This window comes from Leopardus geoffroyi, chromosome B1 (genome assembly GCF_018350155.1).
Source record: "Leopardus geoffroyi isolate Oge1 chromosome B1, O.geoffroyi_Oge1_pat1.0, whole genome shotgun sequence".
Classification (NCBI taxonomy): Eukaryota; Metazoa; Chordata; class Mammalia; order Carnivora; family Felidae; genus Leopardus; species Leopardus geoffroyi.
In genome coordinates this window covers 122175147-122319325 of record NC_059327.1, presented here as the reverse complement: position 1 = coordinate 122319325, position 144179 = coordinate 122175147, and the positions used below count along the sequence as shown (strand labels likewise).

Genomic DNA, 144179 nt, shown 5'->3' with positions numbered 1-144179 from the left:
AGTCTTGCTGGATAGAGTTTTCTTGGTCACAGGTTTTTATTTCTCAGCACTTTGAATAAATCATGCTACAGCATTTTGAATATATCATGCTACTCCCTTCTGCAAAGTTTTTGCTAAAAAGCCACCTGGTAGCTTTATGGGGGTTTTCCTTATATGTAGTTGTTTCTTTTATCTTGCTACTTTTAAAATTCTCTCTTTATCACTATTTATTTTTTGCCATTTTAAGTACTATGTGCCTTGGTGTGGACTTCCTTGAGTTGATTTTGTTTACCTTCCCCAGATTCGGGAAGTTTTCAGCTATTATTTCTTCATGTAAATTTTCTGCCCCCTTTCCTTTCTCTTATAGGGGTCCGTCCCTATAATGCAGATGTTATTGTGCTTGATGGTGTTGTTGAGTTCCCTTAGTCAATTTTCATTTTTTATTATGTTTTTCTCTTTCTCCTGTTTAGCTTGATTGCTTTCCATTACTCTGTCCTCCAGGTCACCAATCCATTCTGCTTCCTCTAGTCTACTATTCATTCCCTCTAGTGTGTTTTTAATTTCAATTACTGAGTTCTTATCCCTGATTGTTTTTTTTTTTTTATGTTTTCAGTCTTTTTGTTGAGGGTCTCACTGAGGTCCTCCACTCTTTTCTCAAGTCCAGTGAGTATCTTTATGACTATTACTTTAAATCTCTAACAGGCATATCACTTATCTCCATTTCATTTAGTTTTTTTTGCTGTGATTTTTGTCCTTTTCTTTCATTTGGGACAATCCTCTATCTCCTCGTTTTGTCAAACTCTGTTTCCTATATTTTAGGAAAGTCAGCTACATCTCCTGCTAAGTAGTGGCCTTATGAAGAGGTCCTGTAGTGCCCTACAGTGCAGTATCCTCTGTTCACCAGAACCTGGCATTTCAGGATGTCTCCTATGTGTGTTGTATGCACACTACTGTTGTGGCTGAATCACATTTGCCTTCGGTCCAGTCATCTGCACTTGCTTTCTTTTTTGTGGGCAGTGTTTGATCCCTGTGTTGTTGATGGGCCAATCTGGGACCACCTTGTGCTTGAGTTGGGTCAGACCAGGTGTTTGCTAGAAATGCAGTAACAGCAGGCTGTAGGGCACTTTCCCTGTATTTTCCCATGAGAAGCTTTTGTTGGTGGGTGAGGCCTGGGGTAAGACCAGGTGTCTGCCCCCAGCTCACTGCTGGGGCTGCAGTCAGACTATTACATGTGGTTATCTTCTCCTCTCCCCAGCGCAGGAATCACTTCGGAGTGGTATTGGCCCCTGTTGGGGCTGCTTTGCACACTGCCTCATTTGTGGTCCCACACTGGATGGACCCCTGCCAAGGGTGTGTTGGGGTGATAGGTCCACAGGAGAACTCAGAGGCGACGCACATGGTGATAGGCACAGGTTTGTGCTGGTCCGATGTGGGAAGGGACCTGTAGCCACTTTGGAGAACTCTTATCCAGGCCAAGTTGGAGGGGTGGGTCTGCAGGAGAACGTGGGAGTGGGGATTGCGTGGGGCACAGTGTTAGCAAATTAGGTAGAGAATGTTTGCACTGTGCTGGTTCCTGCAGGTGTCTGTGTATCTGGGCTGCTCTCACCAGCTCTTTTGTTCTTGCAGAAGTCTCCCAAAGATCCCTATCCCTCCAGCATACTTTCTAAGATTAGTAAACAAATCTCCCTCCCTTAAACCCCAGACATTTTTCAAACTGCTCTTTCTTTGGTGTCTCTTGGCAGGGATGTTTGTTGTGCTGTCTATTTAAGGGTAGGGTCTCAGTTTCCTATTGCCCTCTGGCTGAGTCTCCTGAACTTTAAATATTAAAATTCCAGGTGTTAAGCTCCACTGATTGTAAAAGTTCAGGAAGTCAAACCCTGTGTTTTTCAAAGCCAAATTCTATGAAGATTTGTCTTCCCAATGTGGGTCCCCCATGCCTGGGGTGCCTGGGGCGGGGTTTGCTCCTCTCTCCTTTGTGCCCATGGTGTCCCTCCATCCTACAACATTCTTGCTGGTCAGTTTGGCTCCTGGCCATGTCTCTGCCCTTCCCACCCTCTTCAATGTGGCCTCTTCTCTACATTTAGCTGTGGAAAGTCTCCCCACTCTTTGGGTTGTTTTCTGGGTTATTTACACTGATGTGGGTGTTATCTGGGTGTATCTATGTGCCAAGGAGAGCTTAGGGTACTCCTCCTCCACCATCTTCTCCAGAGTTGACCTTGATGGACAAACCTTAATTCTTCCGGGGACACGCATTTAGGACAGTTAATATTTGATGGGCAACCTGAGAGATGATGTACAGGTTTATTATGTGTTTGAATCTGTTTGAGATATAAATGTATAGAAGTTAAAAGAGGGATTAAGTTCTTTTCATCTAAAGCGTATACTTACAAACATGCTGATCTGAATCAAGTGAAAGTAGATTTTGGCAACCAAACCTGGGGCTGTCTCCTTGTTTGAATTATGCTCAAGTTAGGATCGGGCAGGTATTGCTGCCTGGAGCTTTGAAAAATTTTCTTTACAAGGAGACACAATGACAGAATAATATCCTAGATCCCTTTTCTCAGGATTAAACTCACTGGAATGGCATCTGGAACTAAGTTTGTAATAGATAATCAATTTCCAGTATAATGAAAAACATAGGAGACAACAGTAAATTTTGCATTTCAAGTTAAAGTGTTGATTGTTCTCTACTGGAGTGCCCTCCCTCCTAACTTTGTGCCTTGCTGAGGGTCTCAGCTTAAATATCACCTTCTCAGAGGGGCTCGTCCTGGCTGTCCTGTCTTCCTTTCGGGACCCCACTCTTGTCCTTCAGGGCTGCGGCACATGATGCTACCTACCGCCTGCCTTTTTAACCAACCCCCAGTAGTTGTTCAAGGCAGTGATGTGTCTGGCTAAAACGCAACAATTATCAACCTTCCCTGGGACAGAGACAGCAGTGTGACAGTGTCGTGGCCCAGGAGCATAGGCAGAAGCTGCTGAGGATGGCTGGGAAATGGCTGCTTTCTCCCCATCATTGCTGACTCCAGGTTGCTTCCTTCTTTATGGAATGCAGATGCCAGGCTTGGAAGGGCAACAGCCCCCTAGGACCACAAGAACAAAAGATACAGGCAAGGACTGCTGGAGCAGGAAGAGGGGAAAAGGAAAGAGCCTGTGTCCCATGACATCTCTCTACTTTAACCCAAGGTTCCCTACCTAACGTTAGCAACGACAACAACAAAAATTGTACATATATGTTTATGCATTTCCGTCATCAGTGCCTGTCTTCTTCACTAAACTGTGAACTTTATGAAGAAACAGACCATCCAGGTTTTTTTGTTCATGACTGTGTACCCAGCACCTTGCACAATGTCTGGTGCATAGGTTTTCAAAGGAGATTCTGGAAAAGAATGAATGATATGCAGCATTGTGGAGTGAGACATTTATTAAAACAAAACCATTTTAGCTGAAAGGTAAGAGAGAAAGTAAAATGCAGCAACACAGAGGCCTCAGTTACCGTGAGAATAAAGCTAAGAGTGAGGCAGAGACACTGAGACAGATACTGAGAAGGAAGCAGAAGCCTGAGTTCTCTCCATCTTCTCTCTCTAAACTGTCTTATCACTCAGATTCTGCCCAGTGATGTTCTTTTAGTATAAGTGCAATAAAAGTGACTTATTTTCAAAATGTCCTTGTGGGGCGTATGGCACACACAAAATACATGCAAGGTCAAAAGAGTGACATGATAATGGTGGACACCTGTCTTTTCTTCCTGCACACCCCCTACGTGCGCGCGCACATACACACACACACACACACACACAGATTCACACGCAGATCTTGGCAAAAACAGTGAAAAGAAAAGGCTTCTGCATAACCCCTCTTTAGACAGTCATCTCTGACTGTCAAGAGTTTGATCCTATGTGCTCCTGCTAAGGCTCCTTTCTTTCAGACAGGTCTTCCATTTCACTTTCTTTTTAAAGTTTATTTATTTATTTTGAGAGAGAGAGAGAGAGAGAGAGAGAGAGAGAGAGAGAGAGAGAGAGAACAAGTCGGGGAAAGGCAGAGAAAGAGAAGGAGAGAAAGAGAATCCCAAGCAGGCTACACATAGTCAGCACAGAGCCCAATGCAAGGCTTGAATTCACCCACCACAAGATCATGACCTGAGTCAAAGTCAGACACTTAACTGACTGAGACACCCAGGCACCCCTCTATCAGACAGGTCTTAAGAAAACCCAGCCTCTGGCTTGCACCACTGATGTTACCAGTAGTGTGTTGAAACTCAAAGGTCCTGGAATTGTAACAGGTTTTGTCTTGGGTCTTGGAATGATTACAAAGCTGTAAAAACCCTATGAAGTGCTGCGCCAGCCTAACTTGTGTCCTATCTCTACTTCCTGTCCTTCTCACTGGACCATCCGTGCTCTCCCGATGAGCTGCCATCTGAGACATTTTAAATTTCAAGTGGAGGCAGTAATCACTTCTCCCAAGGAACTGGTTTGCTTGGGCAATTGTAGATAATCTCTCCAAATTAAGAAGACAGGAATTGTCTGATAATGAGAGATGATATTCAAAATATCAAACAACTATTATGGCATGGATACCAACCAACTGGGAGGGACATAGCTGGTAACAATCAGTACTCCCGTTTAGGGCACACCAGCTGCATTTCAACCTGCTTGGCTTGCTGTCCAAGGACACACACACAGCCCAGAACTGTAACACAACCCTGAGAAGTCATGGATACATTTTAGGATGGAATCCTGTGAACCGTCTCCACAACCTGCCTCACTTGAAGAGATCGCAATCTGATACATGAAACAGATACTGTTTTTATAATTGAGTATGGACTGTGAATATGCTTCCTAAGTTTCATTTTACTGTATTAATTTTTCTTTTGCTGCCTAATACATTGCTACAAACTTAGCAACTTAAAACAATGCAAAGTTGTTATCTCACAGTTTCCATGTGCCAGGACTGTAGGCATGGCTTAGCTTTAGCTGGGTCCTCAAAACAGGGTCTTATAAGACTGCAGTCCAGGTACCAGCTGAGTTTGGGGTCTCATCTGTGGCTTGGGGTTGTCTCCCAAGCTCTCAGGGTTGTTGACAGATTCATTTCCTTGCAGCTGTAGAACTCATGATAGCTTGCTTCTTTAAGGCTAGCAGGAAAGCTTGTCTGATCTTAGGGAAGGCCTAAATCTCTTTTAAAAATTAGGTCAGGGGTGCGTAGGTGGCTCAGTCAGTAAAGAGTCCAACTTCATCTCAGGTCATGATCTCATGGTTCCTGGGTTTGAGTCCCACATTGACTCTGTGCTGACAGCTCAGAGCCTGGAACCTGCTTCAGATTCTGTATCTCCCTCTCTCTCTGCCCCTGCCCTGCTCACGCTCTGTCTCTCTCTCTCTCAAAAATAAATAAACATTAAAAAACTTAGGTCAGATCCACCCCCAAACAATCTCCTTTTGATGAACTCATAGCAATTCTGATTAGGGATTTGAATTATATCTGCAGAACCTCTTCATCTTTGCCATAGAATGTCACCTAATCACAAGAGTGACATCCATTGTATTCACAGATGTGCCCACAATCAAGGGAAGGGGGTTATACAGGGTGTGAACAGTAGTGGTGAGGAAATGTAGAGGCTAATTTAGAATTCTTTGTATTATACTTACATCAGTACTTTTGTTATGCTCTGGCGATCACAAAGTACTCTTTTCTATGAATGCAGATACTTGTTGCAAATTTAGGGCTGAATCATGTGCTTCCAAAATTGACAGAACAAAGTACAGGGTGGGCAAGACACCAGATGAAATAAGTTTTATTCTTGTGTTGTTTTCAATTACGTTTTTGCCTTTCAGAAATAATTTACATTACTTTCTTATATGTTAAGCAGACACCAGTGGGATTTTTATAGAAAATGCAAAATGAGGATAAAAATCAATAGGTCTAATCCATTCACAGCTCCAAGATGTGGCCACACTGCTTGTATATGGAGAAAATGCACCTGACGGAGTGTTCTGCATATTCACATGTGTATTAATGTGCTAGGGCTGCCATAACAGAATACCACAGATAGGGTGGCTTACACAACAGAAGTTCATCTTTTCATAATTCTGGAGGCTGGAATTCCAAGGTCAAGGTTCTGGCAAGGTTGGCTTCAGGTAAAGCCTCTCTTCCACCTCTCTCCCTCTCTTCCTCTCTTCCTGGCTAGTAGACAGACCCCTCCTTGCTGTGACTTCACATGGCCTTTCTTCCATGTGTGTATGGAGAGAGAGAGAGGAAGAGGGAGAGGGAGAGGGAGAGGGAGAGAGAGAGAGAGAGAGAGAGAGAGAGAGAGAGAGAGTGTGTGTGTGTGTGTGTGTGTGTGTGTGTGTGTGTGTTCTGGGGTCTCTTCCTCTTCTTAAAAGAACACCTGTCCTGTTAGATTTGGACTCACCCTTAGGACCTCCTTTAACCTTCATTACCTCCTTAAAGGTCCTATCACCAAATATGGTCACATTGGGGGTTGGGGCTTCAACATATGAATTTAGGGGGACACCATTCAGTCCATAACAATACTCAAAATGTCTGTGGACAGTGAACAACCTGGGAGATTTCCTGTTTATGACTACTACAGAAGGTGTTGTTAAATCACTAATCACCATTCAAATATGCACATATTCCAAGAAATCTCTCCATCCATTTTCTGTCTTTGAGTGTCTTGACTAGCAGTTTGTTTCCAAGGCAACAAAGATACATGTGTGCCCTGAGCAAGGGCAGCAGAGCAACCTCTGTCCCGCGGTTCTGACAGAATTACTGCCAACCGTGCCCAAACAAACCAGTTGTATCATTTTTCCCAATAATGAGACAAGGAAGGTCTCATAGGTCTTCCTATAAAGAAAATACAACAGAACCATGGTTACATAGCCAGGGGTATGTCTCCCTCTGATGGGCGCTTCGCCCTCTCTAATGAAAGGTGCAACTGCGTAGAGTGTCAAAACCTCTTCCACAGGGGTCAGGTATAATGTCAGGATCTGTGGTAGAAACTGTTTATAACCCAATATACCTTATCTCACTCTTCTTTTGGTAACTGAGCCCCTCTTTGAGAAATCAGTGGCAATATGCCCTGTGAAGAAGCTACACTTTCTATCCCCACCTTGCAGCTAGAAGTGATCAAGGCACCTAGATTATTGTCTGGGACTCATGAAAAGGCTTTTATGGAGGGAGCACATAGCCATCATGTCCTTGTCTGCACTCACCCCTCTTTCCTTTTCTTTTCTGCAGGCACTGTGCATTTGATGTCTGTAATATAGTAGCCATTCGGATGACTGGAACTTCAGGAACCATCTTGGGTAAGAGTTAGCTTCAAGGAGGGGAGCCACATATCAAGGAAGATGGACCAAAATGTGGAACAAGTCTAGGCTCCAAATGACACCATGGAGCTTCCACACCAACCTTGGACTCTTGGACTCTCTCAGGTGAAGGAGAAATAAGTCTCTATGACTAGCTGTGGAAAGCAAATTCCTGACACAAAATGTAGCATGAACATTTCAAAATGTCAAAATTACATTAGAAAATTGTTTGAATCTTCCATAGAATACAGAAAAATAGTGTGGTACAAGTCCTGAATGGGTTATAGGCAAGAGGAGATATTTAGCCTTTAATTCTTGGGGCCAAACAACAAAAAAAATCCAGACCGAATTAGACTGTATCCTTGCATTGTTTTAAACTAGTATTTGCCCTTTAGAAACTATCTACATTGATTTCAGAGACTGATTTAGAAATTAAAAACCATACGTGGTCTGAAAAGAAAAATATTAGGAAGCTCTAGTATATATAATCCGGAGAGCTGAAGGACACATGTATGTATGTGTATATGTGTATGTGCATGTATGGAATTACTATGTATGATTCCATCTTCCCTTTTCACAGGGAACCCTATGACTTTAACTGCATTATTTAATGTTTCTTTATGACTTTTAATTAACATTTCAATTTTTTTTCAATACTATTGAGTAAGCGTTGCCATGGACATGCTGACTACCAAGCAGAATGACTGGGATATCTTTAAAATCACCCACATTTTCTCCCCCTAGTTTTGGGTAGTATGTATTCTTCAAGCAGAATTATGGAGAAAAGTATCAATATCATTAAAATTGCTCTTTCTTTTTTCTCTTTCTCTTTCATTCGATTCAACACTATTATATGTCTGAAACTGAGAAAAGTCACTGCTACCATGTGGTTTTGTCAAGCTGTGGAGCTCTGAGAACATGGGGTGAAGAGGTTCTGGAACTCTGATTTCCCTAAGGAATGTTACCACGTTGCTAAGCTTTGTAGTGTATCCTAACAACCAGGGAGCCTCCTGGGCTCTTTGTAGCAACAGTGGGAGAAACTGGAGGGAGACAGTGATATTCTACTGGATGCATTAGACATTAGGCTGTCTCTGCCAATTACAAATTCCCAGCTCAAGTGCAAAGATTTAAGGAAATCAGTAACAACTCAGCATAGACCCATTATGAGGCTTGGAGTGTATCAATAGCCTTGAGTTCCTGTGAACAAGATCACCTTCTTTAAAAACTGTCCTCAGGTATAATTTTAAATTCATCATTAAAATAATTTTCAAAAAGTTTAGGTATGATTTAGTTAATGGATTCAGGTTCATCCTCTTTTCAAGACTATGTGAAGGCCAAATAAATCTGTTTTGTGGTAATGAGGTATTATCTTTTAAAGTAAACCACCTAAAAAAAAAATAAAATAAACCACCTATCTTTGAGGAGATCATACAAATAAAATAAGCTAAGTTTGTGGGATAAAGACATTTGTTCTGTGGATAACATTCAACTTCATTTAACAAATACTGAACATATACTATGTGACAGGTATTGGGAATACAGAACTTAGACTAGACCATTGCCTGCTTGATTATGATACCCTATGGAGAGAAGCGGAAAATAAACACAGAAATGAAAAAAAAAAAGCCAGGGAATAACATGCACTTATGGAGATCGCCTAAGGAGAGTTAGGGATAGACAGTGATCCAGGCAGGGAAGATGGTGGGAACTACTTTAGAGAAGGGTAAGGAAGCCTTAGCCTTAGGAGAAAGTCTCCTGTAGGCAGAGCAATGAATGCAGTGAAGATCTTAGTGGCATGCCTTTTAGGCGAGGTGACCTGCAAAATGGTTCAGCATTCATCACCTAAATAACAATCTTTACATCTCTAGGAATTCTTTGTAACTTACAGCTGTTCGTTGATCAGATGTCGTATCCTCTTGTTTTAAACATACATCTTACATAAGTGTTACTTTGGACTAAGATTATTAATATTTAATACAGATTGGCATATTTTATGTTTGTTAAAATTTTTTTTAGCATTTATTCATTTTTGAGAGTGAGAGAGACAGAACACAAGCGGAGGAGAGGTAGAAAGAGAGGGAGACACAGAATCCGAAGCAGGCTCCAGGCTCTGAGCTGTCAGCACAAGGCCGGACGCGGGGTTCCAACCCACAGACCGCGAGATCATAACCTAAGCCAAAGTGAATGTTTAACTGACTGAGCTACCCAGGCGCCCCTAGATTTACATATTTTAAAAGTAACGATGACCAGATTTAGAACTACATGATTAATCATACCTCTGAAACTCTAGATTTTGAAGATTTTGTGTCATGTAGTCTAAATAAAATTTAGTGACTTGCTAATATATAGGTAGATTCAAGAGGCTATAGAAAAGGAAATACTGCTCCCAGAAGTGCTTGCACGATTCCCTGAATGACAAAGGGTAATTTTAATTAGACTTTCCATCAGTTACCACTGTACAGGTTTTTCTCTTCCTCTTCAAGGCAAAAGCAGAATGCTGGCATCACAAGTAGAATAGAATTATAAATGGAACTTGGCTACTTTCACTCAGCACATCTTTTTGGACATAGTCAGGAGGGCTCCACCGAGGTTTTGCAACACAGACAGTGAGGCGAGACCCAACATACTTACTGGTAATAACTAAAACGCTCATGTTTAGAAATTGTTTAGCTTTTAAAAGGAATTAATACAAAGAAGGGTAAGTTTTCTAACACTACCCGTTGGCGTTTAGTTGCAATGACATGTGCCTACCTGTTTGGAAAGATTGGAGTTAAAACCTGTTTAAACAGCTCCTGTGAGCAACAGTTACTGACACACCGTAGTTGGGGTGATTGACTTTTTTTTTTTTTTTTAGTACTTTGCTCTACCACAACTGTGGAATTCATTCTTTAAAATCTGAACATGGGATGGCGATGTCTTTCCTCCGAACATCACCTGTCATGTGCATCAGGTGGGGAAAGAAGGCTGAGAACTGCTGCCCCATATTATACAGCAAATACCTACTAAGCTAAAATAGTGGAAACAGTGCGTGTGTGTGTGTGTGTGTGTGTGTGTGTGTTGTTTTCTTTGTGGTGTTTTTTGTTTGTTTTGGAGTTAAAAAATACCTATTATTTATCACAAAACTGTAAATAATTCATGGCACATTACAGAAGTTATTATAACTGATTTCGTCTACAGAGTCCGTCCATGATATGTACTGAACAATTTTGCATTGATGGGATGCTCTAATATTGGTTCAGGAAAATGTTTACTCACTTCATTGTAAAATAAATGAAATTTCTGATTCTCTAACAAAGATTATGTTTGTTTATCAACAAGTAAATTATTTTCTGGTCCTCTATTAATTCCTTATTTTAATAACATATTCTTTTCATGTTTCTCTTGCCTTTGGGGGGAAAAATCTTTTGTAGAAGAATGAATGATTCATTTGTTTAGAGTTTATGTCTTAAAAAATTATAGCCCCAAATCAATGCTTATATTAAAGAGAAATATTTAAATAGAAAAATATTATTTTAAGCCAATTCATGAACTTTGGAAAGATATCCACTAAAATCAATGCAAAATGTATTATCAGTCAGTTAAGGAGTGTTAAAATCAATATAGGCAACAAGTGGAAGAGAAAGATGTGGGCCATCATTAATAGCAACTAAAATAGTTTTGCTTTTCTTCAGGCTTGAGTTAGTTTCTTTTTTTGTTTTTTACATTAATAGACTTTATTTTTTACAGTAGTTTTTAAGCTTGCAGAAAAATTAAGCAGAAAGTACAGGGAGTTCCATATATCGCCCCTGCCCAATCTCCCCTATTATTCACATCTTCACTAGTGTGTTACATTTGTCACAATTAATGAACAAAAACCATACATTATTATTAACTAAAGTCCATAGTTTACATTACCATTCACTCTGTGTTGTACAGTTCTGTAGCTTTCAACAAATGCATGATGTCATATATCCACAACTACAGTATAGAACAGTATACTACAGGCTGGTTTCACTGCGCTAAAAATCCTCTGATCTCCATCTATTCATTATTCCCCCACTGTCCCTCTAGAACTTCTGGCAACCACTGATCTTTTTACTGTCTCCATAGTTTTGCTTCTTCCAGAATGTTATGTAGTGGGAATCACTCAGTGTGTAGGCTTTTCAAACTGGCTTCTAACAACATACATTCTAACAACATACATTCTTCCATGTCTTTTCATGGCTTGATAGCTCATTTCTTTTTATTACTGAATAGTATTCCACTGTATGGAGGTACTACAATTTATCCATTCACCTATTGAAGGACACCCTGGTTGCTTCCATTTTTTGGCAATTATGAATAAACATTCATGTGTAGGTTTCTCTGTGGACATGAGTTCAAATCCTTTGGGTAAACACCTAGGAGTACAATTGCTGGGTCTATGGTAAGAGTATGTGTAGTTTTAAAAGAAACTTCCAACCTATCTTCCAAAGTGGCTGTACCATTTTGTGTTCCCACTGGCAATAAGTGACAGTTCCCGTTGCTCCACATTCCTGCCAACATTGTCAGTATTTTGGACTTTAGCCATTCTAATAAGTGAGTAGTGCTATGTCATTATTTTAATTTGCAATTCCCTAATGATAAGTGATGTTGAGTATCTTTTTATATGCATGCTTATTTGCCATCTGATAATCTTCTTTGATGAGGTGTTTATTCACCTTTTTCACCTAGTTATTAATTTGGCTATTTGTTTTCTTTTTTTTTTTTTTATTTTTTAAAAAAAACTTTTTTTTCAACATTTATTTATTTTTGGGACAGAGAGAGACAGAGCATGAACGGGGGAGGGGCAGAGAGAGAGGGAGACACAGAATCAGAAACAGGCTCCAGGCTCTGAGCCATCAGCCCAGAGCCCAACGCGGGGCTCGAACTCACGGACCGCGAGATCGTGACCTGGCTGAAGTCGGACGCTTAACCGACTGCGCCACCCAGGCGCCCCTGGCTATTTGTTTTCTTAATGTTGAGTTTTAAGTGTTCTTTGTTACTCTGGATACAAGTCCTTTATCATATATGTGTTTCAGAATATTTTCTCCCAGTCTGTGGGAGACAATTGTTTTAAGAACTTTTGCAGGGAAAAATATAGTTTCACTTTTCTTCAGGTTTGAGATAGCTTTATTTTTTCATTATTAGATCACTTACTAGAACAATTCAAAGTACAACTTTGTCCAGACTTTTTCATTTATCTAATTTCTGAAAACTTAAGTGTAAGTCAGACTTTCAACAGTACATAATGTATATTGGATTTTGTAAAATTTTTAATGATATATGTGGATAAAATATTTACATATTGCCTGAATCCCTTTAACATTATTTCAAAACCTCCAAAAGAAACAATAAAAGCCACAACATCAGGTAATTAAATTTTCTGTAATACAAAAGAAAGCCCTATAGCATCTTTTAAAGTATAAAAGCAAGATGAATTTCAGACTTCTTGAAGGCACTGTTTTTTTTATAAGAGGAGAAAGAGTTTTCTTCATTGTTTATTGACCTTTAATACCAGAATTTGAAGTATGTCATTACCCTTCAAATTAGCCTAAGAAATGATTAATGAGGGTAAGACACACCCAGTAGAATAGCTGAACATTCTAGCTGATGTCTCAGTCAATCTCATCAGGTTTCAGATGAAAAAATAAAAATCTAGGAAATAAAATAATTGATCCATGGTGACTTAGCTTGTTAATGGAAAAGCTGGGACCATACATCTCATTTTAAAGTTTCAGTTCACTTTAACTTGAAAGTTAACTTGAAAGTTCCACTCTCCAAATTGTCTACTGTACCCTTTTCCTCCAATACAGATAAAAAATGAATTTACTGACTTAATTGTGCAAAAGGTCCCACACAGAAAGAATGAGTAAGGCTATAGTTGGAGTTACACAAAGAGGCTGGAATTAACTCATTATTTATAAGGAACAATAAGAAAATATTTTTTATTGATAGATAATAGTACTTTATGAGTTCAAATATTTTAACATATTTTATTTAGCCTAGAATAATTTTAGAATTTATGAACGTTAGGTATTTGTGGTAACAGGACTGATAACATATACCATGCACTGTGAATATATACCATGGAAAACTTGAACACAGATTCTTTGGTCTAAAAAGTAGTCAATGAACTAAAAATGTCTGCCCCAACAAAATCTTGAGAGCAATTTCTAGAATATGGACATATTTTGATGCTGAAAATTATTCTGACCAGAAAAACTCCCTGCCGTGGTTAGAAATAAAATGTGTATTTCCTAGTCCTGCTATCATGAATAAGATAGCCACGTAAGATAGGAAATATACAACAAACACCAGAAAAAAAACCCTTCTTTATATTTCAAGATAGCATGCCATTTTTTTAAAGTTTATTTATTTTGAGAGAGAGAGAGAGAGAGAGAGAGAGAACATGAGTGGGGAGGGGCAGAGAGAGAGGAAGAGAGAGAATCCCAAGCAGGCTCCGGGCTGTCAGTGCAGAGCCCAGCGTAGGGCTCAATCCCACAAACCATGAGGTCATGACCTGAGATGAAATCAAGAGTTGGATGCTTAACTGACTGAGACACTCAGGTGCTCTAGTAATATGTTATCTTTAAGAAAGTTTGTTTAACTCTTTCCTATGTTAGTAATCCAGAACTTTCCCCCCACGTAATTGTAAATTCCCTAAGAGCCATAACATTATCTTTGATCCCTTAGGCCTATGACACTTTAGCTATCTAATAAATAATTCCTGAGTGATTGAAAGAAAATCATTAAATAATACTGAAAATTACAAACAACAACGTGTCAAATGTTCTCCAGTTTATCATTTGTAGGTACAATATCATTCTTTTATCAGATCCCCCCTCCCCTTATTTTTAGGTTTTACCATCCTCTCAGAAGATGATACAAATTTAAGAAGGTGGTTTTCTAGGGGTACCTGGGTGGCTCAGTTGGTTAAGCATTGGACTCTTGATCTCAGGGTTTTGAGTTCAAGCTCAGCATTGAGCTCTGTGCTGAGGGTGAAGCCTACTTAAAAAACAAACAAACAAACAAACTGGTTTTCTTAAAGTATAATATTAAAGGTCTTCATATGTATATTATATCATAATATGAAAGGTGTATTCATGTAAAGCACATTTGTGGGTATTGTGTTTTAAAGCTATCATTTTCATTTACTATATCAAAATTGATAACCTGTTATTTTTATGTTGGTAAGCTAACAAAGTGACCTTAAATGTAATTAAATATAGAATGTATTTTAAGCTTCTCACAAATGTTTTGAATTTTCCAGGGAAAAATTCTTTGCTTCCACCCATACCCGAATTCATTTCAATGTGTACAAAAATTTAATCTGAAAGTATAATAGCCTCACATTGCTTTGACAAGGGAAACAACTCAGCAGTGCAAGCAATGAGGAAATATTTGATGTGTAAGAAATGTCAAGAGCCCCTCATCAGAATGATTGTCATTTTATGATTTCAGGGTCAGAGCACCTCTGGAAGTGAGGTTACCAGGTAGAACCCCAAGACATTTTGTGGCAACAGTGGAGAGGGGCAAACCAACATCCGGAGAACATGAGCCTCAAGTCCCCAATGTCTGCTCCTCAGTTTGAGAGCAAATGCAGCCATATTATGGCTAGAAATGGAGGTTGTTTTCTAGTCCGGCACACCCCTCATCCCAGAAGGGTGTGCCACATCAAAGGTAAGGTGACTCAAGGTCCTAGAATGTTTCCCTTTCTCAACATTTGGGCTACTTGATGATTCTGGTGGGTAAGCACAGGGATACTGTTCAAAATATGTAACCAATAGGGAGGCCCAGGTTTTGAACATTAAGACCAGATGCCAGCAGAGGCTTACAGGCATCCTCTGTGCCAGGCATTAACCCTTGGTTGGGAAAGGGACTATAAATTTGGTCCCTTCTTGAACTTCCTTCCTCTCCTCTTGCAATACTTCCCTTGATCTCATCACTTTTTTTTTCTAAATATTTTGCAAATTAAGCTACTTCTCCCCATGGCCATGGTTGCAGCTCCATTCTAGGCCATTCTTATCCCTTGGTCTGACTACTACTTTTGCAATTTGTAGCCTTCTAACTGCTCTACTTCCACCCCTGCCCTCATCCAATCCACTCTCCATAGAACAACCAGAAAGATCATATTAAAATGTAAATTTAACTGCTTAAATATCCTACTCAAAATCCTTCAGAGACTTCACATGCACTTAAGATAATGACTGTCTTGACATAGACTAAAATGTTTCCTATGATGTATGTGGCCTCTGCCTCTTTTGACTCATTTCCTATCAATACCTACCTACCCGTCTTCACTGTACATAAACCACACTGGACTTGCGTAAGTTCCTTGAACACGTAATAAGACTTTTCCAACCTCTGGATTTTCACTCATACTATTTCCTCTTGCCAAAAATTCCCTTATTACTTGCTGTTTCTCATTTTTCAAGTTTCTTGAAATGTAACTTAAAAGAGACATTCTGGGCTCCATATCCTCAATCTAAATTAAATTTCATTATGTTATATTCTCATAGTATTCTATCACAGCAATTGTCTTAAGTCAGGTTCTCTGGAAATAGACTGTGGTATGGAGAATTGTTTGAAGGAGATTTACTGGGGCTGCTCTCAGGAACAACATGTATAGGAGTCAAGGGAAGCAGGATTTAGCAGAACTTGAGCTGTGATACAGATACAGTAGAGGCCTCAGTCAGCCCCATAAGGAGCCATGGATGGCTTTGTAGAGGTATCTCAACTTGAGGAAAGGGGGTAAGGCCTTTGTAACCCCCACCAAACACTCATTGGTCAAGTTCCCATCGTGCATGAGAACTATCTTCAGCTGGAAGCAATTCCCAGAGAGGGACTCAGCATGAGCCAACAGTAGCTGACACATCTGTCAGGCGGACAGATGAGTGTGCGCATCCTGAAAGCATGGTTTTGGGTAGATGCATCTCCACAGTCATTGCAGCTTGTGACTAAATATTTTTATTTGATTATGATCAAATACCTTCCACTAATTTGTGAGCTCCTTGAAAACAGAAGATATCTGTTTTACTCACCACTTATTTCAATTTCCCAAAGAGTGGCTGCCACATGGGAGGTGCGAGGTAAATTTTTGTGTAAGGAAAGAAGGGAGCTTAAATTATACCCAGGTAAAATTTAGAGCCTCTCATAGATTTTTAAACAGAGTTCATGTTCTACCTCAGCTATCTAGTTGTGTGTCCTTGAGCAAGTGATTTCATTCTTTAAAAAATCATTCTAGCTGTATTATAGAAAGTGGAAGAGGAGCAGGGGCCCAACAAGGGGTTGGGAGATAAGTTAAAAGATGGACTTAGTCATCTAAGTGAAAGGGATAGAGAATGGGCCAGGGCAGAGTAAGCAGAGAAGTGAAGGCTGAACTTTGGGGCAGAGCAAGAGGAAAAGCTTAGGTGAGCAGCACAGAGGGGAAAAAAACAAACAAACAAACAAAAAAAAACCATCAGAAGGTTATGAGATAAACCAAGATTCAATGAGAATGGCTGGGGATGATCGTCAAAGACAAATTCCTAGAGAAGATCAGGAAAATGAAAGCCAAGAGAAAGCAAACAGATATTATAATAGAAGTCATAGATGACCTCGAAATCTATTGTTGTGGCAAAATCTGATGACAGAGTTTTTCAAAATCCACATGAGAAAACCATTGCATTTAATTGGAACTTTTTTCTATGAAGGCAAATACTACCAAATTGAGTGTAATATTTTTTCTCACTTTCAGATACTTGATATATAATATATAATTCTTGTATATGTTATTTCACATTCTGCCTTGAATATCTTATACCTATCATTACAGCATAAATCTGTTGGCAGGCAAGGGATGGAGTTTTATGCCTTCAAACACCCTACAATGCCTACCACAAAGCCTTGCTGATAGTAATATATGTTCACATATAAATATATGTTCAATTGAATAGAAAATTTTATTGGAAATCTTTCAAGGATATCCATGCAAATTCTACAAAGCCTAGTAACTGGAGTTGGATGAGAAAGAGAAGAGTAGCAAACTGCTTTGTTTTGGCCGTTAACAGCCAGTGCTTTGAGCCCATACTGAGTAAAAGGACACTACAACTAGTTTCACTAGTTTTACGCCAAAGATAATTCTTATAGTCCATTTTACCAATATTCAAATGTTCTAGTCTGTTGAGATCTAATGTTATTATCAGTGATAAATCTTTTAAAAATTAAATCATCAGTAAGTTTGTTCAGGGACGCCTGGGTGGCTCAGTCGGTTGAGCGACCGACTTTGGCTCAGGTCATCATCTCACGGTTTGTGAGTTTGAGCCCCGTGTCGGGCTCTGTGCTGACAGCTTAGAGCCTGGAGCCTGCTTCAGATTCTGTGTCTCCCTTTCTCTCTGTCCCTCCCCCACTCATGCTCTATCTCTCTCTGTCTCAGAAATAAGTAAACATTAAAAAAAAAATTTTTTTTAAAAAGTTTGTTCAGTCTAAGAAATGTCAAGTTAGAGTCTCTATTTGTGATACATATAGGCACTCTGCTAACAACACAACACAAGCCAGTTTCTGCTCACAGTGTAGTTTGGAGGAGATATAAATAGAAGGAAATAATTATAATACAATGTTATGTGCAATAATAGAGGTATGGTGAAAGTTGAGGTGTAATACAGAGATAGGAAAATTGCTGGAGGAGTATCAAGAATGCATTTCACGGAGATTTGATTGAGAGATACATATGATAAACATTAAGGAGCAACAATTAGCAGGAGTTGGACCTTTATTGGATTTGGGAATGGAATAACAAGTCTAGAATTACTACCAGTTTTTTTAGCTTGGTTGATTGGGTGGATAGTGGACCAACTATTAGTCTTGAGCATATGGGAGGAAGAACATATATAGGAGGTAAGATTAAAAGCTTCATATCAAACATGTTGTACTCGATGTGCCAATGGAACATTCAGGAGCAAATGACCAAGTAGAGAAACGGATATAAGGACTTGGAGCCTAAGGACTGGATGAGTCTATAAAGTAGATTTGAAAAGCAGGAACATGTAGGTTAAAACTATAATGTTATTGCTCAAGAAAGCAAAGAAATGCCAAAAAACCCTGAAAAACACAGGGATGTATAGACACAGAAAATCCAGAGAAAGAGACTGAAAAGAAAGGGCAGAGATGCTGGGTTGAAAAATGTTGTCTCTGAAAATGGAAAGAAGTGATTTTAAAGAAAGAGGGAACAGTAAATGCGGTCATCCATAGAAAGGTAAATGCATGTAAGAGACGAAAATTTTTCAGTTAATTTACAAACTAGTGATCTCTACAACCTCTTCTATCACATAGAATAGAGAAAGTTTGAATTTATAGACCTGAGGATATTAAAATCTTACATTTGCTTGGCAGAGGTTTTTGAGCTGTGTTCTGGAGTCTTAGAAATCTGGGCAGGAGACAAACATGGAGTAAAATGTGCTTGAACAAAGGACACAACAGCCAAAGAATTGAGTGTCACTACTGCATAGAAAAAAAGCATTATATTTAGTCATGGGATTAAATGAGACTTTTCTTGTTTCCAGAACTTTGTCTAAAGCCAAATTTCAAGATCATTTGTGCATGACTTGCTAAGAGGTGATTTAAAAACTGGCTCTACCATGGTAGCCTATCTCCAGGCTCTTTTGCTTTAGAGAAGAGTAAAAGTTCATGAAAAGGAGAGTGAGGATTTCTTTGACAAGAGTCTTTGGGGTGCTGTGTACTCCCCCTCCCCTCCATGATGAACAGTAGTAGCTGCCTTCACCGGTACCTTCGGGGCTTTCCAGGGGACCATTTATGGAGAACAGAGGGTCTAGAGGGGAGACTGAGATCTCACTGGCTAGCAAGATCCTTGCCTGTGCTGTTCCTGGTCTGCCCTGTACTGTTTCTGCAGTGGAATATGGGGAGACTATTCTTGGGGTGAACTTGTTCTGTATCTTCTATGCTATGGAAGACAGAGAATGGTGTCTGATTCTCTTCTAAAATCTAAAGACAAGAGCCAACTGGAGCTGCCTGAAGCTAGCTATGTCAGTGGCACAAAGACTGGGATTAAGTTGCTCTCCCACAGAAGACTAGGCAAAGGGCCTTGTTTCCTGTGGGCTAGAGTGGACACTCAGGAGGAAGCTGGTCAAGAACTGTCTTACAGGTACCCAGCCCAAGAGGACTAACCACTATAATAGGACAACTCCAGCCAAAAGAGGCTGGTGACATTTTGCCTGGTGTGAAGGTGGGAAGGAAGAGATGTTAATAATTTTCTGGTAGGTACGTTATCCATGACTGAACAGTATCAGAGATTTCCTCAACCAAGGGTCTCCAAAGAACCCACAAAAATGCCTCATGAGAGAAAGAGCCAGCATTTCTTCTCTGTCTCACAGATTCACTTTCATAGATGCCTCAACACTAAATTAAAACCATTTGGCAAGTAAGACTTTGTGTCTCTTTAACCATTCCTTCATCTTCCACCCCAACTCCAGAGGAGCTGGAAGCAGTGAGTGGGGAAGGGAGAGTGGAAGAGCAACGTGGAGGAAAAACAGACCACACCCCCACTCCCCTGCTGGTCTGTGGAGGTTGGGTCATCCTTGGCCTGGAGAGGAGGGTGTGAAATGAAATGGAATACTAATACTTTTACAACACCAGCTATGCTGATAGTAAATATTTTTGGCATCTTTGATGGAAAGTTTTGTACATGATAAAGATTATTGCAGTTACTTGTTATTTTTAAATCAAATTTTAAAATAACAATTCTAAACCTTTTTGTTTTAACATTTAAAATTTAACTTAACCCAATATTAGAGCACACTCATCAACTAAGGAAACAATTACCTTGGACAAAAAGATAAAATGAGAGTATGTTCTCATTAAACTGGGGCTGCATATTAGAAAATTAGATAGGAATGTGATATTTGAATCTTCTGGTGACACTCTCCCACAAGGTGAGTCCCTCATAATTACAAATTAACAGAAATTTGATGCCCTATAGGGGGAGCTGGTCATTCCTAGGCCCAAAACTCCATAACCTAATTCTCCTGTATATTCAAAGCAGTTAATGAAACTCCCACCTATGTTGTCCTAATCTTCTTCACTGCTGGGTTGAGTTTTACATTTCCCTGACTAGCTTTAAATCATTTAATATTGTCCCATTTGACTCTGAAACCACTTTAGTGCCCTTCCACTTTTTACATTTCTGGGTAGTTCTTTCCTAACTCTTGGATAGATAGAATCTGAATTCTTTCATATTATGTATCACCATTTTTTAATTAAAGGAGATAGCAGAGAAAATAAGGATTTTCCCCTTGATTTGTCTTCATGTTAATCTTTTATTTATTTCATTTGGTAGGCAGTTTTTCACCATACACCTGGGCCAATCACTATCTCAGGTGTTTAAGATAAAATGGTAAGATGTGATGCTATCTTTAAAAATGTTATTCTCATTTCTATATGGAACCAGTTACTATCAGTAAAGTTCTAAGTATCAGACTAAATAAAAGCTTTATATTTGGCTGTGTTATTCATTCATTTGATAAATAATCATAGAGCACCTACTTTGCGCCAGGCACTATTCTAGACACTGGGAATAGAGTAGCAAACCAAACACACAAAATCCATGCTTTCATGAAGCTTACATTCTAGGACAGCTCAGCCCAGCAATGTGCAAACAGATATGACAAGGGACAAATGCTATGAGAAAAATAAAAAGGCATAACGGAACAGAGTGTGAAGGGGTGCATTTCAGACAGGGGTTTCAGCAAAGACCTTTATGATGTCATTTGAGCAGATAGATAAGAAGGGGGGACTGATAGTACTAGAAGGAAATTTAGAAGAAAATGGGCACAAAAACCAAAAAAAAAAAAAAAAAAAAACCAAACAAAAAAACAAAAAACACTATCCAGAAGCTTCTTGTGCAACTTCTTGGAAACAAGACAGCTGCCTATTACTATCTCTCATAATTCACAGATTAACATCGAGCAATGTCCTGTACACCCTCATTTCCTAAACTGTCCGACACGTCATGACATAGTGTTTACACGGAAAAGAAGATATGTCTATAATTCGCTATATGACCCAGAAGCAAATAGCTGTTACAGGAGAGTGAAGGAGCCTAGAAGCCTAGGAGATGAGGAAGGAGTTTGCTTTGCACTGCTTTTTCCTTCCTTACCTCGCTCATGATCTACCTCCTCCTGCCTCCTGTTCCTAGCTTCTACAGCTGTCTATATCTTTTGCCAGTATGAAAAAAGAGCCAGTGTATGTCTTTTAGGAGGCCTTATTATATTGAGACATTTTGGATGCTTTCAAATGTCTAAATGTACTGTTCATGAAAAGGGCTAACATAATCCCGCTTGGTCATTATCAAAACTTGGGAAATGAGGCGTCTGTCTGGGATAGAGGCAGATCCATTCCACTTGACTCTCCGACTAAGATCAAAGATGTGAGCCTGGTTCTCAAGGCTAATGAGATGGCAGAACATTTCAAGGAAGCATGTATTGCTAACATAATTTGCTACACTGACTTTCAAAGAATATCCACCTAGCATTCATTCATACGATTTGGAGTCTGACATCTTGTATACACTTAACAATATCGAATTGGGAAATTGCTGATCATTCAGAGAAAACCTGCCAAAAACCTAATCTGTTTTTTTTGGTCTTTTTATCCTTACTCAACTAGGTTTGAATAACATTCCCATCTGTACTGTGAATGATGATGAGAACTCACTGGGAACATTGTGGGGTGTTGGCCAGTTCAACCACTTAGAGAAGGATGAGACACCATTTGCCAAATGCGGTTACCCACCCAGCACTGCGACCCTGGAGAGTCCTGTCAGAGAAGTCACACCGGCCCCAAACCATATCAAAATGCCCCCTCGGCCTCATTCTGGTGAGTCCCTTGCGACTAATGAAATCTTTCCTGAGGTCTCCTGCAAACAACCAGAGGTGGTAGGGGGGATAGTCTGTATGATTGCTAATATAACTGCAGCAATTTTAAAATATAGCAGCTAACATAGCTGCAGTGATTTCTCACTGTGAAACAGGTTATTCGTTATAAAATTTTTTTATTCTTTTAATCTCATTTCAGTAGCCCAAGACATATTTGGTGTGGTTCTAGTCTCTAATTCCAACAAAAGTAGCTTAAGAGATACTGAAAATGAATGTTTACCCAACATGATAGGGAACCTACTGCAGACAAAAAGTGAGTCAGGGAAATGCAGTAGGGATGGAATTACATGTTTACATTTCTCCCTGCTGGATGGCCAGCTCCTGAAGGTCAGGGCCCAGGGTTATTCCCTTCTGTGTTTCTGGTATCCTTGGTATCTCCCCAGGTCCCAGTACAGTGTTTGATCTTCAGTAAAAAAATTTTTAATTAATTAAATAATGTTTATTGAATTGAAATGAAAAGGGATTAATCAACAGAACACCATGACCATGGTGACTATAGTTCACAATACTGTCTTGTATATTTGGAAGTTATGAAAGTAGACTTAAAATTTTTCAGCACAAGAAAAATATTGATAATTTTGCAAGGTGATAGTTAACTACACTTAACTGTGGTGATCATTTTGCAATATATACATATATCAAATCACGGTGTTGTACATCCTGCACTATCATATTTTAAAAAGCACAGCATGGCGAAATCTAAAGGGCTAGCTAAAATAGAAGGAACTCTGGGTATTGGAAATTGCTTCCAGTTCTCCTTCTCTTGTCCTGTACAGTTACCTGCCATTATTAAAAGTTTCAGGGCACCTGAGATTGTTTTGGTATAGTGTGGTAAAATAATATTGTCTTTCAAAAAGCGACAATAAGAGGCATCATTAGTAGAGTACTTCCTATGTGATTCCATTCTAAGGTCTTCACGCTTGCTAACTCATTTCATCCTTTCAAAGAGTTCCTCTTCCTTCCTTTCTACTAGCAGTAGAGAATAAAGCCCACACATTCCACCTACTGTTGGGTGTTCCTTCCTATACCATAAAACCCAGAAACTTAACAGTTAGGTTTGCAAGAGCCCCCTAATGGGAGTTAAGTGTTGCCACCTGATCAGATGTATATTTCAGATGTGGGGCTAAGGTCATCGTTTTGGTTGCTGTCTGCTCTCAAGCATGACTGGAGACATGGGGTTTTCCTGTTACAATATCCCAGTGTTCAGATTCTGGATTTATGGGTGTCAGATGTCAAGTCAGCAGATACGGTGGCTTTCAGATTGCAGCATGTTCCAGTGCCTCATCTTTAGCCTCAGTGATGTGACAGCAACTCAAGTGTCAGTGGCATCCTGACTCCCCTCCCCCCCCCCCATAAAGGCTGTGCCCCCTGGTGGGCCAGGTGCAAGACGTTCTTGAAGTGATTTGTGAGGGTCAACGCCAGAGTTCACTGCTCCAGCCCTTCCAGTGATGTTGCAAATACCGCATTCCCTGTCTTATTTACATTTTTGCTTAAAATAGAGTGGTTTCTGTTTCCCCAAAGTGAACACTACCTTAATAGACCACCACCCATAACTTTGTTCTTCCTACTTCCTGTTCTCTTCTGGAGAGGTAACTTTACAATGGTTTTCTCTCTTCAGCTAGAACTAACAAATTCAGTTACTGTTGGGAATATGCACAACATCTTTGCATCTTTTAAGAAATTGTTTCTGTTGACTATGGCTTCAGTAAAAACGATAGCATTATTTACAGAGAATATAGCTTTATTTAAATTAATGCAAAATGAAATTAAGCAAATATTTAAATGGTTTAAAGTGATTTAGTTAGATGATGCTATGAAATGTGTAATGTTGAGAGACTGATGAAATAAGAAATATAATTAAAAATGTAATTATAACTCAATACACATCCTCTGCTTGTGGCCACAGGGCAAACAGCGCACCTATAATCTCTTTAATTAGGAAAAGTGACAGCTATATGGACAGGAAACAGAGAAAAACATGTTTTATATGAAATGTGCACTTTTAAAAATTAGTTTACCCAGATCAAGAAAATTCTTCTAGTCTTTCTTTATATCATCTTCCTGGGCATTGAATTACTTTTGTAAATATCAATATGCTTTAAAAAAATTTTTTTTATTAGTTTTTTTTTTTTTTTTTTTTTTTTTTGACAGGCAGAGAGAGACAGAGCGCATATGGGGAAGGGCAGAGAGAGAGGGAGACACAGAATCCAAAGCAGGCTTCAGGTTCTGAGCTGTCATCACAGAGCCTGATGTGGGGCCTGAACTCACGAACCGTGAGATCATGATCTGAGCCGAAGTCGGACACTCAACCGACTGAGCCACCCAGGCGCCCCTTAATATGCTTTTATTATGTTATTCTGGTATAACTCTACCTGCAAGTTTTTCAACAGATCCCTGAGTTGACTTTAATTAAAATCCAGATATACTCTCATTTATTTCAGCAACTGATGTATATGTTATGTGGTAGAATTTTTTTCTGTTTGATCTAAATATATATTTCTGCATCATCATTTCAGAGCCCTGCAGAAAAATCAGAGAGTGCTTCAAAACTTCCAGTGAGAATCCCTTAGCAATTAAAAAGGTAAAGAAACAACTATTTACAGTTACCTATTTAATTTGACTTCTGTCATTTCCTCTCCTTCTCTTCACATAACTTTCTGAAAAGGCACATTTCATAGTATCTTTAAGCTTTATTTAGGTGTAATTAACACAATATAAAATACACATATTTAGAGTATACAATTTGATGAATTTTGACAAATATATATCCACATCTGGGAAGCCACCACTGAAATCAAGAGAATGAACATACTAACCACTCCCACAAGTTTTCTCAAAACCCCAGCCCTGGCCCTCCCACATGCAAATATTTATCTGCTGTTGCTCAAAATTAGCATGCAATGTTTTAGGCTTTTATATAATGAAATTATATAATGAGTTATTTTTTTAAATATGGTTTCTTCTTCAGACTCTTAACTCTAAAGAACAAACTGATGGGTGGGGGTTGGTTAAAAAGGAGATGGGGATTAAGGAGTGCATAGATTGTGATGAGTGTCAGGTGATTATGGAAGTGTTGAATCACTATATTGTACACCTGAAACTAATGTTATACTGTATGTTAACTAACTGGAATTTAAATAAAAACAAAAAATGGTTTCTTTAACTCAGCATCAATATTTTAAGATTCATCCATGTTGTTATGTTCATCAGTAATTCATTCCTTTTTATTGCTGAGAAATATTCAATTGTATGGGTATCCCACAATTTGTATACGTGTTCACCCGTTGATGGACATTTAGTTTGTTTCCAATTTTTGCTGAAGCTGGTATGAACATTTGTGTACTCGTCTTTGTATGGATATATATTTTCTTTTCTCTTGGGTAAGTACATAGAAGTGGAATGATTGGGTCCTATAGCAGGTGTAGGTTAAAATTTTTAAGAAATTGCCAATGCATTTTTCCAAAGTGGTTTTACGATTTTACATTCCTGCCAGCAGTGTATGTTTCTTTTCCTCCACATCCTGCCAACACTTAGTATAGTTAGTATTTTATAATTTTAGCCAATCTAGTGGCTAATGGTATCTCATTAGCCAATGGTACCTCATTGTAGTTTTAATTTGCATTTCCCTGATGACTAGTGAGGTTGATATCTTTTCATGTTCTTACTTGCCATCCCTATATGGCATTTTTATGAGAAATGTGTGTTCAAATCTTTGCCCACATTGTAAATTGGGTTGCTGGACTTTTTATTATGAAGTTTTAAAGGTTCTTTATATATTTTAGGTAAAAATTCTTTTGTCACATATACATTTTGTAAATGTTTCTTCTAGTCTGATGGTTACTTTTTTTTGTAACAGTGACTTTTGAAGAACCAAAATTTAGAAGTTTGATGAAACCCAAATTTAAAATTTTTCTATCATAGTTTCAAATCCACATGATGTTTATCTCTCTGTTGTGTCTTATTGCAAAGACTAACCTCTAGCCCAATGTTGAGTAGAAGTGATGAAAGCAGATAACCATGTCTTGCACCTAATCATAGGAGAAAAGCTTATATTTTCACCATTGAATATGATGTCAGTTTACTTTATTTATAGATGCCCTTTATATGGCTGAGGAAGTTCTTTTCCATTTCTAGTGTCCTGAAGCTTTTATCAGAAATAGGAATTGGATTTTGTCAAATGCTTTCTCTGCATCTATTTGAGATGAGCATATTTTTCTTTTTTAATCTGTTAATATGGCGAATTGTTTTGGTTAACTTCCAAATGTTAAACTACCCTGGCATTTCTGGGGGGGAAAAACTCAGTTGGTCATGATGTGTTACCTTTTTATATATTTAATTTCATAAAACATTGTTTAACATTCTTGTGGCTATGTTCATAAGGAATACAATTTTGTAGTTTACTTGTAATGTCTTTCCTGGTTTTGACAGAGCGTATACTGGCTTCCTAGAATAAGTTGGGAACTTCTCTTTAAAATTCTGGGAGATTTTATGTAGAATTGGTGTTATTTCTTCCTTAGAAGTTTTGTAGAATTCATCAGTGAAGCCATCTGGGCCTGGAGTTTTCTTTGAGTCAAGATTTTTAACTACAAATTCAGTTTCTTATTTTCACAGATTTAGACCATTCAGGTTATGTTTCTTTAGTGAGTTTTGGTGGTTTATATTGTTCATAGAATTCGTCCGTTTCATCTAAGTTGTTGAATTTACTGATATGAGGTCATTCATAACATATCTTTTTAATGATTCTATGATCAGTAGAGATGTTTTGTGTCTCATTCCTGACACTGGGAATTTGTGTTTTCTTTTTTTCCTGATGTGTCTAGCTAGGTTTGTTAGTTTTATTGATTTTCTTAAAGAATCTTTTTTACAAAAAGAAAGTTCTTTTCTTAAAGAAGCTTTTTACAAAAAAAAAAAATTATGAAAAAAAAAAGAAGAAACTTTTGGGACACCTAGGTGGCTCAGTCAGTTAGGTGTCTGACTTCAGCTTGAGTTATGATCTCACAGTTTATGAGTTCGAGCACCGCATCGGGCTCTGTGCTGACAGCTCAGAGCCTGGAGCCTGTTTCAGATTCTGTGTCTCCCTCTTTCTCCCCTCCCTCACTCATGCTCTTTCTCTCTCTCAAAAATAAAATAAAACATTTTTTAAAAATTTTTAAAGAGAATAAGCTTTTCATTTTGTTGATGATACTTATTTTGATTTTTTTGTTTATTTTATTGATTTTTCATTTGTGTCTTTATATAAGATGAAAGCTTAGGTCATTGATTTCAGACATTTTTTCTTCCTAATATGAGCATGTATTAATATAATTTTTTTTAATAAACAGTGCTTTGGCTATATACCCCAAATTTTACAATGTTGAGTTTTCATTTTCAATCTGTTTAAAATACTTCCTAATTTCCTTTTTAATTTCTTCCCTATTGGTTACTTAAAATTATGTTATTTAATTTCCAAATATTTGGAGATGTCACAGATATCTTTATGTGATTGATTTCTAATTTAATTCCATTGCGGTGAGAGAGTATACTTTGTATACTTTGAAACTTTTTAAATTTATTGAAACTTGTTATATGGTCAAGAATATGGTCAATCTTGCTCAATTTTCCATGTACCCATAAAAAGAATGCTCACTCTGCTGTTGTTGGGTAGACTGTAATATAAGTATCAGTTATGTTGGTTGATACTCTCATTCAGGTCTTCTACAGCCTTACTGACTTAGCTGTCTGCTTTTCTCTATCACTTATTGAGAAAGAGGTGTTGAAATCCCTGACTATTGTTGTGGATTTCTATATTTCTCTTTTAATGCATATCAGTTTTTTTGGAGTCCCAGTGGCACAATTGGTTAGCACACAGTACTTATATCAGTTTTTAATCCTGTATTTTGAAGCTCTCTTATTAGAAGTATGACTATCTGGGTTTGTTATGTCCTTTTGATCAAATGACCCTTTTATCATTATACCATTACTAATTTCAATCCTCATAACATTCTTTGATTTGAAATCTATTTCATTATAGAACTTTCAGGTTTTCCATTTCTTCTTGAAGTGATTTTGGTTATGCAATTATTCATTGCATTGAAACATTCAGATTTATTGATAATGGTATACATAATAACCTTATATTATATTTTAAATATATGCAACATCTGTAAGATGTACCCTTTTACCTTTCAGTTTTGTTAATCTATGTCTTCGTTTTTCAACAGAAGTTTATCAGTTTTATTAGTATATCAAATAATTAATTTGGGGGGTTTTGTAGATCCTCTATGTTGTATCTTTCTTTTCCATTTTGTTAATTTATGTTACCTTTTCCTTCTTTCCATACATGTACTTTATTTTATTGTTCTTTATCTGACACCTTTGGTCTTTCTGATATATATATATTTTAGCTATAAATTCCTCTCTGAGGACTGCTTTCACTGCTTTTGTAATTTTTGCTATCAGCATTAATTTAAAATTTTTTCTAATTTGCACTATAATTTCTTTTTGCCTCATGACTTAGCTGCTGGATATTATGTATGAAAGTTATTTGTAGGAATCTGAAGCTTATGACAAAAGGACTTTTTTCCAAAGAGAACTTGGTGCTTGCTTCTGTAGGAACCCAGACGCCTTACCACCCTAGACCAACTTAAATGAAGTTCAAAGCTTGATCTCAGGTTGTATTTCTTCAAGGACCATTGCACTTCTAGGTCACCTTTACCTTCAGGGTGTAGTCCTGTGTTGGCCCTTATTTGGGTCCTGAGCTTTGAGTCTTGTCTTTCAGGCTTTCAGGACCTTTTAAGCTGTCACAAGAAAAGTTTTCACTCTTCAGGATCTGACAATGACCTCAGGCCACAAATGGCTACTGTACTCCCTACAACTCAGGCTTCTCACTTGCCCTTTATGTTGGCCTATTAATTCCTACTTTATTCACTCCTTGACAGCTTTAATTTTTTTTATTTTAATCTGCCTTTTTAGTTGTGTCCAGTGGGAGAGTTGAACCAAAAAAATATGTATTGTTATTCCCTAAAACAAGAAGTCTTTTTATATAATAAACTTTAACAGAAGAATGCATCTACATACGGTATAGCTTTACTTTCACTAAATGTCAATAGTTCAATATTGTTCTATCAATTCCAATCATCACAGTCCCCAGTTGTTGACATATTCAGCCACTTGCGTCTTTGTGTCTGAAATATCACTCACTTCTGAAGGTTAAAACCCTTTCTTAGAATAAGCACACAGATCTAAGGCTTCTATAACTCTTCTTGAACTTAAAGCTCTTCTAACCTTTTTAAAAAATTCTAAATTTCAGAGTACATTTACTTCCCAGAACAAGAAAGTAGCCTTTCTATTTCCTCTTCCAGTTAATCAAGGGAAGTAATTTAGTTGACCTCTAATTCTCTAGCTCTCAGTTGCTGTTCAGCAGAGCAAGGAGACAGCAGTTCACAACACGTAGTGTCTTCACAGACACTGCATGAAATCTTTTGAGTGTCTTCTTCCTGTCATGAAAGAGAAATCTTCCTAACTTAACAGAAAATCTCATGTGGTATCAGTTTGTTGTTATCTGGAGCAGCTAGATAAATAAAGTTTACACATCAAACATTTAAAAAGTATTATCTTGTTGTTTAACCAAGGGTTGAAACCAAGGGTTTAAAATGGCTTCACCAAAAGTAAATAATATCTCGCTATGTGTTCTGTATCTAAATGAAAATATTTGATAATTAGATTTTTAAGGGAAGGTTGAAACTAACCCCTCTTTACTTTTATGTATGCCTCTTATTTAGCTACAATATTTCTCATTCATTTTATATTCAACTTTCATAGAAAATGTGAGTGGATACAAATGCATATTGATTATATTATGCCTTTGATTTAGGAAGAAATTAAGGTAAAAAAGCCACTGTCACCTCCAAAGGCATGCTCTACTGCTGGCTCTTGTTCTTCAGAGGTGATGAGTACCAAGACCGACGTCAAAGAGAACACCATTTGCATACCAAACTATCTGGATCAGGAAATCAAAGTAAGAGGCAGATTTTTTAAATCCATAACTTAGGAACAGCATGAACATACAAAAAGTCACATTACTAACATCCTTAAAACTCTTTAGTGGCTCCCCCTTGACAACTGAATTGATTTAAAACCACTTAGCCTGAAATCCAGGGCCTACTTCTATTTTTATTTCCAGTTTTCTCCCTGGAATCCCGTCACTGTTATGGAAACCTAACCTTTGGTTTAGGCATAATGAAGAACTTGGCATTGGCTGAACAAGCTCAGCCCTGTTCTTCCCACGTTTCTCTTTATCATTCTTTAGCATTCTTCCCAATTCTTGAAAGGCACTACTTCTTGCCATTAGCTATATATTTCCTGTACATATTTTAAGGCAGAGATTCCTCCAATCAACATCCATCTCTCTCTTATCTGTGGAAAACTGTTTCCTCAAACCTACTCTGCCTGGGGTTATAAACTTAGTTATATTTATAGTAATATGTCATATCAGACTACTGGAAGGTTCTTTCCAGCCACAATTATCTCTGAGAATGACATATAATCAAGAATAAACCAATCAGCTGGTATCTGTTTTCCTTCTTTAGATCCTTTTGGTAACCTCCACATTGCCTCGCCATAAGACTCACTACAATAAATTAAAGGTGAAAATACCGTAATGACAACTTTGATAGCAGTTACAAATAAGTCTGTAGTAGCAATTACAAATAGCAGAGCATGTTATTAGGGTTATTATTGAATAATCCTGATAAGGAACTATTTTAAAAATAAAGCATAACAGTGGCATTGGGTATAATTATGCTGATGATTAAAATTGGGAAGGAAAATAAAAGGAAGGGAGGAGAAGAGGATAGAGTATCTGAAGACATGCGTTGTGGTTATACATGATTTCCTGATGATTCTGGCTAAAGACTTTCTATTTATATAGAGTCTTCAGAATCACTGTCTGTCTACCCACTACCGTCTGGCACCATAGATCCTCTAAAATTCGCTCATTTCCACCCTTAGGGACTTTCCCTCTCCTTGATCCTCTCAGTGGTCACCTTCTACTCATTAAAATCTCAGTTTAAATATCACTTAAAAATACTTTCCCTGACCATCCAAAGTCACTATCTAGTCACTCTCTATACTATTACTCTTTGTTATTTTTTGCATAACGCATGCCCTATGTGATATGTTTCTATTTATCTGTTTCAGTACTGTCTCTGCTTCCTTGCTCCACTCACACCAAAATTTAAGTCTTATGGATCTCATACTCATCTGTCTTGGTTACTGCTTTATCTTCTGTGCCTAGATAAGTGCTGGGCACCTAGTAATTATTAAGTGAGTATTTATTGAATGTTGAATATAAACATTAAAAAGAAAAGTTCTACCAAGATCAAAGTGGAACTGTAGAAAATCAGCTAACTATATAGGTCCTCAACTCAACCAAATGATAAACTGAGTACAGTTTTAGTAAGACTGTCTTCCTTCTTTATGCACATCAAATAATAGACCAGCAACATGATCTTATAGAACTGGGCTTTTGGGCATCTATTTAAAAAGCCTTCCTCTCAAATGCATCTTCTACCTCACAGATTTTGACTTAACTGGACATTAATACAAAATCTACTAAAATGTACTCTTTGAAAGAAGGCATCCTGTCTGTCTTGTTCACAACTGATTCCTCAGCACTCATCACTTTGCTTGAAAACTATTAACTGGCACACACAGCATGGCATTTTATCTAACAGTTGGTGGCTATTTGTTAAATAAATGAAAAGAGAGGGAGTAAAGTGAGAAAATAGGTCTTACCAAAGTTTTTTGGCTTGTATAAATGAGTCCTAAAAATAAATCTCATCTTGGTGGTATTCCAACCTTCCATGCTTTCAAAAAAAAAAAAAAATCTGAAATATCTTCCAATTTCCTACTATCCAAGCTGGTAACTCTGAATGGCCATGAAGTCAAGAAATGTTTGTGCAAGCGTGTGTATGAAAGACTGTACAGTTTTACAATTATTACTTTACGGGAAAAGAAAAACAGAACGCTGTGTCTGTTCATATCTCGTTTTTAGATTTCCTCCTCAAAATCTCGAATTTATAGAAATAAGTCTCTTTACTATTGGCACAAAAAGCCTGCCAAACACATTCATTTACTTTACAAATATCTAATATCAATGACAAAATACTAGAGTTTGGGGATATAGCTCATTCCTTCACTCACATAGGTTATGAGAGAGATTGTGCAGGTGTTGTTAAGAACATATAGGAGGAGATTTTGGAGCTGAGAGAGTCTTCAAGGGGAAAGAAACGTAAAGAATGTTTAAGACATAATTAGAAGATGAAGAAGTATGGAAGAGATCATTCTCAGACAAGAGACCTTCATATCTAAAGGCTAAGAGGTGAGAGCACTGTTTATTCAAGGAATTAAAAACAATATGGCTGATGCAGAGTGCAGGGAGAAAGCTGCAAGAGATGAGGTTGGAGACTTATGCAGAGACCAGAAATAAAGGATATTATAAGCCATATTGAAATGTTCAGATTCATCTGAAGTACTATGGAAAGGTAGAGTAAAATTTTAAACACTGAGTTATACTGAAATTACTTTGTAAGTATAAGAATTAAAAGGTCAGATTGTACTTTAGAAAAATCACTCTAGATACAACATGCAGAATTAATTTGGAAGGGGGAGGCAAAATTGCAAGGGAGGTACTGTGCTTCCAAAATGTTAGGTTAATTCCAAGACTTAGCTTCCTGCTGTAAACAACTATATAACCGGGAAAAATACATGAACAAACTATTTTCAAGCATTAGGCAACAGACAGTGTAGATTTATGATGGTTGATAGAAAGAAGGGAAACCATTGAGATGATCTCCACTTTCAACCTAGATTTCAGCCTGGACTTACTCCTAATCATGGCACAGAGAGGGGGAAGCCTAAACAGAACAATAACAGAAGTAACAGCTTCACTAGGTAGAGAAAAAAGAGTTTAGAGCTTGAGGACTCTGAAGTGGCTGGAATTTACAAATAAGATACTAAAGAGGAGGAATCTGTGGAGAGAATAAGCTCCAGAAATCTGTATAGGGTTCCACAAGTCTTTAGTTCAGTATAAGTTACATATGCACAGGATGATATTCTGAGACCTGGAAGAAGAGAGCTAGTGGGAAGTAGGACATTGCTTAGAGATGCTGGCGTTCTGGTCTGCCAGAGTGGAGAGACCTTACTGAACACACCAGGAACTCAACTGAAACCCCAGAAAGTCACACCTGAAAAGAGAGTAGGGTACTCTAGCCCTCAGTAGGGGCTACTCTAGATCTATAACCTCAAATCCTAAAATCAGGATTTAGCAGACCAAATTCACCCAACAATATATTAGGTACCATCGAAAAAAAACTCAATGAAAAGAAATCAGGAGGATTCCATAAAGTACATATTCTACTTCCTCTCACTGAAAGGAGAATTATATTCTCTCAAAGTTGATCACTGAGAGATCTATAAATTAGAAGAAGCTGGGAGCAATGTGCGATCACCATATCGATGAAAAACCCATTAGAGGCAGAGTGGCCTAGGGAATACCATAGGGCTTTTTTTTCTTTTTTTTGCCATGGTCATTGATTTATTGTGAAATTAGGAGCAAATTTATACTCTCTTCTAGTATATTGCATTATTGAGGACAAAAATCTTAATAATATAACAAAGTTCAATACAGGGCAGTGGATTTTTCTGCCCTTTAATTTCAATTCTGTATCTCCAGCATCTACATCAATAACAAACACAAATATCTGTTGAATTAATAATACTTCAAGAAATATTTCAGTTGATAAATCTTTAGCCAGACTCATCAAGAAAAAAAGAGAAAGGATTCAAATAAGTGAAATCAGAAATGAAAGAGAAGAAATAACAACTGACACCACAGAAATACAAAAAATTATATGAGAATACTGTGAAAATTTATATGCCAACAAATTGGATAATGTAGAAGAAATGGATAAATTCCTAGAAACATACAATCTTTCAAAACTGAACCAGGAAGCAAAATAGAAAATTTGAACAGACTGATTACTACTAACAAAATTGAATCCGTAATAAAAAAATCTCCCCACAAATGAAAGTCCAAGACCAGATGGCTTCACAGATTAATTCTGCCAAACATTTAAAGAAGAGTTAATACCTTTTCTTCTTAAACTATTCCAAAAAATAAAATAGGGAGGAAAATTTCCAAATTCATTTTATGAGGCCAGAATTACCCTGATGCCAAAATCAGACAAAGGCACTACAAAAAAAAAAAAAAAAAAAAAAAATTACAGGCAATATCTTTGATGAACACACATGTAAAATTCCTCAACAAAATATTAGCAAACCAAATTCAACAACACATCAAAAGGACCATTCACTATGATCAAGTGGGATTTATTCTATAGATGCAAAGGTTGTTCCGTATTTGCAAATCAATGCAATATATTACATTAACAAGAGTAAGGATAAAAACCATATGATCATCTCAATAGATTTAGAAAAAGGTTTTGACAAAATACAGCATCAATCTGTGATTAAAAACTCTCAACAAAACTACATTGGGGAACATACCCCAATGTAATAAAGGCCACATATGAAAAACCCACAGCTAACAAAATACTCAATGGTGAAAAACTGAAACTTTTCCTCTAAGATCAAGAATAAGACAAGGATGGCCACTCTCACCACTTTTACTCAACATAGTGCTGGAAGTCCTAGTGGCAGCAATCAGCAAGAAGTGAAATAAAACACATCCAGATTGGTAAGGAAAAAGAAAAAGTTCCACTAGTTGCAGATGGCATGATACTATATACCCTTAAACACTCCACCAAAAAACTATTAGAACTAATCAATGAATTCAGTAGAGTCACAGCATACAAAATTAACATACAAAAATCACCTTCTAGTACAAGGTATCAGAAAAAGAAATTAAGAAATCAATCCCATTTATAATTGCACCAAAAATAATAAAATACCTAGGGATAAATTTAACCAAGGAGGTGAAAGAGCTATACTCTGAAACTATAAGACACTGATGAAAGAAATTGACAAAAACAATAGAAAGATATTCTATGCTCATGGATTGGAAGAATTAATATTGCTAAAAATGTCGATAGTACCTAAAGCAATCTACAGATTCATTGCAATCCTTATCAAAATACCAAAAACATTCTTCACAGAACTAGAACAAATAATACTAGAATCTTATGGAACCACAAAAGACCCTGCATAGTCAAAGCAATCTTGGGAAATAACTAATCTGGAGGTATAACACAATCCCAGATTTCAAGACATATCACATAGCTATGGTAATCAAAACAGTATGGTTCTGGCACAGAAATAGATACATAGATCAATAGTACAGGATAGAGAGCCCAGAAATAAACCCATGCTTATATGGCCCGTTAAGCTATGACCAAGGAGGCAAGAATATACAATGGGGATAAGACAGTCTCTTCAACAAATTGTACTGGGAAAACTGGATAACAACATGAAAAACAGAGAAATGGGGCCACTTTCTTACACCACAGACAAACATATACTCAAAATGGATTAAAAACCAAAATGTGAGACCTGAAATAATAAAACTCCTAAAAGGAAGCATAGGCCGTAATCTCTTAGACATTGGCTTTAGCAATATATTTATGGATATGTCTCCTCATGGAAGGAGGACAAAAGCAAAAGACAAAAGCAAAAATAAACTACTGGGGCTACACCAAAATAAAACGCTTTTGCACAGCAATGGAAACCATCCACAAAACAAAAAGGCAACCTAATGAATGGGAAAATATATTTGCAAATGATATATCCAATAAAGGGTTAATATCCAAAATATATAGAGAACATATACAACTCAACATCAAAAAGCCAAACAATGCAATTACAAAACTGACAGAGGAGGGGCACCTGTTAATCGTCCAACTCTTGATTTTGGCTCAGGTCAAGATTTCACAGTTGTGAGATCGAGCCCCATGTCAGGCTCCATGTGAAGCCTGCTTGTGATATTCTCTCTCTCTCTCTCTCTGTTTGTGTGTGTGTGTGTGTGTGTGTGTGTGTGTGTGTGTGTGTGTCTGTCTGTCTCTGTCCTTCCCACACTTTCTCTTTCCCTCTCTCTCAAAAATAAATAAACATTAAAAACAAATGAACAAAAAACCAAAGAGCACATGGCTTAAAAATGTTGGAGAAAAAGTAAATGTAAATTTACTTTACATATCTGGTAAAAATATATTATTAAAAAAATGTGCAGAGGGAGGTGCCTGGGTGGCTCAGTTGCTTAAGCGTCCGACTTCAGCTCAGGTCACGATCTCACATTCATGAGTTCGAGCCCCCCCATCGGGCTCTGTGCTGACAGCTCAGAGCCTGGAGCCTGCTTCAGATTCTGTCTCCCTCTCTCTCTGCCCCTCCCCTACTCTCTCTCTCTCTCTCTCTCTTTCTCAAAAATAAATAAACATTTAAAAAAATGTCAGAGGATCTGAACTGACATTTTTCCAAAGATGGCCAATAGACATATGGAAATGTGCTCAGTATCACTCATCATCAGTGAAACACAAATCAAAACCACAATGAGATATCACCTCACACCTGTCAGAATGGCTGGTATCAAAAAGGCAATAATAACAAGTGTTGGTGAGGATGTGGAGAAAGGAGAATGCCTGTACACTGTTAGTGGGAATGCAAATTGGTGCAGCTACTGTGAAGAACAGTATGGAGTTTCCTCAAAAAATTAAAAATTGGAAATACCATATGATCCAGTAATTCCACTACCCAAAGAAAATGAAAACAGTAATTCAAAAAGATGTACACACCCCTATGTTCATTGCAGCATTATTCACCATAGCAAAGATATGGAAGCCACTCCAGTGTCCATTGATAGATAAATGGATGAAGAAGATACATATATACATACATACACACCATATCTTATACGTACATACATATACATATATACAATGGACTGTTGTTTCATGATAAAAAAGTGTGAGATTGTGCCATTTGTGACAACATGGATGGACCCAGAGGGTATTACGCTAAGTGAATAAATCAGACAAAGAAAGAAAATACCATATGATTTCACTTACATATGGAATATGAAAAACAAAACAAATGAACAAACAAAACAGACTCTTTTTTGGTTAAAAATGTTTTAATGTTTATTTACTTTTAAGAGAGAGAGACGGAGTGTGAGTGGGGGAGGGGCAGAGAGAGGGGGAAACACAGAATCTGAATCAGGCTCCAGGCTCTGAGCTGTCAGCACAGAGCCCGACTCGGGGCTCAAACTCAGGAACCATGAGATCATGACCTGAGCTGAAGTCGGACGCTCAACTGACTGAGCCACCCAGGTGCCCCCAAACAGACTCTGAAATACAGAGAACTGGTAGTTGCCAGGGGGTAAGTGGGTAAGGGGATGGGCAAAATAGGTGAAGACGATTAAGAAATACAAACTTCCAGTTATAAAATAAATAAGTCATGGAGATAAAAAGTACAGCATAGGGATTGTAGCCAACAATATTATAATAATGTTGCATGGTGCCTACATTAATTTGGTGAGCTTCGAGTAACGTATAGAACTGTCAAATCACTATGTTGTACACCATGTTGTATTGTATGTCAACTATACCTCAATAATAAATTTTAAAAAAAGGAAAGATTTCAGGCACGCTAGGGAAAAGGATGTTGCAGAAGCTCAAGCAAGAATTGATGATAGTTTAGACTGGGCCAAGGGTGTGGAGATAAGAAGAAATGGAGAGGTTTGAGAAACATTTAGAAGAAAGAATTTACTGAACTTGTTGTCTGGCAGCATACTTTAGATGCAAGGGAGTCATCCAGGATGAATCTCAGGGTCTGGCTTGGACATATATTCAGTGTATGCCAGAGCTGTCCATCGAGGTAAGGGAACCAGGAGGAACCAAGTGTGGAGCAGGTTTTAGAAAGAAGAAGATGGGTTTAGTTTTAGATAATTTGGGTTCAAAGTATCTATAGTATATCTAGGTGGATACATTTGGTAGGCAGCTGGATACATAGGACTGAATTTCAGATATGTCTAAATTCTAAGAACAGACACAATTTAGAATCAAACTGGAAACATCATTACTTGTGCTTAAAGTTTTGTACTTTAATGCTTATAGCCCATTTTTATTAGAATTATTTCATATATTTATCTCCTCTATCTTCCACATTTCAGATCCTAGCTCCGAATTTAAAACACACACACACACACACACACACACGTCAAGGAAGGATACTGACTGCCAAAAGTGAATTATATTCCTAGCCCATTGGACCAACCACTGTGTTCAGGGAACTGAGAAAAATGACTCCAGCTAGATTCACCCACTACGGTACAGCAGGGATACAGTTGTGTGACTGGAAAATCCCAATTAGAACCCCATGGTGCAGTGGGAAAGGATCCATTCCCCAAAAAGAAGGAAAGTGAATTGCCCCTCCGGAAGATGTGGATACTGAGCAGACAAAACAAAAGGAACACTGTATTACCTAACCCAAACTATTACTTGTATTGATTTTTTGTTTGTTTTCTCTTTGAAATCTGGTTCCCAGGCTAAAATCTCAATTGATTTAATTGAGCAGTGGGTACAGAGTGACATTTGGGCGATAAGATTGTGGAGACAGTAAAGGAAATCTTGTAACACTTACACCATTTATTTGCTCACTCTGTAATTCTAATATTCTCTGTCAGATTCTGGCAAAGCTCTGTAACGTTTTACGTACTGATTCCCTGGCGGAAGTTCTACAGTGGCTGGTTCATGCCAGCACAAAAGGTGAGATTAAAATAAGCATTTGCAAACACTGGGCTTAGTTTATTGTCAGAAAGTGTGAATGCGCCAATATATGAAGTTTTCTACCTTGGATTTGCAAAGATAATGTTGCAATATTATTTCCCTAGTACTTCGGTATCAGAGTCTCTGTAGTCCTCTATAACTGACTGTATGCAACTGGTCACTCAGTGACCCCAAATTTGGTATGCCCCACATTAAACTGCTTTGGGTGGTGTGAAACACGTGTGTCCAGGGCTGGCTTGTGCTTCTTCTCCTAAGTCCATACACCGAGGTGTCTCCCTGAGTACATTTTCTGGCCTACCGTGAACCATGAACACACAGCCTGTTTCCTTTCTCTGGTATGGGTGGCTATTGCACAGCCTTCCAAGTTCTAGATTCTAACAGCTCTGCCAGTTCCCCACCCAAATCATCAACTCAGTCATCTCTCAGCCTCCTTTTGGGCCTGTGTGGCCTGTTCCATGAAAACATATGCCAGTCCCATGTGGGCCAGCCATAAATAGCATAGAGTGGCTTCCCTCAAACCTAGGTCGTCATCAGATTGAGGCAAAACTTCTGAGGTGGGCAGGGCCTGCGAATTTGCATTTCTAACAAGTTCCTAGGTGGTGATAATGCTGGTCTGGGGGCTACTTTTTGAGAATCTGCACCAATAAAAGTTAGGAAATATGGATGTGTTAGAGATAGACTAATATTCTTAAATGGGGAGAATTTTGGCAATAGTACTTTACCCAGGAATTTAAGACTACTTGGCAAGCAATTAAGAAGTATTTGGGGGCAAGGAGTCTTTGATTATTATTTTTTCTTTTTAAGAATGTAACTTAAAAATATACACAAGTAATTAAGTACTTATTGTTGAGGGGAAAAACCCAAATGAACCAGAAAAAAAATATGAGAAAGGAAGAATAATAATCAATAAAATCATCACACACATCATTTCAGTGACTACTTTGGTAAATATCTTTATAGACATAACTATTTACTACTTAACTATTAGTCTGTAATTAATTAATTATATTGTACTTAATTAATTATATTGTACTTAATTAATTAATTAATTATATTGTACTTATTTTGTGTCGATATGCTTTCTTTTATTTGGCAGCAGCCTGAAAGGCTGGGTTTTGTACTCAATATTCAAAAAGAATTCCACTGCCATTCAGGGACAAGTGCCTCAGTGAGCTGACAGCTCGGGGGACTCTATAGTATCACAGGTCAATAGAAATCAGGTTGATGTGAACCAATTTTTCTGCAGAAACCTTGACTCATGAATAAATGCCTACTTGGAAAACAGATTACCATACCAGCCTTTCACGCTAGAGTGCTGGATAAAAGAACCAATCCTGCGTTTCTAGTCAACATGATAATTATAACCTTTATGCCTCCCCCTGTTCTTTAAATCAGAAAAAGAGTGGATCTCAGCTTTGATTCATGCTGAAATGGCTGAGATAAATTTGTTGACTCAACGAAGAAACATCTCAGCAGAACTAGCAACAGAGAGTAGGAAGCCACCCAAAGTTAAATCGCCCCCAAATTCACCTGCAAAATCTAAAGTACTGACCAAATCGAGGGAAAGACAGCAACCAACCAGGTAACTAGATATAATGGCTAAGTAGATATGGTACAGAAAGATTTTCAGCTTTCTTTTTGTTACCTTTCAAAACACTAAACATTCTGATGTTTTAAGTATCCTCTTTATTCAGCAGGGGACCACCATGTGTATTTATTTTCCTTCATTTTCATAAATGTAATATGATAATTATTCTAAATCCTATTTTAGCCACCCAGACATCTAAGAAAATGTAGTTTTTTTATTTGCCCTAAAAATGGAAGCAATAAAGAAAACAGAAATTGTATTATTATTATTGTATATTTTGTTGAATGCATATCACACAAGTATCACTTTTTTTGTGTGTGTGTAGAACAATGCTACATTAAAATAAATTGCTTCAATTAATTTCTCTGGCACACTCCTGGAGGCTGCTAGAGGGAAAAATAACTACTACAGCAACTGTAAATTATTTTAGTAGAAATTTTTCTTAAACCTTATAATTTCAATGACAGAAGAAAATACATATTTATGTGTAATACCATGGTGAAAGAATGTGGTAAGATGTTATTTAAGTCGGGAGAGAAAGTCTTGTTACTTTAAAATTAAAAGTTGGGTAAAACTTAAACTGAGAAACAATAAATATTCAAAACCCAAGTCACTTTAAAAATGTTTGAGACGGAGCAAAGTTCTGTATTGCAAGTTGTCTCCACTTTAAAGTTTCCATAAAGTTGGAAACTGGGAAATAGGATCAGTCTTTCTACCTTAGTGAATAATATATGATGTACTGTTTAGATATGACTCAAAGTCAGAAGAATTTCTCATTGGAAAGTACCTTTAATACTGTCTACATTGAAAAACAAAGAATTGGGATAAAATATTTAAGATACATATATACTTAGCTTACTGATCATAGTGCAGTCTATAGAAAATACTTGTTTGTATCTGTGAATTTCATTTTCTATTTCTCCATTTGATTTAGAGTGTCAAGTCAAGGATCTGAAGGAAATAAGGAAGTACCAAAAGGTTAAGTACAGTTTGTGATACTCAGTTGGTATAGAGAAACCAATAAGTATCTACCTAACTATTTAGGGACACAGACAAGGACAGGGACCTATGGTTTTAAAAGCAGTGCAATACCATAATGATTTCCAATTACTCTTAAGGGACAGGGTGTGCTGAATTTCTCATTGAGATAAATTTGACATAAACTTAACTTTGTTTTGAAAGGCAAAGTGCCTCATCAGGGACAGACACTCTAAGAAACAAGACAGCAGGATACATAGGTTTGGTCTGGCCAATCCAGGAGAGGCCCTGCACTGACCTAACAAAAGGACAGTGATCTCAGGGTTTGGCTTCTTCATAGGTTAACTGTGAAGCTAAGTGATTTTAACTAGAAACCAAGTCAACCATAGAAAACAGTAAAATGGCTATCAGCCACAAGCAGATGCTTTATGAGACAGCTGAAAAACAATAGAGAGGAGTAGTTCTCTGTCCCAGCCACACCCTACAGTTTGGACCAACAAGAATCAAGAGTTGTAGAATGTCCTACTTCGGTTCAGAATAGCCCAACTGAAACATCCCTGTGGGTTTGGCAGCTCCTAACTTAAAACAAGTGTAGCAACGATGACTATAGAGAAAAGACCAGGAGGAGTATGTCTATCTATAAGCCTCAAACAAAAGTCTGTCCTGTTATATCTACAAGTTTCCCTTATACCAAGAATGATATGGTAATCAGAGTTCTTTGAGCTCACTCTAAACCCCAGCGGCTTTTGTTAGGGTTAACACCAAAGAGGGCCCATGTGTTAATAGGCAATAAGAAATAAAACTTAGAAGTTAGAAAATACTCCCTTATACTGACATGCCAAGGATGGTCTATTGTATCTGATTCCTACCAAACTCCTCACCCTAAGACCACAAAGTCATGACAGTGATGGTTTCTATTACTCTGCTTTACGTCTTACCTGTTGGCCCCAAATATATTTTACCATATCTAGATATTTGGAAAACTTTTGTATAGAAGCCCCAATCATACTTGTCTCCAGGGGTGATAGTCAACATCTCCCCAAATCCTTATTCTGGCTTCGGTTTGACCATATATAGGTCTTGGGAAGCTCTTATGAATACAATTGACTTGTTTTAATCTGCTTATCTATTTTCTTTTTTTGTCTTTCAAAACCATAGATCCTTTTCCTTCCTCCCACTGTTCCCATTCTTACCTATCACCTCTACAGATCACTAATTCTAATTAATTCCTACCAAAATAATGTTTGATTTTAAGAGGATAGAACATATCCTGCATGTTATAGAAAATATTGCTCATTAAAAATGAGCAGGGGCGCCTGGGTGGCGCAGTCGGTTAAGCGTCCGACTTCAGCCAGGTCACGATCTCGCGGTCCGTGAGTTCGAGCCCCGCGTCGGGCTCTGGGCTGATGGCTCAGAGCCTGGAGCCTGTTTCCGATTCTGTGTCTCCCTCTCTCTGACCCTCCCCCGTTCATGCTCTGTCTCTCTCTGTCCCAAAAAAAATAAATAAACGTTGAAAAAAAAAATTAAAAAAAAAATGAGCAGGTAGTAAGAAAGATGAGACTGGGTTCTTTTATGAATGTTGGGTATATTTGATTCGCCTAAACTTCATATAGTTTTTTTTTTTTTTTATGTCATTTGCTACTAAAACACGGCAGAAGCTATATTTATGTCTCAATTTTGGCCTTATTTAGACTTTTTCTATTTCAGAGGCTGAACACAGGCCTCCATTTTTTATAAGAAGAAATAAGATGAAAATGCCCATTGCAGAATATTTCAGCAGACCAAAGTCTCCTCCCAGGCCTAAAACTCAGGAAAGCATATCAACAAAACCAATGTCAGCAAGAAGTATACACCAAGGATGCACTCTCTCTCCCCAGAGAGCATTTTATCCTTTAACATCCCAAAGGTAGAAATTCTGGACTGCGCTATTTCTTTCACAAACATGATCTTCACTCCATTACAACATCAAATTATTTTTTTAAAATATTTTGGTATCAAAGAATCAATAACTCCTCTATTTGGTGGCACATGTTCAAAGCACCTGTGCATAATGCTACTAAATAAATATTAATGGAGACAGTATTTCTATTTGTGGTTAATTTTAGCATGATATGTAAAAGATGTATGTTAATTTATATACCATATTTCTAGTCTTACACTAATTGCATTAATACATATGCTCAGGGCCCTGATGCTAGAAAAAAACATCCATAACAGAATTAGGCAGCTACAATTTGACACATCCTCCAAACTCTTGATAGAGGAAAAACAAAAACAAAAACAGAATTTTAACATCTGAGCTACTTTTCACAATCTATAGTGTTTCATTGTTGTTGGAGCACTGAATGAATTCCACGGTGATTATGAAAAAATAATGACCTTCTCCCAAAAAAGACATAAAAATTATCACTAATTTATGAGCCAGAAAGGAACTAGTTTCTACTCATTGCTAATTGTGAATGACGTTAACAAATTTACTAATATTTAACTTTTTTACATTTTTAAAATAAACCACTCCTGGGCCATAGCTATTATTCTTTCAGTGTATTACTGGATTCTATCTACCAGTTAGCCAATCTTTTAGAATGCTGCATCGATATTCAAGAGATACTATAAATTTTGTGTATGTGTGCATGTGTTGTGCAATCTTAATGACAACATTTATATCACATTTATTGTGTGTCAGGAATCATTCTAAACACTGTAGATACAGTAACATTTACTTTTCACAATAACTATTTGAGATAGCTACTATTGCTGTTTTCTCTCTCTCTCTCTCTCTTTTTTTACAAGAAAACTGAGGTGCAGAGTTGTACTCATTGGGATAGGGTAAACAGTTGTAATAATTGTCATCTTTAAAATACAGAAGAGGATTATTTCTCACATAAGAGTTCAAAGTGTGTGTTGTTAGGTGACTGCTTTACTTGGTGATTCAGGGGCCCAGGATCCTTCCATCTTGGCTCAACCATCACCCAGGGTTTCACTGCCAAATGCATCCTACTAGCAAAAGAGGAAAAGGAGAGTGGAGGAGAATTTTAATTTCCTACGGCTGCTTTAATAAATTACCACATATGGTATCTGTCTTTCTCTGTAGGTTTTCACTCTTATGTGGATCCTGAGAAACTTAACAGAAGACCATGGGTGAGGGGGAGAAAAAAAAAAGAGAGGGAGGGAGCCAAACCATAAGAAACTCTTAAAAACTGAGGACAATCTGAGGGTTGATGGGGGTGGGAGGCAGGGGAGGGTGGGTGATGGGCATTGAGGAGGGCACCTGTTGGGATGAGCACTGGGTGTTGTATGGAAACCAGTTTGACAATAAATTTCATATTAAACTAACTAGCTAACTAAATAAATAAATTACCACAAACTTCGTGGCTTAAATCAATACAAATCTAATCTCTTACAAATCTGGGGGCACAGGTCGGAAATGAATCTCACTGGGCTGAAATCAAGGTGTTGGCAGGGCTATATTCCTTTTGGAGGCTTTAAGGAAGAGTCTGTTTCTTTTTTTCAACTTTTTTAGTGTTTGTTTATTTTTGACAGAGAGAGAGACAGAATGCGAGCAGGGGAGGAGCAGAGAGGGAAGACAGAATCTAAAGCAGGCTCCAGGTTCTGAGCCGTCAGCACAGAGCCCAATGCGGGGCTCAAACCCACCAGCCATGAGAGCCTGATCTGAGCTGAAGTCAGATGCTCAACCAACTGAGCCACCCAGGCGCCCTGGGGGAGAATCTCTTTCTTTGCTTTTTCCAACTTCTAGAGGTTACCTACATTCCTTGACTCCTGAATCCCTTCTATCTTTAGCACCAGCAATGGCCAGTTGAACCTTTCTCACAATACATCTCTCTGACACTGATTTTCTGCCCCCTTCTTCTACTGTTAAGGACCCTGTGATTACATTGGCCCTGCCAGTTATCCAACTTATCCAAGATAATCTTATTTAAGGTCAAATGATTAGCAATTTAATTTCCCCTTACCGTGTAACTTCGCAGGTTCCAGGGATTAGGATCGTGACAGGACATTATTCTGCCTTGCACAAGGAGGGTACAACTGCTTAAAGTGTTGGCCTTGAAATGGCAAACATCACTTCTAGTCACATCCCATGGTTGGAAAACAGTCTAGCTGAAAGAGGGCTGATAAAATTCTTAAGCAGGAATCCTAGTCTAGTTACAACTATATTCTATGGAAAGGAAAGTTGAATTTTGGTGGACAGTTAAATCTCTGACAGAAAGGTTTAGTGACTGACTGAGAGTGTGGCTGGAACTTGTATGCTTAACCACTAGGCACTACTGATATGTAACAAACCATACTCACTTCATAAAATTAATATCAAAGCTTTTTCTCTTTTTCTTGTTATAGAGAGGTTTCAATAGCACTGCACATTCCTTTTCCTTGAAAACGTAGTGAAATTCTTCTATTGGACCTATCAGGTGTTGGGGGATGGTAGCCCTTTAATAATTTTATTCCTTCTATGGTAACTGGTCTGTTTATATTTTCTGTATTTTGGAGGACCAGTTTTGGAGATTTTAATTTTCTTAGAAAATTAAGCATTTCGTCCACATTTCCAAATTTATCTTCATAGAATTGAGGCAGATTTGAACTAATTCTAAATTCCTTGCTCTGTTTATTCTGAAATCTCATTTAAAAAAAAAATTTTTTTTTAACGTTTATTTATTTTTGAGACAGAGAGAGACAGAGCATGAACAGGGGAGGGGCAGAGAGAGAGGGAGACACAGAATCGGAAACGGGCTCCAGGCTCTGAGTGGTCAGCACAGAGCCTGACGTGGGGCTCGAACTCACGGACCATGAGATCATGACCTGAGCTGAAGTCGGACACTTAACCGACTGAGCCACCCAGGCGCCCCTGAAATCTCACTTTTATGTATTTGTATTTTTTATTCAGTTAGCTAATGACTTTTTACATTTTATTGTCATTTTCAAAAAAAATCAGCTGAATTTAGTGCTTTGTTCCACAATGTTCCTATATCTATTTCATTAATATCTCCTTTCATTCTTTATTTTAGTTTCTTTAGGTTAATTACTATTCTAATGTCTTGAGTTGGATGTTATTAATATAGGTATATTCATTCATTCTCATGTATTAGCATAAGTTTTTAAGATGACAAAACTCAACACCCTTCATGATTAAAATAATGAATAAACCAGGAACAGAAGGAAACTACCTCGACATAAAAAGAGCCATATATTAAAAGCCCACAGCTAACATTGTATTCAATAGGGGAAACACTGAAATATTTTGCTATATGATCAGAAATAAGTCAGGGATGCCCACTCTCACCATACTTCTATTCATTATAGTATTGGCACTTCTAGTCAGAGCAATCAGATAAGAAAAAGAAATAAAAGGTAAAAAAAAAAAAAAAAAGAATTGGAAAAGAAGAAAATTAAAATGATCTCTGTTTGCACATGACATGCTATTATTTGTAGAAAACTAAAGATTATACACACACACACACACACACACACACACACCTATTAGAGCTAATAAACAAATTCAGCAAAGTTGATGATATAAAAATCAATTGCATTCCTGTACACCAATAATGACCAATTCAAAAAGAAAATTTAAAAAACCTATTTACTATCCAATATCAATCCAATTGAAATTGGATTGAAAAACAATATTGCTAAAATGTCCACACTATCCAAAAATATCTACAGATTCAATGCAATTGCTATCAAAATACCAAAGACAATTCTTGCAGAAATAGAAAAAAAAAAAAATCCTAAAATTCATATGGAATCTCAAGGGACCTTAAATAACCAAAACAATCTTGAAAAAGAAAAAAGTTGGAAGCCTCATATTCCCAGATTTCAAAACATGCTACAAAGCAACAGCAATTAAGATAGGTTCCGAAATAAAGACAGAAATATAGGCCAATGGAACAGAATAGAGAGCTCAGAAATAAACCTTTGCATTTATGACCAAGTGATTCTCAACACATATGTCAAGACTACACAGTTGGGAAAGTACTGTCTTCAACAAAGGGTGTTAGGAAAACTGGATTCCACATACAAAAGAATAAAGTTACTTTATACCATATACAAAATTAACTCAAATTTGATTAAAGACATAAATGTAAGACCTAAAACTATTAAACTCTTAGAAGAAAATACAGGGGGAAAACTTAAGAACATTGGATTGGGCAATGATTTCTTGGATATGATACCAAAAACACAAGCAAAAAAAAAAAAAAAAAAAAAAAAAGATAAATAGAACTTCACTAAACTTTAAAACTTTGTGTCAAAAGAAACAATATAGTGAAAAGGCAACCTATGGAATTAGGGAAAATATTTGCAAATCATATATTTGATAAGTGGTTAATATCTAAAATATATAAGGAACTTCTATAAATCAATAACAGAAGACAACCCAATTTAAAAATGGGCAAAGGACTTGAATAGACATTTCTCTAATGAAGATATGCAAATTGCCAAGAAGCACATGAAAACATGTTCAACATCATTAGTCATTAAGGAAATGCTATCAAATCCATAATGAGATACCACCTCACATCCATCAGGATGGCTACTATTAAAAGAGAAAATAAATGTTGGCAAGGATGTGGAGAAGTTGGACCTTAGACATTGTTGATGGGAATGTAAAATAGTACAGCCATTATGGAAAACGCCAGAAACTACTCAAAAACTTTAAAACAGAATTACCATATGACCCAGCAATCCCACTTCTGTCTATATATCCAAAAGAATGGAAAGCAGAATCTCAAAGAGATATTTGCATACCTGTGTTCATAGCATTATTCAAAATACCCAAGAGGTAGAGGTAATCCAAACGGCAATTGACAGATGACTGGATAAAGAAAATATGGAACATATATACAGTGGAATATTACACAGTCTTAAAAAAGGGAGATCTTGTCACATGCTACAACATAGATAAGCCTTGAGGACATTATGCTAAGAAAAGTTAGCCAGTCATAAAAGGACAAATACTGTATAATTCCACCATATGAAGTATCTAAAGTAGTCAAAATCACAAAAGTAGAAAGGTGTTTACCAAGGGCTGGTGGGAGGATGAAGGTGTAATTGGTTTTTAATGGATATAGAATTTCAGTGCTTCATGATAAAAAAGTTCTACAGGGCTGTTGCAAAACAATGAATATACTGAACACTACTAAACTGTACACTTAAAAAGAGTTAAGATGGTAAATGTAATGTTTTATCATAACTAAAATATATATATATATGTATATGGGAAAATATATGCCTTGAACAGCACAGTTAACAAGCTTCATAAAAATGAGCATTCCCTCATTTTTAATTATCTACAAAGAGTCTGTAAGATGTCCAACTTACTGAGAATCCTGGGTGGCTCAGCTGGTTAAGCGTCTGACTCTTGATTTCGGATCAGGTCATGATCTCACGGTTTGCAGGATTAAGCCCCATGTTGCTCTCTGTGCTGTTAGCACAGAGCCTGCTTAGGATTCTCTTTCTCGCTCTCTCTATGCCCCTCTCCTGGTCATGCTCTCTCTCTTTTTCAAAATAAATAAACTTAAAAAAAAAAAAAAGATGACTACTTTACTTTTGGTATGTCTCACAGATATGCCCATAAAACATTTAGGCCTAGATTTTAAAATACTAACCAGGAGTGCTGATTCATAGGGGCATATGTACCCCAATGTTTATAGCAGCACTATCAGCAATAGCCAAATTATAGAAAGAGCACAAATGTCCATGAACTGATAAATGGATAAAGAAGATGTGATTTATATATACAGTGGAATACTACTTGGTGATGAGAAAGAATGAAATCTTGCCATTTGCAACAGTGTAGATGGAACTGGAGGGTATTACGCTAAGTGAAATAAGTCAGAGAAAGATGACATATGTTTTCACTCATATGGGGAATTTGAGAAACAAAAGAAGACCATGGAGGAAGGGAAGGGGAAAACGATAGTTTCAAACAGAGAGGGAGGCAAACCATAAGACACTCTTAAATACAGAGACCAAACAGGGTTGATGACAGGTTGGGGGGGCAAAAATGGGTGATGAGCATTGAGGAGGGCACTTGTTGGGATGAGCACTGGGTGTCGTATGTAATCAATGAATCATGGGAATCTACTTCTGAAACCAAGAGCACACTGTATACACTACATGTTAGCTAACTTGACAATAAATTATACTTAGAAGAAAAAAAATTAAAAATAAAATCTTTAAAAAATGAAATACTATGCCAGTTTGAATTAAAAATTCTTTGGGGTTTTAAAACAGATGTACATAGGGGAAGGGAAAAAGAGAGAGAGAGGGAAGCAAACAATAAGAGACTGAACTGTAGAGAACAGACTGAGGGTTGATGGAGGGAGATGGGCAGGGGATAAGCTAAATGGATGATGGATATTAAGGAGAGCACTTGTAATGAGCACTGGGTGTTGTATGTAAGTGATGAATCACTGAATCCTATACCTGAAACCAATCTTACACTATGTGTTAATTAACTAGAATTGAAGTGAAAAACTGAAAACAAAAAAATTCTTTGGAACTTTAATTTTTTTAGGGTTATTTTGGTAATTTTAATTTAGAACTTAGTTATTTCATATGAACTTTCAAATGCATTGACATTTAGTATTTTGTAATATCCATGTTTCCAATATCCACATTAATTTCTTTATATGTGTGTTCTTGCTCTCCCTCTTAACATTTGGGTTTTTTTGGTTCAATTTTGCCAGAGGTTAACCTTCGCAGGGTTGATTTTTGCCTGGAGCCTCTTTACTGTGTTTATTGCTGCTATCTTTATTTTTTTCAACTTTGAATTTATGCTGCAGTCCTCCTTTTAACTTGTTAAATGCATAGCTCAATGCTAGCCTTCCCTTATCTGACTTAAATATTTTAGGCTATAACTTTTCCTCTAAATGTTGCTTTAGTTACATTCCACAAGTTTTAATCCATAGTTTCATTTACTTTTAAATATTTTCTTTTTTTTTTTCAACCTTTATTTTTGGGACAGAGACAGAGCATGAACGGGAGAGGGGCAGAGAGAGAGGGAGACACAGAATCGGAAACAGGCTCCAGGCTCTGAGCCATCAGCCCAGAGCCTGACGCGGGGCTCGAACTCCCGGACCGCGAGATCGTGACCTGGCTGAAGTCGGACGCTTAACCGACTGCGCCACCCAGGCGCCCCGACTTTTAAATATTTTCTAATTAAATATCTTCTAATTTTCACTTTCTCCTGTAACCAAGTTGTTTATTTATTTTTAATTCTCAAACATACAGTGTTTTTCAAACTTGTTATATTTTTAAATGATTTAATTGCATTGTGGTCAGATAATGTGATCTGTAAAAATGACGTTTTATTTTTTTTAAAGATGACTTAATCCTTTTATTTTCTTGGGGGTAGTTTTGAGGGTTAGCACATGGTCAATTCCATAAATATCCCATAAGACTTTAAAAGAATGAGAATTTTAAAGTTGTTGAACACAAATGTGCAGATATATTCATTAGGACAAACGTTATTTGTGCTGTTCAAATTTTATATACCCTAATTTTTCTTAGTGTTTCATTTATCAATTATAAAGATGTGTAATAAAATTTTCCAACTATTTTAGAGTATATTTTGTAGTTCTGTTGGCCTTTGTAATTTTTCCATTTTGATTCATATATTTTGAAGTGATGTGTTAACACAGTTTAAAATTTTATAATGAAGTCATGACTAACTTTATCTCCAACACTAATTTTTACAATAAGAACCATCTAACATTGAAGACAAAGGTACTGGGTGGTAAGGCATTCCTTCTATCTCACAAGTTTATTTCCTACTATATTATGAGAGAAGTTCCTTATTTCTTACATTTGGAACTTATTTTCTTTTGTGCCCTCATATGTAAATACTTCTATGAACATTCCATGGGCACTGGAAAACTACTTTCAGCCTGTAGGACTTGATATGTATCAATTATAAGTTTATTAATTATAGCATTTACATCTCCCATATATTTATCTTTTGTCCACTTGAGCTACTGTGGGTTGGAAAACGTGAATTAAAGTCTCCTTATACTAATGTATTTCTCACTATTTCACGTAATTCTCCAAGTCTTTTCTCAATGAATTTTAATACTATGCTACTTAGTGCATATTCATAACCATTAAATCTTCACTAAGGGTTGCATTCTTGAACATTACATGACTTTCTGTTCCTTAATTGTAATGTGTTGAACTTAATTCAATGTTAAAATTGTGACTTTTTAAAAAAATTATTAGCCCAATATGCCTTTCTCTATTATTTTCAACACTGCTGAGCAACATTATTTAAATACAACATATATTTAGGTTTGGGGTTTTTTAAAATTCAATTTGGGTGATTTTAGACATTTATACTTGCTGATAGATTTGGTTTTGTGTAGTTACTGTTTTATGTTTGCAGTGTTTTCACTGCTTTTTAAAACATCTCACTAAATGATCTGTGATATCCGTATTTTGTCTAATATGTATACATTCTGATTATTTAGAAAGTTCACGTTTAAAAAAATCTTATCTAAGTCTGGGTTCCTTATCAGAGTCTGAAGCAAATATATATTATTGGGGGGACAGGCAATGACAAAAAAGAATGAAAACCAAGGGAAACAAGGCAAGTAATGAAGAAATGTCAATATGATAAAGATTATGAAATTAACTGCTGCTTGGTTTCAAACCAATTGATTGCTCAACCCTAAGAAACAGGATAAAAGGGATGAAACTCCTGTTTCACAAATGAGGACACAAGAACTATGAAGGCTCGTTAAGTTGCTCAAAGTCACAACAGGTGGCAGTGCCAAAATTTAAGCCTACTCTTCCTACTAATTGCATTATCTCTTCATTCTGACGCTGGTTCTCCCCTTCATGTTTATGAAATGCCTACTCTATGTGTCTGGCTAGGAGGCAGAAAAACAGATAGGGGCGCCTGGGTGGCTCAGTCGGTTGGGCGTCCAACTTCGGCTCAGGTCATGATCTCACGGTCTGTGAGTTCGAGCCCCGCGTCGGGCTCTGTGCTGTCAGTTCAGAGCCCGGAGCCTGCTTCAGATTCTGTGTCTCCCTCTCTCTCTGCCCCTCCCCCACTCATGCTCTGTTTCTGTCTCTAAAATAAATTAAAACATTAAAAAATTAAAAAAAAAAAAGAAAAACAGATAAACATCTCTAGGTCAACTGAGATCAAAGTTTAATGAGCACCATAGGCTACTGCTGTCATTTAATCTCTTTCTCTTTTGTCTTTTAAATTTTCTTTTTACAACTATTGTCTGTACATGTCCTCAGTGCTCCATGGACAATTCTTGCCTTTTAAACTGTATCATCTGTGTCCCTATCTATAACATGAAATGATCTTTCACTTTCCTTTGCAATTGGTAGTAATTGATGAGTCTCATCATTGTTCATTCACCTTAACATTTCTTCAGAATTGCTTCCTTTTTTCTTTTCCAATCTCAAGTATTTTCAAATGCTCCAAGATGGCAACACTGATTTCCGGAGAATCAATCTGAAGAATGCTCCTTTAAGAATGAGCTTGATTTATTAATACTGCAGGGTTTTTAAAGAAGTGAGAGAAAATTTTATTATTTTAGGAGACATATCTTCTTTTGATGTGTTTATTTAAGTACTAACTGAATTCCCCACCCTTATTGTTTTCCAATACAGGTGACTTCAATATTACCGAAGTTTTAAATAAGGCACCTTCATAAACCAAAACAATGTTGAGAGAAAATAATACATTAAAATAAGAAAAGAGATTACTATTATTTTAACAAAGATTTTTAAATATCTCAGCAATTACTTATTTCTAATTGTAATCTTACCCTTTTTAAATAGGTTTTATCTCCTTCTTGTCATCAACAGCCTGATATGGACTTGTACGGATAGAATTGTGCCTACATATGAACATATGTTGAACGTGTGAACATTGAACATATGTTCAAGTCCTAGTATCTTGTACCTGTGGGTGTGACCTTATTTGGAAATAGGTTCTTTGCAAATGTAATCAAGTTAATATGAGGTCATATTGGATTACAACAAACACTAATCCAATGATTTGTATTCTTATAAGAGGGATACAGACACAGGTAAAGAAGACTGAGGCTAGAAGCCATGTGATGACAAAGCAGATACTGGAGTGATGCAGCTGTAAGAACAGTAAAGATTGCTGGGAACCACCAAAAGCCAAGAAGAGGCTAGGAACAATTCTTCCCTCTAGTCTCCAGAGGGAAGCTATAGGGACCCATCTCGATTCTACGGTTTTTGCCCCCATAATTGTAAGAGAAGAGTGTCTGTGTCTTGAGGTACTCGGTTTGTGATAATTTGTTATGGCAGCCCTAGGAAACTAATACAGGCCTTTCATAATTACTGAAGATTGTTATATAGTGCCTGCAGGGATTTTTCCCCTTTCAGAATTAACCTGTGCCCCATTCCACATCAAATAATTTAAGTAAAAGGCATAATACAGTTGACCCTTGAACAACATGGGTTTGAACTGCATGGGTCCATTTATATGTGAATTTTTTTTGATATAGGACAGTACTGTAAATGTATTTTCTCTTATGACTTTAACATTTTCTTTTCTCTAGCTCACTATATTGTAAGAATATAGTATAAAACACATATATAGAATATGTGTTAATACACTCTTTGTTATCAGTGAGACTTCTAGTCAACGGTAGGTTATTAAGTTTTGGGGCAAAGTTATACATGGATTTTCAACTGTGTGAGGGGGTTGGTGCCCCTAACCCCCACGCTTTTCAAGAGTCAAATGGATTTCATGCCTTTGAGAAATACAACTTAAGACATAGCTTTGCTCTTCTAGACTAGTAGGGGGTTTTCTTTATTTACATACCTTGCTCACAGATCTTATTTAAAATGGATGACTACAACAGATTACTAAACTAAAGCAACCAAAAGTAAGAGACAGTGAACATCGATACTAAATCCAATGAACTTTCTACCAAATGTGTATATAACTTAAGATGCCAATGGGTGAAAAGAACAGAAACTTAATTTATCCAAACTCAGTGAAGGCTTCCAAAATCTTACTTTAGCTGTGACAAAGAAAAATCACTACTTTGAAAATAACTGCTCTACATTTGCTGGTAGAAAACAAAACATCTCCTTATAGTCCCATCTTCCCTTGCCAATATCCTCATACAAATTTTTAGTTACAGATTTTTGTACTTTCTAAAATACAAATTCTTAGTGTTGTTCAACACAACCATTCATGCAATTAATATGGATATTTGGCAACTCAGTCCTGTTATCATTAATAACTAAGAATCATACATGATTGTGGACAGATACATATACATACAATTATATATTTTTTTCATACATGCTTATATGTAGAAACATACAGTTACATTAGATTGCATATTATATGCTAGTAGACAGATGCACATATAAAGTTAACTTGTTTCACTTTAAGAACAACAAATATTTTATTTAATAAAAGTACATATAGAAGGGAAGGATAACTAAGAGCTGTTTCCTTTTAAATATAAAACAAAATTGAGACTCAACAGCCTTTTAAAATAATCTAGCCTGAAAAATTAAAATTTTCAATTGAAATAATTTACCACCATTATTGAAATTAAGAAAACATATTAAAGAGATTCTTAATTCTTTAGTGATTGCTTTAGAGCCACAAAAAGGCATCACAGAGGAGGAACTCCATAGTGCAAAAGAAATAAACTGTTGAGTTTATCAATCTAATAGTTCTTCCTAAAATCACTGTATTCCTTTGAAGTAACTGAGTTATTTTTGAAGTAACTTTGAAGTAACTGAATAAAAAAGCTGCAAATAGGAGATAACCTCCCATTTAGAACGTTTTGGTAGATTTACAGGAGATTTATAAATATCTATCTCCACAAATAAGTAGACAATAAATCAGAGAGACACTTGATATAAACATAAAAAAAAAAACTGAAAGGTTTGAAGGCACATTCTAAAGAATATAATCCAGTAAATAAAAGAGGATGAAGGTTTACCAAAAAAGTAAAATTCTCAAGAAACTGTTATTTGAGCCTTAGAAAACTATTTTAAAAATTAAACATTTAAATTTTATGCAAAAACAAAAAAAAATGCTTTCTTATAAGGGCTTTTTATCATTTAGCTCTAAAGAACGTTTTAAAAATTCACAACAGAAATAAGAGGAAATAAAATTTTCTTCCAATTAGAGTATTCTATGAAGCACCTCATTTTTTCCTAAGTTTTCCTTAAACTAAAAAAACAAAACAAAAAACAACAGATGACATTAGTGTGGTATAGATTTTACTGTAGATTCACTGCTATTTTCTTTATCCTGCTTTTCTTCTTCATATTGTGAATCTAGTTCATTTCTGCTATTTTCCTCGTCACTAGAATCACTGTCTAATCCACCTTCAACACTGGCAGAATTCTTGTCATGTGAAGAACTTGCACAGGCTTTGTCTGTGGGAACAGCTCCTTTCCGTTGGGGTAAGATAGTAAAAAATGCTTCTTGCCAGTCTCTGGTTTCCAGATATTCCAGAATAATCTCAAACACTGCAACAAAGACAAACTCCGTACGTTTCTTAGGTGCATCACAATGTTGCATACTGTATTTTAAATACATTGCTTTTGTGTTAAGAGTATTAAAATGTCCTAATAACTACTTTGTTGGTATCACTTCCTTGCCCCAAGTCTCTCAGGCCTGTTAGCTCTTCTTTAGCGTTTCATTAATTCAGTTCATGAACACTCAAAGATTTACCATTATCTTTCGTCAATTATAATCAATAGGCAGGAGCCATTTTCATTTCCTTCCTATTCTTCTTAATCCCTTTCACTTCTTTATCCTTTATGTACTAACATAAAAACTAAAACAACAACGAGAAAAGGTCAGCATTAATCTAAATTTCTTCTGTCTTTCCTACAGTCACTCTGGGGAGCACCTTACTTGCTTTCTTTTTTTCTTACCTTTTTTAAAAATTTCACATTAAAGGTAAAGAATATAAATACTGTCTTCAAGGTACTCTTACTTTAATATATTGCTGAAGGTCTTAATTTGCATTACTTTATGGAAAAGTAATTTCTACTATCTATCAAAGGTCTTAGAAGAAGTTCATTCCTTGAACCAATAAGGCTTGAATCATTTCTATAATTCCCTAGAGCCTGCTATAGAGAAAGTGTTTAGCACATAAAAAGAGCCCGGTAAGTAGTTGTGTACTAACAAAAATCTCTACTAAACAAAGCTTAAAAAGCAAAACTCCAGGCAACGACTCAGGTCTGAGACTACTATAATGTTATTTACAAAAGGAAAAAGGAAAAAAAAAATCAACAATAATAGAATGGTTACATTATTGTATACTCAGATGACAGAATATTACATAGACATGAACAATGATTCAATGACATAGAAAAATATAAATGTGTGTGGGGGGGGACACCCCAGATTTATAGCATTTTGTGCAACAGAGTAAAAATCCAATTATGTAATAAATATTATATACGCATAGGAAAAGAACTGGAAGGAAATACACCAAAAAGTTAATACTAAGTATCTCTGGGTAGTGAAATTCTAGCTTATTTTTCTTTCTAGTTTTCTACATTTCCATATGAATGCATATTAATTCAGTTCTATAATATGCATGTATTATTTCTATATTCAAACAAATTATAAATGATTACATTTTACAATTTTGTCTCTAGCAAGGTGTATATTTTCTACTCATCCAGAGGTAATGTTATTCTTCACATTGTTTACTCAGGTATATTTTCATAATTCCCTTATAGCTTACCATGATTAATTGCCAAAACTTTTCTACTATTCATCTTCACAAAATTTCCAAGGGGGAGCTGTGCATGATCAATTCCATGATCTGATGCTTGTTTATATGTGAGTCCCTAAAACAAAGATACTATAACTTGGACTAGAACATTAGATTATTATAACTTAAAGTCTACAACAAAATAAGTACTTTTTAGAAAAGACTTTAGTGAACATTATTTGATGAAGTGTGTGTGTGTGTGTGTGTGTGTGTGTGTGTGTGTGTTTAGCTTCTAATTTGGAAATGTTCTTTTGACAATAAGTATAACAGGAATGTTTACGGCATTTGCTTTAACCACTTTACAAATGAGATATTACATTCCCTGCCCATCACAAAGCTCCTCAGTGGCAGAACCATAGGAAGACCTGGCTCATGCTTTCTGACTCAAATAGCTTTTCACTATTCCACACTGCCTTTCTCTCAGTTTAAAATACTCAAATTGAATTCCTAGAGAAGCACCATCACTTTGTGAATGTAAAAGTTATAAACATAAAACTTTGTTTCAATTACATAACATTAAGGGGCACAAACGGTGGGGCACCTGGGTGGCTCAGTCGGTTAAGCATCCGACTCTTGATTTCAGCTTACATCATGACCTACAGGTTTGTGAATTCGAGCCCCAGGTTTTGTGGGATTCTCTCTCCTTTCTCTGCCCCTCTGCCACTACGTATCTCTCTCAAAACAAATAAGTAAACTTAAAAAAAGGAAGAGGTACAAATGGCAAAGACAAAGTAAATGAAAACCTGAATGGAAAAAAAATTTTAATTGCCTATAAATTTTATTTTTCCTGTCAATTAAAAAAATGTTGAATATAAATTTTCTCCTCAAAATTAAAATCCTTAAAAGCTTGGTTCTAAACAGAACTCAAGTAGCCAAAAGTACAGGAGAAAGAAGAGCTAAATTTCTTAACCAGTAGTTTGCATATTTTGGGACAAATGAAAGCACCCGAGGTAGGTATTTTTTAAAACAAAATCATTGTAGTTCAGAGAAACATACAACATCAAAGAAAAAAATATGGTTGTACACAAATAACAAAATAGAATTTTTCCACTAAGAAAAAAATTTGAAAAGCTAAAGATCATTCTGATAAAAACTCCCTGTAATGCTATAGAGCTGCACTGCCCTGCTGTGGCCACAACTGTGACTACTTAAGTTTAAATTGATTAGTTTCTCAATCATTCTACGCACAGGCTCTCTGCTCAACAGCCACATAGCTACCATACTGGACAAGATGATATAAACTATTCCAACGTTGCAGACAGTTCTACCTCAGAGCGATACTAGAGAAGAATGATGAATTACTTCATATTATCCTGCTGACAGTATTTCACCTGACACTTGGTGAACATGTCTTTTCTGGAGATGGGCTGAATTTAGCATGCGGCAAAGTAGCTGGCAAAGTACAACATGATGTTTTCTTTTAGAAAGTATATTTCTAATTTTTCATCCAAATGAGGGTAAGGAGGTGGTGGAAGAGACAAAAGTACAAATATAAGAGAAAATAAAACACATCCCATTAAAATTATATATTAAAAGATTCGTATTAGCATTCTGGTATACGTTTTGGTGTAAATTGTTATAAATTTTACCAGTAGCCTAGAAACTGATCAGGAGCAGCATCTACTATCAATACAACATATTGTTTAAGCATGTGGGCTCTGGAACAATCTGTCTGGTTTCAAATATCTGCTTTATCACCTACTATTGATTTTAGACTGAGTTTCTCTGTGCCTCCAGTTCCTTATCTGTAAAATGTAGAGAATAGCACTGACCTCACTGTGTTGTAGGGAGGATTAAACAAACTAGTCATATATGTGAAATGATTTCTTTGCGAAAGACGACTGAAATATACAGTAGGCAGTCAATAATGATCAGTTATCAGTACTATTGTTATTATCAAAAATTGGTGTATCAATTTTAAGTATAAGCAAACACAAAAATAAAAACTTAACAGTACCTTGTGATGGTTGTGGTCTACTAACCCTCCAATCACATAGGCCTTTGATTCATCTAATTCCTTCAGTACATTAGGTGAGTCTGATGTAAGATAAATTAGGTCTTCTTTCTTTATAAATTCACTATAATGCTCTGGTTTGATGTGGATATCCTTTAAGATGTAAGGATAAAGATATTAATTAATAGGATTTTGTGAAAATGGGCTAAAAGATATTATTTTCTTTTCCTTAAACAAAGTCACCCAGAAGCATATGAAGTATAAAACAATATTTTACAATGTATTATTGAAAACCTACCACTTCCATTCCTTACCACCTTACATCTCAATTATTTAAGGTGGCTCCTACTGTTCCCTGTCTCTAGCTTCAGATCCCTCTGATTCACTTCCATAAGTGAGTGATGGCAGACTCACTTCCTAAAAACCCTACTTTCAATGTTTTATCTTTACCTATAGGATAAAACTTAAATCCCTTTACCTAGTGATGCTTTCCTGAATATGGCACTAACCTAGCTTTCTCAATTTATTTCTGTTCCAAAAAAAAAAAAAGCATTTTTTTGGTCACATATCTGCTCAACCTGTTCTCCAACCAAAAAATGCCTTTTCCAATTACTTCCTCTCCATCTGCATGAATCATCAAAAGGAAATGGCTAATAGATTTAATAAATTCCATGCATCTGTTTCTACAAAGATACACAGTAGAAATCTTCTTCACCAAAATTATCAGGTCAGAAGTACGAGACTGAACTACAGTTGGCAGTCAAAATTTTGCAAACTACATTCATGGAATAAGGGATGATGCATCACCAAATTCAGATGCAGATGGCATTTTAAAATGTTTAAAGAAATTATTTTTAAAGAAAAAATGAAGGAAACGTCTCACCTAAAATTTATATCCTGCTAGGTAATAAATAGCCACTTTTCTGGAAAATGGTATTATAAATTTGATCGCTATGCTTAATAAGGGCCCCTAGAGAGACCTCAGTAGAGACCAGTGATCTCCCAAGTCTCTAGAAAACCGATGGTGTATATAATAAACTTAACAAGCCACAAAATAAGTGAAAGTATGCCTATTTCAATTATCTTATTTCTTAGGAAAATAGGCATGAATATAATAAAACTTGGTAAATATATTGTACTTTAAAACTTAGGAAAGCTTCTGAAAATGTTTTACACTATAGGCTATTATCAAAATAAATAGTCATTATGGGATCAGTGAGTGTGAGAGGGAAAGTTTTTCACAGTAAAAACTGGTTTTGAGAAAGAAAAAAAAAATAGGAATAACCTAGTACTTCTCTGAATAGGGTAAGGTTCCTCAGGGATTGGTACTAAAGCCAATCTATTAGTCATCTTTGCAAATGAGAATGGTTTAGTCCAATAGAAAAAACAAATTTGAGCCACATATGTAATTTTAAATCTTCTAGTAGCCACATTAAAAAAAAAGAAAATAGGTGAAATTAATTTTAATACATTGCACCTAACATAATATATCCAATGTTATCGCTTCGAGATATAAATATATATATACATATATATATATATACTTTTTAAATTTTGAGCAGGTATTTTAATTCTCTTTTTTGTACTGTCTTTTAAATCCAATGTATATTTCACATTTACAGTACATCTCAATTCAGACCAGTCACATTTCAAGAACTCAATATCCACATGTGGATGGTGGACACCATATGGGATGGCACAGAGTTAGAAGAAACAGAATACAAGTACATTCCCAAATTTTAAAGTTATTTCACTCATAAATAATGTATAGCCAGTTTGCTAGGTAGAGATTGTACAAAGACCTTTAAAATTCTTCCTGCTTTAAAAAATTTGTTTTAAAGTTGGCGGTAAAATAAGTGAGATTTAATGAGAACAGATACGAACAGGCATTTCAGTTTCTTTAGCTTCTCTCATTAGTAACATTAGACTTAGCAACAGTGATATAAAGCTTTTGGAGACTTGTTGACTCCTATATTTGCTGATATTATGTAGAATTTAGGTAAAAATGTAGACCTTTAAGCATAAAAATACTTAGAATTATGTTAATCTATTTTAATCACCTTCCAGTTGACCCATCCTTTGTCATTTTCATCCATGTTCTTTTTCAACTGGCCTCCATGGCTTGTCAAGTAAAACTGATAGATTGGTAGACACAGAAAGAAAGAGCAAATGACTATTGAAGTCCAATATGTTATTTCTCTTCTATACCCATCTGATCATCGATGAAACATAAAATATATTCATTCTAGAAAAAAAATAAGCTCGTGACATGCTTTAAACATATAAGAATAAATGTCTGCTACAAGTGACATGTTTTATGTTTCTCATAACCCACTACTTTAAGTATTCCACCTACATTTTTATCCCATTTTCCAACTGCTATCTTTGGACTCTCCCTTAATGATCACTTTTCGGCAAACTCCCTGTTTCCGTGTCAAGTTTTCATTCACTTTCTTTTGCCACCACTGTTTTTTCATGAGTCCAAAGTCTTCATAATTTCCCTTTGATTCTAAACCCTGACACCTATTTCAAGTCTAACCAAGGGTGAGAAAAGTATAAAATGTAAAAATATAAAAACACTATCACTTGATAGAAAGCAAATATCTAACCAAAAATAGACTAAGAGTTTCTGGTTCTTAACATCAGTGAGCCAGTGTTAATATTTAGGTCACCTGGAATTCAAATCAAGAGTAGATAGGGTAAGAAAAAGACCCTATCTACTCTTAACAGCAGCCAATTAGCCTAAGGAAGTACCTTTCAAAACAATCACGGACTCAAAATCCTTTAGGTAGAAGCAACTTCCCCAACCGGTACCATGGTACACATCAACCCGGACAGTTCCCTCACTTCCTGAGAGGGAAGGAATTGAGAGTGGAGAAACAGGTATGAAAAAAAATATATATCCTTTAATGAAGATGTTCAACTACACAGGAGTGAGGTCAATGTGTAGAAAACACCATCACTATGCATCGTTTGACTAAGACTGACATGTGGAAAAATGTTTAAACTATTTTAGTTTTGTAGAAAATTAAAACATTTTTCAAATAGGCATTTTGTTCTCTAATGAAAAGTATCTGTAAGATTTTTTGAAAAGGCAATTGGGATTATCTATGCCTTTTCCCAAGTAAGTTATAAAAGGAAACTGGAGGGATCCTGGGAAGATGGTGGCGTAGGAGGACGCTGGGCTCACCGTGTGTCCTGCTGATCACTAAGATTCCACCTACACCTGCCTAAATAACCCAGAAAACCGCCAGAAGACTAGCAGAACGGAGTCTCCGGAGCCAAGCGCAGACGAGAGGCCCACGGAAGAGGGTAGGAAGGGGGGAGAGGCGTTGCTCGCTACATGGACTGGCGGGAGGGAGCCGCGGCGGAGGGGCGGCCCGCCGGCCAAGCAGAGCCCCCGAGTCTGGCTCATAAAAGTGGAGGGGCCGGACGGAGCGTGTTCTGACAGCAAGTGGGACTTGACATCTGGAAGGTTATAAGCTAACAGCTCTGCTCCGAGAACGGGAGGGCTGGAGGACAATGGGAGGGAGAGTTGTTGAGCCCCGGAAGACAGAGCGCAGCTTGGCAGGAAACAAAGTTGCTCGCCAGCGCCATCTCCCTCACCCATCCCCCAGCCAAAATCCCAAAGGGAACCAGTTCCTGCCAGGGAACTTGCTTGCACCGAGCAAACACCCAACACTGTGATTCTGCGGATCCATCACTCCGGCGAGTCTGACTCCCTCCCGGTGCCGCAGGGCCCCTCCCGAAGCGGATCTCCAAAGGAAAAGCAAGCTGAGCCTGCCCCTCCCGCCCCTGTGCACCTTGCCCATCCACCTCAGCTAATACGCCAGATCCCCAGCACCACAAGCCTGGCAGTGTGCAAGTAGCCCAGACGGACCATACCACCCCACAGTGAATCCCGCCCCTAGGAGAGGGGAAGAGAAGGCACACACCAGTCTGACTGTGGCCCCAGCGGTGGGCTGGGGGCAGACATCAGGTCTGACTGCGGCCCCACCCACCAACTCCAGTTATTCAAGACAGCACAGGGGAAGTGCCCCGAAGTCCCGCACCACTCCAGGGACTATCCAAAATGACGAATCAAAAGAATTCCCCTCAGAAAAATGTCCAAGAAATAACAACAGCTAAGGAAATGGTCAAAAATGATTTAAACAATATAACAGAAAGTAAATTTAGAATAATAGTCATAAAATTAATCGCTGGGCTTGAAAACAGTGGAAAGGACAGCAGAGAATCTATTGCTACAGAGATCAAGGGACTAAGGAACAGCCAGGAGGAGCTAAAAAATGCTATCAATGAGCTGCAAAATAAAAGGAGACAACCACGGCTCGGGTTGAAGAGGCAGAGGAGAGAATAGGCGAACTAGAAGATAAATTATGGAAAAAGAAAAAGCTGAGAAAGAGATAAAAAAAATTCAGGAGTATGAGGGGAAAATTAGAGAACTAAGTGATGCATTAAAGAGAAATAATCTACGCATAATTGGTATCCCAGAGGAGGAAGAGAGAGGGAAAGGTGCTGAAGGTGTACTTCAAGAAATCATAGCTGAGAACTTCCCGGATCTGTGGAAGAAAAAAGGCACTGAAATCCAAAAGGCACAGAGAACTCCCTTCAGATGTAACTTGAATCGATCTTCTGCACGACATATCATAGTGAAACTGGCAAAATACAGGGATAAAGAGAAAATTCTGAAAGCAGCTAGAGATAAACGTGCTCTAACATATAAAGGGAGACCTATAAGACTCTTGACAGATCTCTCTACTGAAAATTGGCAGGCCAGAAAGGAATGGCAGGAGATCTTCAATGTGATGAACAGAAAAAATATGCAGCCGAGAATCCTTTATCCAGCAAGTCTGTCATTCAGACTAGAAGGAGAGATAAAGGTCTTCCCAAACAAACAAAAACTGAAGGAATTCGTCACCACTAAACCAGCCCTACAAGAGATCCTAAGGGGGATCCTGTGAAACAAAGTACCAGAGACATCGCTACAAGCATGAAACCTATGGACATCACAATGACTCTAAACCCGTATCTTTCTATAATAACACTGAATGTAAATGGAGTAAATGCTCCAACCAAAAGACATAGGGTATCAGAACGGATACAAAAACAAGACCCATCTATTTGCTGTCTACAAGAGACTCATTTTAGACCTGAGGACACCTTCAGATTGAGAGTGAGGGGATGGAGAACTATTTATCATGCCACTGGAAGTCAAAAGAAAGCTGGAGTAGCCATACTTATATCAGACAAACTAGACTTTAAATTAAAGGCTGTAACAAGAGATGAAGAAGGGCATTATATAATAATCACAGGGTCTATCCATCAGGAAGAGCTAACGATTATAAATGTCTATGCACCGAATACAGGAGCCCCCAAATATATAAAACAATTACTCACAAACATAAGCAACCTTATTGATAAGAAAGTGGTAATTGCAGGGGACTTTAACACTCCACTTACAGAAATGGATAGATCATCTAGACCCAGGTCAATAAAGAAACAAGGGCCCTGAATGATATATTGGATCAGATGGACTTGACAGATATATTTAGAACTCTGCATCCCAAAGCAACAGAATATACTTTCTTCTCGAGTGCACATGGAACATTCTCCAAGATAGATCACATAATGGGTCACAAAACAGCCCTCCATAAGTTTACCAGAATTGAAATCATACCATGCATACTTTCAGACCACAATGCTATGAAGCTTGAAATCAACCACAGGAAAAAGTCTGGAAAACCTCCAAAAGCATGGAGGTTAAAGAACACCCTACTAAAAGAATGAGTGGGTCAACCAGGCAATTAGAGAAGAAATTAAAAAATATATGGAAACAAACAAAAATGAAAATACAACAATCCAAATGCTTTGGGATGCAGCGAAGGCAGTCCTGAGAGGAAAATACATTGCAATCCAGGCCTATCTCAAGAAACAAGAAAAATCCCAAATACAAAATCTAACAGCACACCTAAAGGAAATAGAAGCAGAACAGCAAAGACAGCCTAAACCCAGCAGAAGAAGAAAAATAATAAAGATCAGAACAGAAATAAACAATATAGAATCTAAAAAAACTGTAGAGCAGATCAACGAAACCAAGAGTTGGTTTTTTGAAAAAATAAACAAAATTGATAAACCTCTAGCCAGGCTTCTCAAAAAGAAAAGGGAGAGGACCCAAATAGACGAAATCATGAATGAAAATGGAATTATTACAACCAATCCCTCAGAAATACAAGCAATTATCAGGGAATACTATGAAAAATTATATGCCAACAAACTGGACAACCTGGAAGAAATGGACAAATTCCTAAACACCCACGCACTCCCAACACTTGAACAGGAAGAAATAGAAACCTTGAACAGACCCATAACCAGCAAAGAAATTGAATCAGTCATCAAAAATCTCCCAACAAATAAGAGTCCAGGACCAGATGGCTTCCCAGGGGAGTTCTACCAGACATTTAAAGCAGAGATAATACCTATCCTTCTCAAGCTATTCCAAAAAATAGAAAGGGAAGGAAAACTTCCAGACTCATTCTATGAAGCCAGCATTACTTTGATTCCTAAACCAGACAGAGACCCAGTGAAAAAAGAGAACTACAGGCCAAGATCCCTGATGAATATGGATGCAAAAATTCTCAATAAGATACTAAGAAATCGAATTCAACAGCATATAAAAAGAATTATTCACCATGATCAAGTGGGATTCATTCCTGGGATGCAGGGCTGGTTCAACATTCGCAAATCAATCAATGTGATACATCACATTAATAAAAGAAAAGATAAGAACCATATGATCCTGTCAATCGATGCAGAAAAGGCCTTTGACAAAATTCAGCAACCTTTCTTAATAGAAACCCTCAAGAAAGTTGGGATAGAAGGAACATACTTAAAGATCATAAAAGCCATTTATGAAAAGCCCACAGCTAACATCACCCTCAATGGGGAAAAACTGAGAGCTTTGTCCCTGAGATCAGGAACACGACAGGGATGTCCACTCTCACCACTGTTGTTTAACATAGTGTTGGAAGTTCTAGCATCAGCAATCAGACAACAAAAGGAAATCAAAGGCATCAAAATTGGCATAGATGAAGTTAAGCTTTCCACTTTTTGCAGATGACATAATATTATACATGGACAACCCGACAGACTCCACCAAAAGTCTGCTAGAACTGATACATGAATTTAGCAAAGTTGCAGGATCAATGTACAGAAATCATGTACAGAAATCAGTTGCATTCTTTTACACTAATAATGAAGCAACAAAAAGACAAAGAAACTGATCCCATTCACAATTGCACCAAGAAGCATAAAATACCTAGGAATAAATCTAACCAAAGATGTAAAAGATCTGTATGCTGAAAACTATAGAAAGCTTATGAAGGTAATTGAAGAAGATATAAAGAAATGGAAAGACATTCCCTGCTCATGGATTGGAAGAATAAATATTGTCAAAATGTCAATACTACCCAAAGCTATCTACTCATTCAATGCAATCCCAATCAAAATTGCACCAGCATTCTTCTCGAAACTAGAACAAGCAATCCTAAAATTCATATGGAACCACAAAAGGCCCCGAATAGCCAAAGGAATTTTGAAGAAGACCAAAGCAGGAGGCATCACAATCCCAGACTTTAGCCTCTACTACAAAGCTGTCATCATCAAGACAGCATGGTATTGGCACAAAAACAGACACATCAACAAATGGAATAGAATAGAAACCCCAGAATTAGACCCACAAACATATGGCCAAGTAATCTTTGACAAAGCAGGAAAGAACATCCAATGGAAAAAAGACAGTCTCTTTAACAAATGGTGCTGGGAGAACTGGACAGCAACATGCAGAAGGTTGAAACTAGACCACTTTCTCACACCATTCACAAAAATAGACTCAAAATGGATAAAGGACCTGAATGTGAGACAGGAAACCATCAAAACCCTAGAGGAGAAAGCAGGAAAAGACCTCTCTGACCTCAGCCGTAGCAATTTCTTACTTGACACATCCCCAAAGGCAAGGCGATTAAAAGCAAAAATGAACTACTGGGACCTTATGAAGATAAAAAGCTTCTGCACAGCAAAGGAAACAACCAACAAAACTAAAAGGCAACCAACGGAATGGGAAAAGATATTTGCAAATGACATATCGGACAAAGGGCTAGTATCCAAAATCTATACAGAGCTCACCAAACTCCACACCCGAAAAACAAATAACCCAGTGAAGAATGGGCAGAAAACATGAATAGACATTTCTCAATAGAAGACACCCAGATGGCCAACAGGCACATGAAAAGATGCTCAACGTCGCTCCTTATCAGGGAAATACAAATCAAAACCACACTCAGATATCACCTCACGCCAGTCAGTGGCCAAAATGAACAAATCAGGAGACTATAGATGCTGGAGAGGATGTGGAGAAACGGGAACCCTCTTGCACTGTTGGTGGGAATGCAAATTGGTGCAGCCGCTCTGGAAAACAGTGTGGAGCTTCCTCAAAAAATTAAAAATAGACCTACCCTATGACCCAGGAATAGCACTGCTAGGAATTTACCCAAGGGATACAGGAGTGCTGATGCATAGGGGCACTTGTACCCTAATGTTTATAGCAGCACTCTCAACAATAGGCAAATTATGGAAAGAGCCTAAATGTCCATCAACTGATGAATGGATAAAGAAATTGTGGTTTATATACACAATGGGGTACTACATGACAATGATAAAGAATGAAATATGGCCCTTTGTAGCAACATGGATGGAACTGGAGAGTGTGATGCTAAGTGAAATAAGCCATACAGAGAAAGACAGATACCATATGTTTTAACTCTTATGTGGATCCTGAGAAACTTAACAGAAACCCATGGGGGAGGGGAAGGAAAAAAATTTAAAAAAAGAGGTTAGAGTGGGAGAGAGCCAAAGCATAAGAGACCCTTAAAAACTGAGAACAAACTGAGGGTTGATGGGGGGTCGGAGGGAGGGAAGGGTGGGCGATGGGTATTGAGGAGGGCACCTTTTGGGATGAGCACTGGGTGTTGTATGGAAACCAAATTTGACAATAAACTTCATATATTAAAAAAAAAAAAAAAAAAAAAAAAAGAAGCTGGAATCTGTTTTAAATTCTTCAAACATACCTGCACAGGATGCAGTGCTCGTCGATTTTCCGCATAACACCGTTGAATCTGCTTATGAAGCTTCTTAATGTCCTATAAAAAAGTGCCATTTTTAAAGCAGCATTTTGAAAATCATCTATGGTCACGCCACAATCTTAGTGGAATAGAATAAGCCGAAGAGATGACTCGAAAGGTACGTTTTTTTCTCTTGAAATACAGGTCCTTTCTGATCTTTTCTATTCAACTTCTGTACTTACTAACAAAATAATTACTATGAAGTAAATACCCTATAAGTGACCAATAATTTCAATTCTGTATCCACTTAAAATGCTAATTCATGATGACATTTACTCTTCTTAAGAGACAACAAAAGGAAAAAAAAACTGGTAGAGCAATACTACTGCTATTTGCATAACTTACTAATGGCTTGGAAAGTAAGTAAAGCATTCACTAGCATTGTTCAGACAACCAGTTTTCTCAAACTACTATATAAGAAATAATTCCATCTACCAATCACATTTCTTACTTTCTTCTTCTGATTACAACAAGTAACAAAAACACTCCTGGATCTATGATTTATATGCAGTTAGTGAGTCTTGTAATCTAATGATGGTGTCTCTGTTCTATACATATAAATGAGAATAATTTCATTAGCTTAGTTTAACTTAGGGAGGCACGATCTTGAAAAACTTTATTTAAGATGCATCTTAACGGGTGCCTGGGTAGCTCAGTCAGTTAAGCATCCAGCTCTTGATTTCAGCTCAGGTCATGATCTTGCAGCTGAGGGACTGGGCCCCATGTCAGGCTCTAAGCTGATGGTGCAAAGCCTGCTCGGGATTCTCTCTCTCTCTCTCTCTCAAAATAAAGTTAAAAAAAAAAGAAAAAAATTTAAAAAGAAAAAAGATGCATTTTAACATATAAATTTATAGCCAAGTGATATACCCTATTAAAGCAAGAATTATTCAGCCTACTTTACCTACAAGTTTTTCTGACAATGATTCGTGATACCTTTAATACCATCAAGCTGTCAAAACTGCAGTCAATGATAAGGCGGAGTGTGCTGTGAACAACATCTCTTCGAATACGTTTTCTGTCGTTTCCATCTGAGTTCGATTCCAGTTGACATTGTCGCTCTAATTGTTTTCTCTTGCGTTTTTCCTTTCGTTTTTGTCTAAAATTAGGAATTGAAACTTTTTGTTGTTATTCGTATATTCAGACATTTACAAGACTCTTCTGACAAAGAAACAACTATTTTTTTAAATTAGCAGGTTGAACCACATGAAACAGCCATTTCTGTGGATCAAATATCAGCAATTTTACATAGTACATCTAAAAGCTTTAGATAGAAAATGAATTTGCGAAGACAATATAATATTTTCTACACAAACTCTTACTACTAATAATTCACTTATTATTGTGACTTTTATGTAAGACTTTATAAAATACTGAATTTTAGGCCTATAATGAATTTTTACTTTTATCATTCTTCTCCTACATAATTTTCAAGGAATATTAATAGAATATAGAGAAAAAAGCAAAGTAAAATTGTTAAAAAAAAAACCTTACAAAGCTTTTTCTATAATCTATATCAACTATAGTTTATTCTCTCTCAATAAATTTTGGCATTCTACAATAACAGCTTCAGTTGAACTGCTCTTACCAAAACCTACAATGGCTTTTCTAGCAAAATCAATGTTAGGCCCAAATTTGATCTTTCTGAGGTGGCTATTTTTGTTCTATATCTAGGACATGGATGCTAACTATATTCCTCATCTAAGTCAGTTATTTCAGAAACTGTGCTGCTACTCACAATAGGTTCTGGGTGAGAAAAATTATAGTGTAAATCCATCAAGACTGAAACACATACAGTTTTAACAGCCAGTGGACAGTGCTGGCTAACAACATGCACAGCCCCAATGTTAATTAACACAATTACTTTTGATGTGTCACAGGACTGTGCAAAGTCCAACATTCCTGAATGGGGTTGCATATACGCATTTTGAAACATACTTGCGGAGTTCTCGTTGCTCTTCCCATTGTTTCTGTTTAATTAGCTTCTTCATTTGTCGTTTAGATATTTGTTCAAATCCTTCACCTAATCTTGGCTTCTGGCTCTTCTCTTGTTCTTCACTTAAGCTTTGCTTTCTTTCAACATTAGAAGACTCAATAAATGCTGGCAATGTTTCAGAGGACATTATGTGATGCCTCTGAAAAAACTGAAAAGCAACTTTTGACATGAATAGGTGATTTACACACACACACACACACACACACACACACACACACACACACACAAAGTAAAAAAAAAAAATGACCAATAGATGTGATTAAAATTAAGTCATATCAATAATGAATAAAAATATAAATTTAGACAATTGAATGTCATTTACTGGCAAAGATCATTTGATGAAATTGAAATGAGGTGTTTGCATTTACTATTTGTGGTCACAGCACAATTTTTCCAGAAGGTACACAGATCTGACTTTAAAATGCCATGATACCCTTTGACCTGGTAATTTATTTCCTTAGAATAAATCTCTGTAAATAGATGAGAAATATACACAAAATTAATGCAAAAGGGTATGTAATTTTTAACAATGAAATACTAGAAATTACTTCAATGTTAGCAAAAGGTGGCTGTAAATAAATTACAGTTCATCTATAACATGGGCTGGGAATACTAAGCATGTTTCCCAAAATTATTTAGTGATAAAAGGAAATGGCTAAGTAAAAAAATAGAAACAATATGTACATTATGTCCAACTTTGTTTTAAAGAGAATACACACAAACATATTTAATTCTTACCAATGGTTTTTTGCATTTTCTGTATTTTATATAATAAAAATATATTGTTTTATAAAAGAAAAAATGTTTTTAAAAAAGCGATTGGAAGCACTTTTTTTTAGTTGTCATTAATGCTACAGTGCAAGGGACATGTTACTTTCATTATCTGGGTGTACACTCACATGATTTTTGACAAAAGGTATGCTGTAGATTTATATACTTTGGACAGTGCAGAAAACAAATTTGGTTGCCTCTCAGTATATTTCATTGTAAATATGTAATTACAGATATCCATATTAGTTATGGCTAAAAAACAATATGTAAGATGATCCTATAATCAGTCACGGAATACTTAGAACCATCTCAAACATTTTTAATTGGATTAACAACCCACATCTTTATATCTATGTCTAGAAATGAACTTACCTTCAGATTAGGAAAGGGCTAGAAGTACTGAGATTTCTTTTCTTTAATAGATTACGAACACCACAGCTTAAAAAATTATTTACTTGTCCCTACCAAAGACAAAGCATAAGGCTTACAAATGTTCTCTTGGCCTTAAAAAAATTCTATGATTATTCCTTCTTAAAGAGACAGCTAACAAGTCTGTGCAGAAAAGCTAGTATCTAAGAGAAAAATCCTTACAATTCAGAAAAAGGAAAGGACTAAACCTTTGCAGAACATAATATGAACAGTAGCTTTATTATATGGTTCTTGCTTTCTTTAAAAGTACAATGTTGTAACAGGATACCTGGGGATAATTAAGCAAACACAAAGTTTACCAACTTTTGACTGAAAGATGAATTTTAAGACGTGTGCTTTAGGGGCTACAGCAAAAGCCCTAACATTTTGCTAGGTCACAAATTACTAAAGGTAAAGAATCATCTGGTAATCCAAGTGAGAGTTCACAAGTTTTCCTTATACCACGAACCAAACAGTATCCTTAGTTTGGGGGAAGTATCTCCTAGAAATGACAACCCAAATTTGATTTTACACTGGAAACTGCCTATGGGCATGGATGATGTCTGCTTTTACCTAACATTACATTGCCACATTAATTACATTACCAACACAGTGCCTGGCACTTACTAGATGCTTATTATAAATTTGTGGAATAAATAAATGAGTGACTATATCACAAAGGATTTTAAAAATTAATGAAAGTGGTTATGATGAACATTTATTAAATACTGTGCTAAGCAAAGAATGTATTATCTAATTTAATCCTTAAAACAAACCAGTGAAGTAGATAGTATCATGCCTACTTTGCAAAGAAAGAATTACAAATTACAAAGAAAGAATGCCCCAAATTACAAAACTACTAAATAATTCCCAAGAAATAAGGCACCTAGAACAAATCTAGGACAAAGCATGTTCTCAAAATACTTGCTGAATGAATAGACAACGAATAGACAAATGAAATGATGGAGCTAAGATTCAAACCCACATCCAACTCTACTCTCCCAGAAATCCAAAATCTTATTTAGAAAATGAGGGTTTCCAAGGAATGTAAAAGAGCTGTGTTGTTTCAACCCTGCTGTGGGAGGGCTCTGAGAACACTGTGTCACTGAAAGAAGACAAAAAATAGCTCTAGTTCTATTCCTATGCCACTGAATATAAAAATGGGACAGACTTCCTAGAGATAGTTGCCAGAAGTTCATGTTTTAAGATACCCCGTCTCTCAATCTTGAAATACATGACAATATTAGATAAAATATAAAAAGGGGAGACAAAAAAGGTATAGCCTCTCTCAAAACCAAAAACAAGAACTAGAACAGATATTGTTCCTGCTGGGTCTGCTGTGTAAAGACAGCTGGGAGTTTTCCTAGCTTTAAAGAAGATGGGAGAAAGACAGGAGCTAGTTGAAGATGAACCCTTAAACTAGTGTCGGGGGTGGGGTTCCTCTTTCCATGAAAAAAGTCTGAAAACAGGTGAAATTTAGACTAATAATGGCTTATACCACACTGAGTACTTGGGGGAAATGTGACGGAAGTAGACACGGCTTCTTGGCTACAACAAGGGCCAAACCATGCGATGACATATAAACTCAGAACCCTACAGGATTAGGGGGTGCCTGGGTGGCTCAGTTGGTTAAGCATCTGACTTTGGTTCAGGTTATGATCTCACGGCTCATGAGTTCGAGCCCGCATCAGGCTCCACACTATCAGCTTGGGATTCTCTCTCTCCTTCTCTCTCTGCCCCTTCCCAGTGCACACTTAATCTCTCTCTCTCAAAATCAATAAATTAAATAAATAAATAAAAAGAACACTACAGGATCGGAATTCTAACCCACCTATGTAAGCTGTGCTGTGGAATGAAGCACTGAACAGGGCCATGGGTAGAAGCAACCACAGAATCACCAGTAGATAGAGAGATGGTTGGGAGAGAAGTGATAATTCCATTCAAGAGAACTATGCAAAGTTAGAAAAAGAGAGAAATGATGAGGAAAAAAAAAAAAAACAATAAAATCAACATCAGGAGACAAATTCACTCTTCGCAAATTGAAAATAATAGCACAATGTGAAAATGACTTTAAAATAAGTCTGGTTGGAATCTTTCAGAGGTCAGATGAATAAGAATCATAAAAACAATACAGGAAATTGGAACACAAAAGCAGGCATAAAAAAATCAAAACCAAAATCCATGAAGAAGAACCTATTTGGAAACTAGGAAATTAAGATATAAAAATTTCAACAGATGAGATAAACTCCAGATTACCTGGAATCCAAGAGGTAATGGATGAATTAGAAGACATCATGACAATCTCAGAATTCAGAGAACTAGAATGACAAAATATGTCAGAACAGTTAAAAGACTTGAATAACAGGATGAGAGAAATACAAGCAAAAAGTTAACTGAAAATAAATGTATAACCTTGAGTGCGTTCATTAAAGAGTGTTTTTAAAAAGCTGTAAAATAAGCATTCAGCTTAAGAAACAGGAGACAGGGGAAACTCAGTAAGCTCAAAAAAATTAGAAGAAAATTTTAGAATATATATTGTGATTCCTAGAATCATTTTTACTTCCTTTCCATACATAGTGCATTAAATAAAAGCCAGCAATGCATATATGCAAAACAATACATGGTAGAAAAAACGTAAGCTAGACCTGCCCAGTAAGCTAAACCTGTAAACTTAAAAGCACAATTAAAATCCACAGGAGACAAATTGCTTTCTTCATGAAACAATGATTAATATTACAAAGGAGGGGGCACATGGGTGGCTGGGTTGGTTAAACATCTAACTTCAGCTCAGGTCATGATCTCGCAGTTCATGAGTTCGAGCCCTGCATCAGGCTCTGTGCTGACAGCTCAGAGCCTGGAGCCTGCTTCAGATTCTGTGTGTCCTTCTCTCTCTCTGCCCCTCCCCCACTCACACTCCATGTCTCTCTCTCTCTCTCTCTCTCTCTCTCTCGCGTGCGCGCTCTCAAAAATAAGTAAACATTAACATTTAAAAAAAAATATTCCAAAGGAGAACATTTCTGTTCATAGTGGCATTGTTTTGTGCTAGTTCTTCATTCTGTTAAAAAAGCTGCAAGTGTTGATTGGCTCTATAATGTGAAAATTTTTAAAAAGCAATATATGGATAGCAATGTTTTACAGCTCGCATGTACACCAGGGGGAGCTTTTGCCCTTCCTATCTAAGAAGTCTAAGTTAATTTTAACTTGGCCTATCATTGCATACTAATGTTTTTAAACAGGCTATCATATGCAAAGAAAGGTCATGAACTGGTCGACTTTATCATCATTATTTTTAAAGCTATTCGCAATTAAGAAAATGCACTGCAGCAAGTGAATTTTTTTTAAGCTTTGAGAAGCTACATATAGAGAGGCACGAAATAAAAAAGTAATGATGCTAGCTTAAGGTCCAATATATTACTGCTTACATCACACTTTACATACAAAGATGTGTACCAACTCCCACTTCCCATACCATACAATAAGCATTTCACTATGTACTAGCTTGTTCAGGTTAGCTGATAAAATAATGGCATTTTACTATGTATACCCGCTTTTTAAAGTTTTTTTGCTCGTTTAGAAGCCTCACACCAGTTTTGTGTTCTTCCCTCCAGAGAAGTGACACTCACAGCACATTTTCGTTTATTCAACCACGTTCAACAAATATGTAAGAACAATATATTGTAGCCATTATAGAAATATTTGTGTGAACGTTAGTTTAACACAGAAGTTGTAAAAGGTTGGTTCATTTAGTCACAGAAATAGGTTATCAGGTGATCTGATAAAACTAAGAACTGGATAAAGATGACTAAGCCCATTTGGTGTGAAACAAAGAAGCAAAAAAAAAAAAAAAAAAGAAAAAAGAAATAAAAAGAAAAACGTCTCAATCTTCCTTGTATTTCCACTTCTTAGCACGGCTTCCAGCAGGGAACACAGATATCACACATCAGTGAATTGCCAAAATAAAAAATAAAAATAAAACATAAAAAACCCCACCAACTTTCATGGATTGGGCTAAATAAAGTCTTCATAATTTATGACACTGCCTCCCTTCCTGAAAGATACAAACGAATGTTGGAAGAACTGCAAAATGAAATTAAATGACCTGACAGTGACAGGGAAAGAAAGAATACCCTTTTTGAAATGCGCCAGCCTGATGGGCAGTATCGAAAGCGCTTGGTTCAGCTCTCAGGCCCCTTGGGAGGATTTGGCTGGGATAGGGAGTGGGGAAGAAATTACAAAACAACCCAAACAAAAAGTGAGAAAGTCATCTGATGCTATCCTCTTTATATCTCCAGAAAAATTCCCGCATTTTAACACTGAAAATATTTCACTGAAATCAAGTTAACACAGTCTTCTTAAAAACCATCCTCGGCCCACCACCATGGGCTTAAGAGCACTTGTAGCAACTCTGTCCTGGGCTCTCTACATTTCAGAGCGCTCAGCCACGTCAGCCCCTCGCTGGAGAAACGAGGTAAGGCCGATTTAAACAGGTAAAGCGACGGCTCACGGTCTCTAGCCACCAAGTGGCAGAAGCACAACTCGTTTTCCAACCCTTCAGAGTCCAGAATTCCCTCTCCCTTCATTCTTTGGGAGCTCACACTCTTCCCGTACTAAGGACCAGATCCCGACCCCCCAACAAACCTCGGCCGTAGGTGGCCCCACTGGGGGTGGGCAGAACCTCACCCCACTCTCCCTCTCTAGACCACCCGCCTGCGGCCGCACTCGAGGAGGGATTAAACTGCAGCCAGCGAATCAGGGAGCTGCTTGGCGCCGGGGACGCGCTCTATCTGACATCACTTCCTTCGGGAATTGGGTCCAGGCGCGGCTTCCACAGCCCCACTCCCCTCTCCGCCGGAAGCCCTGATGCTAGTCGAGGATGGCACTTACCAGAGCCCCTTTTGCGCCCAAAGGAGACCAGAGGGGAGGCAAGGGCCAGCCGCAGTACCAGGAGACTTACCGAGCTCAGGAGTTGTCAGGGAACCGGGAACACCAACACAAAGCCTTCTCTTAATGATCTTGATACAGCTCGCGAGTCTTCCCCGGGAAACTTCAACTCCCAGAGGCAGGGACGGTCGCTACGCGTAGGAGGCTGCGCGCTTACGTTTTAGCGTCATCGAACTGCGCCAATTTTGGACCCGCAGTGGAAGACGGGGAGGGAGTTTTATGTTGGGCGGGGTCTAGAGTTCGGGTTTTTGGAGAGGGACATGCTTATAGTGGTGTCTGTTTTTCCACCTCAAGGCAAATGTGTACTTGGCGGGCATGTATCCATTTATGTATTCCTATGGGGATGGAGGAGGGGTGTTAAGGCATACCTAGTGTTACAAATTTTAAATGCGAAAACACTGATGGAGGGCTCTTAATTCTCTGCTGGAGATGAAAGGAAAGCGTAGCTCGCCTCGGCCATAATTTGTACGGAAGAAGGTTGCATCACATAATTTCACACAACTCAAATGGAAAGTCACATTTAAAGAGTGAGTCAAATTCCCAGTAAGATGCGTTTAATCTAGAATGTTTAAACTTTTTTTCATTATTGTAGCCATAAATCTTAGTCTCCATTCATTCCTTGAGCTATTTTTCCTACGCTATTTTGCAAAACATCATGTGGCATTTCATTGTTTATAATACGTGACCTTATATGATCTTCTTTGCTATATATAGACCCAGTCAACAGAGGGAGAACTGAAACATAATCTAATAGACTCATTTTCTATTTAGTTTTGCTTTTGGCCTACTTCTCATAGGTGATAATTGCAGAATTTGAAGATAAGAATGAGGTTTGAATTGATGAATAGAAGACTGCCAAATTGGTATGGAAAGAATTGTGAAGTGAATAATTCTTGATATTTGAAAGCATATTTGAACATGTTTAAAGGTTTTAATGACCAGAAAATTAAATTCAGAATTTGAGTTTTCTAGTCACAAAACTGAAGTCATTCTTGCTTTCAACCTTCAAATTTTACTCGAAAAACTATGTCAGCTGCAACACTGCTGTGGGTCATTCCTTGTTTGTTCCTCATCTTAAATCGAAAAGATCTTTTAACTGAACATTGACAACAAAGTCTGGATCCATTTCTGATGTTAGTAGGGCATCTTTTTTCAGCTGCCTCTGTATCAGGGCAAAGAGTAGCTGAGGAAGGATTAGTAATCGGATATGTAGCCCTTCACATGTAGGTCATTAAACTCAGGCTGGCATAGTGATGTGCCAAATTTTTCAACAGCTGTTCAGTGCCCCTCAGGATTCTGTTTATGAGTAATTATATATTTTTTTCAGTGTTAATACCTGGCATCCTTAGCTATTTAAAGCATAACTTTTAAGTTACCTTAAAATCCCTTATATTGTCATGGTGGAGTCAATAAGTTTTCTTTTGATACAGCCATTTAACGTTACAATCATATGGTGCACAGTTTTAAATGATTCTGTTAATCCAAAGCAAGCCCCCAAAAAAGTACCAGCAAGAAAAAGGGGGGAGGGGGCAATTTAACCAAAGATTGAAACATAATATAGAAAGTACAGGGAGGTAAATTCATGACATGAAATAATCTCATTTTCATTGATTTGTAAGATTCATGTATTTGTTTTTTGACACATTTATTGAGTTCCATGTTTTTGTCTTAGTACTGTTGATACAGAGATAACTAAATCATAATCGCTGCCCTGGTAAGGACTCCATAGACTACTGGGAGAGTAAATAAATACCATACAACATATAATGTACTTGAGATGGCTATACATGGAAAAGAGCAACTAAATGCTCCTGGACACAGGGGATGCAGTTTTAGAAATTGCATAATTTTGCTTCATCTTGGAAAGTAAGTGGTTTTCCCAGATATAAAGAAGGGAAAGGTATTTAAAATATTGGCAGCTATAAAAGCAAAGATATGTCATAATTTGGCATATGATTGAGAAGCTGTGGGTAGGATGAGGAAAAAGGATGAAAGAATAACCCTAAGGGTTTTTTAATTTGGACAACTGTAGGAATATAATTATGCTAACTGGGTCATTTAAAGAATAGTGAAAGGAAATTACATTTTGAAAAAAATAGTTTGATATTGAATATGTGGGTTCAGGGGAGTATACAGGATGTCTGAGTAGAAACAGATTTAGAAATCATCAGCACATATCTGGTGGCTTAAGCCAAAATAAGAGTTTGAAATCAAAGAGACGCTAGTTCATGTGTTGCAAATCTATAATGTCTATGAGAACTGGATGGTAGCAAATGAGAGAAACTATCTGGGAGAAAAGTGTCACAAACTGGAGACAATATTCTCTGTTTAGTCAGGGCACAAGTTCTAAGTAGGAATATGGGCTTAATTACACCAGATCTCAATTTTTAAAGAGCAGCCAGGAAACTGGATTTTTATGTGAAATCTGGTTTTTAAGTGTTGGCAACTCTTTTGTTTGTTCATTTTTTAAATAGTGAGCAGGCTAAACAGAACATGTGGACCACAATCAGATAATTGGCAGTTTGTTAAATTGGATTGTATACCATAGAGTGAGAAAGGGGCTACAGATAGAATTTTGTAACAACAATAACAAAATGGTAATAAATACAGCTATGAGCTCCTCCAAATGTTTGGCCTGAAAACATTGGGCAATCATCACAAATTCCATTATTTTAAGCCTAGTTCTGGTATTTCATTAAGTCTGAGAGTATTCTTCAGCAAGCTGGAAGTGGGAAGGTATGGGAGTAACCCAGTAACTGGGTATATAGAGTAACACTCTGGAGTATGTTAATTTCAGGCTAAGAAAGCAAAACAAATTAATTTTTAAATTACTTGAAAGCTATATAAAAATCAGAATCAACCTATTATAATAATTTCAACTTGTATTTTGATTGATTTTGAAAATATAGAAAAAATTTAAAAACAACAACAACAAAACAAACAAACAAATGAAAAAAACTTATCCCCTCTCCCCAAGTAATACATGAATAGTGAAACTCTAGGAAGATGAATATGGAGGCATTGTAGTCTGAATTTACTCATAAAAACAGATAGAATGTCTTGGATAGCAAAACAACAACAAATTCAGGTCATGGCAATAACATAACTAAGTGAAAAAGAATCCTTATAAAGCTCAAAATGTGAGCAGGTGGGAACAAACCATCAACTTAGTATCAGCATCTGTGTAGGAGGAAACAGTGGGAAGACCACAGAGCATCTGAAGGCCATGAGAGTGGGAGGACCCCCAAGCTACCAACAGCTATTTACTGAAAAGCAAGGGAGACTAGTATGAGATCAGAAGCAAAACTGGTTGACTGTAATTTCAGGGTGAGTAACAAAGGGAGGAGCAGGAAAGTCTGAGAATGCTGGAGGGGTATAGAGCTTATGAACTCATCAAACTTAATAAAGCTGAGGTCCATTCTTGGACAAAGCCCAACAGTAAGAAATTTCTGGGAGGAAAATCCAAATTGAACAGGACAGGGACAATAGAGGAAAAGAAAAATGCAGGTCAAAATAAAAGTAGAGGGAAGAGACAGCTCAGAAATGACAATGATACATAAGTGTCATTTTATGAAAACATGAGAAAAGGAAGCTTTAGAACTATGAGGCTAGAAAAGCTATTATACCTGCCCCTCTTTCTTAAAGGTGAAGAATAATCCACTTAGCTTAAAAACATATGACAAAAGGATTATTATTGAATCCTTTTTAAATTATTATAATAGAATATGAAGTAGAAAAAAGCATATGAAAAATATAACCCAATATTTCAAAACAGGAAAAAAAATTTTAGAGATAAAAGGTAAAACAACATAAAACAAAACAAAAAACCCTGAGAAATAAAGTGATTGGAGAAGAGATGTGAAGAGTGACAGAACTCAGAAAAGAATACAGAATATTAAAAGTACACATATATATTCAACCATCTTACTGGAAGTCCTAGTTAGTGCAATAAGAAAAGAAAAAAAACTTTTCTTAGAGACTACTAGAACAAGTATACCAACAAATTGGAGAACCTAGAAGAAATTGATAGATTCACAGAAATATAGAACCTTGTAAAACTGAATCATGAAGAAATAGAAAAATCTGAATAGACCAATTACAAGTAATGAAATTGAATCAGTAATTTAAAAAATCTTTAAAAAACAAGGACCAGGCAGCTTCACAGTTGAATTCTACCAAACATTTAAAAAAGAGTTAGTATCAATCCTTCTCAAGTTATTCCAAAAAAATTGAAGAGGGAGGAATACTTTCAAACTCATGACGCCAGCATTACCTTGATACCAAAACCAAAGACACTGTCAAAAAGAATAATAATAATAATAGTAATAATAATAATAGTAATAATAGTAATATAGGCCAACATTTCTGATCAAAACAGTTGCAAAAATTCTCAACAAAGTATTAGTAAACCAAATTCAATAATACATTAAAAGGATCACAATTCATGATCAAGTGGAATTTATTCTAGAGATGCAAGGATAATTCAACATCTACAAACAATGGAATATACTAGATTAATAAAACAAAAGATAAAATCCTATCATCCCAATTAATGCAGAAATTAACAAAATTCAATATCAATTTATGATAAAAATGTTTAACAAAGTGGGTATAGAAGGAAAATGCCTCAATATAATAAAGGCCACATATGACAGACTCACAGCTAACATCATACTTAGTGTGAAAAACTAAGTTTTCCCTCTAAGATCAAGAACAAGATAAGGAAGGCCACTCTCACCACTTTTATTCAACATAATACTGGAAGTCCTAGCCACAGCAATCAGACAAGAAAAAGAAAGAAAAGGCATCCAAATTGGTAAGGAAGAAGTAAAACTGTCACAACCTGCAGATGTCATGTTACTATATATAGAAAATGCTAGCACTCTCAACAATAGCCAAATTGTGGAAAAAGCCTAAATGATGAATGGATAAAGAAATTGTGGTTTATATACACAATGGAGTACTACGTGGCAATGAGAAAGAATGAAATATGGCCCTTTGTAGCAATGTGGATGGAACTGGAGAGTGTGATGCTAAGTGAAATAAGCCATACAGAGAAAGACAGATACCATATGTTTTAACTCTTGTGTGGATCCTGAGAAACTTAACAGAAACCCATGGGGGAGGGGAAGGAAAAAAAAATGAGGTTAGAGTGGGAGAAAGCCAAAGCATAAGAGCCTCTTAAAAACTGAGAACAAACTGAGGGTTGATGGGGGGTGGGAGGGAGGGAAGGGTAGGTGATGGGCATTGAAGAGGGCATCTTTTGGGATGAGCACTGGGTGTTGTATGGAAAGCAATTTGACAATAAATTTCGTATATTAAAAAAATGCTAAAAGTTTTTTTGAGCAAAAATCTTTTAAAACTAATAAATTCAGTAAAGTTACAGGATACAAAATTAATATACAGAAACCTGTTGCATTTTGTACGTTAATAACTATCAGAGGAATTAAGAAAATCTCATTATAATTGCATCCAAAAAAAAAAGATACCTGGGCATAAATTTAACCAAGGAGGTGAAAGACCTATACTCTGAACCCTATAAGACATTGATGAAAGAAATTGAAGATGACATGGATAAATGGAGTGATATGCCATGCTCATGGTATGGAAGAATTAATATTGTTAAAATGTTCATACTACCCAAAACAGTCCACAGATTCAATGCAGTCCCCACTAAAATATCAATGGCTTTTTTCACAGAACTAGAACAAATGATTCTAAAATGTGTATGGAACCACAAATGATCCTGAATAGCCAAAGCAATCTTGAAAAGGAGAACAAAGGCAGAAGTATCACACTACCTGATACTACAGTACAAAGCTACAATATTCAAAACAGTATGGTATTGACATGGAAACAGATGTATAGATCAATGGAATTTAATATACAGCCTAGAGATAAACCCACACATACATGGTCAATTAATTTATAACAAAGGGGGCAAAAATATTCACTGGGGAAGAGATAGTCTCTTCCATCAATGGTGTTGGGAAAACTGGACCACTATCTTACACTGTATACAAGATAAATTAAAAATAGATTAAAAGCTTGATTATAAGCCCTGAAACCATAGAACTCCTAAAAGAAAACATAGGCAAGAAGCTTGTAAACATAAATCTTACCAATACTTTTTTTGGACCATCTCCTGGTCCAAGGACAACAAAAGCTTTAAAAAAAGGGGGGGGGGATTACATTGAACTAAAAACTTTGTAAGAGTGAAGGAAACCATCAACAAAATGAAATGGCAACGTACTGAGTGGGAGAAGATATTTGCAAGTCAAACATCCAATAAGAGGTTAATACCCAAAATATATAAAGAACACACACAAATTAATATAAAAAAAACAACAACCTGATTTAAAGATGAGCAGAAGACTTGAGTAGACATTTGTTTTTCCATGAAAACATACAGATAGCCAACAGACACATGAGAAGACCTTTTTCATCACTAATCATCAGGGAAAGGTAAATCCAAACTGGAATGAGATATTGCCTTACAGCTCATGCGCAGCAAATGCATTTTACCCACAATAGCACTTCTTTCAAAATTGGAGTCAATCCTCTCAAACCCTGCTGCTTTGTTAACTAAGTTTATGTAATATTCTAAATTTTTTATTGTCATTTCAACAATCTTTACCAGGAGTAGATTCCATTTCAGGAAACCACTTTCTTTGCTCACCCATAAAATGCAACTTTTCACCTGCTATGGTTTTATCATGACATTGCAACAATCCAGTCACAAATCCAGTTACATCTTCAGGCTCCACTTCTAGTTCTCTTGCTGTTTCTACCATATCTGTATTTACTTCCTTCACTGAAGTCTTAAACACTTCAAAGTACTCCCTGAGGATTGGAGTCAACTTCTTCCAAACTCCTTTTGATGTTGATATTTTGATCTCTTCCCATGAATCACAGATGTTCTTAATGGCATCTAGATTGGTGAATATTTTCCAAAAGGTTTTTAATTGGTTTTGTTCAGATCCATCAGAGCTATGGCAGCTATAGCCTTATGAAATGTATTTCTTTTTTTTTAATGTTTATTTTTGAGAGAGAGAGAGAGAGAGAGAGTGGGGGAGGGGGAGAAAGAGAGGGAGACATAGAACCTGAAGCAGGCTCCAGGCTCTGAGCTGTCAACACAGAGCCCGACATGGGGTTTGAACCCATGAATCACGAGATCATGAGCTGAGCCAAAGCTGGACGCTCAACTGACTGAGCCACCCAAGTGTCCCTTATGAAATGCATTTCTTAAATAATAAGACTTGAAAGTTGAAATTACTCCTTGATCCATAGGCTGTGGAATAGATATTGTGTTAGTGGTCATTAAAACAACATGAATCTCATTGTACAGCTCCATCAGAGCTCTTGGGTGACCAGGTGCATTGTCAGTGAGCCATAATATTTTGAAAGGAAGTCTTCTGAGCAGTAAGTCACAATAGTGGGCTTAAAGTATTTAGTCTACCATGTTTTAAACAGATGTGCTATCATCCAGACTTTGTTGTTTCATTGCTAGAGCACAGGCAGAGGAGATTTAGCATGATTCTTTATTTTTTATTTTTATTTTATTTTTTTAGCATGATTCTTAAGGGCCCCAGGATCTTTTGAATGGCAAATGAGCACTGGCTTCAACCTAAAGTCACAAGCTGCATTAGCCCTTAAGAAGACAGTCAGTCTGTCCTTTGAACATTTGAGATGATGATTAATATGGCATATTCTGCTTTTTCTACATTGAGAATCTATTATTTAGTGTAGCCACCTTCATGAATTATCTTAGCTACATCTTCTGGAGAACTTTCTGTAGCTTCTACATGAGCACTTGCTGCTTTACCTTGCACTAATGTTATGAAGGTGACTCCTTTCTTTAAACCTCATGAACCAACCTCGGCTAGCTTCAAACTTTTCTTCATATTTTTCTGTTTTAGCTTCAAATTCTGCAGCTTCCTCACCTTTCTCACCCTTCAGAGAATTAAAAAGAGGGCCTTGCCCTGGATTAAGCTTTAGCATGAGGGAATGTTGTGGCTGATTTGATCTTCTATCTAGAACACTCAACCTTTCTTCATATCTGCAAGAAGGCTGTTTCACTTTCTTATCATTCGTGTGTTCAGTGAAATAATTTTAATATTAATTTCCTTCAAGAACTTTGCCTTTGCATTCACAAGTTGGCTATTTGTTTGGCACCAGAGTCCTCGCTTTTGGCCTATCTTGACTTTCAACATGCGTTTCTCACTACGCTTAATCATTTGCAGCTTTTTATTTAACATGAGAGACTTGTGATCCTTCCTTTCACTTGAACATTTAGAGGCTATTGTAGGGCTATCATCTGACCTAATTTCAATATTGTGACTCAAGGAATAAGGAGGCCAAAGGAGATGGAAAAGATGGAGGAATGGCCAGTCAGTGGAGCATTCAGAACACACACACATATTTATTAAATTCTCCGTCTTATACGGATGTGGTTTGTGGTGCCCTAAAACAATTACAAGAGTAACATCAAAGATCACTGGTCACAGATCTCCATAACAAATATAATAATGAAAAAGTTTGAAATATTGCAAGAATTACCAAAATGTGACACAGAGTCAGAGTGAGCAAATGCTGTTGGAAAAATGGCACCAGTTTGATCTTCAAAGCACAGTAGGGTGAAGTGCAATAGAATGAGGTATGCCTGTATGTATTTTAGTTAATAATAATGTATCAATATTGTTTTTTTAATGAACAAATCTACCACAATAATGTAAGATAATAATAGGAATGCCTTGGTATAGGCTATATGGGAAATCTCTGGACTGTCTTGGTAATTAAAATCAGTCATCATGATCCAAATTTAAATTTTGTTGTCTTTTGGGGTGCCTGGCTGGCTCAGTCGGTTAAGCGTCCAACTTTGGCTCAGGTCATGATCTCACAGTTTGTAAGTTCGAGCCCCATGTCGGGTTTTGGGCTGACAGCTCAGAGCCTGGAGCTTGCTTCGGGTTCTGTGTCTCCTTCTCTCTCTTCCTCCCTCACTTGTGCTCTGTCTCTCTCTGTCTTTCAAAAATAAATAAAAACGTTAAAAATAATAATAAATTTTGTTGTCTTTATAGCAGTCTACTGAAAGAGAGTCATCAATTCTCTCCTTTAAATGCTAGAAATTCAGGGGTTTTGTGGCTAAAGATAATGTAAAGTTAGATTCCCCTCAGGGTGACTGTTATTGACACTTAAAGATTTTGTTTTTGTTGTCAAATATGTGTGTATCTGGAGGTGGGGGTGAAGGTAAAGTTTGTTTGATAACTTCATTTTGGAAAAATTGCTATCCTTTTTGGAGATTTCAAATGTTTCAAACCTAAGTCTCAAGTTTATTCTTGTTAAAGAAAGGCATTTAGTGTTAGGCACTTCGGTTTTTATTTTTTCAAAGAATTCTTAAAGTATACCTTTTAAAATAGTTTATATACTCTCCTATAATTTTGCATTGGTATAAAAGAGATCATCACATCATAAGAGTATTCTCAATCTAACAAAATTATTTCATGCAGGATCTTGAAAATTCTGACTCCCTCACTGAATTGAAAATGCTGTTAGACTTTATTATGACCACTTTGGGGTATTTGAAGTGTCCTTTTACGTTTTTTTCCCATTAATGCCATGGTTTTTTTCTAAGAACAGAGTAAAGTGTTATAATGTTATAAAGACTTTCCCCTCCTCTAACAGCTTTCATATAGCCTGACTTACTGTATCTATATCTGGTAGGGTAATACATTTCCTTCCAACCTCTAGCGTGTGAAGTTCATTTATCTTCCAATCTATGAAAATGAGTTAACTCCTAACAACCTCTGTTACTCAACAGAAACACAACTGCACTTTGGAATTAGTAATTCATCTTTATGTCATAGTTTCTTATTTATCACTGCAAAATAGGTGTATAGCAGATATTCCAGTGTCAAGTACTACCAATAGAATTTCATTGCAAGAGAATTGTTTTAAAATCTGTTGTTTGATTTTTGGTCTCGTTAGCACAGATCAGTTTTTCCCCCTGTATGTTCAGCCTGGAACATTTAAACACAACAATCAAGTGCCCTGTTAGCCTCTGTACAAAATTGTGGTGGATTTACCAAAGTTAGTGACAGTCCCAATTAATAATTCTCTGTCATTCTTAAGAAATCAAGTTTTCTGCATCTTATCTTTAATATTTTTAAAGTAAAGGAGAATAATGATTAGATTTTAGGGTTTGTTTTTCCATATTTCTTAAGTCATTTTTACCAAATTAATCCAAGCCTCATTTTTCTAATATGTAAATTGATTGTTAGGATGTACAATAAAAAATCTAAAGTGCTCAGCATAGTTTATTATACACAGTAATTGTTTCATAGATGATAGCTCTTGTTATTTTTATACTGTGCTATGCTCTGGTCCTGCTTCACATGCATGTAAAATAAGAGATGAGTTTGGGGAGATACCTTCCACATATATTATACTACGTTTGCTTTACTTGATCAACCGAGCCATAGAGGAGTGTGCCTCTTCTTCGGTATACAGAATTCACCGAATATGGAAAGAGTTTGGCATTCTTACTTTATTTTTGGTGAAACAACCTTAAGTCTTTCAAATGTCTTTGTACAAAGTGAAAGTTCTAAGCAAAATATAGAACGATGATATTATTTATTACCGACAGAAACAGGCTTCTTTGAACATTCTATGCTGAAATGACTATTTAATAGTGTGATTCATAGAAGCGTTCTAGTCCAAAGCAAATGCTTGAATGAAACAGCGTTTATTTTATTAGGCAATAGTGATGTGTCTTTTATTGGTTGGACTCTGGTAAACGTTTGACAACAAATGGTACTTTACCCAAAGAGACACGTATCATGCATCACATAGTCTAACCACAAACATTAAAGGTCTATGTAACTGTGAGCCTCAAATGGAAATACAAAAGACAGTTATCATAGAATCACATATGATTTAAACCAGTCTTTTATTTAAATAAATAAGCATAGCAAGTTTAGGTGAGTCTAAAGGCTGCATATCACTATGTATGTAATGCAGAAATTGTGGAGCACATAGAAATGTATTTAAATGTAAAGCAACAAAGCATTTCCACATTGCCTTGTGTTTAGCATTCCTGTTATTCATAAAAACTTTTATTTTTTCAACAAACATTTTTCTAAGAATGGCCTTTTCTGTTTACCCCAGGAAAACTTAATATTTATAATTTTAAGGTGATAGTCACAGCCAAATATTTTATTTTTGAAATGTTTATTTTAAACATTTAGCCATTATTTATGTATGAAACTTATGGTAGCAAATAAAATTCTAATCGCAATAAAGACAAACAATTTTCATCTGTCAGTTCTTTATACAAAAATAGATTTCAAGAGGTAATATGCTTAACCTCAGAGATGTTTAAAGTTTATATTTCTTTAAAAAAATTTTTTTCAACGTTTATTTATTTTTGGGACAGAGAGAGACAGAGCATGAACGGGGGAGGGGCAGAGAGAGAGGGAGACACAGAATCGGAAACAGGCTCCAGGCTCTGAGCCATCAGCCCAGAGCCCGACGCGGGGCTCGAACTCACGGACCGTGAGATCGTGACCTGGCTGAAGTCGGACGCTTAACCGACTGCGCCACCCAGGCGCCCCATAAAGTTTATATTTCATTTTGTGACTCTATTAAGTTAGCTGTCTCTCATCTGAGTTGTCTAAAAGATGTAAGCTTAAGGTTAGAATTCTAGAAAAGGGTTTTGAGAAAGAGGATAGAAACTTTAAGAACCTGTTTTATACTTAAACATGGCTGTAAGTATTTTTATATACTTACAATATTTACTTACTTATAATATTTTCATTCAAATAGCCCTTCACAAGTATTTGATTCCCTGCCAAAACATCCCCACAATGCCTCCCCAAACCACCTCATTTTAGTAGGTTTTATTCCTAGCAGCTTTCTCACAGGAGTTTTCAAGGACAAGAGTTAGTTCAGTTAGTATGGTCATAGCCATACTAGAATATTCACTTTAATTCTAGAAAACTTTCCTAATTAATTTTCTGTAGCAAAAGTGCTAAGGGCTGGAATTCCCCCTCTGAATTTCTTCCTAGAAATGAGATTCAGAAAGCATAGGGGACTCCAGCCAGCCAGTCTGAGGACTTAGACAAGTGTTTCTTGTCACAGAAATAGCTAGATGTCTACTGTAATATCCTCATTTGATAGGCTCACATGTTAATGATAGGCAATGCTGATTTGCTACAACCCCATTAGTTTCACATATAAAAAGAACCATCTAGTTTTCAAAACTGAAAGTTCTATGTACTGTAACATAATTTTTGAAGTGATTGGTGGTGGTACAACCTAAAAATGTTTAAATGAATTATAAAATTCAGAGTGATTTTTAAATAACAGCATACAAATAGTATAAAAAAATTCCAAGATGACCATAAAAGACATAATAAAATTCAATTAAGTTTAGCTTAGTTTGAGAATCCTTGTCCCCCTCCCACACAATGTGGCCAAATGTACAGATAAGCACTTAATATAGGCATGATGATTATTGTGTATTGAGCCAAAAAGCATCACTACCAGTTGTTCTCAAATGTCCTTAAGCACTTCTGAATTTGTAGGAAGGCAGACTGGTTTAGCTCTCAAAAGTGAACATTTTCTTGATTTTCCTTCTTGAGTTAAAAAAAAAGGAAAAAGAGTGAGAGACTGAAAACTGCAGCCCACCTAAGTTTAATCATTAATAGTGAGTTCTTTGGTGAACTTAGGTCCTCATTTTGGAGTTTGGAATCTGACCTTTCCCCAAAGATAAACACGCTTGTTGCAGGTTCTGAGGAGGGTCACTCCCTCATTGCCACCAGAAGAGTCCACTTCTCAGTGACTCCTGGCTGGGAACTGGATGCATTAGAGGGTAGCTAGTCAATATGATTCTTCTTGCTGTGCTTTTTCTCTGCTTCATTTCCTCATATTCAGCCTCTGTTAAAGGTAAGTTTGTGTCACCGTTTGCTTAACTTTAATTTTAATCACTGAGAGAAAAAATGTGTGTGTGTGTGTGTGTGTGTGTGTGTGTGTGTGTGTGAACAGTGAAAGAGTTTCTAACTAAATCATCTTCAAAACTACAAAACTTTGGAATACTTGTGAAGGCATGACTGGATTGGAATGAAAATCAAATTCAAATTCCTACATACATTAAGGAAACAGAGGTCCCTTTTAGTTTCAGTCCCTTAGACTAATGTGCTCCTTGCTTCAATGTCTCATTCATGGTCTATTTTTAAAAGGGAGAAAAGAAATGCCAGCTATTGTTACCTGCTGCTGTTGGTCACTCACTGAATGCAGCTCCTTCATTTGAATTGTAAAAGAGGATTTTAAAAAATCAGTTTTTAAATTTTCTTCTAGTTGCTTAGCAATGTGACATCAAGAAGCATTAGGCTCAATGAAACAGGCATTTGATTTGCCAAAGAATTATGAATGAAATAGTAAAGTATGTATTTAATTGCATTGCCATTCAAAAGTGAGGATTATCATAAGTGGTGAATTAAAGAAAATAAAACTACATGGTATTGATTTAAGAAATAAGACTTATTGTCTTTGGATTAATAGTGTTGCTAGTTGTAGTTTCTACTTTAAGATAAAGTTGATTTTTAAAAATACATATGAATTGTATACCTTTCAGAACAAACATATTTTATGATGGTTTATTGGATGGTTTATGATGGTTTATGGAATGATTTCTAAAAACTGAATGAAATGTATTATTACGGAATCTTCTTTTAAATCAACCAGAATGTAAACAAACTCCTTGGATTTCTAAATGTTGCACCTGTAAAATAAACACTTTTAGAGTCTCTTACGAGGATACACTGTCAAAACCAGTTGATCTAACACATCACTTAGCATGCATGATAGGGTCCAGTTTTAATAACTATGTATCCTAAGTGATACAAAACAATTCACATTAATCTTCTAAAACCCTTTTGGGATAATTAGATTTTCATAAGTGAAATTTGTCTCAAGATTTCTCGTGTGGAAAATTTCCACACGAGGAGAGAAGACAATCTTTGTTATTGAAACAGAAAAATGCAGGGCTAAATTTAAATTATTTTACCTAAGCAAATAACACTTTAGTTTCTTGAACTAAAGATTTCTTTAGTTTCTTAAAACACCAGTTTCTAAAGTGTTTAGTATTTAAAAATACAGTCCTTACTTGCTATTATCTGCCAAATGAATTGTAGAGTATTTGAAATATGAGGGATTTATACACCATAATATCAAGACTAATACCCTTATTATTTTGAGAAAAATAATTGAACTATGGTAGTTATTATATACTATTTTTTTCTACTCTATAAAGGAAAAAAATTGGATAACTTGGTGTTTTCGAATACATGCAGTTATAATGACTGAAACACACACACACATACACAACAATGACATACAGGAAATATGGTTTAAAATATGACAGATAGCTACCACGTGTTGTGTACAAACTCAGTGGCGAATCCAGAGTTTTAGAACCTGAAGCTTATGCAATTTAGGGGGCATCTTGAGAAAAAATTGCAAAAATACCTTACTTTTGCAAATGTTACTGAAAGAAAAGATATGGCATGTGTGCACATTGCTAGGGTCCCTTCCAAGATCTTGGAAGGAGCTTGGGCAAGTGAGGGCCTCAAAGCTTAAGCATCATTAGCTTCACGGTACAAGCTACCTATACCAAATATCATAAATAAAAAGTATAGGACTTGACAGCTCTCTCTCTACCTGAATGTGATAACTTTTTGTGTTACAGTACCATGATTTTATTATAGATTCCTTGCCTTCTGTAATGATTGACATTTAAGAAACAAACTCCTTGTGAAAGTCTATTTTAAAATCAGGCCATGATAAATTTGGGGATCTCATGTATCACCTCAACACCCATGTTATATTTAATTATAAATGCAACTGTTTGGCAAATCCCCAGATCTGGGCAGATATTGAGCAGAGGTTGGACTGAGAGAAGGTGGGTGAGATTCATACAGATGAGGGTCTATTTAGAAGAGATAGGCTGAGTATGAATGTCCTAAAGACTCAAGTTTCCCCTACTTTTTCTCAATCATATTTTGTAATGGTGTATCTATTTTCAGTGCATTCTTTGGGTGTGCTTTTACTTTTGCTAACCTAGGCATGAGCGTTCTGTTTATTAATCTTGTTATCTCTGAACACGACCGATTCCTTTACTTCCAGTCTTGCTCTCAAGTCCCTGGCCTGACCCACGCTTTTCAGTCCATTCACATCAATCACATCTTCCAATCTTTTTCCCTTGTCCTTCATCCTACTCTTTTACATTTTGTCTTAGAGTTTTCTGTTGGAATCCTCAATTCCATTGCCTACCCTTACCACTGTTGCATGCGCCTTTAAGTCTCACCTTGAATTTACCTGTTTCAAAATATATATTTTAAGATATTTCTTTACAGGTTGAAAACCAAGAGTTTTGGTGCTTTTAAGTCACTTAAAATTTTTAAATGCATTTGAAGGGACATGTTGAAGAGGTTTTGTCTAAATTCAGTTTCAAAAAATGCCATTCCCGTATACTCTATAGAGTAACATCCTAAGAAAGAAGTAAGTCAGCAGTATAAACAGAACATGCTCCCATCGCCAGTGTTGCCAGATCTCTGAATAACATGAACAGAGAAACACTAATCAAAGAGGAAAGGATAACAGGGACAATATTACAGCATGATTCACTTATTTGAATCATTTGAGGTTTTATCTCTTGTTTCAAGAGGTAGGAAAAAGATCTAGAACAAGGCCTATTCTTTCCTATGCTTTATCATTTCCACATCATAGTCAAGTTCTGATCTATTATATATTGTCTGCTTTCACATTCTTTTGACTGGTAAAGGAAGAGCAAGGAAAAAATGATCAACATAATACTTCGGAAATCTTTAAAATTTAAGAGAGGCTACCTTCCTACAAACTTTTCATAGTTATTTTAACCAGAAGATATCTTTATGTAGCCCACAAAACTTGGATCTTAGTAAATTTAAACATCAAATTCTGCATTCTATCTGCTATGTTGGGTTGAGAGCAGAGTCAGCTTTTCTCAGCTGTCTATAATGCTTACCTTTCAGAATTGCTGTGAGGATTAGATAAGACATGTTATTTCCTTTATGCCCTCTGTGGAATTCGATAGGCATGATAAAAAGAAGGCTCTCTGGCCAAAATGTCTTTCCTGATCAGAAAATCAATGTTTGAACCTGTAGCAGTGTCCCCAGTTAAAATGTGGAAGAGGTTGAGGTAGGGGAGGCAAGAGGTAGTCATAGACTTTATCTCCTCCAGGGTTTTTCCTGACTTTTTTTTCTTATTATCATGAGAGAGAGACAGAGAGAGAGAGAGAGATAGAGAGAGAGAACATGTCAGCAGGGGAGAGGGACAAAGGGAGAGAGAGGGAGAATTTCTCTCCACAACATGGGCCTTGATCCCACAACCCCAGGATCATGACCTGAGCTGAAATCAAGAGCCAGATACTCAGCCAACTGAGCCACCCAGGTGCCCCTTTCCTGACTTTTTTTTTTTTTTTTTTTTTTTTTTTTTTTTTTTGTCTTCTGTATCTTATAACTGAGGTTCTGCCTGATTTGCTGCTTGGACACAGTGTATGTTTGTATGTATACTCTTGGATACTCCCCTCCCACACTTCCTTCTAGCTTTTCTAGATCCCTGTTCCTTGTCTCTGTATCCCCTTTCTTTGAAGGTTTGTCAAAATATATAACTTCACCACCCAAAACTTTCCTTTTTGGTCTCATCTTCTGTAGTGTCTTTCACTGAATTCTGGCCTCTTTGGCCTCCCTGCTGTTCCTCCATTACACCTGCACTGCGCTCTCCTTAGGGCCTTTAAACTTGCTATTCTGTCTATGTGTGTGGAGGGCTGGGGCAGGTGCAAGCATGCAGATAGAAGGGATGCCCTTCCCACAGATATCCATGTGGCCTAAAGCCTTTGTCCAGACTATTACCTTCTCACAAAGCTCTTTCCCTCAGCATTCCCATTCCCTTTCCTGTTTCATTTTTCTTCATTAGCACTTCTAACATTTCTAATATGCTTATATACTTTTTTATTGCTCATCTCCTCATTTAAATGTAAGCTCCACAAAGGCAGACATTTTGTCTGATTATTAATTAGTACAGCCCCAGAGCCTAGAAAAGTGCCTACCACCCAGGTGCTCAGTCCATCCTTGTTGGATGTATGAGTGAATTCCTAGCTCCCTCCCTAGGAATGGAGAAGAGTTCAACCTAAAGGTTTAGTTGTGTGCAGCACAGGCAAGAGCATGGTCTCTAGAGCCAGACAGCCTGGGTTCAAATCCCGACTCTATCACTAACTGTCTGGGTCATCTTGGGGAAAATGTATAATCTCTATGCCCTTCGGTTTCCTTATCTATAAAAGGAGACTAATAATGGTACCTACCCCACTGGGTTTTGTGAGAATTAAAGAAGTTAATGTACATAAAGCACATTGAACAGTTTATTAGAGACGATGTGTTTTTTTAATTAAATTTTTTTTAATGTTCATTTATCTGAAAGAGAGAGAGGGAGGGAGTGGGGGAGGGGCAGAGAGAGAGGGAGACACAGAATCCAAAGCAGGCTCCAGGCTCTGAGCTGTCAGCACAGAGCCTGACACGGGGCTTGAACTCACTGACTGAGAGATCATGACCTGAGCCGAAGTCGGACATTTATCTGACTGAGCCACCCAGATGCCCTGAGACGATGTGTTTTGACCATTTTTTTTCCTCTCAACAGGAGGCACTATAGTAGATGATGGACACAGTAGACTTCAGAAGTTTTCTTAATTTTTGGCTTTGCAAAGTAACTTTGTTTTCTTTCTCAGCTACCTCTCTTCTGGCCTACTCATTTGAACTTCCTTTCCTCGCCCTCCCTCCATAGGCATATTTCCTGAGGGAAGAAAAACTTATGGTTGCTTATTATAGTTCACTAGGCAATGCAACCTCATTAGCACTGAGGAAAAATGTATCCTGGAATCTTTTTTGACTATGTCCTGTGAGCTATAGATAGAAAATACACAGAGGGTTTGCATGACCATAAACTTCAAATCATCTCTGGTAAAGATTTGATCCTCCTGTGTCACATTTCTTTGGGTTAAGGTAAGCTGAATTAGACAATGTGTAAACTGCTTCATATATCAATTATTTTGGCTCACTATACTATTTGACATTAAGCTGCCGATGCTAAATTAAAACTGGTACTAAAATCTTGTGTAGTAAAAACATTATTTTCTTCAGGAATAGCTAATTTAAAATTACATATGTATAACCTTGAAATGTACCTTTGTACTAAAAGTTTACTATAATTAAATAAACTATAATATTTTTACTGTGACTAGTAGAATTAATTGCATTGGGGGGGATAGTCTTTAAATATTCAAAATATCCAATTTAAGGAACTGCCTTCTAAACCCTAAAATTACCTTGGCATTGATCTGTTGCACTGAAATGATATATTAGTTACAAATAGTTTTTATTAATTTTGTAAAGCAATTCCTGGCTAAACCTCTACCTGGAATCATATTCATTTTACCTCAATAAAGCTGGAGAGAGAAGAGAAATCACATTCATATAATTAAAAGCAATGCAATGACATTTCCTTAAAAAAACTGTTGTATAGTTCAACCAGAGCGATATTTAGATCATCTGATTATTGATAAAGGATACAAATTAATGTCTGTTCTGAAATGGAAGTTTATTTGTTTGTTCTTTTTGTTGTTGTTCAAGTCAGTGATTTCAGCAAATGGAGAATAGAAACATCTTTCATTTAGCAAATATTACTAAGGTCCCACTAGGCAGCACTATGCTGGACAAGGAATGCATTGATGGCAAGATAGCACACTCCATGGCATGACAAGTACCTTACAACTGAGACTTGACTTGTGTCACAATCTTTATGCAGGTCACACAACCGGTCTCTCATTAAATAATGACCGTCTGTACAAACTCACATATTCCACTGAAGTTCTTCTTGATCGGGGCAAAGGAAAACTCCAAGACAGTGTAGGCTACCGAATTTCATCTAATGTGGATGTCGTCTTACTGTGGAGGAATCCTGATGGCGATGATGACCAACTGATCCAAATCACAGTAGGTATTTTCTACCAGGGATGCAAAGATTAGAGTCAGCAAAGTCTTTGAGAAATGTTATCATTTGAGAGCAATTGTTTTGTGCTCTTGGTTATATATCTCTTTACTTTGTTATCTATCGCTAAAATAAATAGATCTACAGTTTTGGAGTTTTTGCCAATAAAAAGTAATCTGGTCTTTCTAAGTTGTTGAAGCAAGCAAAAGAAGGCATATGCTAGTGAGTAACTATGCTACGATGTCCAGGTCTATATTTCTCACTAATAGGCACATTAAACTATAACCCAGTTGAAATGTTCTAGGAGTGAGGAGTCTAGAATCCATGTCATGTGAAAAACAATTAAGACTACTTTCACTGAAGGAGGAGACAATATTGGAACCTCTCAATTTTCCTGAGTGCCTCCATATAACGGAAGTACCAATGAGGAAGTGAACCCATTCTGTGTTCTTCCTGAGGAAAGAGCCAGGTGCTCTCCTGCATGGCCGTATTTGGTCAATTATGACAGTTTAGATTTATGTGTTGAGAAAGGAGGTCAAATCATATGGTCTCTGGGACCTCTTTCAGTTTTAATATATGGTGATTCCATATTTGCTTTCAAAGGCCTAAAGGCAATAGATTTCTCTAGTAAAGTCTGTTATTCTTCTACGTGTTGGTGTGAAGCAGGTACACGGGACCAAGATTTGTTCCATTATAACTGATAAGTAGTTGTTGATAAACTTTATAATGAGGTGTCATTGCAATACATGTATCAAGTGATCTTTGCTTCTTTGGATGTCTAATAGCTGTTGTGACTTCCAGGTTGGCTCAAAACTTCATCATCCACCTCTCTAAACCATTTCTCAATAGAACAGTAAACTATTCTGCAGAAAACATTATGTACCTCCTTGTTCAGTAATCAGACTGTTCATCTTTGATTTTGTATATACAAGTGAAATACAATGGGACAGGATTCCTTTCCAAAAAATGGTAAAGAAAGTGAGGAGATCAGGCAGACAGCAATAGTCAAAATGAATAAGGAGAGTGACAGTGACAAAAAAGAGCTACCTTTCAGTCATGATTATTACAAACCTGAATTCACAGATTTATTAAAGTATCAGTATTTTTACCTAATTCAAAAACCTAATTTTCATGTGACTTCTCCATTATTTTAAAGTTAATGGCTAAGTCCTATGAATCATGAATTGAAAAGCAACAGAATAAGTTATGGCCAACCCTGTTTATTGCTTTAGCATTTTATTTTCTAAAAGACTATGATGGAAATAGAGATAGCAAGTTTTTCTAACATGTTTCTTTCCATGCTTCCAGATGAAAGACGTAAATGTTGAAAATGTGAATCAGCAGAGAGGAGAGAAGAGCATTTTCAAAGGAAAAAATCCACCCAAAATCATAAGAAAGGAAAACTTGGAAGCTTTACAAAGACCTGTGCTCCTTCATCTAATCCATGGAAAGGTAAAAGTGATTTTGGGGGTCCCACATCTTTTTTCTCCTACTTCAAATTTTTCCTTCCTTCTGTAGTTATTACATTGAAATGATCATGATATCACTACTTTTATAGTAAATGGAATTTTTTCAAGAACTAATAAGTAGAGGTTGCAAACTAAATGCTTCAGAAGTCAATCAAGGCATTGAATTCACTTATATTTTCTAGCCATTTGTTTCTTATTTTTATGAAAATCTTTACAATAGAATCAAGTATTTGTTTATTGAGAGGCACTATTAAAAGGTATATTCCTTATTAGGAAGGATTAGAAAGATATTATAACACATTAGGTCATCACAGATGATTGTGTACATAATTCAGGAAAGCAGACAAATTGTGAGAATGGAATGATCTAGCTTCATTCGATAAATGATATTAACTCATGAGACTATCAGTATCTGGCTAATGCACAAAATTGAAGCTTTTGAAAGGGCATGTCATTCCTAAGGTAGAGTTGGTGTTTTAAAAAAGTACTTAGAGGCTATTTAAAAACGATGACTTTGAAAAGTATTTTATATATTAAAGAACGAACACTATAACATCCATTTGTAAATTTGCTCAGAAAATTCTGTAAGTGTGCATTACTTATGGTTTGATTGTGATCTATTACAATGGTCTTAATATGTTTGTAACTGAGAAGAAACTGTGATCAGTGAAATACTAGGCATGACATATGTGGGTTTATGAAAAGTAGAGATACTATATTGACGTACATAAAAATGTATCTGTAAGGATGTACACTCAGTTTTAGTTACCAAAGTAGAAAAACAGAGGGACCATTGTAGTTAAAACTCTACACATCTGCAAAATGTCTCTAGATTCAAAATTTTTAGAGGCGAAAACAAATACTTCAAAATAATATAAATTTCAGACATGTGATATACTGCTAATCATGATCTGCATTTTTATATAAAGCAGTAAAAGGAATTTTTATATTGTCACCTCTCCTACAACCAAATGTGAATCCCCATCTCAAGGATGCTTCTCTTCTCCACTTGTCAAAATACTTACCATGCCCCAGGCATTGCTCACAGGCCCTTTCTTTTATAAAGTTCATATCTTTCCAGTCAACTGTAAATAATCACTTCTCTTTAGAACCCTCTTAGCACTTTGTAACTCACTCATGGCCCTTATCACTGTCCTTTTGGTCATTTGTGTCCATTACTAGATTTTGGGTTTTGGTAGAGAAAATTCCCATTCCTCTTTGTATTCTAGCCCCTCGTGCTCCCCTTCATGCCCTTCCACTCCCTTCCTCTGCAAAACACCCAGAACCATGCCTTGTACTGACTGACCTGGTATTCTAAGAGACTTTCCCAACATTCTCCCAAACCCCATACTCCTTTAGGCTTATTTCTATTCAAGTGTTTATCATAGATGTTTAAATCCTCTCTTTGTCTGCAGTCAGCATTCAGAGTAAGCTCATAGGCAGCAATTGTGTCTTTCACTCTGTATTTTCAGTGTCCTGCTCATAGTGGAGTCTCAATGAATGTAAATTAAAGGAATGAACACATGAAGTTATATGGGGCTAAAATGAGTTGAACTTTGAGAAAGTCTTGGGCTATTGTTTGCTGAATATTAGCTAAATCATATTGAGCACTTCATGTGCACCAGAGGCCGAAGGCATTACATTAGTGATCTCTTTTATCCTCATGACGGCTCTGGGAAGCAGGTGCTGCTTTATCGTCCTCTTGTAATAGATGAGGAAACCAAAGTTAAGAGCAGTAAAGAAATTTGCCTAGGGTCACACAACTGGCAAGTGGTGGAGCTGGGATTCAAACAGGTCTAATCTCAGAGGCTAGGCTGGAAACCTCCACATTATACTGTTTTCTAATTGTAAAGTATTTGGGGAAGTACCACCTCTTTGGTTGACTTGCAATATTCCTAATTTATCCTTCAGTATATCTATTAACTCATTTGATTTACATATGGCACAACAACATGAAATACGATTTTCTTCCTCTCTGACCTTCTAATGTGGAAAGACACTTGAGCCCATAAAATATAAGTTGCATTTATAATCTTAATGACAACCTGCCATTTTATAGCCCCTTGGGTAGCAGTTGAGTACAAAGTCTTTTGTTACACACACAAAAGAACTCAGTGCCCTCACTGTTCAAAGGCTGGGATGGAGCTGCCACATCATTATTTCAATGACTCCAACATGCCAATTCTACAGGAGCTGTGATTGTGATGGTTTACGATAGCCTCAGGTTAAAGTGCACTGTGGTATCTATCAATGATATGATAAAGTACCTGTTGGGAAAAAAAAAATGACCCTGGAGACTAAGAAGCCATGTGGAGTTTTCAGCCACATCACTGTCAGAGAGCTCATTATTTAAATGATCACCTCAGCCTACCATGAGAGGAATTAGGGAAGCAAGGGCTGAGCTCCTGATTGGCAGTTTTATTGAAAAATATTTTCCACTCCAAGCTCAAATTAAGTTTTACTCCCTGAAATTTCTGTGATTTCAGGGATACTCAACAGCATGTATTTTTTGTCCTTCCAGAGCCCCCTGTTTTAAGCTCCCATATTTACATGGTAAAGGAGAGCCCATTAAAACACTCAGCTGCATATTTATTGCACATCATCCTTTTTCCATGCCCACTCATCTTCCCTATATAAGTGTTTGGGCATGGCTCTGGTTTTGTCTACAGATCATAAGTGAAGTTGGACATATGACAGTTTTCTGGTTACGTTGATTAACACTGACAAGCAAAAGATGCCTCAAGTTACAGCATGGATCCTTTTTTGGCCTGAAATGCTAATACAATTAACTGGATAATTACCAGATTTCCATTTCTGGTTTTTTCTGTCAGTATTGATTAAATGAACCTCATGGCTGCCGAGTTGGCCCTTTATTTTGTGTTGTTTCTGGGCATTGATTTGTTCTCTGAATCTGGCAGTATGGCTCCTTCACACACACTGAACCTCTGAAAGAAATATGACACCTTGAAAACCTTCAATTCTTCAAGTATATCTTCACTTGTCTGTTTTCCATTGTGTCATTCCCTAACTATACTCTGTTAGATATATATCAAAGATATATTTAAAGACACAAATCAGCTAAATAGACTAAACAAAATGATAGTCTGTTTGCTAGGATTCTTTTTGTTTATTTTTGCTGTTTGGCCAGTTAATGGAATTTTGCTTTCTCTTATTCTTCAAGAATACATACATTAAGGGGATGGATAGAAGCATTTTTTTTCCCTAAGGAAAAAATACAATGAATCTCGACTGATTCCACGGTGAAATTAGCCCTCAAAATTTAGCAGGAGACTTTCTATTCTATTCTAGAATAGAATCCTTTTCTCCTTTTCTGCAACTCACCTATCTTCTCCTATGTTTGGTTTCCTTGAGTTAAAGACTTAGTTTGTAACTAGGTGGTGTCACTGTTGCTCTCCGGAAGCTATGTGAGTTTAGATAAGAGTCCTGTGCTTGCAGATGTTCAGAGCTCATTTCAGAACTGGATGAAGTAAATCAACTTTATGGCATGAATATAATAAAACTTACTTGGTTCCTGTTGTGAAATAATGAATTTAAGATTATTGCTGTGACAGCCACACGGATTGAACTGCAAAGTTCTGACTTACTGTTTTGTCAATTATTGAGATCCTGCTCAATTCTAATAGTTGACATTTAGCTAATATGGATACCAGAGCTGTTTTCACTTTGGCTCACAATGGTCTGCACTTAACAGAATTTAAGCCTCAAAGATAGCTGTCATACAAGTGAGGAAAAACAGATTTGTCCACTTTTCTAATTTTAGGGAAATGATAGAAATTAATAGAAAACTGAAAAAAAATCTCTTTTTGTTTTCTGGCTTATTTTGTTCAGCCTATTAGGGAAAAAAAGTTGTGAACACCATTTTCTTAGAGACCTGGTGGTCGAGATCAAAACTTGATCTGTACACATGGGCCATTGATAGATGAGTACTTAATCTTTTGTGTAGTTCAAAGATTAAATTGGAGAACTAGGTTTCCTGAAATTTTAGGTGAAACTTTATAAATAGTTCGGGTACATTTTATAGCATGGAAGGAAAGTGAGGATACTAATGATAATCATACAAGTATTTTTACCACTTAATGACTCTTTTTTGCTTTCTAAAGTACTAAAGCCTTGCCAAAAAGTCACAGACCATAGACATATGTGTATTGCCACTAAATGAGTCCTTCTGACTGTATCTGGGTTCAAGAGACCCGCTTATGAACTTTTAAAAGTCATGATATCTGGAGATATACTCCCAAATATTTGAAAAAGAGGTTACGCTGTAATTCCTAAAAGGAAAGAAGACCCAGTTTACAAAATAGAACATCAGAAACTCAGCTTTGGATCTGAGAAATTGCCAGTGATTTGTTTGAGAATATGATACCATGGATTTTCAGACGCTGAGGTCACTATTCCAGTTCCTTTTTAACCTGGACAAATACAATTCCAACATTTATAGGTTCGTTTAGTGTAATGACTAAAATTGATTGCTGGATAAAATACCTAGTAAATTTGTCACTAGGCAGAGTATATGCAGAAAATAAAAATAGAGATTTGAGACACTTGTTTGGCTAATCCAGACAAAATAGTCCCTTCTAAGGTGTAAGAGTTTCCATATAGATCGAACTGTGTTCAGATTGGCATTAATTGAATTCATTGCCAAATTACTGAGCATTCTGTTTTACTTGAGAAATCATGGTTGGTTTTAAAGAGAATAGTAAGACATGCAGGATATTTCCAGTAGGAATGCTCGGCTATAATTAGCATAGACCTTGGGAATTTTGACAGGGAAGCTATATCCATCCTCTATTTCTATCTTTTTAAAAAATTTTTAGAGAGAGTATGCACACATGTGTGCATGCATGCAAGAGCGTCAGCAGGGGAAGGGCAGAGAGAGAGGGAGAGAGAGAATCTTAAGCAGCCTCCACAGTTAGCACAGAACCGGATGTGGGGCTCGAGATCAACTGCGAGATCATGACCTGAGCTGAAATTAAGAGTTGGACGCTTAACCGACTGAGCCACCCAGGTGCCCCCAGCCTCTATTTCTAAATTGTGTGATGTGTTTGGAGTTAATACTTGGTGAAAAGTGACACAGGCTTTCCAGGAAATTCCCTTTGTATTTATATTCTTGTTTCTTAAACATGACCTAAATTATCAAAATGGTATGAGACATTGTTATCACCCTTGTGCCTATAAATATCAAGGATAAAACAAAGCTAAGATAAGATGTTTGCTATTTCAGCCAAATCACAGTCATCCCCTCATTTCAACCTATCTTCCTGCCTTCTAAAGGGACTCAAAGCAGAGCCTGCATCAGGCCATGTCATGCTAGCAATCTCAACCTCAAATCCTCCAACCTTCTTTATCTCCTTATACCCAATGCCAACATGGATGCTCTGGAGAGCCAGAGAAAGTCACCCCTGTGGAATTTTGTCCATGGGCATTATGATCATGTCTAGGCCCTTGTCACAGCCCTTAGAGGCTGTGCTAACTCATGACTGTCAAGTGTAATTGCCATTCTCTTTTAAGCACCAGTCTCTTTGTCATTTTAAACATTGGTTAATTTTTGTTTCAGGCAGAGTTACAGGTAGAGAACATGTTGATGTGTTCAAAGAGAATATTCCTGATTTCTCTTCCTTGGGCAATCCTTCTTGTTTTCATAGAAATCCCAGTCTAAATCCGTGCACTCTTTCCTTCCCTATACTATTCCCATCATGTTCAGAGCCTTAATTATCAGTCTCCCCAAATTTCATGTTCTCATGGTCTAGCTTCTTAGACATTTAAATAGCCTCTTTTCACACACACAAAAGAAATCCCATCTTTGGAGTAAACAGATCTCTATTTCCCAGATTGATAAGGGTGAAAATCTGAACTTTCATGCCACTTGTTTAACCAAATCTAATAAATGATGCATTTTTGCTTCATTTATGTTTGTCTTTCTTTCTCCCTAGGTCAAAGAGTTCTACTCATATGCAAATGAGCCGGTGGCCATAGAAAATCTCAAAAGAGGCCTGGCTAGCCTATTTCAGATGCAGTTAAGCTCTGGAACCACCAATGAGGTACTTACTAATATTATTAAGGATCCAGAATATTGTTTATCAATAGTTAACAAAATTGCTTATGTGGATTTCTATTTGTAGAAATTCAGTAAAAAAGTTACTACTATGGTAATGCTCAGAAATGGTGAGTAGGGTGGTTAAGTCTCATTTACATGTGAAACAGATTGCCCTTTACCCCAATTTGTACCCAAATACAGGGTAAAGGAAATTAGAATCCATTATACTAAGGGACATATAGAATGATTGAATGACAGAGATGCAGAAAACCTTGGGGAGCATGTCAGTGGCATCACTGTGCATCACTATCTCATGGGGAGCTTATTTAAGATATAGATTCCCTGGATTCTCTGTGAAGATTCTGATTCAATAGATTAGAGAGGACCTGAGCATCTGTATTATAACAGTTTTCTCAGATAATTTGGATACATTATCCATTTGGAGAACCAGTGGTCTATATATACCAACAACCCCCTTCATTTTACAGATGAAGAAACTGAGGTTAAAACCAGAGAAGTTAAGTGGTCCTCCCAGTATCATACTTTGAGTCAAAAGCAGAACTGAGTCTAAATTTCCTGTTCTGAATTCAGCCAACCCACGCACGAATGGGCAAGAAAATCTAATCACAGGGCGGGGCTGAGGGAATATCCATTAGTTTGCTAGAATAAAAGCTGGGTGTGGTGCTGGCAGAGACTTGGAGGGAAGGCTCAAAGAAGCTAAACAGTATGTACTGGCATACATTTGCCCACACTCAAATTGTTAATGTGACTTATGAGCTGAATTAATCCCACAGGTTTTTAAGGATTTCTAGTTATATTCATCTAATCAAAGAACACATGTACACACACATTCACATCTAGATACGGCATCAAAAGTCAAATCCCCTTCCCACACAATTACCCCTTTTCCAGAGGTTTTGATTATGACCAGGTCATTTGTCCAATTCTCATTAAACTTTAGAGAAATATAGGAAATCCTTTATTATTCCTGGGGCAATAAGAAGGTGCTAGTAAGACTCAGCAAAAGAGGATGGAAAAGAATCCACATGTTATGGGAAGAGTTGAGGTCTTCCTGTCTTAACATCTTGTCAGCTTGGACAAAAGGTAGTCCCCCATGGCATCTCAGGAACCCCAGTTTTCAGGCTACTCCCCAGTGGAATTCAAATGGTTCATGGGAAAATCCCAAACATTGTATTTTTACTTTTCTTTTTAGCTGGATATTTCTGGGGATTGTAAGGTGACATACCAGGCTCATCAAGACAAAGTGATCAAAATTAAGGCCTTGGATTCATGCAAAATAGAGAGGTCTGGATTTACAACCTCAAATCAGGTATGATTGATATCACTCTTTTAAGGCATTCAAATAATTACATTTTTAGAGATTAATTTAAAATAGTAGAAGAATAAGGTAACAATATAATTTTGGAATATTTATGATTTTTAGTTTAGGGTATTGTTTCATACAATGTCAAATGAAAAGGTTTGTTTTCATATGTTGTAAGTTTGGGCGGTGAAGGGAAGATATTAAGGGGAAGCTCTTTTGAACATCAAAAGACAGTTTGCTACTTGACTTGATTCAAAGATAAAAAGCTTATTGTTACAACTACAAATATCTATCTATCTATCTATCATCTATCTATCTTATTTAGGTCTTGGGTGTCACTTCAAAAGCCACGTCTGTCACTACCTATAAGATAGAAGACAGCTTTGTTATAGCTGTGCTTGCAGAAGAGACACATGCTTTTCGGATGAATTCTCTACAAACCATTGCAGGCAAAATAATATCAAAGTAAGATAATGCTGGAATATAAATTTTCTTTCCTATTCTTTTATATATTATCATATTTGGTTTTTACATGTATATGTTAGACATGTTAAATATATATATGTTTTATGTATATTTAGTGCTTCCTCATTTTGACTGTTAGCTTCTTGAAAACTGTGATTACATCTTGTTCATCTTTATTTTTTCACATCATCTATAATAATGGGATATATTAAATACTTACTGTTTATTTAATAGAATTTCACTTAAAAATTGTATCAATTGTTTATTGAATAGAATTTACATTAAAAAAAGGCAAACTACTTGATAAGTTCTGGTTTATTTTCTAATTTCTCTGTCAGAAGTTTACAATGATAAGGATAAAAAGTGGTGACGTTTGCATGTTCTCTCCTTGAGATTTTTTTTTGTTACTGTTGTTAAAAAACACATAAAAAATTCCATAGTAAAGTGATATGACAGAATTTTTGTAGTCTTGATTTATAGTACTTACAAATTCAAGCCTGTTATTTCAATTTAAGAAGATTTCTCTGATCAGAAGTTCTCACAGGCTTAAGAACTAAAATTTTCAAATCTAAGAGTATGTGTTCCTTTAAGATTTTAATTTAGAAAAAGATTTTTCTAGCATTAAATGTATTATATCTTATACCATTGCTTGTCAAATGTTTTCTCTGAAATAGCTCCAATATCAGAGATCAGTGGATGCAAAATCTTGGGAGAAGTGCCTCAAACCATAAATGCTTGAAGTATTTTTGAAGTCTCATCTGGATAGAATTTTGCATTTTACTTTGTACCATATTACTTTCATCTATTCTCGTACAAAATAAATATTTTAAATTACTTACCAGGTCTATCAGACTTCCATTGCTTTATAGCAAACCACTCCAAAGTCAGTGGTGTAAGAAGCAACAATCATTTTATCATTCTCTCATAATTCTGAGTCTTGCGTTGGTTCAACTAAGCATGCCTTGTTTGGCATCTATTCTGCAGTTGCAGACAGGCACTGACCAGAGCTGGTTCAAAGGTTGCTCCCTTGCCTATTTGGTACCTGGGCTGGGAAGACAAACTACTGAGGCTCCCCAAGCATTTCTCTTTCATCAATATGTGGCCTCTCAAAATGATAGCTTTGGGTAGCCAGACTTTGTACATGGCGGCTCAAGTCTCCGAAGGTACAGGCTCTGCTAGCATTCCAGATGAAGGCTGAATTTCCTTTTAAGATTTATCCTTAGAAGTCACACAGTGTCACTTCTACTGTCCCTCTCTTAGTTGGGGAAGTCACAGAGTCCTGCCCAGGCTCAAGGATAGGGATGCAGACTCTACCACTTGACGGGAGAGAGACACGGTTCTGAAAGAGTATATATCAGGCAAAAATATCTGTGAAACCATTTTTAGTAAAAAAGATTTCTTAACTGTCTTAGTTAATAAGTGGTGTGTGGTTGTACTGATGGTATTATTTGCAGAAAGTAGGGCTAAATTCAAAAGAGGTGACATCACATATCTTGTTCAGCATCCAGGCAAGTTTTTTTCCCTGTATTCTCTTAAATCCAGACTTAAATTTTCAAATCTTTGAATAAAATTTTTGCTCCAAAAAGACTTCATAATTAGCTTGAGGTCTGTTACTGAGATATTGCAGTTTGAAAGATATGGACTTCCATAGTGTGAATAAATTGTTTGCCAAGAGAATGGTAATTAGTAGCTTGTTCACTCAAAGGAAAACTGCTTATGTGGTATTTTCTCTTCCTTATTGTACAGGCAGAAATTGGAGCTGAAGACCACTGAAGCAGGCCCAAGACTGATGTCTGGAAAGCAGGTTGCAGCCATAATTAAAGCAGTTGATTCAGAGTACAAGGCCCTTCCCATTGTGGGACAGGACTTCCAGAGCAAGTGTAAAAGATGCCCTTCCGTAAGTGTGAACAACTGCATTGAGTGGTCAGTTAGGGGAATACTCAAGGCTTAAAATTCTGTTTTCTTTTTGTTTCCAATGGAAGCTTCAGTTAATTCTTTGAAGAAAGTTTATAAAGAGCTACCAGCCACCACTGAATTATAATGGCACTATCTTAACAATATGCACCTGAGATGATGTGTAATCCAATGATATTTAACAAATAATTATCCTCCACTCATCTCAAGTTAAAAATGTTATGACTTAAGTAAGGGCAGCTTCTGAATAGTAGCACCTAGAATACCTGGGGGGATAAAGGCCCTAATGAAGTTAGGGGAAAGCATATAGTGTCAAGAGCATGGACAGGATTTGAATCCTGAAAGTTTTCGCCACTTAATAGCAATAAGTCCTTAGGTGAAATATTTTGCTGACCTCAGTGTTCTGAGTATTGCTTTGAGAACTAAAAAAGGATGCCAAGCTCTCTTCTGAATTAGGAAACATTTTTCTACCATGCCCCAAACTCCTCTACAATTATAGGCAAAACGAGATCTCACATCTCCCAGGCAAAGGATAGGTCATCTTATAACATTTTAAAATCAGCAAAGAGAAATTTCATTTATTACATGAGTCAGTTGTGATGATGGCTACAGATGTGACCTTAGGATCTAGCATTTCCTAATACTTAACCTCTTGTCAGGAGAGCAAACCCTGAGCATGAACAACAGAGCAACATGCTCCATTGGTAGCTACCAGAAGATTCTGTTCCCTTGGGTTTTATTGGTATTCAGAGAAGTAGAATAATCAAGAACGAATACCATAATTTGCTTAAAGTTCAAGACACTATTCCTTGCTAATTTCAAATTTATCAAAATGGAACTAAAGAAAAAACAGAAAAAATAATTCTCAAATTTTGTTTTTCCTTTTACTTGTTTTTCTTCCATATATCATTTAATATTCTACTGTGATTTTCTAATGTGTCATATGGAAGTGGAAATTATATAGGAAAGTGACTAATGAAACCAATCATCTTTTTTAATACTGTGAATTATTAATTTGTCTCCCCCATGGTTATTAAAAAGAATAAGCTGTTTTAGATTTTTGATAATTACTTCTTCATTATCATAGGAAGCGCTGATGTCTTTGAGCAATTGCTTTTCCAATTTCCATATACTGTCACCATTGCAACCCTTCAAAGAAAAAAAATCTGAATTCACACTAGTGTTCTTTCTGCCCTCAGAAATGACCCAGTAAATATTTAGCTAAGAATAGCTAGAATTTTGCTTTGGAATATCCTCTTAAGATTAGATAACCAAGAGGAGTTTGAAAAAGAGAAAATATGTGTCTATTGCTTATTAGAAGGACTGAATAATTTAAAAAATGGGTAGCATGCTGATTACCTCAGAATTAGAGAGCTGGAGGTGAATAATGGGATTAAACACATTATTTACAAGTAGCGGAAAAGTGGCAAACTATGAAAAATCAGTTATTTAGCTTATTTCAAAGCCAGAATATGTCACTAGTTAGAATTATTTACTATTTTTAAAACCATAGTAGAATAACAATAGTAGGAGAATTACTTTTATCTAAATAATACTCTACTTAACATTTTAAGTAATGAGCAGTTCAGACCTCAGTGTAGTTAAACATTGCATTTCATAAAAACAATAAAAGAAAGAGTTAGAATGGGAAGCTCACATTATTACGAATACTGATTTTCAGTGAGTACCCTGTAAATAATAAACCTGACACAATTATTCAGCAGTTTTGATTTATTCCCCCTCCAACATATCCTGCTGTTAACGAAAATTCTGCATAGTTCTAGTATGGTAGTCAAAGCCCGGACTCACACAGAATTTCCTTAGGGTAACCATGGAATGACCTTCTAGGCCCAGAAGCCTGATTTCTTTCGAGCTAAAGAGTAATAGACAAAAATGGTGCTCCTGTGAAAGAATCATACACAGGGTCGACAGGCCTCAATATTTGTCTCCGTGAATCCCAGGAATGTGATACTGGCAGGTAGCAATCTGGCATATTGAGGCGATACAAAAAGCTTCTTTTGCTTGTCAGATACAAGGAAAAATTTGTTTCTGGGGAGAACATCCCTTGTCAATGTGGATGTTCAGAATTATGAACGGGGTGCGAGCCTGCAGCCATGTTTTCTTGCAGCTCTCGGAGCACTGGCAGTCTACCAGAAAACACCTGCAGCCTGACAACCTCTCTAAAACTGAGGCTGTCAGAAGCTTCCTGGCCTTCATTCAGCACCTCAGGACTGCGACTAGAGAAGAGATCCTCCAGATCTTAAAGGCTGAAAACAAGGAAGTATTGTAAGTTCCCGAATACTGTGTGGCATTGTCTGTAGAAAAGCATTTCTTGGTTATTAGCTTTAATTAAGCAAGAAAGATTCCTTTTATTTATTTATTTATTTATTTTTATATTTATTTTAATGCTTTTATTTATTTTTGAGATTGAAAGCCTGAATAGGGGAGGGGCAGAGAGAGAGAGAGGGGGGGACAGAGGATCCAAAGCGGTGGCTCTACCTGACAGCACAGAGGGTCTTGAACTCACCAACTGCGAGATCATGACCTGAGCGAAGTCGGCGCTCAACTGAGCTCCCCAGGCGCCACAAAGAAAGACTCCTTTTTAACCAACTGCCCAACCTCCAAATCAATTATTGCGTTGTTTTGCATTTTCATCAAACAGTTATGCTTCAGTATGGTAATTTAACAGTTACTTGACCAGAAATGTAGTAACAAGGTTTTAACAGTGACTCAGAATGAACATATTTTGAGTGTTTATGAGTTTAAATCAGGTCTAAATTGGTACATACATAAGGGAGGGGAGGGCTTCATCTTGATATGTGCTACCTGCTGTTTTTGGACCTATTAATTTACATTTGAAGAGATTGCAGAGTTGATTATAAAAACAAAAAAATAATATGACTTTTTCGATTGAAAAATGAAAAATTTTATTAGAGATCCAATGATCATCCCCATCAAAGCCATGTTTTATATAGAAAATTGAGAATGGAGGTAAATAGTCAAAAAATATAGAAAAAGACATCTGTATGCTACTTGAATGTTTGGTGAAAGTATGATTCATTGCACACACATAGTGAAGAGTTGACTTAATTCTCAAATTTATTTTGTAGATGTAAATGTTTTATTATTTTTTTAATTTTTTTAACGTTTTATTTATTTTTGAGACAGGGAGAGACAGAGCATGAACAGGGGAGGGTCAGAGAGAGGGAGACACAGAATCTGAAACAGGCTCCCTCCAGGCTCTGAGCTGTCAGCACAGAGCCCGACGCGGGGCTCGAACTCACGGACCGCGAGATCATGACCTGAGCCGAAGTCGGCCGCTTAACCAACTGAGCCACCCAGGCGCCCCGATGTAAATGTTTTTTGTCTGTAATATAGAATTTGTAAATACAAATTCAACTATATGATACTAATTACCCTCATGATACAGAAAATAGCTTAATTAATTTGACTGTCAAAACTAGCCATTAACATAATCAAAAGTGGAAATTGGCCAACTTACACACACACACACACACACACACACACACACACACACACACACAGCAACAGCAGCAGCAATAGTGGCAACAGTAGTCACTGAGTACAAAGGACTCAACTCAATTCTCTAAGAAGATAATTTAGCTTTTTTTTTTTTTTTTTTTAAAGAATTCTGTTTATTCTTGAGGCACCTGAGTGGCTCAGTTGGTTTAGCGTCCAACTTTAGCTCAGGTCATGATCTTGAGGTTTGTGGGTTTGAGCCTGGCATCAGGCTCTGCACTGGCATTGTGGAGGCTGTTTTGGGATTCTTTCTCTCTCCTCTCTCTGCTCCTTCCTGACTTGTGTGCACCTATGCATGCATGCTCTCTCTCTCAAAAATAAATAAATAACTTAAAAGTAACAAAGAAGTCTGTTTATTCTTGATTGTATTTGTTATTTACTTGCCTTGAGGACATTTAAAAAAATTGATAGGAACTCCATATGACTAAACAGAGTTGGTTGCTCTCTTCAAAAATAAATATTTAAACCAGAAATTGAAAAATACACGAAATAATAAATTCTCAGACTCATGTTTTAATCATAGAACTTTAAAAAATATTTGTAGGGTGATTTTTCTTTATAGGAAAGGCAAAGATACTGACCAGAAAAGTTTAAAAATTAGCTATTAATTTAGAATGGAGATTGTATGACACTTTAACCTTATGTGAGTCTTAGAAACCTTCAGGTGGCAACAATTTGGATGATTTCATGATGTATTTTCTAAATCAGATTACAGGTTTCTCCTGCTATCCAAAAGTGGAGACTTCCATGAAACCTTTTGTAACCCGCAATTGTGCAAAGCAACGAATTACCATTAATTTACGTGGCAAATCTTTTGACCATTTCCAGACCCCCAAAATAACTTCTTTTAGGTTTTTCTGATACCTTAGGCCATTATCTTGCTAATGGATGTACACAATACATTGAGAGAAAGCACAGATGCTCACAGATACAGTTCTAGGCTATCGTGACTTGATTGTAAGATGCTGAGTGTGCTTCCCAGGGAAGGGGCTTGGTGGGGCTACCCTCACTGCTCAGGGTGCACACTGCCTCTATAACAGGCTTGCTGCAAAACACGTTGAATGCTATTTTGCTTTTAACCTTTTTTTGGTAAAAGCAAAATTCCTCTTCAGGATTTCTTTTGGTTAGCAAAAACAAGTACTAATGTAGGTCTTTTGTAAAAGCAAAGTAGCCTAACACAAACTTTGGAAAATCAGGAGATACTTGTATTTACATAATATTGTGCCATATCATATGTAGACCACATGTAGCATAGTGTAATGGAAAGGATACTAGGATGAACTAAAATCAGAAAACCTCGTTTCTAATTTTGACTTCCAACAGCGTATAGCCTTTGAGCAAATTGTTTACATTTAGCTTCTCCAAGTTTCACTTTCAACATCTGTAAAATACAGAGAATAATTCTTTCTGTTTATGGTAGGGTAGTGCAAGTCAGGGTGGTAGAATATAACATTTCTCAGAGTTCATTGTGTGTATCCTGTAATTTGCAGAATACTAGCAAGTATGGCAAGAAGAAAGGATTCTGTGAGCAACTGAGTTAGAAAAGCGTGGGGTGAAACCAAATCAAATAGTTTTCTTGGCTGTAGAAATTTTCAGCATATTTAATCATATAATATTAGGTGTAAGTTTCCTTAAACATTTTCTAAACTTAAACAGCCTTGAAGATCCCTTTGCTTATAGCATGTTGTAGGACTAGAACCACATGGACAACACTTTGGGAAACACCAATGTATTTAAAAGATCATGGGGGTACCTGGGTGGCTCAGTCAGTTGAGCATCCAACTTTGGCTTAGGTCATGATCTCATGGTTTGTAAATTTGAGGCCTCGTTGGGCTCATTCCTGTCAGTGCAGAGACTGCTTTGGATCCTCTGTCTCCTTTTCTTTCTGCCCCAACTGCCCCCCTCAAAAATAAATAAGCATTTTTTTTTAAATTACAAAATAGGGGCGCCTGGGTGGCTCAGTCGGTTGAGCGGCCGACTTCGGCTCAGGTCACAATCTCGCGGTCCGTGAGTTCGAGCCCGGCGTCGGGCTCTGTGCTGACAGCTCAGAGCCTGGAGGGAGCCTGTTTCAGATTCTGTGTCTCCCTCTCTCTGACCCTCCCCCATTCATGCTCTGTCTCTCTCTGTCTCAAAAATAAATAAACATTAAAAAAATTTTTTAAATTACAAAATAAAAGATCATGGACACCTGAGACACCTCAGGTCAGAAAAACCTTGAGTTCCAACTCCAGCTATACGCTTAACACCTATAGGGCCTTGAAGTCTGTTTCTTCATATGTAAGGGGGATATTAGTATTAAACTGACAGAGATGTTTACTCTATTAAATGAAGTAATTGTTAATAGCAGTGTATTTTTATTGAGTATTTACCACATGTCAAACACTATTCTAAGTGCTCTGCATAGATTATGCAGTCCAGTTCTCCCAAAAATTTGAAAGTAACCACTATTTTTAACCCCATCTTACAGACGAAGAAGTGAAAGCAAAAATTGCATATTTAAAATTTATAGTGCAATACTTACATAATAGGGACCTAACAAGTATTATCTCTCAGTGTCTGCTTCATTCACTAGGTTTTTTGTTAGGAACAAAATGATACAGTGCAGGTATATCATTTTTTTTATAGTATAAAGCACTAAACACATGTATGATGTGTGTGGAATATACTTACATACATGATATATTCATTAGCATGACAACTAGTTTCAGGAATTTTACCATCCCAGACTCAACTAACCAAAGATTCTTGATGACTGGTATATCTAATGAGAACTTGCCTATAGGAGTTCCATTCTGCCCATACATAATCATTATGGTTGAACATTGGAATATACCATGGTACTTTTTATTTTTAGAAACAATGGGCAAAATCTTCTCCCTTGGATATAAATTAAAGTTAAAAGAATTTCCTAATAGCACCTGAGTTAAATTAGGCATTTAAGAAATGTATATATTTGTCGAGATCATTAGAGAAAGAGAATCAATATTTGAGACGATAACTCTGATGTATTACTCGTAGAGAAAAGAATTTGAACCTAGTGTATAATTTTTTGACATACAAATTTCCAAATTATGTTTGACTTAGGCTATTATGTGAACTTAGTTTATATATTCTGAGTATACATTGAGCTAGAGAGCGAGGAATTAAATGGGAGGTCTAAAACAAAATTAGGGGGTCTTTTTGAGGGAATTATTCATTTTTTTGTTTATATAAAAATTTTACTTCTTTATGAAACTTAGATCAATGGAGAATCTGTGAATGGTAGAGATTTAAATAATTCCTTAAGCACGCTAAAAATTGATGTCAATGACTCCCCCTTTTTTGTAGACCTCAACTGGTGGATGCTGTCACCTCCGCTCAGACCTCAGACTCATTAGATGCCATTTTGGACTTTCTGGATTTCAAAAGTGACAGTAGCATTATCCTCCAGGAGAGGTTTCTCTATGCCTGTGGATTTGCCTCCCATCCCAATGAAGAACTCTTGAGAGGCCTCATTGTAAGTCAAATGAACACTGTGAAAATAAAGTTTGTCAGCTGCTAAAAAGTTTATAAGACTCTAAACAGGAATTGGGCTATCTTCCATCCATTAATCATTAACTGTAGTACACTATTTCACATAATGTCTTCTTTGCAATTCCTCTAAATAACATAAACTATACCATATAGAAATATAAAGATTGTATTCACCCATCATATAATGTGACATGGGATAAAATTTCAGAGGAGATGAGTCTTGGTTATGCTTCAAAATTTTATTTTATTTTATTTTATTTGTTTTTTAAGTTTATTTATTTATTTTTGAGACAAGAAAAAGAAAGCATGAATTAGAGAGGGGCAGAAAGAGAAGGAAAGAGAGAGAATCCCAAGCAGGCTCCACACTGTCGGGGCAGAGCCCGATGGGGGCTCAAATCGAAGAACTGTGAGATCATGACCTGAGCTGAAGTTGAGTGCTAAACTGACTGAGCCACCCAGGCACCTCCCAAAATTGATTTTAAAAGATTTGTTTTGAGTTCAAAAGTCTTCACAGCATTTAATATACAATACATTGAAGAGATACAATTCTTCCAATATTAAAAAATTTATATTGGAAATAAAACTAGACTTCTCTTGGGCCCAAGATTTAAAAACAAAATGTGCACTTATCTGCTTATGATCTAGTGGAATAACTCATAATCTTTTTGGAAAGTGAGATCGTTTAAGAACCTGATAAAAGCAATGAAACCCTGGGGCACCTGGGTCGCTCAGTTGGTTGAGCACCCAACTCTTGATCTCGGCTCAGGTCATGATCTCACGGTTTGTGGGTGCAAGCCCTGCATTGGGCTCTATGCTGGCAGCAAGGAGCCTGGGATTCTGTCTCTCTCTCTCTCTGCCCCTTCCCCTCTTGTGGTCTCTCCATCTCTTTCTCTCTCAAAATAAATAAATAAACTTTAGAAGAAAAAGAAAAAAGCAATGAATCCCCTCTTCACCCATACACAAAATTTTGCAGATCTCTTTTTTTTCCTTTTTTTGTTCACTAACCCAGTGAGCCCAATCCATAAACCTCTCAGGAGTTCATAGACTTCCTGAGTTCATAGTTCATATGTTAATAAGACTTGCATAGGAAAGATTCTATAAACTCTCCGATTCAAAGTTAGGTAGTGAATTTGCAAGTATCCCCAAATCAAAATTTTGAATTTGCTATCTAGGAACATAAAACATTTCTCTTAGACATTGGTTACTTTGTGTCTTCATTTCTAAAAATGTCCCTCAGAAATGTTTAAATATTTTGATAACCTATTTTATCTCTGTTTGGCTAATAGAGTAAGTTCAAAGGTTCCTTTGCGAGCAACGACATCAGAGAAACTGTTATGATCATCATTGGGGCCCTCGTCAAGAAGTTGTGTCAGAATGAAGGCTGCAAACTCAAAGTAAGTGTGAATCCAATCTTGTGTGTTATATAGTTCCAGATCATTCTATGTCTTACTGAGCTGCCCACCACTGGCCCTCCTATTTCCCCTTACCTTACACCACTTTCTTTATTTCATAGCAATTATTGTTATCTAACATACCTGATATAATTCCGTTATTCATTACATTTATTGCTTATTTTTGTCTTCTACTGAAATCATAAGATCCATGGATCTTTGTCTTGTTAACGCCAATTGCTTAAAATAATATGTGATGCATAATGTTCAACAAATGCTTGCTAAAGAGTAAATAGTCTATTAATCCCTCACCAATTGTATTTATTAAGTGCCCACTATGTATGCAGCCTTCAATGGCATGTATGGTATAGTTCTTATTCTTAGAAAAAATATTAGACTTTAGGGCTATCTCCTAGAGGAGAACTTTATAAGTGTGGTTTGCAGTTTTGAGTTTTGATGGTGTGAATTTAGTTATTTCTAATTACCGAAAACTTTACATTTTATTTTTAATTTCATTTGCTCAAAGTTTATCCATTTGCCAGAGTGGACTATCAACTTTGACACCTTTCTCATAAAAAACCAAAAACTCACTTTGTAAGCTTAACTAGATGTAGAAAATCCAAATAGATTAGTATCCAGTATAGCCTATCTTTCTATAATGCAAATAGATTGAAAATGTTAAATATATAAAAAGTCTTTTTCTGTCCACATTTATTATATAGCCAGCTTATAGTCAGCATTTTTCTTCTATCTCAAAAAAGACGTCACTGTATTATTTTGCTTACAGAATGCTTGCTCTTAAAAATAATAGAGAAAACATTCTTGAAACCAAATAGTTCCAAAAGAGGCAACCCATAACTAGAATGTAAGCTAAGTGTGAAAAAGATTACTAAAAAAGAAATGGCATTGAAAATGTTTGAGTATCAGCTTAGTAAGCTCAGGCAGAGATCAAATTTGTACTATTTCTATGACATCAAAGAACTATAACTTCTTATATTTTCCAATTTCCATGATTATTTGAGTAGCCAATTTACCTCAGTAATCCTGTATCAAATATCTTGGCTAAAGACAAAGCTCATACCTGAAAACGTCCATTCACATAATTTAATGAACATCTACTCTGTGCTAGATGTGATGTTAATCCCTTAATATAAAAATGCATAAAATATTCTGCCATCCTCAAAGATCTTCCACTCTATTTCTCAAATACAAACAAAAAGTAATATTGAAATATAAACGAAGTGCTCTGAGAATATGGAATATGTAGCAAACTATTCTGTTTGGGGGTGCTAGGGAAAGTTTTACCAAAATAGTGATATTTGAACTTTGTATAGAAAAGCTCTTTAGGTGAAGAGATGGTAGTATGGAATGAAGGACATTCTAGGAGAAATACAACAATGCATGAAAAGGCCCAATGTCAAAATGGGTCTGGTATGCCTGAGAACATGAGAAATTCTGTGGGGCTGGAAAACAAAGTATTCATATTTATGGGGCAGATAGATGAGAGTGGAAATACAGAAAAGAGGATGTTTATTAATGAGAAGCTAACAAGTCTGGCCTTCATTCCATAGAGAGAAGGGAGAATAGTGCGTTTTTAGGCAGGTGAATGATATGCTTAGATTTTTTTTTATTTAGAAAGAAGCAGAGTGTATGGACCAGCTGTGGACTGGATTAGAGTCAGCAAGATTTGATTGGAAATATTTGCAACAACTGGGCAAGAATAAGTAAAGGTCTGAATTAACATAGAGGCAGCAGGTAGAGAGAAGGAGACAGCTTCAAGAGCCATTTAGGAGGTAGTTAATAGTACCCAGTGACTGATGGGATGTGGGTGGGTAGTGTGAAAGAGGTAAGAAGCTGGGTGACTATTAAGCTTCCAGGGTAGGGTACTAGGTGTGGTGATGTCAACCACTTAAGCACAACTTATAGAACCCAGTTTGGGGGTTGGGAGGAGGGTAGAGCTATGAATTTGTTTTGGTCATGTTAAATTTGAAGTCCTTTGGGCCACCAAGTTGAGTTGTCCAAAAGGCAGATGGCCATATCCACCTGCAGCCCAGAAGAGGAGTTAGGGCCAGGAACAGAGAGTGGCTGCAACCTTGAGAGAGAATAGAATAGCACAAGAAGGAAACTGAACAAAGGATTAAATGTAAAGTTTTGCTGATAACAGGAGAGCCAAGTTCTACTCACATCTTTAGATTTACCTTGTAGGTAGCTCAAAACTATCCATTATCACTGTCATTCAATTCTGTTAATGTTTTTGAGCAACTTTTAAAACAATGCATCTTTGAAGAAAATTAGTCACCAGGTAGATTGTTGTAAATGCTCACATTTTCTTTTCAACGTTCTGCTATGGAATATTCATCTATCTCCAGCCCAAATCACAGACATATGAATAGGAAGAAAATGATGTACTCTAAGCAAAAATTTAAGGTGTCTCCTTACAAGGCATACAATACTTCTACTGCCCAAATGGTACCTGCCATCTGATAGACTACTAAAGATTTTCCAGCATTTGCTAGCATGAAAGCTCCCACCTGCCCTGTGACAGTCCGAGTGGCAGCTGGTCAAGTTTACTCATTGAGTACAAAGCCCCCTATTTCTTTTTTCTATTAGTTTTTGGCGTACATTTCAACCTCCTTGCCTCCTAATTTTGTTTTTCCTCAAATTTGCATTTGAAAAAATTCAAACCTATAGAAAAGTTGTAAGAATAGCACAATTCCACAAACATCTGTGTACCCTTCATCTAGAATTTTCAACATCTTGCATATTTCCATTATGTCATTCTGTTTTATTTCATTTTATTTGTACTGATATTGAACCATTTGAGATTGAGTTGCAGATAACTGGCATTTTACCCCTAAATGCTTTACTTCTAATTACTTGAGTGCTATTGCATCTTGGCCCTTAAGATGGACAAAATACGTATATTTATATTTATATTTATCATATGGTGAGTGCATACTGCTGTCTTTAATTCCGGGCCAGTACAACAAGCTTCTTTTTCTCCTTCCATGCCATAAATTTATCTTCCTTCTCCTATAGTGAGAACCTTGGTGTTCTAGAACATCAACCTGTTGATTCATTTGCTCAGCCCTAAAACGCACACAAAATAGTTTCGGAATTGCTACACTGATATTGCTACAAAAATCAGACTAAATTAAGTTTAAGACTTCATCACAGTCCTTTTGTTTTGGAATATACTAAAGATAGACAGCCAGATGGGGCACCTGGGGGGCTCAGTCGGTTGAGCGTCCGACTTTGGCTCAGGTCATGATCTCACAGTTCGTGGGTTTGAGCCCCTTGTCGGGCCCTGAGCTGATAGCTCGGAGCCTGGAACCTGCTTTGGATTCTGTGTCTCCCTCTCTGTCTGCCCCGCCCCTGCTCATGCTCTCTCTCTCTCTCTCTCTTTCTCTCTGTGTCTCTCAAAAATAAATGTAAAAAAAAAAAAAAAAAAAAAAAAAAAAAAAAGGTAGACAGCCAGGGGTCCATATTCAGAAGTCTCTGTTATTCTTTTTTGTTTAGTTATGTTAGCAGTTTGATACACATATACATTCCCTTCTGTTTGAATTCACTTTTAGCAATCTTCCATCCTTGCTGATTGAGTTCTTTCTTGAATATGTGAAATATTGACATGGTTCAAAAGTCAAAACTGCATTTTAAAAGCATTCCCAAAGGGGTCCTGTTCCCTTTCTTACCTCTTCCACCCATTCTCACCAGCCTCCTCCACGTAACCAGTGTCAGTTTTTGGTTTCTCCTTCCTGTGCTTCCTAAGCAAATGTATACACACATTTTTACTTATTTTTTCTTTCACAAAATATACACTCTTTTGTGTCTTATTTTGTCCTCCTAACAACATACCCGGGAAGTCATCCCATACGGTTCTCAGAGATCTTCCTTGTTCCTTTTAGCAGCGCTTAGAACTGCATGTGTCAGCATACCAGTGTCCTCAGCATCTCCCGCCTGTGGTCAGTAGGTTGTTTCTACCATTTTGCTGTTACAAATAATGCTGAGATGAATAATCGTGGGCACATTTTTTTCTCGTTTTTGGAGACATAGCCTCAGGGCTAGGGTTGCTGGAACAAAATGCAGATATGTTACCTTTTGCCAGTTACCTTCCTTAGGAATTGTATCATTTTATGCGTCCACCAGTAATGCACGAGAACGCCTATTTCCCCATAGCCTCAATAGGAAAGTGTCTTATCAAACTTTTGAATCTTTTAATCAATCTGATAGTTGAGAAATGGCATTTCTCTTATTACCTGTGAAATTTAGTGCCTTTCCTTCCATTTAGACACCTTTTATATCTTCCCCCACTCCTATCCCTCTCTCTCTGTCTCTCCTCTGGTGTGTGTGTGTGTGTGCGCACGCACGCACGTCCCTGTAGCTTAATTTCATAATTTCCAAATCCTACAGATGGATTACATTTTAGGACTCTTTAAAGATGAAACTGAAGCCCCTAAAACATAGATAGTGACAAAAACCAGAATCTAGGTGTCCCTATTTTTACTTTGCTTTTCCATTGACTTACTAACTTATACTCAATCATTTTTTTCCCTAGGCCAGGAAAAGGGGCCTTTTTGATTAAAGAACATATGTGAAAAGTACCTAGCAAAGTATCTGCCATATAGAAGACATTTTTCTGAAATATTTTTTGAACTGTATGGCAGCATTAATCAAATTTTGATTCAAGTGGAAACAAGCCCTTTTTAAACATTGAGAACAAGACCTTATGGTCAAGTTCTAAGTATTTTCACCAAATTATTACTTAAGAAGTACGTGGCATCACTTAGGTGCCATTTAATTGTTGCTTTAGAAATTCAATGAGTGGATAGTTTTATGAATAATCGATCACAAAGGAATTTTTAAAATGTCTTTATACATTCAGAATGTGTTCAAAAGTAAATATACCTATTTTTTTTAGTGTTTACTTATTTACTTTGAGAGAGAGCAAGTGCGCATGTGCACACAAGTAAGGGGCAGAGGGAGAAAGAGAGAATCCCAGGCAGGCTCTGTGCTGTCAGCATAGAGCCTGATGCCAGGCTCAATTCCACAAGCCATGAGATCATGACCTGAGCTGAAATCAAGAGTCGAATGCTTAACTGACTGAACCACCCAGGTGCCCTATATATCTATTATTAGTTGTATAATTGCTTCTTACGAATATGTTAATTTTTGCATTTCTTAAAAAACAGAACACCTTTATAAAGTATACTTATTCATTTTTATTGTGTGTCTCAGTCAGGCAACTAGTGCAAAACTTTCTAAAACTTTAGGCTGTTTTTGGAGCGCCTGGGTGGCTCATTCGGTAGGGCATCCGACTTCAGCTCAGGTCATGAGCTCACAGTTTATGGGTTCAAGCCTCACGTCGGGCTCTGTGCTGACAGCTCAGAGCTTGGCGCCTGGTTCAGATTCTGTGTCTCCCTTCCTGTCTCTGTGCCTCTGTCTCTCTCTTTCTCTCTCTCTCTCTCTCTCAGATAAACAGAAAAAATAAAATAAAAATTAAAAAAAAATAAATAAAACTTTAGGTTGTTCTCTTAGGTCCAAGGGTGAAGCCAGTGTTGTCCAAGCCTTGTGTAATTTGTGGTTGTGTGTATGTTTGAGGTAGTATGTGATTTTTTTAGGCAGTGGTAGAAGCCAAGAAATTAATCCTAGGAGGACTTGAAAGAGCGGAGAAAAAAGAGGACACCGTGATGTACCTATTGGCTCTGAAGAATGCTCTGCTGCCGGAAGGCATCCCACTCCTTCTGAAGTTTGCAGAGGCTGGAGAAGGGCCCGTCAGCCACCTCGCTACCACCGCTCTCCAGAGATACGATGTCTCTTTCATAACTGATGAGGTAAAAGAATATTTGTAACATAAACAAAAGAAAAGAAGCATGCCTAAACTTGAGTCAAATACAAAGTTCTCTGAAGTCATCCTATTTTTTTTTTTTCCAAACTGAGGATCTCTCTTTCCTGTTTAGAAATAACTCTTAAATTGAATTTAAGGCTATTTTGAAGCAGCCTCACATTTTGAATAGATAATGTCCCGTATCCTGAAGCATAAATATTGAAGCACATTCTCTTATTTTAAGAAACAAACTCTTTCCAGAAATATCTTTACTTCCATAAGTTTTAAGATGCTGTTAAATTTTCAACGCTGAAATATCCTGGCTTAAGGATTACTGCGGTGGTTCCTATAGCTACATTTTCAGGAAGCCATCTAAATTAAACTTTTCTAAGAGCGGAAAAGTCTATAAGCCTCAAGATAAGCTGTCTGCTGAGAATGATATTTCCGGTTTGCAGCTGAGAACCCTCCCACTGCTTTTGTGTCAAAGTCGGTAGGCTGCAGAGCATGATGGCTAGGGCCACAAGTGTTTGAGACAGACAGACCCACAAATAAATTCTGGCTGTTCCTTCCCAGTTGTTTTGCTCAGGTGAGTCATTTAACTCCTATATACCTGAGAACAAAGCCAAGATTTAGGGGAAATAAAAAAAAGCAGAGGGAAGTGGGAATTGAAAGAACTGTTCAGAAATGCCTAGTACAGAGCACCCCCACCTCACTCCATACCACATAATGCTAGTAACCAATGAGATTATTCGTTGCCACAGAATGCCATTATTTTGGCAAGTTTTCTTTGGTGTGAATATTTTGTTTTTTAAAAAAAAAGTCCCTAATGTAGCCTGTGGACTCCGGGTGACAACGATGTGGCAGTATGGGTTTTATCAAATGTAGGATGCAGGATGTTGATAGAGGTGAGGTTGTATGTGCTGGGCAGGAAGGAGCCTGGAAGCAAGGGGTATATAGGAACTCTCAGCTCAGTTTTGCTGTGAACCGAAAATTGCTCTAAAAAATGAAAGTTTTATTAATTTTAAAAAAGGATAAAGGGAAGATCCTGAGAGACTCCATTGTAAGGAAATATCAGCTAATATAGCCATTGCTCCCCAGAGATCTATTGCTATGTGACAGTAGTCTTTAAAAGTCAATATTAGTTGGGTAACACCATGATAAGCTGCAATAACAAATGAGCTACAAAATCTCAGCTTATCAAAAGTTTGTTTCTCATTCATGCTATGCCTAGTGTACGTAAGGAAAATGTGTCTCTAAGCCTACTAAAGTAGTAATAAAAACAGAGGGAGAAGGCACAGCAGCTCTTAACTGTCTCAGTCTAGAAGTTTCCCATGGCCGTTCTCTTCATAGTCCATTAGCTACAATTACGGCCCCAACCTAACTGCAAAGAACCTTGGGAAATGTAGGAACACACGTATGTTTTAAGAGCACTAACTGTTCCTGCTACAATATCAATTTAAAAAATCTACATGTGCACTAAGTTTGAACATCTTTGAACAGGTCAAGAAGACTTTGAACAGGATATACCACCAGAATCGTAAAGTTCATGAAAAGACTGTGCGCACTACTGCAGCTGCTATCATTTTAAATAACAATCCATCCTACATGGAAGTAAAAAACATTCTTCTCTCTATTGGGGAGCTTCCCAAAGAAATGAATAAATACATGCTCACTCTTGTTCAAGACATCCTACGTTTTGAAATGCCTGCAAGGTATGATAGAGTGCACCTGGCTCTCTGTTTATTTAAGCAAGCTTATTTTATTTGTTCAAGCTTATTTGTATATTGGTGTGGTACACATGTGGCTGATAATAATGGTGTGGTCATTATGCTAGTTTATGTTGCATAAAACCAAAGTTTGCCAAATTTCCCATGAGAACTATATAGCGGGCCAGATAAAACAACTTCACTCTGGCACTATGATTTGAAACCCGGTGTATGATTGTTACTCTGGGTCTCCTGTTCAGTCTGTAAATATATATTGCCAAATGTTTATAATGTTTTACAACCCAACTACATTTTTAATAGGATTGTTTTTATAAACAGCATAACGAAGCGATGCAAATTCTCACCAAATGGTCTTCCATGTTAACTTTCCAAACGTTAGTGACCTAACATTGAAACCTCATCTATCACAGATCAAATGAATTTGCCATTTAAGTTAAATACCTTAAGCATGGCTCATGTTTGGGGACTCTTCAAGGTATGAAGAGTGGGATCAGCAGACTTCATCAGGCTCAGTAACTCTTACTGGATTCATCTTCCTTCCAGTTCCTGGGTCTCTTCCTCTTCATTCACTGATGTCTCCCTTCAAAGTGGGAGTTCCCCAGGGCTCTCTGCACTTCCTTACTGAAATGAGAGGGCTGAAAAAGAAATTTCCATTTCCCCTGAGTTATTTTCACGGCAGTATCCTCAGGAAAGATCAAATTTGAGTATTTTAAGTTGAAAAGGAAAACAGATATGGGGGGGAGTGGGTGTTGGAAAATGGATAAAGAGAAAGGAAAAAAAATAAGGCAGTAAAAGAAAAAAGGTGTGAGAGGAGTGAGTAGACAGGAGAAAAGAGCAGGGACAGATAAGGAAGAAGAAGGAGCAGATGAGTGAGGGAGGAAGAAGCAAAGTCTATCTACAACCATGTGTTCCTAGTAGAATGGATTTGACTTCTATTTCTTTGTTTATTTTTATGAGAGTCTGAGAAGGAGATCCTGAGTGGGTTTTCTGTCCTTGTCTTGTGAACCTAGTGATGCAGGGGATGGTAAAAGAGGAGGCTGTGGGGTAGAGAGCAGCAGGGAAAGGCGAGGAGACCATTGGAAACACTGAGGTTCAGATTCTCACGACCGGAATGGTTCGAGTTGGAAAGGACATCACAGGCCACTTTGCTTGGCATCTCTCCAGTGTGCGGGTCTAGTCTCCTAGCAGGGGCATCCAGTCTTTGCTTGCACCTGGCCAGTGGCAGGGGGCTCACCTCCCCTGAGGGAACTTGTGTCATTATTCATAGTGTCACTAGGACTTCTTTGTGTAACTGAAAGCTTCCCATTGGCCCTATTTGCCCCAATCCTTGGAGCAAAGCAGAGCAGGTCTAATCATTTCATCCACCCGCAGGCCCTTTGAATATTACAAAACAGATATCATGGTGTCCTCAGCCCTTCTCCAGGCTAAATCTTATCACCTAGTGATATTGGGTGGGGGGGGGGGCACCTATAGGGTCACCATTCCCACCTCTCAATGAGTTTCTACCTCAGGTCCAGATCCTAATTTCTTGAGTGGATTATTTTGATATTTTTTGTGATGGTGTCATAATTTTATTATTCCTGATATGATTAGTGTTAAGTAGTCAAGATTGGAAAGATCTCAACAGTCCTTAGAGAGTAGACAAGATAGAGGCATAGGGCAAGGTTTAAGACTTACTTTAGAGGAGATAATCATTTATATATGGGTTTTACTGAGATGTCTCTTTAATTGAAAACTACAGAAATAGAAAAAATTCCTGGAAATTAGCTGTGATATGTCATCAGCCACTGGTATCATTAGAGAGTGTAGGAAAATATTTAAAGAAATATTGGGCAACTGCTCCACCATCCCCTGTCTGGTACAGCTTTTCTTGAAAGTATATACTATTTAATAATACAACCATAATGATTCATGGAATATGTGTTTTCCACTCCTGAGGTGTGTCCATCAGTTAGTTTAAGCCATTCATAGCTGGGCATCCTCGTCTTGCTGTCATTTTGATACCAAACCAAATTTCAAGTATCTGAGGAATGAAGGGGAAAGCCCTAACCCTGATGCTGGCCCTCCAGCTGGCACCTCCCCAGTCTTGGAGCAGCATGGGGAAAATTTGGCCCCTCTTTTTTCCACTGAGGATTTGTTTTTTTTTCCAAATCTGACTTGGGAAGCAGCCATTACAATGAATGTGCTTTTTCCTTTTACGTGTTGCAGCAAAATGGTCCGTAGAGTTCTGAAGGAAATGGTTGCTCATAATTATGACCGCTTCTCCAAGAGTGGATCCTCTTCTGCCTATACTGGCTACATAGAACGTACGTAACCCAGAAAGGGGTTCTCCCTCTCTGCCCTTCCGCAAGTTGGTATCGTGGGAACTGTTACTAAACTACAAGAGTTGTTTTGTTTTGTCTTGTCATTAGGTACTCCCCATTCAGCATCTACTTACAGCCTTGACATTCTTTACTCTGGTTCTGGCATTCTAAGGAGAAGTAACCTGAACATCTTTCAGTACATTGGGAAGGCTCATCTTCACAGTAGCCAGGTAACTCATTTTCCATTAATTTTGCTTCATAAATATATAAGAAATTAATCTGAAGTAAAATAAAAAACATACTGATGGTAACACTACAAAATGCATAAGTTAATGGTGGCTTCTGTTTTAAGTTGCTCACAATTCCATCATTTGCAGGAAGCTATATGGTTTATAATGCCAGAGAAAGTTTCAAGCATGAACTTGAAACCTAAGTAATTTGATTTACTAGATTCGTTAAACATCCATTCGTCATTTCAAAGGCAAACATATTCACAAAGTTGAAACTGTGCTAATATTTTTCAGATATGTTTAAAAAATATTTTATTTTTATTCATAGATATATTCGTCAAAGCTCCACTTATCTAACTCTGGAATATATTTTCCTTCTCTGGTTGTTTCTTAATTTTTTTTTAATGTTTATTTATTTTTGGGAGAGAGAGAGAGAGAGAGAGACACAGAGCACAAGTGGGGGAGGGGCAGAGAGAGAGAGAGAGAGAGAGGGAGGGAGACAGAATCTGAAGCAGGCCGCAGGCTCTGAGCTGTCAGCGCAAAGCCCGACGCGGGGCTCGGACTCACTAGCTGTGAGATCATGACCTGAGCCACCCAGGCGCCTCCCTTCTCTTCCCTTCTCTGGTTGTGTCTATGAACAGATTGATTCCCCATAAGAACTTTGACTCTCTAAAGAGCCCATCTATATTTTTCAGTACCATTAGGAGAGAAAAGAATAAAGTGTAGGCATGTGATGACTGACTGAATTCCATCTCTTTAGTCTTATACAAAATTTGGTTATAATCTATAAAGTATTCCTAATTATGAAATATACTTCTTTTTATGCATATCAAATTATAGCCTTCTAAATAAGCTCATTTAAGTTTTAAAAATGGTCCAGTCCTACACAAACTTGAGTTCTTATCAATATTATATTATACACCCTTTGGTAGGACGCTAGTCAGAATACCTCTATCCTGAGGAATGTCCTTCTATCCTGAGGAATTGCCATCTGTTTTCTGATATGCATTCTGAAATGCCAAGCACCCACTGGGTATGGGGCTGGTACAGAGGACAGAGAATATGTAAGATTCCTATGCATGGTGGAGATCTTGATGTGAGCCTCCATCATCTTTTCTTTCAGCTAGAGAGAAAAGTTTGATAGGAAGGGTGTGAGTCATGCCTTGGAGTGTTCCATATCCTCTTGTAGCAATAACCTCAAGGCAATTGTCCCAGCATTTCTCCATCTCCTTCTTGGGGCTCTGCCAGACAGCTGATCCATTATGTATGACAGTCCTGGAGGGATTAAGAGTCTCAAGGATGACACCACAAAAAGGAAAGTTCATGGCATTGGCAGTCACACAGAAGGGGTTTGAGTTCTGCCTCTGCCATTTGAATTTTTTGTTTTTAGTTTTTGCCTCTACAAAATGGATCAATGGGTGTGGGAACTAAAGGAAGAAAATGAATTCACCTTATGTTCAGGCACAGAGGTGTGGTTTGTTTTGTTTGTTTTGTTTTGTTTTGTTTTTGTTTGCCTAGCTGCTGCAGATACCTCAGGTTTTGGAAAGTTCTAGCAATAGCCCAGGAGGCTCACCGTCACTTACAGAATAGGCAAGGAGCTTACGTCATGAATGTGATCTGCATTTCCCCTAGGTAGTCATCGAAGCCCAAGGCCTGGAGGCCTTGATTGCAGCCACTCCCGACGAGGGGGAGGAGAACCTCGACTCCTACGCAGGCATGTCAGCCATCCTCTTTGATGTTCAGCTCAGACCTGTCACTTTTTTCAACGGATACAGTGATTTGATGTCCAAAATGTTGTCGGCATCTGGTGACCCTATCAGTGTGGTGAAGGGACTTATTCTGTTGATAGATCATTCCCAGGTAATCCATTCATTCTGCAAATATTTATTGAATCCCTAGCATGTTCTAGGCACATTTTAAATGTGCTCAATGCTTGGAGAACACAAGACAAAGTTGCACCCATCTAGGAATTCACATTCTAAGCACCCACCCTAGTGGTATTGCTGCCAGCCCTTCATCCTTTTCCCCTTTGTTACAGGTAAGCAGGGTTTTCTCTCAACTTCATTAGCCCATGAAGACATCTCACTGTTGAGGCAAAAGAGGATATAGTCAATATAATATGAGTATAATAATGCCACATATATCTCAATAAAACTGAAAGAAAAAAAAGACAATACTGATGCTGACAGAAACAAAGAAATTAATGGAGAAAATAACCAAGGCTCTTTTTGTTGTTAATCAAAACTGTGTCATATGGCTATCTCTAGCTTCAAGGAAAACTGGTAAATGTAGTTTTTCAATGGGTGCATTGTCACTCCGAACAAATGAAGAGAAGGACAATGAACAGGATCTGTCATATCCCTTAATCCTCAAGGTCACATATGAAAAAACAAGTCTCAAATCATATCACAGTTTTACATTGTGCATACCCATTGTAGTATTGATTCTGGCGAGATGAATTCTTAATGAATCTATGAAGAAGGCGTAAGAGTGCTGAGTAAGTGGTCCACATTTTAAGACACAGGAATAATTACAGTTCAACACCATCTGTGTGTATTCAACTACCTTTCAACAGTCTGATGGTCAGAATTGGGGTGTGAAACCTGATAAAAACAGTAATCTAGATCAGGCTCAGCAGACAGTTTATGTAAGAGGCAGAAAGCAAATATTTTAGGCTTTGTGGGACATATGGTCTCTGTTGCAACTACTCAACTCTGCCACTAGAGTGGAAACAGCCATCAGCAATATATTAACAAGTGAATGTGCTCCAACAAAATTTTATTTACAAAAACAAGTGGGCCAGATTTGCCTGCAGGCCATAGTTTGCCAACTCCTGGTCTAGATTATCTTTTAAAGTTCTTCTGTTCATTAAGAGAGGGCACCTAAGGCGTATTCTAAGGCAAGATCATCCTGTAGCTATTAAACGTAACCCAATGTCTGAATTTCAGATTGGAGTATTTGGCAGATCAAGGGTAACCATACAAATAGGCTCTTTGAGGCTCCCTGGCTCTGCAGAGCACTCCAGTAATGCCATCCCAGCTTCAGAGGCACATACCACTCTAGGTCAAGTGCTGACATTGAAGGAAATTTTGGCAGTGGATAGCCTGTCACAGCCACCAGGGCAGATGGAATTACTCTGTGCTTACTCTTGCTCTCTCTTTTCGTCTAATTGGATTACTCTTCAGAGAAGGCTGTCTGATAAAGTCAGCTTAATAGAGAGATCCTCTTTAGCCAGCAAAGACCATATTTTCCTGAATGGATGCGATGGTACATGTTGTCAAAATATTAGTGTTTGAACTGTAAGAAACACCTTTGGGGCCAAAGGTGCAAGATCAAAGGAGTCACACTAGCTACAAATGCAAAGCTTTAGTATCTTGTTCCTATAGTTCATAGACAATAATTTAAATAAATATGCATCCTGGGTCAAATAAGGACATAAACCTATGATCTTTTTTCACAATATTTCTCAGAAGATGCTTTCTTGCACACCAGGAGACAAAAGAGAGATGATTTTGTGATAACCATGTGTGGTAATAGAAAAGTATCCTCCCTAGAGACAGTCTGGGTTTTGTTCTGTCTCCACATGTGCCACCAAGCCTGAATCTCCTTTTTAATCTTCAAGATATAATGCTTACCATGGAAGATCAGTATGGGAATTAAGTGAGATACCAAATGTAGACCCTTGGGGACACAGTAGGTGTTCAAAACTGTTAGTTTCTCTTATTTTATACCCTCAAAAATTAGAACCACTGCACTATGTGGTTCAGTCCCTTTCCCAAAGAGAGAGTGGTTTGCTTTTCTACAGGGGTTAGTGCTCTGTCCTTCCAGGGGGGCTCAGGAAAATTCCTCTGTGACTACAAATAAGAGTTCTTCCATGATCCCTTTGCATGAGAGAAATTGAACCTTCCAAGAAAGCCAGGGTACTCCCTAAAACCCAGACCACAATGGAAATGCTCTCTCCCCATAAAAGGCACATTGTCTAAAAGCTGTGAAATGTTCTTTTCCATGGCACTTGGTGTGCTTTGATATCTACTTAATGTATGGCCAGTGGAAAAGCTAAAGTCCACATCAAAGACCTTTTTTTGATTGAGTGGACTAACAAGATTATAGCTTTCAAATTGGGAAGAGATCAAAAGATCCAAGGAAATACTTTTAAGACAGGGCACACAGTAGGATTCATTTGGGAATAATCACAACCACTGTGCAACTGCAGAACCCTGATATCTGATATTCTGTAGTTCATAGGCATAGGTTAAAATGTGGGCATAATTTTCTGGCTTTCCTAGGATAATTTGTGTTCCTTCATATTAGTTATGATATATGAGACGACCTCGTATCATACTACAACCACATTTTATTCTAGACTAAATGTAGCTGTTAAGTATTCTTAGGGCTCTCCTAATGTGTCCTGAGCTCTGTGTCAAGAATCTCATGCTTTCATCCAAGTGTGTTTTAGACTGAAAGTAGCTTCATGCCACAGTGAGACTTTTTTGATATACCTGGTTGTAAATGAAGGCCTTTGACTGAGATTTCTTGCCATGTTTTTCGGAAAGGGGGAAGAATTCAAGGAGATCAATATGATCCTTTCTAGAAAGCGAAATCACAGCATTTATAGTTGGTGAAAGCATGGCTTCTTTGGTCTGAGTACGGCAGTTACATAAGGAAGTTAGTCATGCTGGCAGTTACCGTGAATCTAAGATCTTTGGAGGGATATCAAAATTAAGGATATGGAGCCTTTTTTTCCAGAGCCATTATCATTCCCAACACTGTCTCCAGTCAATCTGATTGCAATCCAGCTGAAGAACTTTTAAGCCAACATCACCTCATTAATGTACTCGGAAAATGCAAGACTTAAATGTTGACAAACAACACAAAACAGTGGGCTTCAGACAAATGCAAAATTACTTAGGATGGACTACCTTTGTAAATGAGAAGTGTCCCTCTGGAATATGCCCTTAAGTTCATGTTGGACTTGTTTGTTAATTTGATGTCATTTCAAATGTCAAACAACAAGGTGTTAAGGCTTAGTTAGATTGCCTTGCCTTCCTTTCCCAGCTTTATCTAGGCAATTCCTGGAACTTGTATATTGCACCAGCAGTTTTTATTCTGCACTTACTTTGCCAGCATGACACTGCAACTGCCTATATTTGACACAGCACATAGCTAGAGAGGTGCTGAAGGACCACAAGAGATCATCCAGCCCAACTTCTTACCCCCACCCCAAAGCCACAGCTGGATTTCGGGTGACGATGCTTTCATTTTCCCCATTCTGGTAGTTCTCAAATTTATGTGCATCAGAATCACGAGAGCTTATTAAAACCCACATTGCTTGGCCCCATCCTCAGAGTTTCTAATTCAGTAGGTATGGCACTTGCATTTCTAACAAGTTCCCAGATGTTGTTCCTAAGGGGAGCACACTTTGAGAACCTTTGCCTTTCCCATAGTGAGGCAATGATTGAAAAACATCACCCATCTCAATTGGCACTGCACGTCTCTAGTATTTTAATAGACTAAATACTTGAGCAAATCAACAGTCTACTTCTAGTGGTCAAGATTAGAATAATGTGTTTCCAAGCCTAGAGAAAGACTCCAACATTAGCATAGCCCAAATGGTATTATGTATAGCAGGAGGTTGAACATGCCTTTGGAAAGGGGTGGACTAAATTTGCTTATGATGATGACGACGATGATGATGATGATATATTTTTGCTTCTAGGAGCTTCAGTTGCAATCTGGACTAAAGGCCAATATGGATGTCCAGGGTGGCTTAGCTATTGACATTTCAGGTGCAATGGAGTTTAGCCTGTGGTATCGTGAGTCTAAAACCCGAGTGAAAACTCGGTAAGCATATGTATAATATTCTATGCAATGAACTGCAGAGATATGCTTTTGGAATTGTTTGGCTCTCTGATTTTTCAAAAATCTGTATTTTCTATTTGTAATGACTAAACCATAGAGCAGGAAGAAACCATGGGAACTCATTCTTTCCATAGCTTCTTATGAGCTGGTTAGTTATCTAATCAACTCAGCCAACAATGGTCACACTTTTAAAGACGTCCACATACAGCATGCCCCATGGATGGGAAGTTCATTTTCTCTTAGTATTCCACGTTAGTAGTTGACAATGCTCTCAGGAAATACTGTCTTGAAGCAAACATTTTAGTTTATCCCTCTTGTTGGGATTTTAAATGTTCCCTCCTTTGCTGTCTTCAGTGGAGAAAAATTAAAAAGATGATCACTTGTGTGCAGAATCTATGTCTTAAATGGTAGGAGTCCTTAAGTTTTTCATTAGCGTTCATTTTTCTAAACAAAATGTCCTCAGCTCCTTTTGTTTTTCTAATATAGGTGTCAAATCAAATGAAAGTATTGTATTTTGAGTAAAAGGTGATAAACTGAACCAGTGTGATAATCAAAAGAATGATTCTGTTTGTTGTAAAATCAAAGTAAAGAATATGGAAGTGCAATTGATTTTTACCTTTTTTGATATTTATTTATATTTTTAGGTTTATTTATTTTGAGAGAGACAGAGGCAGCACAAGTGGGGGGAGAGGCAGAGAGAGAGGGAGACAGAGAATCCCAAGCAGGCTCCACACTGCCAACACAGAGCCCAGCGCAGGGCTTGAACTCATGAAACTGCAAGATCATGGCGTAAGCTGAAACCTAGAGTCGAACACTTAACCTACTGAGCCACCCTGGCTCCCCCCTTTTTGATATTTATGAATATGGTGGGGCAGAAGTGAGATAGGAGTGATAAAATTAAATTTTTGATTTATGTTAAACTATGGCTAAAGGAATTGAGAAAAATCAAAAGGCAGCACATTTAATGTGAAAGGTGACCCACAGTGTTACTAAAAGGAACCGAAGAATGAGAAATAGAACGGGCCATCAGAGGGATCAGCAGTATAATTTAGGGCTTCCCAGTGAATTGGTCTTCTTTCTCCTTTTTCTGAAGTATTTTCTAGATAGAAGTTTCCCCAAATTTGACTGAATTGAATTCTTTGCAGAAACAAATCAACAACAGCAACACCAAAAATTATCTGGATTTTTAAAAAGGACACAGTATCCCTAAGAATTTACCAGTATCCACATTGTAGCCAATCTATTTTCAATTTTTCATTTGTTCATTTAAAAAATATCTCTTAAGCCTCTGTTGAGTGTAAGATATTAGAAGGTATGATAAGGGATTCAGGGATTTAAATGATACCACCTCTGACCTACTTTTACACTGACAACAACAGCAGCAGGGACTTTAATTTGCACAGCAAACCTTGATAGTATCCTTCTATCAAAATAGCAGGAGCATAAACTCAGATTTAATTGTGGAGTAATTTCCACAATTTCATTTAAAGTCTACAATTAAATTAGAGTGATCCTAGAGGTAAGCCTTCTGCTTCTTCATCATCATCCAAGCCATGTTCCCCAGTCAACCCAATCTGCCTACTCAGTTCTCAGAGCGATTACTGGAGCACCCACCATATTTGTCCTTCCTAGGGCACGCCTGTACGTGCCCCACTCTAGGAATCGTTTTTTGTGACACAATATTTTTTTCAAATATCTTGGCAACCATAGATATAGAGACCCTTTGGAGACAGTAAAGAAATGGAATTGAAATAGCTACACAGAAGCCCACAGAGAGATAGTTACCAAGAGCATTGTTATGAATGTCAGCTGTCTTTGTGAGTTTAGACTTTGTTTTAAGTTAGCTCAGGTGTTTCTGACTTCCTGAGAGAATCACATTCCAGGCATGTTTTCACCCTGGCCCTTGGTGTGCCCATAGCAAACAGTAGTACCTGATAGACACTTCATCCCCAGATCTAGAGCTGAAGTCTGTGGGAGGGCTCAGGGGAAGGGCAGAACTTCACTGCCTAATCCCTGAAACTAGCCAGGCCCTGATTACCAGCAGAACTCTGACCACATTTAGGTCACACGTTAGTGAGTTCAGACCCTATGAAATTATAGCTGTTGGTCCAAATCAGTTAAATGTGATATTAATGGTGTTTGTTTGTTTGTTTGTTTGTTTGTTTTACCTAAATCTTTAGGGTGGCTCTGGCAATAACTGGCAGCATCACTGTAGACTCCTCTTTTGTGAAAGCTGGCCTGGAGATCAGCACAGAAACAGAAACAGGCCTGGAGTTTATCTCCACGGTGCAGTTTTCTCAGTACCCGTTCTTAGTTTGCATGCAGATGGACAAGGATGGAGCTCCACTTAGGTAAGAGGCAGCACTCGTGGAATGTTCTCGGGCAGTCCCCATTTGGCCAGGAACTTAACAGCCAGTTTTGAGCGTTTAGTTTCAGAAATTACGAGTAAATGATAAAAATACAGTGAAACATAAATTTCCTTTACATAAGTAAGAGAATAATTGATAAAGCTTTAAAAAAAAAAAAAGTCAGTTTCTAGGATACCAAGAAACTATAAGGACCAGTTCATTTGATTCTGGAGATAATATCGTATTCTAGTCCAGAAATAATTTATCAAGGTAACAAAGGGATTTGATTCACCATAAGAGTTGCCACGTAGTTTCAGCAAAAATAGTGGATGTGTATTTACTGTCAGTTAACTTCACAACTGTTTCCTGGACAGAAAGTGCAAAACAAAACAGCTGGCAATCATTTAGCATGGGTTAAGAGCCCAAATTAATTCATAATTTTTAGGGAATTGTACAATAGCAACTTGAGCTTGTTTAAGTTTTGGCTCAAGCTTGAGAGTTTGGTGTCTCAAATACTAAATATATGATTGTTCATGTAAGTTTCCTAGCACCTCTTCTACCCTATAGCATCTCATTTATACTGTGTCCTTTGACTCTTCTAATGGTCATTTGTAACAGTACTGCCACATGGAAGTAGAATGCTTTGGGTCTAGTTAGCGCTGACTCCTCTGTTAGTTGTAGAGGCCACCCTGACACACGTTATTAACCATGAAGGCACTTTGTATGTTTAAAACAGCAAGCCACATCTTCTGTCATCTCCTTCAATAAGCAGGCCAGAGTTGAGCACCTTCTTTATTTTACTGAAAGTTCATGACCCATATAAGGAATACATAAATGATGTAAGTACAAAGATGAGTGGGTTGTATTTTTACAGATAAAAGATAGTAGATTATAATCAGAATATTAAGCTATTGTTAACCCACACTAACTTATTTTTAGAATAAATCTCCATGAATGAATTAAAAAAAAAAATCAACCTTCCTGTGGTTGAAATGCAGTGACCACCAACTCAGGCTCACGGCTAACTGGTTTGGTTCCACATTCCACTTGGCCCAGAGCTCAAGGAATGTTATGCCCGTCAGCATTCTCAGCCTAAATCCAGTTGGACTCGCTCCCAAGGTGGGGCTCCTGGAATGATGGGTGGGAGACATAGCAAGGTCTGCAGAGCTTAACGGCATCTCCAGAAAGCTGAGAAGAATTTGGACCTTCATTCTAGAAAAATGTGTGGCAGGGCTCCTATATTCCAGGAATCTACAGTTTGTCTATTGGTATAGAAAGACATGGGAAGAAAAAATCACCCCATTCATGGGAACGGAAACCGGTAGTCTTTGGCACTCCCATCCTTTCTCAAATTGCTTTGAAACAGAAGCTTCAAGTCTACACTCAATAATTTGCCTCTGAGGAGTGTGGGGTAACTTGAATATGTGTATAATTTTGTTATTGTTGCTGTCGTCATGCAGGCAATTTGAGACCAAGTATGAAAGACTGTCCACAGGCAGAGGTTATGTCTCTCGGAGAAGAAAAGAAAGCCTCATAGCAGGATCTGAATTCCCTCTCCACCAAGAGAACTCGGAGATGTGCAAGGTGGTGTTTGCTCCTGAGCCAGCAAGTACTTCTAGCGGTTGGTTCTGAAACTGATTGGTGATGTTTCACTTGAATCTGTGTTCCCAGAAGGGATACCGTGTGACATGCCTGTGTACTTGCTCTCTGAGAGCACAGTGTTTACATGTTTACCTGTATTTAAGAGTTTTGTAAAAAGCTATGAAAAGCCTCCAATGATTAAATGTGGGCCTATTCGGTATGCTCCCTATAGTGTCATTCTGAGCCAACATATGTGACACTTCCGGCAACATTCCCAGTTTTCTTGTCCCTCCATCAAATCCCGTTTGGTGCGGTGGGAAGAGGGCTGTCCTGAGAAGAAACGATTGTTTATAAAACACATGACAAAGCACGCATATGCTCGGGAGAACCCAATTTTGTTTTAACAATTTTTAATCAGTGTGTATAAAAACCTTGACAGGACCTTAAGCATGGCTCGTTTCTACCAAATGTGTTGCCCAATCGGAAAACTAAAACAAAAACAAACAAAACACCAGACCTTTTTCTTTTTTTCTTTTTTGAGGGAAAATGGGGGTGGGGGGAAGGGGATATGACTTTCTAAACACTTTTGTCACAGCTTCAAGAGTGAATATTTATCTCTTTTGTTGTTAGTTTTACTAAGTATTGAGGTAGAAGGCACACAGATTTAAAATATACATTATCTTTCTGCTGACCATAAAGTCAGACTGCTAGAAGAAAGCCATTTAGTTCTCTGACTTCTGCCCTGTAAAAATATTGGACTTAGCACATAAGAGTTGGAAATACTAATTTCAGAAACTCCATTTGATTTTACTTGTGCTGTCTCTTTGAGACTGTCATGTGGTACAGTGTCCTTTATAAGGGACATCTTAATCTAGTCATTATTTTATCTTTCATTCAACTGTTTTGTGGTGAAAGTTCTAGTCTGTTCGAATACAATCTGTACAAAAACCAGAATGGCCAAAAGACTTTAACACTGCTTTTAGAAACTGATGGATTTGGACTTCTAAAATATGAGATCAAGAAAATATTGTGTTTATCTGTACAAATTGAAAGAGCCATGTTAAACATCTTTAAATGTCTGTTAATAAAAACAGATATATGTGTTGATAGTGATAAACTCAAAACAGATAATAGTGCTCGTTTGCCCATTAAACACACACACACACACACACACACACAATGGACGTTTAGCTAGCCCATCACTGGTTGTAAATTTTAAATGACGTGTGATGAAATAAACATATGGAAATCCTATTGAATTGCTTTTGTCTTCCATTACTTTGGACACCATATTTCTCTGTTTCTGCCACTTTCTGAGTGCAGACACGTATGCATCTAAGCCTCTGCCACTCTGTAGAGCAGGCCAGATTCTCCAATAGGCCGTCAGAGCCCTTTGGAAAATGAGCCACTGAGAATAGCCACAGTCAGAACCTGTTGAAAACAAGCTCTAATTGCAGTTTTCATAAGTGTCAGGGCCAGCACTTTCATTGTTATGTTACTGAGAAGAGAAACAAGAATCAAAACCTGGAGGGGGGGGGCAGTGTATCACTGGTGGTGGCATTGGTCTTGGAAGGAGTACTCTGTAAAGATACTCATGCTACAGCAAAAGCAAATTGATCTACAGCACTAAGTTAGAGAAAGATGTCACGGACATCTCAGGAAGGAACCTCAGCCATGTGATGCTTAATGAACTACAATTGCTTCTGTAAAATGTAAAATAATAATTTACTCAAGAGTGATGACTGTGGTGTTCTGGACATTAGAGTTATAGGACTTCCCAACTGCTTGTTTGCCGGGCTGAGTCAAACGCTGCTGCCCGTTTGGAGAATGGATAGTACTTAGCAACTCTAACTTGCTCCAAAGAAACAAGAAACCTGAAGCATAGAACAAACACTACCTCCTGTCTGGATGAAAAGGTAGAAATTTAAGAGGGATGGAGTGATAGTCCACATTTTGGAATGATGTATTGGAGCCAGAAATGTAACCATAAGCCTCACTTGTAGTCTCTGACTTCACTGCTTCAAACACCAGTGTCCGTAGCTCTGTCCCCTGCAAAGATGTCTTCCTGGGAAGGTGCCGTAGCTTCTTCCTGTATACCTTAGAGATTTAAGCTGACAGCTTTGCTTCCGTGAAGTGCTGCCATTCCCATATCTCATTAGAGTATTGCCCTCGACAGGTTGCTCCCTGCCTCTCTGAACCTGACCATCGTGAAAAATAATTTTAAAGCTAACACTTCTTCAGTGCTTGTTATGTAGCAGGTATTGTAAGCATCGTATATATGTTAATTATTTAATTGTCACAATAGCTATATTTAATAGGGAGCATTATTATTTCTGTATTACAGATCAGCACTGTCCAATAGAAACAGAATGTGGGAGCACCTGGGTGCCTCAGTTGGTTGAACATCCGACTCTTGCTTTCAGCTCAGGTCATGATCCCGGGATGGTGGGATCCAGTCCTGCGTCGAGCTCCACACTGAGTGTGGAGCCTGCTTAAGATTCTCCCTCTCTTTATCTCTCTCCCCCTCTATCCCTCTCCTCCCACCCAAAATAAAATTTAAAAAAAGAAACATAATGTAAACCACATAAACAATTTTAAATTTCTAGTAGTGACTTAAAAAAAAAAAAACAGAAACGAGTGAAATGAATTTTAATAATATATTTTAACCCAATATATGCAAAGTATTATATCAACATGTAAGAAATATAAAAAATATTAATGGGATGTTTTGGGGGAGAAGGATTAGATCTTTGAAACGTGATATATAATTAGCAGACACTGCACAGCACATCTCAGTTTGGATTAGCCACATTTCAAATGCTTAATAGCCGCATGTGGCTAGTTGTCACTGAATTGGAGAGTACAATTATAGATAGAGAAACTGGGACACAGAAGACATTTAACTTCTGCCACAGAAGACATTTTCTTGGCCAGAAAATGGTAAAACTAGGATTCAAATACCAGTGGTCTTTCCCAGAATCTGCTCTCTGGATTCACTATATTTTCCAGATCATTTTGGTTTTTAAAATTTGCTGCTTAAAGAAGACAGCAGTTATGAAAATGACAAACATGGAACAGCAGCTACAAGGCTTTAAGCTGTATTACAACGTTTTGAGTCTCAGTGCCCTTCTCTATGATTCTTGCGTCTTTTTCTCTGATATTACCAGAAGTTCTTGTCCACTCATAGACCTCTATTTGTTTCTTTGCAAGTATGCCTTTCTCCATGAAGAGTATTACAGTTTTAGCTCTAAATTTAGGTATTTGATCCATTTTGAGTTTATTTGTGTATATTGTGGGCAGTAGGGGGTCCAAATTTATTCCTTTGTATATGGATATCCAATTATCCCAGCAGCATTTGTTGGAAGATGATTCTTTCCCATTGAGTTGTTTTAGCACTCTTGCTTAAATTTGATTGACTATATATAATGGGTCATTTCTGGATTGTCAGTTTTATTCCATTAATCTACATACCAACCTTTATGCCAGTACCACACTTGATTACTGTTGCTTTGTAGTATGCTATGAAATTAGGAAATGTGAGTTCATCTACTTTGTTCTTTTTCAACACTGTTTTGGCTATAGTGAGTTCCTTGGGTTTCCATATGGATTTTAGGATCAATTTGTCAATTTCTACAGAGCTAGCTAGGAATCTGATAGGGATTGTGTTGAACCTATGTATCAGTTTTAAGAATATTGTCATTTTAATGTTAAATCTCCTGATGCATAAACATGGGGCATCTTTCTACTTGCTTCAATCTTTAATTTCTTTCAACAATGTTTCATAATTTTCAGGGTATAAGTTTTGTACTTTTGTTAAATTTATTCCACATGTTTTATTATTTTTATGCTACTGTAAATGAAATTGTTTTCTTTCATTTTTGGATTGTTCATTACAGGTGTACGTAAATACAGTTGATTTTTGTACACTGATCATGAATCCTGCAACCTTGCTGAACTTACTAGTTCTTTTTTTAAAATTTTTTAATGTTTATTTAATTTTGAGAGAGAGAGTGAGAGAGAGAGAGCCCACGCAAGCAGGAGAGGGGCAGAGAGAGAGAGAGAGACACAGAATCCGAAGCAGGCTCCAGGCTCTGAGCCGTCAGCACAGAGCCTACACGGGGCTCGAACTCAGGAACCACAAGATCATGCATGACCTGAGCTGAAGTTGGACACTTAATTGACTGGGCCACCCAGGCACCGCTGAACTAACCAGTTCTAATATTTTTTGGTAGTTACTTAGGATTTTCTATGTAAAACCTCATGCCATCTGTAAATAGAGATTGATTTACGTCTTCCTTTCCAATCCGAATTTCTTTAATTTCATTTTCTTGCCAGATCGTCCTGGCTAGAACCTCCAGGACAGTGCTGAATAGGAGTGGTGAGAGTGGTCATAGCCAAGATGACAGTGCTGGTGAAGATGGTGCTAGGGAGTAATAGCAGTAACTCCCCTTCATGACCACAGAACATAAAAGGAAGGCTCAAATTAATTGGGAATGGCTCTAGTTCTAAGTAATTATAGTTGAGAATTCATAAAGTCTTATTTGAAAGCTTAAACACTTAAATAATCCAAATGCCCTCCCTAATGAAATACAGGGATGGGGAAAGCAGAACTTGAAGTGTCTCTCCTGGCATTAAGAATCTTAGAGATTCAGAAGCTTCACTTCTCTTTAATTGGAGCTTCACTGCTCTTCATCATTTTGGTGGTTAACTGAAAGGCAGTGGGCGTGGCAGAGAGGGAAACAGGGAGGCCTGGTTTGGAATTCTAATTCCACTGCCTACTGCTTGAATGACATTGGGTATGTGACTCAATTGTCATCTCTAATATGGGTATGATAATCTACGTTTCACTGGGTTATTTTAAGTTGAGACAGGACATGTTAAAGTACAGTGCCAAGTATACAGAGCATTTGATAAATGTTTTTTTTTTTTTTTGCTATCATTAATGTTGTTTTTAATATTAGAGCTGTAGTGAACAAGTTCTTATTTATCAACAATCAGCTTTGATCTTATTTAATAGCAAAGAAGTTGGTTTGTTCTACCTTGCAACTAGTTGGAGAGCACAGTGGTTCTCTGTCAGGGCTTAGTGCAATGTGGTTTGGGTAGCTAAACCTCTTGTATGCAGCATCTGGGAAGTGGGAAGCAGGGCAGTATAGCAGTGAAGGCGATTTGGAGTAAGATACTCCAGCACATCTGAAATCTCACCTTGTCCACACACTTCTGCTTTATAAACCTCCAAGCTTCTCAGTTTCCTCATCTGTAAAATGAGCAGCCCCTCATAGGTCATTGTGAGGTTGAAATAAGGTAATGGGCCAGTGCCTGGCACATAGCATGCACTAAGTATTTGCTAATATTAACTTTTAATATGTGGTCCTATAGAACTCCTGAATTAAGCAACATTTTATATTCTGACTCATGGAGTGAATCTGTTTTCTGCATTTTCACTCGTGGGCATCATGGATTTTAGGAAGATCACCAGGCTTGCTTATTTGCTTATCGTGAAAACACTAGTTTCACATTATAAAAATCATTTGCATATTTTGTAACAACATGACTTTGACCCATTTCTCCACATTCCAGATTTCATTGATCCTTTCTTTACCAAATTGGTTTGCTTTTGGTCTCTGGGACTGTGATAATTACCAAGAGGAAAGAGTAAGTATTTTCATGAGGAAACAAGGAATGAATCTAAAATCTAGACATAAAATAAGCGAGTTCCAGTAGAGTTTTGGGGGACAATAGTAAGGGGACTCCACATCATAAGTGAAATGGATAGCATTTTGAGAGGGAAGAAAACACCAGAAGAAGACTGCATCCCACCTCAGTTCTCATCCTTCTTCAGGACTGGAACAGAATGTCCTGCGTCTAATCTTCAACCAATTCTTACTCACCATCCCCCTCACTGTCAGATTCTCTTTCTTTGTCAGGGACCCTGTAGAAAGAGGGTCACTGTGTGAAACAGATGGCCCATCCAAACTGGGTAAGAAGAGCTCAGTAAATGTCATAAAGATATGAGCAGGTTAGAGGGAAGCCAACAAGAGACGGTGCATCCCGAGGCTCACAACCACAGGAAGCCTGAAAGGTCAAGGGAGAGAGTACTCATTGGAATCTAGAGAACATAAACTATGTGGAGCTATGATGTTGAATTAAAGAGCACAAGCAGCCCTCACCACATCCTCTGGAGGGAGCCAGGGAAACAAACACCATACCTTGTTTTCTTTTCTCCCTCCAATCTCCTGTCCATGTTACCCACTGGCTGATACCAACCAGAATCCAGAGGCAAGAATGCCTATTGATCCAGACTATCTATAAAGGTGGGAAGGGTAGATAGAGGTTTGGAAGGGAAAATGGAAAGCCCAAGCTTATATGAGTCTTTCCAATTTATCAACTGATTTAATCAGTCATCTTATACAACATGGTGGGCTATTAGGAATAAGAAATGTACTAGGTTAAAAAAATTAAAATAAAATAGATTCCTTCATCTCAAGAAAATCAGTGAAGTGAGGTAAGCCATACAGCTAAAAATAATTTTAGCACAATGGTATAAATGTTGTAAAAAAAATGGGTTCAAAATCCTAAGAGAGCATAAAAGAAAGAAAGATAAAGAAAACATCAAGGAGGTAAAATTCGAGCTAGTTCACCTGACTTCTTTACCTCTATCCCAGCTGCTGTCAACCAAAATTGGCCTCTTCCTTTGGCTGTGTATCAGATTCCTTTACAATCCATGATAACTACAACCCCAAAGTGAAGTATGTTCTGTGTACCTTCAGCTTGAGTGCACAGATAAACAATTCTCACTTTCAGAGAACTTACTATACAATTGCATTTTCTACTTTATGAGAGTATAAAAGAATATAAAAATTTAGATCAATAAAAAGCCCATCATTGGTGGTACATTAGTTCACCATTTACCTACCATCATGGGATTACAGTTAATCTAGAATGAATTTGTAATCATTTGCTACCCTCCTATTAATAAAAGTTTAATTTATTCACAGTTGACTTGGAACATCACATAAACCTGTAAGCTATTTTTATCCTTCTATTTTTACTAGAAAGATTCCTGCCATAATCTTCTAGGATTACATGTAAAAGTTTGTTCTCTGTTGACCATGTGTTTGTCTTCTTTGGAAAAATGTCTACTCAGGTCCTCTGTCCATTTTTAAATTGGATAATTTGGGGTTTTTAGTGTTGAATTGTATAAGCTCTTTATATATTTTGGATATTAACTCCTTAGTGGATATGTCATTTCCAAATATCTTCTCCCATTCAGTAGGTTACCTTGTCATTTTGTTGACGGTTTCCTTCACTGCTCAAATGAAAAGATGCTTAACAACCCTAATCATCAGGGAAATACAAGTCAAATCCACAATGAGATATCACTTTACACCTGTCAGAATGGCTTGAATAAAAAAGACAAGACATAACAAGTGTTGGTGAGGATGTGGAGAAAAAAGAACCCTGTGCCCTGTTGGTGAGAATGCACATTGGCACAGCCACTGTGGAAAACAGTATGGAAGTTCCTCAAAAAATTAAAAATAGAATTACCATATGATCCAGTAATTCCACTACTGGGAATCTCCCCAAGGAAAATGAAAACACTAATGTGAAAAGACACACACACCTCTATGTTTATTGTGGCATTAGTTACAATAGCCAAGCTATGGATGTAATCCAAGTATCCATGGATAGATGAATGGATAAAGGAGATGTGGTATATACATACAACGGACTATTACTGAGGCATAAAAAAGAATGAGATCTTGCCATTTGCAACCACATGGATGGACCTAGAGAGTATAATGCTAAACAAAATAAGTCAGAGAAAGACAAATACTATGTGATTTCACTCATATGTGGAATTTAAGAAACCAAATAAATGAACAAAGAAAAAAGAGACAAACGAAAAAACAGACTTTAAATACAGAGAACAAACTGGTGGTTACCAGAGGGGTGGTGGGTGTGGAGGATGGATGAAATTGGCAAAGGGGATTAGGAGTTCACTTATCATAATGAGCATTGAGTAATGTATAGAATTGTTAAATCAATATATTGTACACCTGAAGCTAATATGACACTGTATGTTATCTATACTGCAATAAAAAATCTTGGACGTATTCTCTTCAGAATAGGTTTTAGGTTTAAATACCTGATTCCTGGCAGTAACTCTTTGACATTGGCCATAGCAACTTCTTTCTAGATATGTCTCCTGAGGCAAGAGAAACAAAAGCAAAAATAAATATTGAGACTACTCAAAAGAAAAAGCTTCTGCACGGCAAAGGAAACAATCAACAAAACTAAAAGGCAACCTGTGGAATGGAACAAGATATTTTCAAATGACACATCTGATAAAGGATTAGTATCCAAAATATATTTTAAAAAAACTAATAAAATTCAATACGCAAAAAATGAATAATCCAATGAAAAATAGGCAAAAGACATGAATGGACATTTTTCCAAAGAAGACACACAGATGGACAACAGACACATCAAAAGATGCTCAACATCACTTATTATCATGGATGTGCAAATCAAAACTACAATGATATATATATATATATATATATATATATATATGACCTCAAATATATCAAAACTACAATGATATATATATATATATCCCTATATATATATCCCTATATATATATATATATCCCTATATATATATATCCATATATATATCCCTATATATATATATCCATATATCCATATATATATATCCATATATGTGTGTGCATATATATATATATATATATATATATATATATCACCTCACACCTGTCAGAATGGCTAAAATCAACAACACAAGAAACAACAGGTGTTGGTGAGGAGGTGGAGTAGGGGGAACCCTCTTGCACTGTTAGTGGGAATGCAAACAGGTGCAGCCACTCTGGAAAAGTGTGGAGTTTTCTCATAAAGTTAGAAATAGAACTACCCTATGATCCAGCAATCACACTACTACCTATTTACCCAAAGAACACAAAAATATTAATTCAAAAGGATAGATGCA

At 37.1% G+C, this 144179-nt stretch overlaps 3 protein-coding genes across 10 annotated transcripts; 2 read left to right on the top strand and 1 right to left on the bottom strand.

Annotated features, from left to right (window-relative positions):
* The first annotated feature begins 7235 nt into the window (after window positions 1-7235).
* Window positions 7236-43624, top strand: CB1H4orf17 (chromosome B1 C4orf17 homolog). Of its 3 annotated transcripts, none has more exons than XM_045472076.1 (9): window positions 7236-7403; window positions 14739-14957; window positions 21936-22145; window positions 24721-24785; window positions 30057-30200; window positions 38874-38955; window positions 40372-40558; window positions 41499-41542; window positions 43250-43624. In XM_045472076.1, exons 2-9 carry the CDS (start codon window positions 14831-14833, stop codon window positions 43450-43452), a joined length of 1062 nt encoding a protein of 353 aa, XP_045328032.1. In that variant the 5' UTR covers window positions 7236-7403; window positions 14739-14830; the 3' UTR covers window positions 43453-43624. The 3 variants fall into 3 exon arrangements, with proteins under 3 accessions (XP_045328032.1, XP_045328025.1, XP_045328043.1); XM_045472069.1 differs by lacking the exon at window positions 7236-7403 and adding an exon at window positions 8267-8512; XM_045472087.1 differs by lacking the exons at window positions 7236-7403; window positions 30057-30200 and adding an exon at window positions 8267-8512.
* Window positions 43625-54328: 10704 nt separating this feature from the next.
* Window positions 54329-76725, bottom strand: TRMT10A (tRNA methyltransferase 10A). Of its 5 annotated transcripts, none has more exons than XM_045472046.1 (9): window positions 76569-76690; window positions 73871-73932; window positions 70378-70583; window positions 69376-69538; window positions 68389-68460; window positions 61327-61401; window positions 59270-59419; window positions 57283-57388; window positions 54329-56050 (listed from the first exon to the last, which is right to left on the bottom strand). In XM_045472046.1, the coding sequence occupies exons 3-9, from the start codon at window positions 70560-70562 to the stop codon at window positions 55782-55784; spliced, it is 1020 nt and encodes a 339-aa protein (XP_045328002.1). In that variant the 5' UTR covers window positions 70563-70583; window positions 73871-73932; window positions 76569-76690; the 3' UTR covers window positions 54329-55781. The 5 variants fall into 5 exon arrangements, with proteins under 5 accessions (XP_045328002.1, XP_045327990.1, XP_045327979.1 ...); XM_045472034.1 differs by lacking the exon at window positions 76569-76690 and adding an exon at window positions 76253-76460; XM_045472023.1 differs by lacking the exon at window positions 73871-73932 and having other exon boundaries at window positions 76569-76725.
* A 184-nt stretch (window positions 76726-76909) lies between these two features.
* Window positions 76910-136426, top strand: LOC123594956 (microsomal triglyceride transfer protein). Of its 2 annotated transcripts, none has more exons than XM_045472008.1 (18): window positions 76910-77082; window positions 95447-95634; window positions 96938-97081; window positions 103050-103157; window positions 104367-104483; window positions 104803-104942; window positions 106689-106839; window positions 108985-109142; window positions 113724-113892; window positions 115196-115303; window positions 120919-121131; window positions 122625-122836; window positions 125060-125157; window positions 125263-125384; window positions 127017-127244; window positions 131101-131225; window positions 133424-133594; window positions 135052-136426. In XM_045472008.1, exons 3-18 carry the CDS (start codon window positions 96938-96940, stop codon window positions 135221-135223), a joined length of 2436 nt encoding a protein of 811 aa, XP_045327964.1. In that variant the 5' UTR covers window positions 76910-77082; window positions 95447-95634; the 3' UTR covers window positions 135224-136426. The 2 variants fall into 2 exon arrangements, with proteins under 2 accessions (XP_045327964.1, XP_045327955.1); XM_045471999.1 differs by lacking the exon at window positions 76910-77082 and adding an exon at window positions 89335-89497.
* Window positions 136427-144179: the final 7753 nt, after the last annotated feature.

Excerpts from the sequence above, each read along its gene's own strand:
- TRMT10A (XM_045472023.1), bottom strand. The coding sequence starts at position 70,562 with ATGTCCTCTGAAACATTGCCAGCATTTATTGAGTCTTCTAATGTTGAA. Across the intron at positions 59,420-61,326 it reads AAGGATGGGTCAACTGGAAG|GATATCCACATCAAACCAGA; the intron begins GTGATTAAAATA and ends TACATCTTAAAG. Across the intron at positions 57,389-59,269 it reads TAGACCACAACCATCACAAG|GGACTCACATATAAACAAGC; the intron begins GTACTGTTAAGT and ends TCTTTGTTTTAG.
- LOC123594956 (XM_045471999.1), top strand. The coding sequence starts at position 89,437 with ATGATTCTTCTTGCTGTGCTTTTTCTCTGCTTCATTTCCTCATATTCA. Across the intron at positions 89,498-95,446 it reads ATATTCAGCCTCTGTTAAAG|GTCACACAACCGGTCTCTCA; the intron begins GTAAGTTTGTGT and ends ATCTTTATGCAG. Across the intron at positions 125,385-127,016 it reads CTCATCTTCACAGTAGCCAG|GTAGTCATCGAAGCCCAAGG; the intron begins GTAACTCATTTT and ends CATTTCCCCTAG.
- CB1H4orf17 (XM_045472076.1), top strand. The coding sequence starts at position 14,831 with ATGAGCCTCAAGTCCCCAATGTCTGCTCCTCAGTTTGAGAGCAAATGC. Across the intron at positions 24,786-30,056 it reads ATCCCTTAGCAATTAAAAAG|GAAGAAATTAAGGTAAAAAA; the intron begins GTAAAGAAACAA and ends CCTTTGATTTAG. Across the intron at positions 41,543-43,249 it reads AAATAAGGAAGTACCAAAAG|AGGCTGAACACAGGCCTCCA; the intron begins GTTAAGTACAGT and ends TTTCTATTTCAG.